We start from the raw sequence: 142,427 nt of genomic DNA on the forward strand, positions 1-142,427 counted from the left end.
ACGCACCCCCTGTGAGGGACGTCAGCTGTTGAAACAACGGTTTGCTTAAAGTTCCTTGCATTGTCATCATTGCATATTTTTCACACTGGCTTCCCATGTTGCAGCGTCTCTGCATCTCTTTCCTCTTCCTGTGTCTTTCTCCAGCTTTCTGACAGCAATACAGTAATAATATAACTGAAGGCTTGGTGTCACGTGCATTTACATCACATAAAGACAGCGAGAGGACAGGGAACCAAGGAAGCAAACAGAAGTTCAGAGATAGAAGGGAGTTATCCAGAAAAGGAAGTTACCACTCCAAGGGATCGATATTGCATTCATGTTTAAAACTTTGTGTTCATTTAGGAGTTTACCTGCACACAACACTAAAATTCTACCACTTATAGAAAGACCCAAAGGATCACATTATTAGGCTTCTAGGTTTCTGCTGCTTTTTGAGGCGCATGTTTAACCCTGAGATTTGTGTTGTAAATAGATGGAAAAAAAAACAGGTTTTTGCCACATTTTTGTGCAGCACGTTTAATTTACGTTGAATGCCATTAAAATATGCCGAATGTTCCTAAATCATACAACGCTGGACAGCAGGAACTGCCCAACTACAAAATGTCATAACAGCAGCATTATTTTAGTGAAGCAGATCCTAAAATATCCCATACATTTGAAGGTTTCTTCCTAAAAAAAAAAACATGTTATCTTAAAACTAGAAAAGGCTTAAAGATTTTTTTTTTTTGCAGCTTTGTTCACATTGCCACATTTATTATACACATACAATGATCCTTGGAGCAGCTGGCTGGGTCGTTTTTGACATATTCCCTTAAATTAACATGTTTTACATTATTTCTAATTGTAGGCTCCCCTCAACACTGTGAAGTGGCTTTTATTACGCTAAAACATTTTTTTAAATGTGTTACGCGTCACTAATCAAACATGAGTAGGCTGTGCTTTCAAGGTTGGGATGGTCTCTGGTGAAAACACTGAGGGATTTGTGAGGTGTCTGTAGTGTACTGTAGTTGTCAGATGTGTGAAGTGTTACTACTGCATCCATCCTGTAGAGAGCGCTGCTTAGCCTCTTGAACACTGATAGTCTGGCTGCGTGACTTTACAAAAATCTAACTGACAAACATCCCCACCAGAGAAATAGTGTCCCACATACTGTACTTATTTAAACTAGCACTATATTATTGTGTCTGGAACACTAAATATTATCAGCAACACATAAATCGTGTGAAGTTCCCTTAAAGAGAAAAAAGTATTGTACACTTTGAACACAGTCCTGTTCATTTCTTGATGCACCCAAGTGATATAACTGTACTCAAGTTGCTTTACTGTATATTGGTAAAACCTTGTCAGCTGTGTACTGTACGTGTGTGCTTCTGGGAACAAAACTGTCTTGGTAGCTTAGTGAAACTTACGGTAATCAAAAAGCAAGCGATCAAATATTCAACAGTTAAGTCTACTAAGAACAACATATAGGCGTATTTATTATCGTATCGTTCCTTTCAAACAATTCCCATGAGTTGCCCGAAAGCAACACACGTCACATGACACATGCGTGGATCATATGTGAAAATAATAATAATGTGAACCTTTCTTTTGTTTTTGTTTTGTTTTGTTTGTTTTTTTACAGTCAGAATAACTGAAGTATCAAGGCACTTTGATAGACAAAGGTGCTGGACTGTGTATAGAGGAATAGGAGCAAGTTGTAGTCTTGATGTGTTTAAGTAGCTCATTGTAAGAGTGCGCTGCCGTATGAGGAGATGCTGTGTGGTGGATTTTAGTGGAACTTGGGTTATCGGTGTTGTGCTGTTGGCTTCAATGGTTAAACACTCAGCTCTTCTGGCTGCCCTTGTATTATTCTTGTTGACATTCTCTGGGATTTACATTCTGGCCAAGCTGCAAGGTCACATTTACTGAATGGGTACTTATATTTTGATCCTCTACTCAAAAGGCTCACTGAACTTGGAGCCACCCTCTTTAAAATAGTGTACACCAAGATAAATGTAACCACTCTATGGGTTGACAAAATGTATTAGCAGAGAACAGTAGCTATCAAACATCTTATTATATGTATCAACCTTGTAAATACATTTTACATGTATCACCATACTGATAGACATTTTCAACCAGTTTAAACAAGTTTAGTGTGTTCATAATGATATAATAGAAAGGGAGAAATGTTCTCATGTAATGATAGGACAAGCTAAAGGGTAGCTACTGTTAATTATGCATTTCCTTTTTACCCAGAAATAACATTTTTCAAGTTCAAGTCTGGAAAAAATAACAGAAATGCCCCTTCGAAGTCAAAATAAAACCCAAGCTCTAAATCAATATGGCTACCTTACATTTAACATTTGGCTATAACTGCAGTATGATGATTCATATCTCAGATATTTCACACACAAAGTACTATACAATCTCCTTTAGTGAACATGCTGCTACAGTGTTTAAAAGTACAAAATGTGGAGAAATACATTGTAATGATCTTATATTGCTAATTGTAAATAACCTGGTTGCTGAGCATATCCGTTAAAAAAGGTTTTCAAAACAGTTAAACTGAATCCGATGTCCATCCAGATCCAAGTTCCGACGAAGTTACCACAAACACATGTTCTGATGAAGGGAAGAGAGAGGAGCTTGAATTACTAATTTCTTTGCCTGTTTGTGGTCACTAAACTTACATCACAGTATTATCTTGCAAACAATTGAGACCAAAATGTCTTCTGAGTAGCACCAAATGGAGATTAAAAAACACCTGAGGTACTTGTACCGCAATTTGAGAAAGATTAGCATAGTGCATGTTAAGCTAATCTAGGGTTTTTGTGTCATTTAAACAGATTGAGAAGGTAACTTTTAGTGGTTAACTTAATTGAGACTCATCCGGTTTGTTTTATGAAGCTTTTCAGAAAGACATAAAACATGTTTGCTCCTATTTAAACAGGAATGCCATTTTCATGATTCTACACCTTATTCATTGGGAATCTGTTTCTGAATAAATAGACATTTATATAAAGATACAAATATATAACATATAAAAATATAAAGAGGCATTTTGGTACAGTCTTTATGAAAATGGGTATAACATTGTTCTGTATTATTTCTTCAACAACACGTGATGACAAGGTCCTCTGTTCAACATCAGTAATCCTGAAATCAGAATCAGCTTCAATGCCATGTTTGTGCACACAAACAAGGAATTTGACTCCAGTACACTTTACTGTTAGTGAGGATTTGTTTTCTATATTAAATGGAAATAGAGAATTTATTATGCAACAGGAAAACGGTTTAATATACCAACAAAATCTATGATCAGTGAATGCATCCAGGTTCAGGAATAATCACCTCTATCTTTTTTAGAACAAAAACTATTTGTTTCTGTTAAAAAATAAAAAATATAAAATCTTTATTTCTTACTTAATTTGCCTTCGTAAAGACAGATACTGTAAGATACTGTTCTATAACTGATACAAAATTAAGGATTTTCAAAATCAGAGGTGTTTCAGAGTTGTATTCTCTCTTATTAAAGGGATAACCTTTAAATATAACTTGCACCAGACTACTACAAATTTTATTCTACATAGTATTTATGAGTAACACTAGTAGCTTTCAATTTGATCTAACAGTTGCCTGCCCTTTAGGTGTTCAGTAATGGACCATTGAATCTTCTAAAGTTATAAAGATTTAATAGAAACACGTTTTTTTATTATTCAGCACAGCATTAATTAGTATAGGAGGACTTGGGAAGAAGGTAATGTTGCTTTGTAGCTTGTACATAAAGTAATAACCAGATTAACACTACTATCTGCTCACAACTGTTTCATGTAGTGTTTAAACAGCACCCTTCCACTAGTATGTCACACTGTCCCTTGTACATAGTCAACACTGTGTTTTTATCACTCCAGAAGTATTTAATTAAAATTCAAAATAATAATTTAAAAAATGGAAAAAAAAATCTTACCTTTAAACAGGATGTCGTGGATGTTGCCAGTTGAACGTACATGTTCACGTTAACCTGCAACAGTTTAGCTCGATAAAAGGTCTCATCGTAAGAGTGAAAGCTTAAGTAAGGAAACGTACTTTTTTTCCCATTTCAGAGTCTGCCTTTTTTCCACCAAGAAAAGGGCTGATGATGTTTTAAGAATGTTTTTAAAATGTGTTCAACATTCTGAATACATGTGTGAGGTTGTCTCTGTTCTGTTTTCAGAAGATCGGTTAAATACCATGACACTAATAACTAGGTTCAGGAAGTAGTGACATAATCGGTGTGAAATGCGCCAACGCATACTGGCCTGATCTGTCTTATGTCCACCACAACAGGGAGAATGAGAACCAAACTTTGTATTTCGGCATGTAGTATGGACTCATGTCCTGTATTAGGCAGCTCCTAAACTAACACCTTGACATACCTACCAGCACTGGACTCAATTAGGGTAAGTCTTAGACCAAATTATCTTATTGTCAATGATGGGAGAATCTAAAATGAATCTAAAAAGTTAAAAAAGAATGTATAGGTGAAATTAACCTATAACTGAATAAAAGAGTGTGTTGGTAGATATGTACCTGGAGCCCAAATCTGTCTCAGTCTTCCAGAGGTTTGTCACCAATACAGTACTGAAAGGGAAGCAGATTATTTTATCTTTTATCCCATTCACAGCAACCACTGGCTGGCTGCTTGGTAAAACTAATAATCTGATTAAATCCCAAAAGCAGAGGTTTCACTCCTCACCCATAAATACCACACATAAACTGAGTAATCTTTGACAGCAGACAAAAGAGCCTCCCTTTCAGTACTGTCAGTGGACACTCTGTAATGTGTGCTGTTGTATTGTTTAGAGCACAACACCGTTGCAAGAGCATGCAGGAGACGACAAAACAACAGTTGGTTGTTAGAAGCATCCGTCCTATTAGATAGCGCTCATCTCCCACCTTCAATTCTGAATATTTGGTACGAAAGAGATGTTCATTGTGATTAATTGTTAACTAGTGATGTGAATATTAATCATAAAATAAAAAAAGATGGGCAAAAAAAACTAGGTGTTGCTTCGTTTTTTCTTCACATGAACTGGGTTTTACAGATTCAATTCAATTCAGTTTTATTCACATAGCGCCAATTCACAACACATGTTGTCTCAAGGCACTTCACAACAGTCAGGTACATACATTCCAATTAATCCTAACAGTTGAACAGTGCAGTCGGAGTTACCTTTTTATTCAATAAAACGTTTTTCTATCTAAGGAAACCCAGCAGATTGCATCCAGTCAGTGACTTGCAGCATTCCCTCCTCCTGGATGAGCATGTAGAGACAGTGGACAGTCACTGGCGTTGACTTTGCAGCAATCCCTCATACTGAGCATGCATGTAGCGACAGTGGAGAGGAAAAACTCCCTTTTAACAGGAAGAAACCTCCAGCAGAACCAGGCTCAGTGTGAGCGGCCATCTGCCACGACCGACTGGGGGTTTGAGAGAACAGAGCAGAGACACAAAGAGAACAAAGAAGCACTGATCCAGGTGTCCTTTCTATGGGAAGGAAAAGTAAATGTTAATGGATGTAGCTCCTTTAGTCGTTTCACCTAGAAAAAAAGAAAAGATATGCATTTGCATTAATAGCATCTGGACTCACAGTGAGGGCATAATAATTTCATAATCAGCTTCAGAATCCGCTTTATTGCCATTCGTACATACAAACAAGGAATTTGACTCCGGTAAACTTTGCTCTCTGGGTTTTTTTTTATTTTGTTTTGTTTTTGTTTAATGCGTTATATATTTATGCATATATCTTTATGTCCTTAAATATACATATATACAAAGGTGCATTTGCAACTTCAGTATGCAGTTATTTGGTACTCTATTAAATGTTCATCAGAGAAACAGCCTGGGGGAAGAAACTGTCTCTCTCTTTTAGTCATCTTTAAATGATTTTAAAGCTAAATGATTAAGGAGTTTTTGAGTTGTGTTTTTAGTTAGATTTTTAGCATAAATTCACAGAAAGTGTCTTTCCAAATCAGTTTACAAAACAGATCTAATTTATATATAGAAATATATGAGTGCATTCATACAGGTATATCTCAATAAAATAGAATATGTAAACAGAGTGAGAATAGTCCAGCTGTCATTACGTGGAAGCTGAAAGAACATAGGAAACCTAACCTCTCTTTAAACAATACATTTGAAGTAACTGATATTAAGACTTTGTCAAACTTTTCTGAACTCTCTTTGTGTTTTAGATAAGCATTACTACAATACAATACTTATCTAACTGTATCCTAGCACACTGACACACAGAGCAAAGTAATAGCCATTTTAAACTGGCCAAGAGGCGCTTTGATGAGATGCAGCTGTGTTAAGGCGGGAACCGAGGGGAAACTACGACCTCTGGCGGCCTAACGCGGGACTAGCGCAGGTGAAGATGGACGCGTTAAAAGAGTAGGTCTGAATTTTGGGAACAACTTGTAAACATCAATACTAACTAAGCAATCAGCTGTACGTACATTTAATGAGTCAGTAATTGTAGTGGTTGGGGTGTAGGTCAAATAAAGAGAGCAGGAAGTGTTTAGCATTACTTGTGTGCAAAAATTAAATTGCATTTTAATATCGACAACACGGACTGCGTTCGTAACAAAACCAGCAATGGTATTTAATAGCTTAATACTGCTGTGTTTCACCATAAACCTGTTATGTTAGAATGACCCAGGCTTTTAGCAACAACTAAACGCTTACTGTAAAAATTATATATTTAATTACAACAGAGGGGGAAAAAAAGTTATATTAGAATACAGTCAGTCATGTGAGCCCCTTTTCTTTCACAACACCTTGCAGTGCTTCTAGTAGGCCTACTGGTGGGATACACAATCACAGATAAGATACTCAGGACAGTGTCAACAAGTAGAAGACATTTGTGTGACAAACGACAGGCAGCCATGGTGCAGTGAAAAAGCGTGTAACCCATTTCACAGGCTTCAATTCCTGACGCATCCAGTTGTGGGTTCGACTTCTGGTCCAGGCGATCTTTTCTGCATGTTTTTCCCCTCTTTCCAACTCTTTCCTGTCAGCTTACTGTCGAAAATATTGGAAAAATAAAGCCCATTAGAGCTGCAAAAAAGCAACATACAATCGTGAAAATATGACTCGGAGTTTCTTTTTTTTTTTTTTTTATGAAATCAGTGTTCACAAATGCAATTTTATTTTTAAGGTTCAATGCAGAAGGAACTAGGAATTTAGAAACTACAGGGATCTGAAAAAAAGGATAAAACCCATCTTCACTTCAGCCCTCAGTGCCTTTGAATAGGTTTGGGTTTGAATACTGAAGTCAGAAAAGAATAATTTAGCCTTATACACTTTAACTAAGGAGCTAGCTATATTTACATTTTATTTATTTAAGTTGGTCGCTATATGAGAAACTTTGGACAAGACATAAAACAATGGCCTCTGGATGTGTATTTAACAGTAATGACTGGTGATACACTATAATTGTAAATAAATAAAATGATAAAACACTGCCTACAATGAAATTGCAATATGATTTGTGCTTATCAAATAGTGATAGTAACCCATTTTCCACCATGTGTTAAAAGCAGGTTGGTAAGGTCCCAAAAGTGAGATGTCTGCTTTCTTCTACCCTTGTTCTTGACGCCTGGTATGGTTTTGCATCCTTGGGCTCAAAGATAGCTTGTGAAATTCTTGCTGGCTACCTTCTGAGCTCTGATGGTTCAGCTGACAGCTCAGGGTCAGCTTCTGACGCACAGCCGAGGGACAAAGCGTTCCTGTGTGCAGAGAAGCAGCAACAGGTGATTCCTAAGGAATAGACAACAAGACAACAGTAAATCAAAAAACCTTTAAAATATGAACTTTAAAATGTGATCAATTCCAATTTTTTAGAGGGGAATTTGGTTTTATCCATTAAATATGATGTAGTAGTTTTGACAACGTTTTTAATGTATATTTTATATCTATCTAGAAATATTTTTTTGTTTACAATTTGTTGTCTTTGATAAGTTTCCATGGTTTGTAGTCACCAAAGGTGTTAATTTAACTAATTGTTAATTAAGGTCCCATAAATTAATATACTAAATCTTTTAGTGGTTTTATCAGTAACACTATGTAATACCGTGTTTACTGATTTCAGGTCTAAATGGCCATTGTGAAAAAGGGAGACAGTTTTTAAAATTAATCACATGTACTCTGATATACTTCCATGATCCCACTAGCTGTACAACACTTCGACGTTCAAAAATCATATTCATTTAATTCTAAACTAAATGCTACTTGGTTAATTTTGTAAAAAAAAAAAGTTGTATTGGCTTGTTTGTAAAAATCTATGGCAAATCATATACTTTTTAAAGGCTCTAGACTTGAAAACTGGCCCAGAGTTCATCTGCTTAGCTGTCTTTCTCTCCTAGATAAAGCCTCTAAAGGAGCTATAACCATGAATGTTTTCCCTTTCTTTCCTATAGAAAGTACTCCTGGATCAGTGCTTCTTTCTTCTCTTTGTGTCTCTGCTCTGTTCTCTCAAACCCCCAGTCGGTCGTGGCAGATGGCCGCTCACACTGAGCCTGGTTCTGCTGGAGGTTTTTTCCTGTTAAAAGGGAGTTTTTCCTCTCCACTGTCGCTACATGCATGCTCAGTATGAGGGATTGCTGCAAAGTCAACGCCAGTAACTGTCCACTGTCTCTACATGCTCATCCAGGAGGAGTGAATGCTGCAAGTCACTGACTGGATGCAATCTGCTGGGTTTCCTTAGATAGAAAAACTTTTAACCAATTTGAATAATAAACTGAACCCGACTGCACTAGGATTAATTGGAATTTGAAATCTGTGTGATTTGATTGAACTGAAAACTAAAATGCCTTGAGACGACAAGTGTTGTGAATTGGCGTTATATAAATAAAGCTGTATTGAATAAAAAATGTTTCTCTGACGGTAGTGAACTGGAAACAAAAACCAGGACTGAATGTCTAACATCATAGACAGGGGCCATATTATAATCTTTTGGCCTCATCATTGTTACAGAAAGCTACTCGCAAAGTTTTATTATCAGGCCTATTTGAGGATGCATCCAAGACATTTTAGCCACTAAACAGAAAATATCTTGTAGTTCATTCCTTAAGCAGTCAATATACAGGGGTTGGACAATGAAACTGAAACACCTGGTTTTAGACCACAATAATTTATTAGTATGGTGTAGGGCCTCCTTCTGCGGCCAATACAGCATCAATTTGTCTTGGGAATGACATATACAAGTCATGCACAGTGGTCAGAGGGATTTTAAGCCATTCTTCTTGCAGGATAGTGGCCAGGTCACTACGTGATACTGGTGGAGGAAAACGTTTCCTGACTCGCTCCTCCAAAACACCCAAAGTGGCTCAATAATATTTAGATCTGGTGACTGTGCAGGCCATGGGAGATGTTCAACTTCACTTTCATGTTCATCAAACCAATCTTTCACCAGTCTTGCTGTGTGTATTGGTGCATTGTCATCCTGATACACGGCACTGCCTTCAGGATACAATGTTTGAACCATTGGATGCACATGGTCCTCAAGAATGGTTCGGTAGTCCTTGGCAGTGACGCGCCCATCTAGTACAAGTATTGGGCCAAGGGAATGCCATGATATGGCAGCCCAAACCATCACTGATCCACCCCTATGCTTCACTCTGGGCATGCAACAGTCTGAGTGGTACGCTTCTTTGGGGCTTCTCCACACCATAACTCTCCCGGATGTGGGGAAAACGGTAAAGGTGGACTCATCAGAGAACAATACATGTTTCACATTGTCCACAGCCCAAGATTTGCGCTCCTTGCACCATTGAAAGCAACGTTTGGCATTGGCCATTGTCCACAGCCCAAGATTTGCGCTCCTTGCACCATTGAAAGCAACGTTTGGCATTGGCATGATTGACCAAAGGTTTGGCTATAGCAGCCCGGCCGTGTATATTGACCCTGTGGAGCTCCCGACGGACAGTTCTGGTGGAAACAGGAGAGTTGAGGTGCACATTTAATTCTGCCGTGATTTGGGGAGCCGTGGTTTTATGTTTTTTGGATACAATCCGGGTTAGCACCCGAACATCCCTTTCAGACAGGTTCCTCTTGCGTCCACAGTTAATCCTGTTGGATGTGGTTCGTCCTTCTTGGTGGTATGCTGACATTACCCTGGATACCGTGGCTCTTGATACATCACAAAAACTTGCTGTCTTGGTAACAGATGCGCCAGCAAGACGTGCACCAACAATTTGTCCTCTTTTGAACTCTGGTGTGTCACCCATAATGTTGTGTGCATTTCAATATTTTGAGCAAAACTGCTCTTACCCTGCTAATTGAACCTTCACACTCTGCTCTTACTGGTGCAATGTGCAATCAATGAAGACTGGCTACCAGGCTGGTCCAATTTAGCCATGAAACCTCCCACACTAAAATGACAGGTGTTTCAGTTTCATTGTCCAACCCCTGTAGACATATCATTTTATGTGTACATTTAATGTATGACCAAAATAAGAAAAAAGTCATACTTCACTTGTCTCCAAATAGTATAAAGCTGAAGATATTCTCTCCAACATTCTTTCAAGTTTCGTGCCATTTTAGACCAGAATCTGAAAAGAAATAAACGTGGACCAAAAAAAAAAACAGCGGCAAGTAGATTTGTTTTGTCATTATTATACTGTATATTACAAATTTAGAGTAAAATAAATTTGTTTTTAAATTATCAAGAGGTTATTGATAAATGGGTGATATCTTCCAGACGTTAGGAGGTCAAGTAGAAATTGCTATGGATCCATTCACAAACAAAAACACATCCTCCCACTTGTGCTGCATATGTAGTTCCAGCTGTAAATAATCCATCCTAGTTTACAAAGGATGAATATTAGCAGGACGAAACAGTGATTTAGTGGTTTTCTGCAGGTTATCTCTAAGTTGTTCTTGGGTCACCATTCTGCTGCCCAATAATTGATTCCAAGCACACCAGATTAATAGTGCAAACCCTCATTATTAACAGTACTTAGGAATAAGAATAATGAAAAAGATTAGATCTCCTAACATAGGCAATGCATCCGAAAGGTTAGCATGGAGATTTCTGTCATTCAGTGTTACACAATGTCCATGCCTTTTCTTGTGTTTTCATGTCAGGTTTGTTTCTGCTACTGTTACTGGCAAATTTTTACACCACCAGGTCTATGCATGTGCTAGATCTAGATCTAAGCCTACTGAAAAATCTCAAATGTAAGCTAAGCATTTATTTTTGAAACCGAACTGCTTTGAAATAATGTCTCAGCCCATGCACATACATTTTAAAAAAAACCTAGACAGAAACTGATAATTTTATTGTTTAACACAGGCTGGATATATTTAGAATGTTGCGTAACTGCTATCTAGCTTACAGATGAGTGCTATGTTTACAAATTGAAAACATGCGGCTGTTAGCACCTATTATTGGTACTATATGCTCTGTATCTGGAGGAAACAATTCACTCAGACCATTTATCTGGCATGTCATTAAACTAACTTTAATCTATAGGAATGGTGAAATGGAATTTGTTACTGATGTTGAATTGTGTTATTTATTAAAAACCTTGGTCTACCTTAATACCGGGAACTGGCTATTATCAAACATCTAAATATTCTACAGAAAGTTACCCTGAAAACAGGTCTGTGAGCTCCTATCTTGATGGAAAGACGGGTGTGGATTCACCAAATTTACACTTTAGCTACATATGACAATTTGAGTTACTGGGAATTTTTCCTACATTTCCAACACCTGCCTGTATTTGCTAAGACATATTAAATAAGAATCCTTTGAATGTTTTTCTTTTATCATACATTAGAAATTAACATGATTCTTTAAAATTTTATGAACAAAACTACAATCCTATGGTGGCATTCTTGCTTTGAAGTAATCTCAGGAAGACTGAAACTGCTTTTGATTGTGCTTTTAAACAAAAGATCCGTTTCTCTACAGAAGAAGTTGTCTTAGAAGATTTAGCTAAGAGATAGTTGCTTTCCACTACAGTTCTACTGACCTTCCTGGAGGAGCCATCAGATTCATGGCACATGTTGTTTTTTTACTTTGTGCTTCGAACTGTTGAAAAACAGATGCAACAAGTAAAGGCTTTTTTTTATATATATCAGGAGATAAAGTATTTTATGACAAAAAAAATCTTGTTCCAAAGGCAGTGAAATAAGTTTTCAATAGGAGTAGGAATATAGGAGCAAATTGTAAAAGCAAACTTTACAGTTATTTTTTTCAAACTGGGAATAAAGAGAGTGACTTCATTTTAATGTCTCACAATCCGCTTGCAGAGAGTAAACTAAATGTTAAAGCTTAAATGAACAGTAAATGCAAGTTGGCTCAAACAATTTAGACTTTTAGTATGTGTAAAATACTATAAACAAAGGTTTAGTTTTGCAGCAAGATGCAAAGTTTCCTCAAGTCTTTTAGTGGTCACATTTGTGGTTGTATCTTCTGAGCTGCGTTCACCACCTAGTTCTCCGGCATACACAGAACAATTATCGACAAGTAACACCTGCTAAGCCAAAGTGAAGTTCTGAGGCCGAATCTGTCTATAGATTCACACAGTATTATTAATCTAAACAGCTTTTTAAAATGCCAACAAACAATAAAGGCTGAAAACTACAAAGAAACACAAACACAGTATGAAAAGTGTTTGCTGTTTAGTTTTCTCACACTTTATTTCACACAGAAAAGGATCATAAGCTGCATCCTGCCAGCAAGATCTGGTGGACAAATCACAGCTAAAGGTCAAGTCGGAGTGTGTTTTAGGCTGTGCCCAAAATACAGATTTACTGAACCAGGGGTTTTTTCCACTAGTGATGTTCATTCGTTCTAAACCTTTACAATGTTCAAACCAAAGTGCTACATTTTTGAAGCAGGAGAACATGATTTCCTGTAAGTGTTGTTCACACACAATTGCCTGACACTGCATTCAAATATTTTAACAAGTCATATTACAGCAAAACATGCTAACATTAGTCTAGCACATCTGCTGATTGCTTAGGATGAAAGCATCGGCGGCATAAACTAGACGTGATTTTACTGAAGACTGTGGCTGTATGTGTTCAGTCAGATTTACCTTTAGAAACAAGTAATGAAGCCTTACCTGTTGTTGGTGATGTTTTGGAGCAACATGTTATGGTTGTACGGTAGAAACTCTGGTAGGGACACAATATCTGTCAGTGTGAAGAAAAACAGATAAGAGAGACCACAGCACCCAGAGCACCATTGGTGGAAGGGTAAGATTAATTCTAATTTTACTGCATGGATTTTATTAATTTATTTAATGAATCAGCCTGAGAGTCTTAAATATTTTTGGATCAGTATTGGGAGAAGAAAAGTCCTTATTTAGATACTGTGAGTCAACTCTACAGACCTAATTAGGTATAATGCTGACTAGTGATAGTTTTCAATGGAGAAAAATGGGCTTTTATTTGAAGGCACTGTAGCAATCTACAAAACATCTTTGTGTTTTGGACCAACTTCGAAAAGGTGTCTAAAAAATCTTAAAGCTAGACTAACACTAAGCTAGCTTCTGATGTGCCAACACTATCAATGATCCATGCTGGGCCTAGCAAGAGTCTTTTGTGCTTGTTCACCCAACATATTCATAATGCGTGCTACATATTTGCCTCCATGTAAACTTATGAACTTTTTGTCTCTAATCTATTCCAGGCTTTAACATAGCAGGTTGTCCTCTGTGAAAGGTCCCCATTCCCAGCTGTCCAGAGTCCTTGTATCTCTGACTTCTGTGATCACAAGGGCAGACGTGAAGAACCTTCTCCCTCTTAAATTTGCAGTCTATGACAACTATGGTTTCAGATGAAGTTTCTATTGTTAGAATGCTTGTTATTTACTGATGGTCACTTGAGGAGGTGTTGAATATGTGTCCCTGCCTCCATATGTCCTTCTCTTATCTTCCCATCTCCTTGACTCCACTCTAATAATGAAATCATCTGTGGCTACACTATCACTGCATAAACTCAGGCTTCCCTTGCTGCTTGGGAGTCAACATTGCTTGAGAAATAAATGGGGGAACAGGTATGGCTTAATTGATTTACATTTTGGATTTGTTTATATGTGAAATGTCAAAGCATCATATGATTGTTAAAGACGTCTACATGTTGTAGTCTCTTGTTGGAATTGATGATTGTAATTCTACATCTCCTAGGCTACGGATTAGTTAAAAGTATGACCTGCCTTTATGCTGTTTTGATTTGTTTAGCTATGGGTTCTCGTGTAGTTAAGTAAAGGTTTTAGAGTACAAGATTTGTTTTTTTGAATAGTTGTTATGTGCTCGAAGGCATCATATGTCTTTTCAGATATTTGCTGCAATGGTTTAACCTTTTTATTGTTATGGATTTATTTAGTCCATCATTTGGGTCTGCTATTGTGGTGAATTGGCTCTATTTATGTAAAACACACATCCATTACCAAAAAGCATGTTGTAGTTCAAATCACCATTCCTGAATCTGTGTAAATAATACAATACAACCACAAAAAAACAACATTCCTCCATTTTACTGGATAATGCAAAAGGTCATATGAACTAAAGCCAAGTCATCCCTGCCATTGCAATGTCAGTGGTGATATGTCACTTAGTTTGATATTTAATTGAACTTGATAAAAAACTATAGCTAAAATATAGTCCTTCATTAATATATCATAATCTAATGAAATTGCATTTTTTCTATATACAACTGTATGTATGTTTGGTTTTTTTTTATATACAGAGCTGGGCAAACGTCTTCAGTCATCCCTAATGTCTTTATATTATGTCCTATGATCTAGACATTGTTACAGTCCCTAATTCATCAGGGATTTTTTTGAAGGTTTTGTTCAGTGTTTGGATGCGTTTTACTTATGTTAAGTCTAGTGTCTGGTCACATCTAATTTGACAGGTGAACCTTTTATTCGTGAAACTCAAGAGATGAACAGTTGTGTCTACTTTACAAAACAATTGATGAGCCTCTGTACAATGATACATAGCTAAGGTTTTGCATTAGGCCTTTCTTGATGTTTTTTTCCTGTTCTTTAAAGACCGTCCTTTGCAATACTGTTCAAATCCTTTCAGAGAACGATTGAGGTTTTAAAACTGACACTTTCTCTTTTGCAATGTATTGTAAGATCACAAGGACTGGACTGGCAATGAATGAAAAAACACCCAAAGTACAAAAAATTAAAATACCCTCAGAAAATCTGGAGAACCGTATTTATCAAGACCACTTCAAAATATTGCAAGAAAGAATGGTTTCTTGAAAGGAAATTCTAGAGAAATATGGGTGGTTTAAAACAGTTGTAAAGTAACTAATGTGATGGACCAGACATTAACTGAATCAGTTTTGTAATAAGGTAGTACTTGCTGTTTTGGCAACAATTGGAAAATAAGAAAATAATGCACATTTTGTAAAGAATCTTACAATATATACTTTAGCAATGAAATGTTTTGACACTATGAGTTGTTGTTTGTTGAAAAATGAATGTGAGATGTTTGAAATATAAGACACATGGATACTACATAATATTACATTTTAAACAGAGGATCACATTATGGACAAATTGCTCAAGTACGGGACCTCCCACAGTTATTGGCACCCCCAGGTAAAAATGTGTAAAAAGGCTTAAAATAAACAAATCTTTGACAGGAGAAGCACAAAAATAAACATTTTGCTGCTTTCTGACAGTGAGCTTTGGTGATATTTTCTTACACCCTCCAAATATTCCTTATTGTTTTGTAAAGAAGATGGGGAAGAATAATGGTGGCAAAATAAATCTGGGTCCTTTATTATATAGTCAGAGCTCCAGTTTTAATCTCTTTGATTGTGGCTCTGACTGTGGATATGGGCAACTTTAGGAAACCACTTATTCTTCCATCCAGTTATTCTTCCATATAGTTTCCATCCATTGAAGATCAACACACATCTGCCTTACTTCAAAGTCATGTTTTCTTGTCTTTTCCATTTTGTAGAGTGGCTAAAAGCAATTTACCTCTGTGTCCCTTCATATTTATTCCCGGCAGAAACAGGAAGTTCTAATTATGAGATATTCGACACTAGTCAACTTACAACGCCTTAATAAAAACCACTTCACTATTTATTTTATAGAAATTGATAGGGGTGCCAGTAATTTTAACACTGGTTACTCTGAAAAAACTATGTTTTTACATGATTTTCTTTTCCCTTACTGAATGCCATCATACTAAATGTTGCATTTTACCACAATTTTCAGTGCAAGATTATATTGCTGGATTAAATAGTAATTTATTTGTTTATTTATTACACAAGTGTACCGTGGGCGCCAATAGCTATGGAGGGTGCTGTATTTCTAACATCTTTAGAGGACATTTTAGATTATTGGCAAATTATTTAGGTAGATGTAAATGTCATTATAAAAGGATATGTTCCTATTGCTGGCTCAGATGATAGAGCAGTTAATCGACTGATTGCAGTGTAAATGACAGAAATACAAAAGTACGTCATTGTTACCATGTCAGTGTAATTCTTTTCCTATATTTACCAAATACTACCAAAAAATAATTGAAAAACACAATATGCAATGTAAGCAGAAAAAAGAGAGTACATTATGAAACTGGGAATAAGAAATGCATTAAAACCTCATAAGTCACAAAAGCTTGTGTAATATATGAATTTAACAGTCGGGGTAATGGAGATGCCTTCAAAAAGAATGACTTAACAGGAATTGTCTCAAGTATTTTTGTAATTTGGTATTTGAAAGTGGAGCAACAAGAAAGAGTCATGGCCCAGGTTGTGATGCAGATATATTTTATTCTACTGAAACAACCTACATGTATAGGGAGACACCATGGTTAGGAAATGGAATGCCTCAGAATAGTGATTCATTCAGTTTACTTCACTCTTCATCAAGCCCTTTCTGAAAAAAAAGAGAGAAAAAAATATTCAAAAATGTATTTCAATAATTCATCTGAGATTCTTTTTTTTTTACATTATACACAATATTAAAGCAAATGCTCCAATGCTGTTTGACCTTCTATGCCTTAAATTTGGGTTTTAGGCATAGCTTAAACATCTGTATTTTATTTTCTTATGCTGAATATTTTCAACTTTAACAGATCACACCAATGTGAGCAATTTCTCATTTGAACTGACCTTTGACCCCACATCACGACTCTTGGCACGTAGCTTGTTGACCTGAGACTCAGCGATATCGGCTCTCTCCTCAGCTTCATCAAGCTCATGTTGAAGTTTGCGGAACTTGGTAAGATTATTGTTGGCCTGTTCCTCCTATTTAACAAAATTATATATTCTTATCAGTAATTATGTGCGTTTGAAATAAACATCACAAATGTTGTGTTTTCTATTAAATTTAATAGCAGTTATTACAAAGTGACAAGTTTATTTAAGTGCTCTTGTTCCTCTTAAAATGTAATTGTATCAAGACAAGATGTTAACTTCAGCACATTATCTAGTTCAGTCAGAAGCTATTAACTACAGATTGTAGTGATCCATGACACCAAAGTACTTACAGCCTCCTCTGCAACTTTCTTGTAGGATTTGACCTTTAGCTGTAGTTTGTCGACCAGGTCTTGCAGGCGGGACAGGTTCTTACGATCCTCCTCTGTCTGAAATAAGTGACAGAAGGAAAATAAAAATAATTTACATATTGAATAAACGTTTAAAGATTCTGTAGGTTATAACCCAATTGGTCAACTTGAAGTAAAATTAAGTGATGTATATTGTGGCCAATAGCTTGGTGACACCTTGGGATTAATTGTGCACATCGCTGGAAATTTTTAGGAGGGTTTGAATGCCATTTTTTGATTTACTAAATGTAATGGGCCAGTTCATATTTTGGTGGAACACAAAAATGCTTACAATCACAACATAGCTGTGATCAGATGTTAAGGTCATCTGTAAAATCAATTTGAACAAATTTAATCCCTAACTTCTTCTCTGTCTGTATCTGTTCCGACATTTTGTAATAAAATAAAATTGAACTCACCTGGTATGTCAGCTCTTTGATACGTCTCTCATATTTGCGAATTCCCTTGACGAAGTCACTGGACCTTCTTTGTTCAGCCTCCACCTCAGTTTCCAGTTCTTTGATCTGTTGCAAAACAGGATAAAATTCTGTGTTTATGACGAAATTAACCGAATCCATGAAGTCAAATATTGTACCAGCTTGATGATTTAGTTGTTTTATCTTAAAGAGATCTCTGATCACCCTGGCCTCGAGCTTCTGGATCTGCTTCTTGCCTCCCTTCATGGCGATCTGTTCAGCTTCATCCAGGCGGTGCTGCAGATCTTTGATGGTTTGCTCCATGTTCTTCTTCATACGCTCCAGGTGAGCACTGGTGTCCTGCTCTTTCTTCAGCTCCTCTGCCATCATGGCAGCATCGGTGATGGCCTTCTTGGCCTTCTCTTCAGCATTTCTGCATTCCTGCACAGCTTCCTCCACCTCACTTTGAAGTTGAGAAATATCACCCTCCATCTTCTTCTTCTGGTTTATTAGGCTGGTGTTCTGTTTACATGTAAAATTAAACCTTTTTAGAATTCCTCAGTAATAACTGTAATTTTTTAGGAATACAAACTGTGTTTTACCTGTGAGTGCAGTAGCTGCACCCTCTCACTGACATCCAGCAGCTCTTGCTCAGCAAGTTTGCGGCTTCGTTCATTTTGCTCTAAAGCAGCCCTCAGTTCCTCCACTTCAGCTTGAAGGAGGTTGTTGCGTCTCTCAACAATGGCCATGTTTTCCTTCATGTCATCATTGGCTCGTAGGGCGTCATCAAGTTGGAGCTGAGCATCCTGGAAGAGTGAGATTCATTGTAAGGTAAAATTCAATAATGATATATAAAGATAGAAGGAAGATGTCCAGAATGTGACCACTGAAAGCATTGTGTATACATATGACTGTGCCTAACCACTCAACATTGCACTTCAGATCAAAATAAGCAAAAAGTATAACTAAGTTAGAGCAGCTAGCTTGGTCAATATTCTGGAAAAGTTAAACATCATTGGACTCTGTTCTTATACATTTCTTCATTGCAGTGTTTTTAACTCAAATAACCTGGATTATTGAATGCACAAAACATTGCAACTTTAGTGCAGACCTTTAGATGTGAATGAACAGACTTGAGTTGTTTCTGGGCCTCAGCTGCCTGCCTGTTGGCTTGGCTAAGCTGGATCTCCATCTCATTGAGGTCTCCCTCCATCTTCTTTTTCAGACGAAGGGCTTCATTCCTGCTGCGAGTTTCAGACTCAAGGGAGCTCTGAAGAGTATCCACCATCCGCTGTTGGTTTCTCTTTACTTGTTCCATCTCTTCATCTTTCTCAGCCAGCTTACGCTCAAATTCAGCTTTTATTTGGTTCAGTTCAAGCTGGACTCTAAGAATCTTCCCTTCCTCATGCTCCAGTGAGGCCTTTAGAAATAGGATAACTAAGATAAAATGTATATTCTCACCGAACAATAAAATATTTTGCTACACAGTATACCTCTGCTTCCTCTAACGCGGTCTGTATCTCAGACTTTTCTTGTTCCAGCTGCTTCCGAATCTTCTCAAGCTCATGAATGTTCTTTCCCCCCTCACCAATTTGTTCAGTGAGGTCAGATATTTCCTCTGAAAACATAATTGGGACAATATATTAATGTTATTTTGTAATTCAACTTTGAATGTGAGGTTTTATTGATACATAACTGACCTTGCAAGTTCTTGTTCTCCCTTTTCATGGTCTCCAGATGTTCAAGAGACTCTTCATAAGAGTTTTTAAGTTTAAAAAGCTCAGTGCTCAGAGATCTGGCTTCTTTTTGTGCGCTCTCCAGCTCTGACTGAGACTCTTCATACTTCTGTTTCCACTCTGACAAGACCTGAAAATGGTGTCAATTTTAGCCCTTTACCCAGTACCTGTGGTGAATTCATACAGCTGTCACTGCATTTCAACCTTATCAAAGCTCCTTTGTTTCTTGTCCAGAGCAGCAGCAGCAGCATTAGACCTCTCCACGTCCACCATGAGATCTTCGATCTCATTCTGCAGCCTGTGTTTGGTCTTTTCCAAAGAGGAACATTTAGCATTCATTGCTTCAACAGCCTCCTCAGCCTCCTGCAGACGCTGAGCCAGCTTCTTCCTGTATTATAGAAGGTTTACTTTGGTATCGGCTGCTTTCAAACTTTGCAGCATCACTCAAATGCAAGTGTGCTGTACTCACTTAGCTTCCTCCAGTTCCTCTGTCCTCTGGATGGCATCAGTTTCATACTTGGTTCTCCACTGAGCCACCTCAGTGTTAGCCTTGGACATGCTGCGCTGCAGTTCAGCCTTGGCCTCCTGCTCCTCCTCATACTGCTCCCTGAGGAGGTCACAGTCATGGCGAGAAGACTGCACAGCATGGGCTAATGCATTCTTGGCCTGGACAGAAAGAAAACAATCATAGTTTACAGCCATCAATAAGTAATCTTTATTTAATGTAGTCTCACTGTAACCAGTTACCTTAATTTCCTCTTCCAGTTGTCTTTTAAGGTCTTCAATTTGTTGTGTATATGACTGTTTTCCTCTGGTGAGTTGAGACACCAGGGAATCCTTTTCCTCAAGCTGCCTTATAAGTTCACCTGATTTATATATGAATTTAACATTTAGACTTTAAATTGGTAAAGATGGTATGGTATTCAAGAGGTTATAAGTTGAAGTGCTCACCATTTTCAGTTTGAAGCTTAGCTTTCTGCATGGTGAAGTCATTGATGGTGCGCTGTCCCTCCTCTGATTTGGTTTTATATTCATTCATCTGATCCTCAAGAGACCGACACATTTTCTCCAAATTGTTCTGAAAAAGTATCAATACTTGTATATATTATCCTTTACACACAGGAAGATTTAAGTACGATGCTAATCAATTATCCAACAACAAGAAAGACATCATGTATAAAAGGAGTTTACCTTGGACTTGACAATCTGCTCCATGTTGGAGACCACATCATCAAGCTCCAGTTTGAGCTCACTCTTCTCCTTCTCCAGTTTCTGCTTGACTCTCTGCAGGTTGTCAATCTGCTCTCCCAGGTCAGCAACAGTGTCAGCCTGTTTTTTCCTGAGAGTGGCAGTGGTGGCTTCATGCTGCAGAGTGGATTCTTCGAGGTCTCTGCGAAGCTTCTGGAACTCAGCCTCCCTCTTCTTGTTCATCTCGATCTGGACGGCTGTGGCTCCACCTGCCTCCTCCAGCCTCTCGCTGATCTCCTCCAACTCTCTGGCCAGGTCTGCTCTCTGCTTCTCCACCTTGGCTCGAGCAGCTCGTTCTGCTTCAAGCTCTTCCTCCAGCTCTTCAATGCGGGCCTAGAGCAAAATTATAGTATAATATCTTTGATATTTTAATGGTGCTTTTGAAAGCATACAGTCATTTTTGTTCATAGTTTGTCTTGGAGGAATGGTCACCTGCAGCTCCTTCAGTTTCTTCTGGAGCTGGGCACTCATTGCTTGTTCATCCTCTATTTTTCCATTGAGTTGGCTTATTTCAAAATCTTTCCTGTGGATGATAAAAGGTACAATGTTTGAAATTATGCATTTTTAAAGAATAGCCAGTGTTTGTAAAATTGACTTCCTTCATTACTTTTTCAGCCTCTCTTCAAGTTGCTGCTTGTCATTTTCCAGGTCCATGATACTTTCTTGGGCCAACTTTAAGTCTCCCTCAAGCTTTCGCTTTGCTCTCTCAAGGTCCATTCGTATCTTCTTCTCTTGTTCTAAGGATCCTTCAAGCTGCAGAGAGGCATACAAAGATCACTTTTGTCAAATAAACATTGTAGAAGTTCCAGTAAACTTAATGTTACGGGTCTTACATCATCCACTTGCTGCTCTAGCTTTGACTTGGCCTTGGTCAGAGTGTTAACTTTGTCTTCCTCACTCTGCAGGTCATCCAGGGTTTGTTGATGAGCTTCCTGTAAAGCTTTCTTCTCTTTCGTCAGCTTGGCGATGATTTCATCCAAAGCAGCCATCTCCTCTGTCAGGTTCTTCACCTATAGCCCAAAGAGTTTTTGGCATGAGTTAAAGGTATTGACTCAAAGGTAAATTAGATGTTTTGGTGTAGTGGTTAGTATCAGTGGTACCTTGTTTTCTGTAGCATGCTTCTCTTTCTCCACTTTTGCCAGAGTTAGCTCTAAGTCATCAATATCCTTTTTCAGCTCAGAGCACTCGTCTTCCAGCTTCCTCTTCTTGGCAGTCAGTTCAGCATTCATATCCTCCTCATCTTCAAGTCTTTCTGTCAGCTCTTTGATTTTTGCTTCCAGTTGAATCTTACTCTTGATCAACCCCTCACACCGTTCCTCAGCATCAGACAGATTATCTTGCTCCTATTATTAACAGAACTTAACATTATACGATGTAGTAATCATATATTATGTTAAGATAAGAAAAGTAACAGTTTCAGCATACAGTTTGGACTTGGAGCTGTAGGTCGTTCTTCTCCTGGAGAAGAGTGACCATTTTCTCCTCCAGTTCCTTTCTGCGGGCTTCTGATTTTGCATAAGCCTCCTTGAGTTTGGTAAACTCCTCCTTCATGTTGGCCATCTCCTTCTCAGTCTCAGCTGATTTCAGCAAAGGTTTGATCTTGAAGTACAACTTCATCCAGGGCCAATTTTTGACCCCCATGAAGGCACGGATGTTCCACTGAATCACAAGTAGTGCATCCCTGTGTGCAATTATAAAGTTTTTATTAGTTAACTAGAGGACTGTACTGTGTAAGTCCTTACTTTTGTTTGGTGTTGTTGTGGGAATTAACCTGCGTTCAACAATCTTCTGGAATTCAATTCGTGCTAGAAGACCTCTTGAACGAGCTTGGATGCCAGTGATGATTAATGCTAGCCTGTCATCTCGCATCTCCTCCAGTTGACCTAGAAGTCCGGCCTTGAAGAACACCTTGATAAATATACATAAATATATAAGGGTTTAAGGCACTAAATAATGGACTAAATCTATATTCTGTTAATAATAGACATACTTTGGTGTGTCCAAGTTTATACTGGTTGTGGTCTATATCCAAAGAACCCAGCAATTTCTCAGCAGCTTTTTTGTTGTCGATAAATTGTCCCTCAGGAATTGCATTGGGGTTTAAAATACGGTATCTGTGACAAAAGAACAACAGATATCATCACAGACTTTTGTAATTAGACTTTTTATTTCTTCTCATCTGAAGCAACAAACCTCTGCTTGAAGTCTCCATATAGGATCCTGTTAGGGAAGCCTTTCCTGCAGATCCTGATGCCTTCCAGCACACCATTACAGCGCAGCTGGTGCATCACCAGAGGGTTCTCCATGGCCCCAGGAGTCTTGGTCTCGTTGGGGATGATGCAGCGCACAAAGTGAGGATGGGTACACCTCAGGTTGGTCATCAGCTTATTCAGGTTTTCCTAATTATGCCACAGATGGCAAAGTTCATTTATTTCATTATTAAATGAGTGAATTCTTCTTTACATAGCACTTTAAAAGTGAGTACGCATATTACTTTTCATAAAATACAGGCATAGAATTTGTGAAAGACAATAGAAAACATCACAATGTGACAAGGGTAAACAGCTTTAACAGGAGGTAAAATATTTGCAAGAACGTATGCATAAAGGTAGAAAAGTGTACATTACTCTTGACACTTGCCTAAACATTAACATTTATTATTGGAATATGTATTAAAGCTAAAATCCTTAAGTGAAACTAACCAGAATACAAAACAGAATTTAAATATTTATAAAAGTTTGGTTGGTGGTCGAAAAGAACATCTAAGTAACCCTATTAAAAGTGAATACATTAAACAAAGCCGGGAACCAGAGCCCTGAAGGTCTCTGTTTATTGATACCTGGAATTGTTTTACCTGGGTAAAGGCATTCAGGGAAATTTGTGTGCTTTTTGTTTCCACTGCTCTGAAAGTCTGAGGGAACATTTATTTAAATCAGCCTAATAACATATGGGGAGGTTGTGAAGAAAACTGTGCTGCACCTCCAGTCCAGCAGGTTGCAGTAAAAGAAGCCAAAGGACAAACAAGCAAAGTCTAACTGAAAAGGTCTTCCGCTCTCAGGTGAACAGAAGTCAGAATACTGCAAGAAAAGAACCACCAATCATCGCTACTCAGGACATAATCCCAGGGTAATCTGGAAGTCCTACCCCCAAGCCGGGACCTTTTATCTGGGAAAGTGTGGACCTATATATATTTATATAATATGCTTCACAATGAAAAATTTAAATAATCTTACCCTGTGTAGAGCAGAAACAGTTTGGAAAGATGAACCTTTCTTTTTGCTTCCTCCTTTGCCCTTTCCACCAGATTCTTGAGCAACATTCAAATGATCAATATTTTCATTAGAATGCCGTTTTAAGGACAAGACATATTATAGAACCATCAACGCGTTATCTAAATAATACGAGTGATGCATTAACAAGAGATGCTTTTTAGTGTTTCTGCTGTATGTTAATATCCACATACCTGAATCAGCTCCTGCATACCCAGCAAAAAGTATTGCCAAAAGCTTAACAGTTGACTTCTGGAAAAGACCTACAACAGTCTCGTTCAGAGGGTCCTTGTTCTTCACCAGCCAGTTGTTGATATTATAATCAACAGTTCCAGCATAGTGAACCAAAGAAAAATGGGCCTCTGGTTTTCCTTTGATGACTCTGGGCTTCTGGAAGTTGTTAGATTTCCCCAGATGATTGTCATAAAGCTTAGCTTTAAAGGTGGTATCACTGGCTTTTGGGAACATGCACTCCTCTTCAAGGATGGACATAATGCCCATGGGCTAAGTAGAACATAAATATCAAAGTCAACATTTCACCAAAACTAAAATAATATTAAATGGTTCTGACTGAAGTTACAAAATCTAAATCACCTTTTCAATTAGGTCAATACAGGCCTGCAGATCCATACCAAAGTCAATGAAAGTCCACTCAATTCCTTCTTTCTTGTATTCTTCCTGCTCCAGCACAAACATGTGGTGGTTGAAAAACTGTTGCAGTTTTTCATTGGTGAAGTTGATGCACATCTGCTCAAACGTGTTGAACTGAAAGGACATTAAGAGTAATTTAAAAAGGACTCTTGACATCAAAACTCAGTATGTGTTGTCTCCTATCTAAACTCACATCAAAGATCTCAAATCCAGCAATGTCCAGCACTCCAATGAAATACTGGCGTGGCTGCTTGGTGTCCAGAGACTGATTAATTCTCATCACCATCCACAGAAACATCTTCTCATAAACTGACTTAGCCAGTGCTCCAATAGAATAGTACACCTTAACAGGAAAATGACGAGAAACATTGTTAAAACTGAATTAATTGCATATAAATCAAAATATACTAATGAAATTCTCCTTATGTTTTTACCTGGGCAACATTTTGTCCCTTGGTGACCCACTCATTTCCTACTTTGACTCTTGGATGACACAGACCTTTGATGAGGTCAGCAGAGTTCAGGCCCATCAGATATGCAACTTTGTCAGCATCTAATAAAGGGAAAAAAAAGTATTGATCATGTGTGCACAAACAGATCCAATTAGTAATCATAGATCTATGTTTCTTGATTGGAAATGATATTCTTCTGAATTCAATTTCAGCACCTAAGAATGATCATAGAACAGCAAAGAGAGAAGAACTAATGGATTTATTGTTGTAATGGCTTGACCTAAGAAGTTAACATGGCACAGTCATAGTGCCATTTATGGTCTTTTAGGTGTATTTGCTTTTAAATGTTTTAAGTCTGTTTATTATCCATGATACACTATATTAGAATTCTTACCTTCAGTTCCATCTGCTTCTGCCTGCTCTTCTCTTTGCTTTTGCTTAAACCTCATGTTTCCAAAGTGCATGATGGCACCAGTCATTTTGTAAATGCTGTTCTTCTCTTCTTGAGTGAAGCCCAGAACATCAAAGGCATCCTGACCAAACATAAAATGTTGATGTTCATTTGGTTCCCTTTGATTTTTGTTTTCTGAACATTGTTTGCTGCTATATTTTAAAGAGTCAGCTCACATCAGTAGCCATGAGCTCTTCAGAATCATTGATGGAAGCTACAGTTGTTTCTCCTTGGGAGATGAAGGCGTAGTCGTAAGGGTTGTTGGTGATGAGCAGCATCTCTAGAAATTGAGGAAATATCTCCATTGTAAAAACTTTTTAAAGGGGACCTATTATGCAAAATTCATCTTTTGATCGTATTTATACTTCCATTTGGGTCTCAAAGGTTCTACAAACAGTCCAAACACTAAAAAACAACCTAATCAGCCATTTATTAGCAATAAATCCATGTTTTATTTTTTTCTAGAAAATGCTTGCTTTCAAATCTGTGTAATTGTGATGTCACAATTACACTGCGACCTAGCAACGTTACCCGAGTCCCGCCCCTGACTACCATTTGAAGCAGAGCTCCACCCACTTGATTTTCAGTGGAGGATCACGTCTTGCCGGCTGGTTTTACCTTACATGCGCTTTAAATGGCGTATGTAAGTTAAATAGGTACCCTCAAAGGCAGATGTTCTGTTGTTGGCTACAAAGACCCACATGTGTCCAGGCCTATTCTCCCGCTTTTGGATAACAAAGATGCATGACTTCATTTTATTTTTCAGGGCAACATTCCAGTCACATTGCCAAAGGCAGTACTAGTTTGCGCGAATCACTTCACCACGGACTGCTTTGTACACATCAGGATATGGAGAAAGACGGAAGAAAAATGCAGTCCCTACTGTTCGTGGCAAATCTGCTGATGACAGATGAATGGCTGTACTGTTGCTGATCTTCTGGCAGCATTCACATGTACAAAGTACACAATTGAGTTGGGGTGGCACAGCCAGATACAGCTAATGTGCATAAAAGTGACAGAGCCCAAAAACGGATCATTCTGAAAAGTCAAGCTTAAAATAGAGGGAACTGAGGAGGTAAAATCTCATTATCTGAGAATGATTTTGTGCGAAAAAGTTTATAAACATGATTTGTATAGTGCATAGACCTATCCCAAATGTATAAAAGGAAGTATAATAGGTCACCTTTAAGTAAACACATTTAAAAATGCAAACAGAAATAATTTTGAGTGTAGTTCACACACTTACCCAGAAGTTCAGGCTTTGCCTGAGACAAGATCTGGTAGAAAATGTGGTAATCCCTCTCAGCTTTGAGCTGGTAGGTGACACGAGACTTTTCCAGGAGATCTGTTAAGGGTAAAATATATGCTATCTTAGTTTCTGAATCAGCTATTGGTTTAGAAATAATTGCTGAAACTCATTATCAACTTTGATATGACTGACTGATTTCTTAACATGAAATATATTTTTTTCTTGAACACACTGCTAATTAGGCCCTGCGACGGACTGGCGACCTGTCCAGTGTGTATCCCGCCTCTCGCCCGTAGACTGCTGGAGATAGGCACCAGCTACCCCGTGACCCACTATGGAATAAGCGGTAGAAAATGACTGACTGACTGACACTGCTAATTAGATATGTGCATATCATATGTGCATGATTTGATCCTCCAGTATGTCACTCATATGATTGTTGCACATGGATAAATACATGAACTATAGCACCATGCTCCTTCCAAAATTTAGGTTGCTAAGAGGACAAATTTATTTTTACTTACAAGTTTCGATGTCAGCAGAGGCCAGTTTTCCTCTGTTGTCAAAGTGAATTCTGATGAATTTACCCTAAAAGGAAAAGTTGTGTTAACTTTTGTCTCTAATAAGGTAAAGAAAACTCTTAGTTGATCAGTGGTAATCAATAAACTTTACTACAATCATATTGTTGCTTACAAATCTGGAGGAGTTGTCATTCCTGATGGTTTTGGCATTCCCAAATGCCTCCAGAGCAGGGTTAGCTTGAATGATTTGATCCTCCAGGGTACCCTAATGCCATCAAACAAAACCACAATGTCAATTTTCTTAACCTTATTATAAGATTAAAAGCCTTACATATTTCTCTTTTGGAATTTAAAACGAACCTTCTTTTCACTTGCAGCATCTTTCTTCCCAGCACCGGGAACAGCAGCAATGCTGGCAAAGTACTGAATGACACGCTTGGTGTTTACAGTCTTTCCAGCTCCGGATTCTCCACTGAGTGAAAGGTACAATAAAAGTTTTAGGCCATGATCTACAGCTAAACATATTTTAGGTTGCAATGTGACTTACGTGATGAGGATTGACTGGTTTTCTCGGTCTGTCATCAAGAGATTTTAGCAAACAATAGTATCAACAACAACAGTATCATAAAGAATGCCTGAGGAAAAAAACACTGATGTGATTTCTGTACCTGCCAGCATGTACTGGTAGCCATTATCAGAGATGGAGAAGATGTGAGGAGGAGCTTCACTCCTCTTCTTTCCTCTGTAGGCAACAACCACCTCTTGGTTGTAGACTGGCAGCCACTTGTAGGGATTGACAGTCACACAGAACAGCCCAGAGTAGGTCTATGAAAATAGAAAATGGAACACATTTTTAAAAAATTGGTGTGAATATTTGTTGCATATTGTAAAAGAGAGTGGGATCTTTGTTTTACCGTTTTTTATGCTTTCAACTTACATAGATCATCCATGCTGCATAACGCTCTTTGAGGTTAAACAGCACAGCTGGTTCATGGAGGAAGGTGAACATCGCCATGTCTTCAATTTTATCAAACTTAGGTGGGTTCTGAGGGTGAACATCACACTCCTTCACAGTAACAGTCTGTAGAAAGAAGTTACACATTTTAGACAGAGGTTAAGACTTGTTTTACATCATTATTAACAGAACAGGTGGTATACCTTTCCAAACTCAGTTTCGACGGTGACCTTGTCACCATCACGACTTTGCACGCGTGCTTTTACATACTCGACCTCTGGGTCAGGTACAAAGCATTCTCTCTTCATGTCAAAGGGACGAGTTTGGGCCTCCAGACGCTCCTTATCTGATTTCCTTAGATAAGAAGCAGCAGCCCCAAATTCTGCCATGACAGCATCACCCATGTTTCAACCTTTTGAAAACAAAAAACATTATCACCTAGGATTTAAAATACTTTTTAACACATATGACTATCAGCCATGTGAGAACCAAGAAAAAAAAAAATTTTCAAAAAACTAAAATGAATGGAAAAACTTTTTTAAACTTTTATCAATTACTACTACTTTTTTTTATTTAAATGTCAATGTAGAAATTAGCTAGTAGTAGTAATGAGCTTGCAAAGAAGGGTCACCAAATATGTTTTGGCTTTTATGCATATTGACAAAAGAATGTGTTAATTTTCTTATTAGAATTGGATTACTGTCACTTAAATTGATTACATTTACCTGAGCTTTATTTCAATCCCCTGGATACGTGGAGCCTTGCTGTTCAAATACGAAAGACAAAAGCAAAAACGATCAACTAAGTGTTACAAAAAACTAAGTTTGTGAAACAATGAGAAATTAATTCTTCTTGCAGACGTTAATCACAAGTACAGTTTAGATTTATTTTTAAACCTAAAGTAAATAGTCAGCCACAACAAAGCAGATTATTGCTTGAGTGAATGTTGTTCTTACCTGTTATTGTCAACCCTGTCAAGAGAACGATGGCTCCAGTGACTCACTCCAGGCTTTCTCTCCATTAATAAAGGTTGGAAGTCAACCAAATATGGGGATGAATATCAGAGAAATGGCATCCAGTTTGCTCGTCACAAAAGCATTGTCCAAACTGGGTTGAACCCAGTGCTGCTATTTGTTGCTCTCACCTTGAACAAAAGACTAATACACCAGAGTGGACATGACAAAGAAAGAGGGAGGCAGGAGGTGGGGAAGTAACCTCTGGCTGTTAAGGCATTTATCTCTCCCAGTGATTTGTATGTTTTATTGTTAGGTATTGTTAAATAGTAATCAACAGTAGGGCAGTTTATTAAATTATGCGTAAGTTATTATGATGGGTTTTTTGTACTTTGGAGGATACTGATTTGCTATGTTACTCAACCATATGTCTCTAACTACAGATCTGGAGGAAGCATAGTTATCAGAATATTACATTTCTATTTGCATGTCAGGAGAGACGACACAATATAGTTCAACACAACTTGTGGAGCCTCAGGCCTTTTTAGGTCTTAGGTTCCATGATAGTCTCGTCAGTGATTGGTAATAAAATATAGATTGAGAATAAAGAGCTGCAGCTGTCGTCTGCAAAGACACAAGACAAGGACAAGGTCACAGTTGTGACGTCTCTTTATTATCACTCAGCACTACTCAGTTAAGTCTACAATAGACATACTCAGAGACAATGCAGTCCCATTCAAGTTCATATTACAGCATGAAGAGGTACTAAACAGGGCGATCCACTGGTGGAGTCTCGCTTTCCTCAAGTGAATTACAAATAGTGTTTATTTCCAAACATGTTTAAAAGCCAGAAATTATAACTGTCAGTTTTCCAATTTTATACACTAAGTTTTTTTGTTTTGTTTTGCTTTTGTTGTGTTGTTTTAAAGGAGATACCTTAGGTTTTGGTTCAGGCCTTTATGTCTTATATAAACACCAAAAAGGTGTTTAAAAAACCTAACTGATGTCCATCTTAAAACAAAAAAGCTGCATTGAAGCTATATCTACTACTCCAGAAACATGACCAAAATCTCAACCTCAAGTTGCATACCAAAGAGCCATGAATGAGTATGAATATCTGAAGTTGCATTTAGTATTTTAATGAAATATTAGGTTTTACTGTTGTAGTTAGTAATAACATCCAGATTGCCTATTTCAATTGTTTATACATTTTTAGTTTTTATAAATTGATACTAAAAGCTGCAAATGCTTGTTCAATTTGTGTGTCTCATTAGAGTGGTGGGTTGGATTTGTCTCAGGATTTTGCAAATGTGAAGACCAGTGGGAATTGCTATCTATTTTAGTGTTCATTAGTAAAAGCAAAACAAGCCGATAATATACTTATCACCATTTTATGTGGTCCAACATCAGCGAAACATTCACAAATAGAGTTTGTACACTATTATTTGTGATGTTGGATTAATATAATGTAAAATGTCATAAATACAAATAAATAGTTTCCGTATTAGATATTGAACACTAAGCTTGTCTGCAATGTCCAACTTTCCCAAAGAGAATTTTAACTTTAGAGGGCATTCAAGTTGTCTAACTTCTCAGAACAAAGGGAACACAGGGTCAATGCTAGTATCACTTTGTTTTCATTTGCACATAAACTGTATGTGATAATACAGCTGATTTAGACATACAATCTGTCTATTTAGAGCTCAACAATAGCCATTGTCTTTTCTTAAATGTATGTCAGCTAGAATCTTTTTTGCATTATAACCTATTGTGAAAAATGGAAAACAAAATAAACAGCCAAGAGAAAAACATTTTTTTTGTCCAGATATGTATTTCTCCTTCTGAGTTTTTTTAAGTATTTTTTGATTTTTCTTGTTTAGAACAACTTTTGAGATATAATTAAGCTACAAAAATCATTAGCATTTAAAGGGCTTTGTTTTTGTGGGTTTGGATTTTAGAGTAACTTATTTATTTAAGTTTGAGATGATTTATTTTGCTGTAATCTTACCCAGAGATGGCATTAGGGACTGCCCTTGCTCTGCTCCTGTTGACATAGCATTGTTTTCTTCTCTTTATTCTTGAGCACAAAGATAACTTGTGAAATTCCTGCTGGCTGCCTTTGAGGGCTTGATGGTCAGAGGAGAGCTTGGGGACAGATTGTGACGCAGGTTGTCAGGACAGTTTTGTTTTTGTTTTTATCATTGATCGACAGCAACAGGTGATAACTCCAAAGCCCTTCAATGGTATAAAACAGTATACTTTGCGCTATATTTAATATAATGTTGGATGATTTAATATGACAAATAAGAAAATTCTAAATTAATCCACTTGTATCCCAGAGTTGCTGTTTAAGTTTGAAAATCGAGAAAGAATCAAGAAAGAGAAGAAGAACAAAACTTGCTAATCAGCTTGAAACTGACTTTAATAGTGGCATTTTTTTGGTTTAAAAAGAATTATTAAAAGAACTATTGTGAATCTCTGTGAAAACCTATATTATCATTATGGGTGTCACATCTTACTCCACCAGGCCATGTCCTGACTCACCTTTGTACTTGGATTTTCATCTTTGCTCTCCCTTAGTCTATTCCAGGCTCCCAGAGAGAACCCCTGTCCATCTACTGAAGGTCTCATTCTCAGCTGTCTACAGCCTTTCTGTCTTTGACTTATACAATCACATGAGCACCCCAAAGGAAGGTGTGAGGTGTGAGGCACCTTGCACCACTTAAGTTGAGCAAAGCTATTAGTAGTATTTGTTATTTGCTGTTGTGAAAGGTCACTTCTAAGGGGAGTTGATTGTTCTCGTCCTTGTCTTTGCCTCACTCATTTAGACAATGGGCTCCTGTGTGGACTCAACCTGAATTGCTCAAATGAGGAAAACACCAAGATATCTTGATATTATGGGAAGGTATTTATTCATTTAGTTGTCCATTTGCTAGTTTATTTTCTAATTTGTGGCAAATGTAATTGGGATATCCTTTGCAGTCATTTAATCCCCAGGGTTGTATTTTAATTGATGAAATTGTGTTGCATGGATTGAGAAAGGTCTTTCAGGTGGACACTTCTCTACCCAATGATGTGCCGTCAAAGTTCCTGTTCTGTGATACAACTAGGCCTTCCTTGTCTGGCACAGAAGATGTGTGTTGCTCATTAAAAAAAACAACAGCTAATGCTAAGGTTAGTATTTTAACTTTTTTTAATGTGATGTTTAGACATGTTTGTCTGCAATCCTATAGGACTGAAAACTAAACATTTTAGCAAATAAAAGCAATTTATTTAGTAACAGATGGAAATGAAAAATGTTTTGAGGTGGAGGGTTGTCTTTGTGTGTCTTTTGCATTAATAATGCAACACAGGATTGCAAAGCCATCATGCATTTATTGTTTGAATGCCTACAGCGTTATGGGTTTACTGCACCCGTTAAAATGATTGAAAAACCTACAGAGATCAGCTAAATCTTAGTTGTTTTTAACACTTTACTTCCACACTGACAAATGCTATATCAAATCTAAAATGCTCTGAAACTATTTGGCTATTATTGCGTAATTCACCATTTTCATATCTTTTACCATTTCATAAAATGCCTGCTGAAGGTTTTGTTCGCATTATGATCATCTTTGTAGAAAATACATGTATGTCCAAAGAAATTCTTCTTACTCGCTCAATTTTCACTCTTCCTACACAAATTATATGCCAAATGTAGGTTTTTATGTTTAGATGTGACTGATTGATGTGGGAGTCACAGATTTCTGGCAAATTGTCCTAAAGCAATTAAAAGTCTTCACACTGTGAATATGCCAGGAATAGAAAGCAGGAATTCTTTCACCTTTGGACCGTCCCTTCTGCAATGTAGAGATATTTACCTTGTGCTGTTATATCTTCAGCAATCCTGACACTCACAATTTAAAAATTTGTTTGATACCTTTTACCGTTTTGCCGTTTTTTTGTTGTCACACCTCCTGGATAGATTATTGTAGACACATGAAAATCGCCGTGATTATTTACCGAGGCCTCCTACCTACGGTGCAAGAATCACTTCAATAGCCTTATTTTTTCGTTGTTCGAGAGCAAGTCAAGAATGTTTTTCACTTTTCCTCCATTTTGTCACTATACTTTACATAGCCTTGTGCCTTTAATAATATATTGTCAACACAAGGAGATTACCATGAACATTCCCTTGTCTGTTTTGATAAAAACAGTTTCAGAGCATGGCTCCATCATGTCAAAGAGGCAGAACTTCTCAGTGCAGCAGCTACTGCAGACATGTGGAGTTCACCTGTACAAAACAGGCCATTTTCCATTTCTTGTGCTGGAGCTCAATCTTGTGGCAGAATTGAGAATTACTATTTAGGGGTTAAGAACACTCGAGTCAAGACCCATGTACGAGGCTTCACACCTGAAACAGTGAACTGGTTTAACTCCTGGTCCAGGCACATTTGCTGGATGTCTTCCACCTCTCCTCACCCCTTTCCTGTCGACGTACTAAGAAATAAAGGCCACTAATGCAAAAAAAAAAATTATATATATATATATATATATATATATATATATATATATATATATATATATATATGTGTATATATATATAAAAGATGGGGCAAGCTATTTTTAGCCAATTTACTAAAATTAGCATTTTAGTTAACGTTAACATTTTAGCTAATATTGACATGAAAGCTAAAGTTGACATACTGAAGTTAATTTTAGCCAACATGCTAGTGCTGGCCAACATGCTATCGTTAGTATTTTAGCTGGCATGAGAGTTTTGGGGTTTTTTTAAGCTAATTTTAGCTTATTCATTGCTGTTGGCATACTACGGAGTAAGTTAATGTTAGTCTACATGCTACCATGTTAGCTAATTTTAGAGTATAAACTATTGTTATCATACTAGTTGGGCTCATTTTAACTTATAAAAAGTTTAAGTTAACATACTAAATGGAGTGAGTTTTTGCTAGCCACAGTATAGTTGTTAGCCAACTTGTATAATTAGCATTTTAGGTAACATTATCTTTTAGCTAGTTTATCTTACAAAGTGTAGTAAAAGGCGACTGTGGCTCAGTAGGAAGAGTAGTCGTCTTGCAATCAGAAGGTTGTGGGTTTGATTCCAGCTTCCTCCTGCCATATGTTGATGTGCACCTGGACAAGGCACTTAACCTCAAGTTGCTTACCGATCGGTGTATGAATGTGTGAGCGTTAGTGAGTGTGAATGTGGTGCTAGTGTAAAGTGCTTTGAGCGGTCTGTATGACTGGAAAAGCGCTATATAAGTTCAGTCCATTTACCATTTAAAAATATTATATGGAGTAAGTTAATGTGAGCCAACATGCTATCTTGTGTTAGCCAACAAGATAGTGTTAGCATTTTAACTAGCATTACTAATTTAGCTACTTTTAGCAAATAAACTCATACTTGTTGGAATAAGTTAAAGGTAGTGTTGAAGTACCCCTTTAAAGGGGCCTTCTGCACGTTCGTTTATTCACCGTAACCTGGAGGAATTCACAACACATTAGAATAAATCACACGGAGACAGCTGTATGTCATTAAAATATACCTGGGCCCAGGGGAAGAGCTCACACCGAGATGTCTTCTGAGGCTCTCACTGGGCTCATTGCTTTTATTAAAACATGCATGAAAATGGGCAGCATGCTAGATGGAGTAAGTTAATGTTAGGAAACATGGTAGCTAGCAATCAAAAAACATAAGCATATTAGCTAACAACATTTTAGCTAGCTATAGCAAATACACTGCTCTAAGTGCACTAAATAAATTTTAGATCAGTATCCTCTTGACAGCCCAGATTATTCTGCAGACTAAATGGTAGATCAGCTTTGTAAGAAGTGTTCTGTGCCAAGACCAGCTACTTTCACATAGTAGCTGACTTTTGTTCTTTATTTTCAGTTTTCAAGAGATTAGCTCCCATGTCTGCTTTTCCTTTTGTGAACTTTCTACAAATTGTTTGCATTTCAACATCTGTTTTTGCATCAACTTTAGCTACCTCAGCACTTTTCAGTTAAACGTTTTGCTTCTTCAGCAGCTCAGTTGCCAGTTCTGCCTTGGTTTTCTAAATTGTCTTCCAATTTTTTATTCTTCAGAGGTTTTCGCATTGACTTTAGCTTGTTAAGCTGTTTTGCTACTTTTGCTAATGTATATACTATTTTTTTCTTATATTTCAGCAAGTTTTTTTTCTGTTGACTTCAACGTCTTTAAGTTTTCAGCACAAAATGTTATTTTACACCATTCAAACAGCATTATCACAGGAAAGGGATATTTTTGTAGTTGCATTTTATTTCTTGCATATATTTACTTGTAGTGCTGTCTTACAGAAACTGTTTCTGTTAATGCTATATACTGTAGTTATGCCAAATTACTAATACTCGTCTGATCATGTACTAATACTAGAAACTCTACATTGTATACAACTTTTTTTACCGGAGATGTATCTCTGTAAAACCTTTAGTTTTGCATAAAACAAACATTTCTTCTTAAACTTAAGAAACCAGATTTTGATTTCTAGTCTAAATCCTCTTATCCAAACCAGTGATCATGTGACCTTTTAAAGTTCGCGCAGTAAAAGGTGCTCACAAATAAATCAGTTGTCTAAGTGAAGACTTCTGAATTCTATAGTTTGTTGTGCGTGTAATACAGTTTTGTTTTTCATTTAATATCAATCTGAAACATTCCAATGTATAGCTTATAAAGCCTTTAATGCATGTAATATGTAAAAGTTAAACATGTAAAAGTTGTGCGTAGTAGTAGTAGTTTTCCAAACTGCTTTGTACATCATGCCTTTTTTTCTGTTCATAAGACCTATGAGTGGCTGTTGCAACAGATACATGAAGCAAATTTGCCAATAAAATGCAAAGATTTGCAGAATATATCTAGAATCAGATTGAATCTAAAACCTTAACAATTCTGGCACTTTTTTAATTGTAGTTTTGGACAACTAATATGCAGCTTTTTTAAATGAAACTTTAATGATCAACTTAAATTATAACATTTCTCAATTAAAATTAATTTAAAAAATATTGGGTTTTTTTGGCAGTATTTTTTCAGAAACAATTAGTCCAGTAATACAAATAATACAATGCAAGTAAATAAATGCATTTAAAAAAAAAAACATTTTTATGTTTTTGCAGTAATTTGCAGTGTTGTATGTCTTATGAAATAAACGTTTGGCATAATATTGTTTATAGCTTAAATTATCCAGTCAAACTGATTTATGTATTGTATTATGCCCACAAATTTCCTAAATTAAATTATTTACTTCTTTAAACTATTAAAGCTGTTGGCAACAAAAAATGAAGAGACTGTTTTAAATGCACATTCAATTTATTTCTACTCAACACATCAGCATGCTTAGGGAGGCATCAATATATTATCAACAGGTGTCTCAGAAACGTAATTATTGTTTGGCAAAACTTCATTCTTCATCAAGTCCTTTCTAAAAGAAAAAAAGAGAACACAGGATAAGTACTGACAAATCAGATATTTACACACACTTTATTAACTTTTTTTTTTTGTTATTGCTAAATTAAAGAAAAATGACCAAAACAATTTTTTAGGGATGTTTTTTTACTTTGTTGAAATTCATTTATTTACATTTCGTTCTTATTTGGTAGAATTGCCTTTAAACTGTATGACTTGGGTCAGATAATTTCGGTATCCTTCCACAAGTTTCTCACAAAGGCTAAAATGTTGGCCAGTTCCTCCTTGCACAACTGGTGTAACTAAGACAGGTTTGTAAGGCCGGCTTGCTCGCAAACACCTTTTCATCTTTGCCCACCCATTTTCTGTGGCACTGAGATCATGGCTTTGTGATGGCTAGTGGAGTACAATAGAAACAAATCAGATTTGTTTTTTAGATAAAAATGTGAACTCCAATGGCATTTTGTTGCTTATTGTATCTTTTTAATAATTCTAAATTTTGACTTTTAAGAGATCTGGGGCTTTTCAGAAAACATCCGAGGATTCAACCCCGGAAGCCAAGTTCGCAACAACGCGCCTGATGGCCACCTTTAATGTCGCAGTTTTTTGCTAATTGGCAGTATGCTTTGGTTGGTTGTCCATTTAGAAAAGCCATTTGTGCCCAATATTTAACTTCCCAACTGTTGCGTTGAGATGTTGCTTCAAGATTGGATTTTGTTCTGGGGTTGATATGCACATGTCGCGCCAAAGCATGTTCATCACTGTGACACAGAACCTGTCTCCTTCTTGGACAGCACTCAACAATCCTATAGTGGTTATACTTGCAAAGAATTGTTTAAACAAATGTGGCACTCTCGAGCATGTTAAAGTTGTAGGCAAGGATGAATTAGACTTATGGAGATCTAGAGTTATCTTACTGATATTTTGGATGATTTATTTTGTTCTTCTCATGATGATACACAAGGAAGCAGTGTGTGTGAGGTGTTACCTCAAAATACACTCTAAGGTATGCATCCATTCAATTTTATAAGGGGCTTACAAATCTGTGGCATCAATATCTTGGATTTTCAAAATTGTTTAAAGGCATAATAACCTTCTGAATTTAAAGTTTTGTGTCTTATTATGCTGTCACTTAGAAAGTAGCATAATCCTAACTGACCGAAAACAGAAAAGGGTTCTCTAATTTAATGTCAGACAGTGAGACAAACAGATATATTTTTACAGTGTATGTAAATATTTGCTTTCATCTGTACTTGTGATGACATATTGAGCTTCACTGCCTGGAAGTAATTGATCCCATTGTAACAGTATATACAATATCCACAAAAGTAAGTACACCACTCACAATATTTTTCCATGTTTTCATGAGACAACACTGAAGATATGACACTTTCATACTAAATAAAGTAGTCAGTGTATAGCTTATATAACAGCTTGTGTAACAGTGTAAAGTTGCTTTCCCCTCATAATAACTCAACACACAGCCATTATTTATCTCCTCCAACTTTTGTTTGTTGTCATCCCACAGATGCTCAATAGGAGTTAGGTCTGAAGACATGCTTGGTCAGTCCAGCACCTTTACTTCACTAAATTTCTTTAGCAAGACAGTGGTCGTCTTGGAGGTGTGTTTGTGGTCGTTATCATGTTGGAATATTGCCCTGGGGCCCAGTTTCCAAAGGGAAGGGATCATGCTCTACTTCAGTACATGTTTACATTAATGGTTCTCTCAATGAATTGTAGCTCCCCAACAGCCAGCAGCACTCATGCAGCCCCAAACCATGACACTCCCACCACCATGCTTGACTTTAGCAAAGACCCACTTGTCTTTGTACTTCCCATCAGGGTGCCACCACACATGCTTGACACCATCTGACCACAGGACTTGGTTCCAGTAATCCATGTCTTTGTCTGCGTGTGTTCAGCAAACTGTTTGCAGGCTTTCTTGTGCATCACCTTTAGAAGAAGCTTTCTTCTGGGACAACAGCCATGCAGACCAATTTGATACAGTGTGCGGTGTATGGTCTGATCACTGACAGGCTGACACCCTACCCCTTAAACCTCTGCAGCAATGTTGGCAGCACTCATGCATCCGTTTACAAAAGAAAACCTCTGGATATGATGCTGAGCATGTGCACTCAACCTCTTTGGCGGACCATGACGAGGCCTGTTCTTAGAGGAACCTGCTGCGTTAAACCGCTGTATAGTCTTGGCCACCGTGCTGTAGCTCAGTTTCAGAGTGTTGGCAATTTTCTCCAGCCTAGGTCATCTTTACGTAGAGCAACCATTGCTCTTTTCAGATCCTCAAAGAGTTCTTTGCCATGAGGTGCCATGTCGAACTTCCAGTGACCATTGTGAGAGAGTCTGAGAGCAATAGCAACAAATTTAACATACCTGCTCCCCATTCACACCCGAGACCTTGTAACATTAATATGTCACATCACACCGGGGAGGGAAAATGGCTGGGCACATTCTGGACATTTTCACTTAGGGGTGTACTAACTTTGTTGCCAGAGGTTTAGACATTAATGGCTGTGTTTTGAGCTTTTTGAGAGAAAAGCAACGTGGCATCAAAACTATGAATTAACACATGTGGAATTATATACTGAACAACAAAGTGTGAAACAACTGAAAATATGTCTTATATTCTAGGTTCTTCAAAGTAGCCACCTTTTACTTTGATTATTGCTCTACACACTCTTGGCATTCTGTTGATGAGCTTCAAGAGGTAGTCACCTGAAATGGTTTTCACTTCACAGGTGTGCCATGTCAGGTTTAATAAGTGGGATTTCAAGCCTCATAAATGGGGTCGGGACCATCAGTTGTGTTGTCCAGGAGGTAGATACAGTACACAGCTGATGGTCCTGCTGAATAGACTGTTAGAATTTGTATTATGGCAAGAAAAAAGCAGCTAAGTAAAGAAAAACAAGTAGCCATCATTACTTTAAGAAATGAAGGTCAGTCAGTCCGAACAATTGGGAAAACTTTGAAAGTGTCCCCAAGTGCAGTCGCAAAAACCATCAAGCGCTACAAAGAAACTGGCTCACATGAGGACCGCCCCAGGAAAGGAAGACCAAGAGTCACCTCTGCTGCGGACGATAAGTTCATCCGAGTCACCAAGCTCAGAAATCGTGGGTTAACAGCAGCTCAGATTAGAGAACAGGTCAATGCCACACAGAGTTCTAGCAGCAGATACATCTCTAGAACAACTGTTAAGAGGAGACTGTGTGAATCAGGCCTTCATGGTAAAATAGCTGCTAGGAAACCACTGCTGAGGACAGGCAACAAGCAGAAGAGACTTGATGAGAAGAGATGGTTTGGGGTGAGTTGGACCGCAGTTGGACCGCAGAGTGAAGGCAAAAGAGCTAACAAGTACTAAGTATCTCTGGGAACTCCTTCAAGACTGTTGGAAAACCATTTCAGGTGACTAGCTCTTGAAGCTCATCAACAGAATGCCAAGAGTGTGAGGAGCAGTAATCAAAGCAAAATGTGGCTACTTTGAAGAACCTAGAATATAAGACATATTTTCAGTTGTTTCACAGTTTTTTGTTCAGTATATAATTCCACATGTGTTAATTCATAGTTTTGATGCCTTCAGTGTGAAGCTACAATATTCATAGTCATGAAAAGAAAGAAAACTCTTTGAATAAGAAGGTGTGTCCAAACTTTTGGTCTGTACTATATATATATATATATATATATATATATATATAAAAGATACAATTAAATATTTACAGAAATGTGAGGGTTGTCTCACTTTTGTGAAATACTGTAATAGATTTGATGAAAAAAAACATAAGTGGATCTAAAACAGATATCCTGGAATCAGATTAAATTTCATAACGGTTGTTAATTATATATTGTTTAAAAACAATCATGAAGGTATAAAAACTATTGTTGCTGTCGGGTTGTTTCTATTCTATCAGCCAATATTTCAACAAGGGATTGTCAAGGAGCAGATCTTTGCCACTTTTATTTTTAGGCCAGAAAACATTTTTTTGCTGGACATCTTTAAAGACTTATTTTAAAAATAATTTTAATTGTTTGTCTTCATACAAACCTTTGACACCACATCACGACTCTTAGCTCGTAACTTGTTGACTTGAGACTCTGCGATATCGGCTCTCTCTTCAGCCTCGTCCAACTCATGTTGAAGCTTGCGGAATTTGGTAAGGTTGTTGTTGGACTGTTCCTCCTGTTAAGAAAACATGGAGTATGTATCATATATTGCAGAAGAGTATATAACTTTGTTATGTAATGATGCTGCTGAAAACAAGCTATGCTCACAGCCTGTTCTGCAGACTTCTTATAGGATTTCACTTTAAGCTGTAGCTTGTCCACCAAATCTTGGAGACGTGCCAGATTTTTACGGTCTTCATCAGTCTAGATTTAATAAAAAAAGATAAAAGGACATAGAAAAAAAGATCAAGATCAAGATCAAGTTCATCATGTGAACATACACTTAATTTTCAAAAATAACAAGGTTGTGTTCTGGACAGTTGGGTACCTGATAGGTAAGTTCTTTGATACGTCTCTCATACTTTCGCACTCCTTTTATTGCATCACTAGACTTTTTCTGCTCACTTTCCACTTCATTTTCAAGCTCCCTGACCTACAGGATTACATAGCAAAAGTCATTAAATACTTGTTTAGATTCCGAAAACATTTGATTCGCATGTCCAAACCCTATTCAAAGAAATGCCTTCCTACAACTCACCCTGGCCTCGAGCTTCTGGATCTGCTTCTTGCCTCCCTTCATGGCGATCTGTTCAGCTTCATCCAGGCGGTGCTGCAGATCTTTGATGGTTTGCTCCATGTTCTTCTTCATACGCTCCAGGTGAGCGCTGGTGTCCTGCTCTTTCTTCAGCTCCTCTGCCATCATGGCAGCATCGGTGATGGCCTTCTTGGCCTTCTCTTCAGCATTTCTGCATTCCTGTACAGCTTCCTCCACCTCACTTTGAAGTTGAGAAATATCACCCTCCATCTTCTTCTTCTGGTTTATTAGGCTGGTGTTCTGTTTTTAATACATAATACACATTTTGTAGTGTGGATAGAGGTGGAAGGAACAAGGTGACACATACTTCAACCTGTTTTCACATGGTTTTTGATCTTGCCATGTATGTTCATACATTGAAAAAACATGTTATGCAGGTCCACATGTTAGGAAAAAAAGTATAGTTTTTGGAACATCGAGATCTGTCATGTCTTCAAAGTATGTATGTTAATTTGCACCTATTTTGAATAGTGCATGTACTGAGATGAATAAAGAAAAATGTGTTTTGACTTTTAGCCAGGCACTCCCTTAGATATAGGGTGAGGAGCTTGGCCACCTGGAAGAAGCTGGAGTCAGCTGAGGTGGCTCGGGCATCTGTTTCGGTTGCCCCCTGGATGCCTACCTCAAGAGGTGTTCCACGCACGTCACAGTGGTAGGAGGCCTAGAGGTCGGCCCAGGACACGCTGGACGCTGGAGAGACTATGTCTCTTGGCTGGCCTGGGAACGCCTTGGGCTCCCCCCGGAGGAGCTCGTGGAGGTGTTTGGGAGGGAAGAGGGAAGACTGCTTAGACTGCTTCCCCCACGACCTGGTTCGGGATAAGCGGAAGACGACGAGTACGAGTTTTGACTTTATGTGACCGTCTAGTTTTATTTTTACCCTATACCTAATCTTGGGCTGATCATCTAGGCTTAAAGTTTGATTATATCAGATTCGATTTATTAATGCTGTTTCTAAGTCATTGCTGCAACATTAGCAGAAATATGATAGCAGTGGAGTGGTATATATAGTGCCTCAGCATGGCAACACTTTGCAGTGGAATTTTTTTCGACCTGTCCAAAAATGCATGGCAACCTCGCATAGCTGGTGATCACATTGTGTATGCTGTAGTGTCAAATGCATAGGAATAAGACCTGGACTGTTAGTGGCTTAAGGTTGTGTATCTCCCTATGCTATTATTGTTATGATTTGGGGTTGTTTGGTTTTTGGTTTTGGGTTTTTTCTTATGTTTTTCACAGTTAAGGTTTTGAATCGTTCTTCTGTTTATTATTATTATTATTATTCTTAGATTTTGAATCATGTTTCTGTTTATTTTTCTGGTCATGTGTTAGTCTTGTACATGTTTTGTCAAGTTTGGTTTTTGGATCTGGTTATGTTTAGTTTCATGTTTTTCTAGTTTTTGTTAGTTTGAGTCTGTTTTGCTCCAGTCATGTTTTGTTCTCTCCTGTCTGTTAATCAACTTTATTTGGTTCACCTGCATCTAGTTAATCTAACTTGCTTCACCTGGTTCACACTCCATATATACACACCTGTTCTGTTTATTCCTTGCGGAATCATTTTCATGTTCAAGTCTTGTTTACAGATCATGCTCTTGTCCTGTTACTCACACCAAGCCAGTTTTGCCAACCTGCCTATGTCTGTCTTTGCCTATCTTGCCTGTCCATTTGTTGTTTTGGTTCCTGCCTCCTTCTGTGAGTGAGTTTTTGTTTTTTAGTTATTAAATCCTTTTTCACCTACCGTCATGCTGCCTGCTCGTCTGCATTCTGGGGTCCTATTTCGCAAGCCGTAACAATTATAACACAAGACAGATGCACAATAGTGTGATATGGTTAATATAGACAATGCCTGTGTTTTACCTGTGAGTGCAGTAGCTGCACCCTCTCACTGACATCCAGCAGCTCTTGCTCAGCAAGTTTACGGCTTCGTTCAGTTTGCTCCAGAGCAGCCCTCAGTTCCTCCAGTTCAGCCTGAAGCAGGTTGTTGCGTCTCTCAACAATGACAAGATTTTCTTTCATATCATCGTTGGCTCGGAGAGAGTCCTCCAGTTGGAGTTGGGCATCCTTAAAAATCATTACAAAAATATATTTTTACAGATATTTATAAAACCCATACCACAATTATTATTATCTTTACTATTTCTTTCTGACCTTAAGATGTGAATGAACAGACTTGAGTTGTTTCTGGGCCTCAGCTGCCTGCCTGTTGGCTTGGCTAAGCTGGATCTCCATCTCATTGAGGTCTCCCTCCATCTTCTTTTTCAGACGAAGGGCTTCATTCCTGCTGCGAGTTTCAGACTCAAGGGAGCTCTGAAGAGTATCCACCATCCGCTGTTGGTTTCTCTTTACTTGTTCCATCTCTTCATCTTTCTCAGCCAGCTTACGCTCAAATTCAGCTTTTATTTGGTTCAGTTCAAGCTGGACTCTAAGAATCTTCCCTTCCTCATGCTCCAGTGAGGCCTTTAGAAATAGGATAACTAAGATAAAATGTATATTCTCACCGAACAATAAAATATTTTGCTACACAGTATACCTCTGCTTCCTCTAACGCGGTCTGTATCTCAGACTTTTCTTGTTCCAGCTGCTTCCGAATCTTCTCAAGCTCATGAATGTTCTTTCCCCCCTCACCAATTTGTTCAGTGAGGTCAGATATTTCCTCTGAAAACATAATCGGGACAATATATTAATGTTATTTTGTAATTCAACTTTGAATGTGAGGTTTTATTGATACATAACTGACCTTGCAAGTTCTTGTTCTCCCTCTTCATGGTCTCCAGATGTTCAAGAGACTCTTCATAAGAGTTTTTAAGTTTAAAAAGCTCAGTGCTCAGAGATCTGGCTTCCTTTTGTGCGCTCTCCAGCTCTGACTGAGACTCTTCATACTTCTGTTTCCACTCTGACAAGACCTGAAAATGGTGTCAATTTTAGCCCTTTACCCAGTACCTGTGGTGAATTCATACAGCTGTCACTCCATTTCAACCTTATCAAAGCTCCTTTGTTTCTTGTCCAGAGCAGCAGCAGCAGCATTAGACCTCTCCACGTCCACCATGAGATCTTCGATCTCATTCTGCAGCCTGTGTTTGGTCTTTTCCAAAGAGGAACATTTAGCATTCATTGCTTCAACAGCCTCCTCAGCCTCCTGCAGACGCTGAGCCAGCTTCTTCCTGTATTATAGAAGGTTTACTTTGGTATCGGCTGCTTTCAAACTTTGCAGCATCACTCAAATGCAAGTGTGCTGTACTCACTTAGCTTCCTCCAGTTCCTCTGTCCTCTGGATGGCATCAGTTTCATACTTGGTTCTCCACTGAGCCACCTCAGTGTTAGCCTTGGACATGCTGCGCTGGAGTTCAGCCTTGGCCTCCAGCTCCTCCTCATACTGCTCCCTGAGGAGGTCACAGTCATGGCGAGAAGACTGCACAGCATGGGCTAATGCATTCTTGGCCTGGACAGAAAGAAAACAATCATATTTTACAGCCATCAATAAGTAATCTTTATTTAATGTAGTCTCACTGTGTTAGGGTTTTACGACTTTTTATATTGTTTATCACTTGTGTCTGCTCTAAGTGCTTTCTTCCCCCACATGTCATAGACAAAGAGATAAGAGAGAAGGGTGAGTTATGCTATTATCAGCAACATCTAGGGACTGGCACCAATCCTCACTCCTTTCTCTAAAATCAAGACACATGAACCCTAACCTTTCTGACCCCACACACACACACACACACACCCACTCTGAATGATGTTTGAACTGTGTGTGACCAAGCATGTATAAATAAAGAGAGAGGGGGCTAATATTTCGTAGTCTATAGTGCACAGCTACCCTTGCAAGTAAAACTGACTCTGTGTCTTTCCTTACCTCTGAGTTGATTAAATAATACCTATCACACTGTAACCAGTTACCTTAATTTCCTCTTCCAGTTGTCTTTTAAGGTCTTCAATTTGTTGTGTATATGACTGTTTTCCTCTGGTGAGTTGAGACACCAGGGAATCCTTTTCCTCAAGCTGCCTTATAAGTTCACCTGATTTATATATGAATTTAACATTTAGACTTTAAATTGGTAAAGATGGTATGGTATTCAAGAGGTTATAAGTTGAAGTGCTCACCATTTTCAGTTTGAAGCTTAGCTTTCTGCATGGTGAAGTCATTGATGGTGCGCTGTCCCTCCTCTGATTTGGTTTTATATTCATTCATCTGATCCTCAAGAGACCGACACATTTTCTCCAAATTGTTCTGAAAAAGTATCAATACTTGTATATATTATCCTTTACACACAGGAAGATTTAAGTACGATGCTAATCAATTATCCAACAACAAGAAAGACATCATGTATAAAAGGAGTTTACCTTGGACTTGACAATCTGCTCCATGTTGGAGACCACATCATCAAGCTCCAGTTTGAGCTCACTCTTCTCCTTCTCCAGTTTCTGCTTGACTCTCTGCAGGTTGTCAATCTGCTCTCCCAGGTCAGCAACAGTGTCAGCCTGTTTTTTCCTGAGAGTGGCAGTGGTGGCTTCATGCTGCAGAGTGGATTCTTCGAGGTCTCTGCGAAGCTTCTGGAACTCAGCCTCCCTCTTCTTGTTCATCTCGATCTGGACGGCTGTGGCTCCACCTGCCTCCTCCAGCCTCTCGCTGATCTCCTCCAACTCTCTGGCCAGGTCTGCTCTCTGCTTCTCCACCTTGGCTCGAGCAGCTCGTTCTGCTTCAAGCTCTTCCTCCAGCTCTTCAATGCGGGCCTAGAGCAAAATTATAGTATAATATCTTTGATATTTTAATGGTGCTTTTGAAAGCATACAGTCATTTTTGTTCATAGTTTGTCTTGGAGGAATGGTCACCTGCAGCTCCTTCAGTTTCTTCTGGAGCTGGGCACTCATTGCTTGTTCATCCTCTATTTTTCCATTGAGTTGGCTTATTTCAAAATCTTTCCTGTGGATGATAAAAGGTACAATGTTTGAAATTATGCATTTTTAAAGAATAGCCAGTGTTTGTAAAATTGACTTCCTTCATTACTTTTTCAGCCTCTCTTCAAGTTGCTGCTTGTCATTTTCCAGGTCCATGATACTTTCTTGGGCCAACTTTAAGTCTCCCTCAAGCTTTCGCTTTGCTCTCTCAAGGTCCATTCGTATCTTCTTCTCTTGTTCTAAGGATCCTTCAAGCTGCAGAGAGGCATACAAAGATCACTTTTGTCAAATAAACATTGTAGAAGTTCCAGTAAACTTAATGTTACGGGTCTTACATCATCCACTTGCTGCTCTAGCTTTGACTTGGCCTTGGTCAGAGTGTTAACTTTGTCTTCCTCACTCTGCAGGTCATCCAGGGTTTGTTGATGAGCTTCCTGTAAAGCTTTCTTCTCTTTCGTCAGCTTGGCGATGATTTCATCCAAAGCAGCCATCTCCTCTGTCAGGTTCTTCACCTATAGCCCAAAGAGTTTTTGGCATGAGTTAAAGGTATTGACTCAAAGGTAAATTAGATGTTTTGGTGTAGTGGTTAGTATCAGTGGTACCTTGTTTTCTGTAGCATGCTTCTCTTTCTCCACTTTTGCCAGAGTTAGCTCTAAGTCATCAATATCCTTTTTCAGCTCAGAGCACTCATCCTCCAGCTTTCTCTTCTTTGCAGTCAGTTCAGCATTCATCTCCTCCTCATCTTCAAGTCTTTCTGTCAGCTCTTTGATTTTTGCTTCCAGTTGAATCTTACTCTTGATCAACCCCTCACACCGTTCCTCAGCATCAGACAGATTATCTTGCTCCTATTATTAACAGAACTTAACATTATACGATGTAGTAATCATATATTATGTTAAGATAAGAAAAGTAACAGTTTCAGCATACAGTTTGGACTTGGAGCTGTAGGTCGTTCTTCTCCTGGAGAAGAGTGACCATTTTCTCCTCCAGTTCCTTTCTGCGGGCTTCTGATTTTGCATAAGCCTCCTTGAGTTTGGTAAACTCCTCCTTCATGTTGGCCATCTCCTTCTCAGTCTCAGCTGATTTCAGCAAAGGTTTGATCTTGAAGTACAACTTCATCCAGGGCCAATTTTTGACCCCCATGAAGGCACGGATGTTCCACTGAATCACAAGTAGTGCATCCCTGTTTACGACAGTTTGTATAAATGCGCTGCTGAAAAGCTGTGACACCATTATGTTAATTTATTTCAGTGAATCTGTTGTCAACACTATTATTTCAGTTCTTCACTATTTTCAATATGGGATTTAATCTTTTAGGTCTCTTTTAATCAGTTCGATTTTAAATTCATTTCAACATATACATTATATTTGATTTTAATTACCTGCGTTCTACAATCTTCTGGAATTCTATTCTTGCAAGAACACCTCTGGATCTTGCCTGGATCCTGGTTATAATGAGAGCCAGACGATCATCTCTCATCTCCTCCAGCAAACCAAGAAGCCCAGCTTTGAAGAACACCTCATTTATTCAACCATATAGAAACAAAGAGCCGTTATTCACGAAATATGTAGGAGTGTGCGTGGGTAGAAGCCTGGTTCATTTAAGCCATCTCCATCACATTTAAACATAAAATCAAAGACAAATAATTCAGTTCCTGCACATTAAAAAGTGTCCATATACATGTTCATCTTTTGCTGTTAAATAAAGATAAATTCACTTACCTTGGTGTGACCAAGTTTATATTGGCTATGATCAATATCTAGGGAACCTAGAAGCTTCTCTGAAGCCTTTTTGTTGTCGATGAACTGTCCCTCAGGTATGGCACTTGGGTTTAAGATCCGGTATCTTTAATAAAGGTGAAAAATAACTTGTCTTATATTTCTTGAGTAAAACTACCACTAGTACACCACAGTATATTTATTGGTATTCAAAGTATGTTCTAAAATATTTGACATACGGACCTTAAATTCAACAACAGACTCTATAAAGAAAGAAATACTGAAAGAATTTAGAGCTTGATTCAGTTTGATAGATATTAAAACTCGGAAAGAGTGAAGCAACACCCACTACTTAATTGAAACAAATAGTGTCTTTGTTATCAAATAACCCAGACAGAGACATTTGAGTTTTTAAATATGTGAATTGTCTTCAACATTCAATCTTTGTAACAAATGTAAAAAAAAAGGGGTTATTTTTTGTTTTTTTGCATTTCAACATTTGATTGCTAATCAACAACAAACCTCTGCTTGAAGTCTCCATAGAGGATCCTGTTAGGGAAGCCTTTCCTGCAGATCCTGATGCCTTCCAGTACACCATTACAGCGCAGCTGGTGCATCACCAGAGGGTTCTCCATGGCCCCAGGAGTCTTGGTCTCATTGGGGATGATACAGCGCACAAAGTGAGGATGGGTAGACCTCAGGTTGGTCATCAGCTTATTCAGGTTCTCCTGAAAGCACAAATGTATTACTTTTGTCAGCAAATGTTTCACATTTATGTATATGATGTATTTTATATATTTTATTACCATCAAAATTACAGCAATCTTACCCTGTGCAGGGCAGATACAGTTTGAAAAGATGAACCTTTCTTTTTGGTTCCACCTTTGCCTTTTCCTCCAGATTCCTGAACTGATAAAAGTAATTATTACAGTTTAAAAAAATAAATAATAAAACTCATATGTATCAATGTTGTTTTCAAATCACCCAGTTGACCTGAGCAAACCAAATAACATTATATAGATGGAAGATGTACATTTCTCATCCGACCTTCAGCCTTTTTAATCCACCATGTCATGCATATTACCTACCCATCTAGTATTTTAATTATTCATTCATTCATTTATTCATTTTGTTGGACACTGTCCTGTGGATTTTAGATGGATCCCAGCTCTATTGGAATCAGTTGTGTAACTGATTCCAATGATTCAATCACATCAACACCTTTTTGAGGAACTGATAAAGTTCCTCAAAAAGCAAGTTATCAACTAATGACTGGAATTAGAGAAAAACAACAAAACTAAAAGCTACTGGTGCCCAGCCATTTATCAGCAATGCAGAAGGCTTTACTAAAGCATAACAAAGTGTAAAGCCAATGTATTATTAATTTCACACACTTTTAAAGTGTGTCACCAGGAAGGACAATAAATCAAATTGTTATGTAGATGCAGATATTTGGGGTGTAGAAGAGTATTACTTAGAAAGATTAATTTGTTGCCATACAATAATTTGAGTTCATCTGAAAGAATGCTGCATGAAAAGTCAGATGAGAAACATGTTTCACATTTAAAATTAATTACTTACTAACAGTTTAGTTAGAACAAATTGAACAAATGTTCATCATTAAATGAAAAAGTCTGACTAAATACAAACCTGAATCAACTCCTGCATAATTTGCAAAGAGAGTAGCAAGCAGCTTGAGTGTAGACTTCTGGTACAGCCCAACAACAGTCTCATTCAGAGGGTCCTTGTTCTTCACCAGCCAGTTGTTGATATTATAATCAACTGTTCCAGCATAGTGAACCAGGGCAAAATGGGCTTCTGGTTTTCCTTTGATAATTCTGGGTTTCTGGAAGTTATTAGATTTCCCCAGATGATTGTCATAAAGCTTAGCTTTAAAGGTGGAATCAGAGGCTTTAGGGAACATGCACTCCTCTTCAAGGATGGACATGATGCCCATGGGCTGAAAAAGTAATATGAGTGGTTTAAAACACAAATGACCATTCACTTTCTCCATATATTTAATAGTCTGATCTCTCACCTTTTCAATCAGGTCAATACAGGCCTGCAGATCCATACCAAAGTCAATGAAAGTCCACTCAATTCCCTCTTTCTTGTATTCTTCCTGCTCCAGCACAAACATGTGGTGGTTGAAAAACTGTTGCAGTTTTTCATTGGTGAAGTTGATGCACATCTGCTCAAACGTGTTGAACTAGAAGTTGACAACAATGGTTTTTAGTTCCCACATCCTTCCTTGTCTGATTGGAATTAAAAACAAGAAATTGCACACAAAATAATTGATATGAAAACAAACGGATGATTCTCACATCAAAGATCTCAAATCCAGCAATGTCCAGCACTCCAATGAAGTACTGGCGTGGCTGCCTGGTGTCCAGTGAATGGTTAATTCTTACCACCATCCACAGAAACATCTTCTCATACACGGACTTAGCCAGAGCTCCAACAGAATAGTACACCTAAAACAGACATCTAGACTTTAAAAATTACAGTAAATAGCCTTTTATTCCAGTATCCATAATTTATATATAATGTAAGGGGTGTAATAGAAGGGATTTTAACTCGCTGTGTTTTATTTCTACCTGTTGAACATTTTGTCCCTTGGTGACCCATTCATTTCCTACTTTGACTCTTGGATGACACAGACCTTTGATGAGGTCAGCAGAGTTCAGGCCCATCAGATATGCTGCTTTGTCAGCAACTAAAAATACAAAACATGTATTATTGTTGAATAATATCACTTCTCTAAAGGTTGTCAGGTTTATAGAGCTCCTCTCTCACCTTCAGTGCCATCGGCCTCCGCCTGCTCTTCACGCTGCTTGTTCTTAAACTTCATGTTACCAAAGTGCATAATGGCACCGGTCAGTTTGTAAATACCGTTCTTCTCCTCTTGAGTGAAGCCCAATACATCAAAGGCCTCCTGCATGAAAAAAAGATATTTTATTTCTTATGAGATTGAGTATCTGCCTAGTTATATACAGTGTAGGATTCAGAGATTCAGTGAGAACTAATGCTCTCCGAACCACCAACATCCTATAGTAATTTATCATGACTGTCTTTTCACATCTAACCATATCTAAGATATTTGGTTTTACAATTAGTGACACAGAGATGCTGGTTTACATATCTGTTATAGTCAGCTGTATAAGTTGGACACCCTCAAACAGTTTTGACTGTTAAGTGGAAAAATAACTGTTGTAACCTCAAATTAGAGTACAACATTATGTATTAAATATAATGATTACATGTACTCTGTAAAACAACTCCTACTCACATCAGTTGCTATCAGCTCCTCAGCATCATTGATGGAGGCTACTGTTGTCTCTCCTTGAGAGATGAAGGCGTAGTCGTAGGGGTTGTTGGTAATGAGCAGCATTTCTGTAAAGCAGGTCCAAAAGATGTCTTGTGACTATTTTTGTTACAGTAATTAAAAATCCATTTGTACTGATTTGCAAATGTTTTGTTTTTATTTACCAAGCAGCTCGGGTTTCTTCTGAGATAGAATCTGATAGAAGATATGGTAATCTCTCTCGGCCTTAAGCTGAAAGGTGACTCTGGACTTTTCAAGCAGATCTGTAAAGGCATTTGCATCATGTAGGTGGAATGCGAATCATTTTGGGCGTAAAAGTAAACTTTAAGAAAGAAAGATCACCACTTACATGTCTCGATATCAGCTGAAGCCAGCTTTCCACTGGCTGCAAAATGAATACGGATAAATTTTCCCTAAAACATAAGAGGAGAAAAAAGATTTGATTGTGATGTATGTAGTGGGAAAGGAGCCATTACAGAGAGAAACTTACAAATCTAGAAGAGTTATCATTTCTGATGGTCTTTGCATTCCCAAAGGCCTCTAATGCCGGGTTGCATTGGATGATTTGATCCTCCAATGTACCCTAGAGAAATACAATGAAACATACTCTTAAAGAAGTCCAGTAAAGGCTATGTAGTCGTATGCACAGTCGGCAGATGACGGTTAATGTCTTAATGTCAGAAATATCACCTTTTTCTCAGAGCCTGCTTCTTTTTTCCCACCTCCAGCTGCAATGCTGGCAAAGTACTGAATAACTCTCTTGGTGTTAACAGTTTTCCCAGCACCAGATTCTCCACTGAGAACGCAAAGTAATAGGTTTTATTAAGTGATAAACTGACAGCCAACACCGTACTGCTAATCATACAGCTTCTTATTAAATATTATCAAACTGAAACAAATTGATCAATTTACTAAATAAGACACAGTGTCAAAGTATTCTTATTTTTTATATTTTGTCATGTTACTGTGACAAACATCTGTGTATGTTTTGGGATTTTATGTGATAAACCAGCAGAAAGTAGTTGATAAATGTGAAGAAGGGACAGGATGCATGGCTAAAAATGTTAAAAGTGTGGCGTACATATGTGTCAAGCCCCTTTCAGTCTCTTACTCTTACTAAAATCCAGTACAACCAAGTACCTCAAGCAATCACTTTATCAGTAAATGAAGTCTTCCTGTGTATAATTAATTTTAGTAGAAATACAGCTGTGCTGTAATGGCCTCAGAGGTTTGTTAGAGAACATTACTGAACAAACAGCATCATGAAGAACTAACCAGAAAGACCAGGAATGTAGTTATGGAGATGTTTGAAGCAGAGTTGGGTCCTAAGATAATCTTAGACTGGGACATCCTACAGAGCTCAGTTCAGTCCACCAACCAAAAACTTCAAAGCCAGGTCAAAGATTGCATAGATAGAAACCTACAAAGGCATGGCTGTCCACCTAAACACATAGGCATGTTGAGGAGGGAAATATTCAGAAGATGCAGCCATGGTAACTCTGTAGCAGCTGCAGCTTAGTTTAGAGAATCTGTTGCTGCGAAAGCTATTAGTTGTGCACTCCACCAATCTGGGATTTATGGAGTGTCAGGAAGACAGAAAGCCATAACAGGTCATGTTTGCAGTTTTCTACAAACCATGCAAAAGACACCACAAACATGTGGACATCAATTTGGTCAGTTGAGACCAAAATTAAACATTTTTTCATACATGCAAAACATGTACGTGCTACGTGTGGTGAAAAAATAACATCCAAAACAGACCATCCCCACAGTAACACATGGTGTTAGCAGCATCATGCTGTGGGAATATTTTCTTCAGCAAGGACAGACGTTGGGGAGATGGATGGAGCTAAATACAGAGTAATCCTGAAAATAAACATGTTAGAGACTGAGGTGGAGCTTCACCTTCCATGTCAACAACCCTAAACTTACAGCCTGAGCTACAATGAAAAAAAATCTGAATTAAGATATGGGTGGTTTTACGCAAAGCATCTTCATGTGTTAGAATGGCCCAGTCAAAGGCCACACCTAAATCTAATTGAGAATGTGTGGCATCACTCGGAAATTTATGTATAGAGCCACTCTGACTGAGCTTGAGTCATTTTATGCAGAAGAATGGACAAAATTTGTTTGTCTCTAGATGTGCAAAACTGGTAGAGACACACCCAGAAAACCTGAAGATGTAACTGCAGACAAAGTTGCTTCTATAAAGCATTTGCTCATTGGGACTATCTACCACACGTTTCATATTAAAATCCCCGTAAAATAAACTGAAACTTGTTATAACTTGATGAGAAAGGAAACGTTTCAGGGTGGGTGAATACTTCAGGAAGGTACTGAATTCAACACTAAGGATTTTTTACAAAAAATGGATTAACAACTAAAACAAAGGCATACAGCTTCTTCTAACTACCAAGAGCAGAAAAAAGGAGTGGAGAATCTTTACATTTTATCAAAGTTGTCACAACATGACATTTTTAGCATAAAAATGTAATTGATTGTTAACGTACGTGATGAGAATAGACTGATTTTCTCTATCTGAAAAAAACAGAAAAAAGTATTACTGAAGGACTCTTTGTTTTAACCCACTTGACTGAAAACGTGCTAATCATTGAAAATTAATTACCTGTTAGCATGTACTGGTAGCCATTATCAGAGATGGAGAAGATGTGAGGAGGAGCTTCACTCCTCTTCTTTCCTCTGTAGGCAACAACCACCTCTTGGTTGTAGACTGGCAGCCACTTGTAGGGGTTGACAGTCACACAGAACAGCCCAGAGTAGGTCTGAGAGAATTGGAAATAGAAGTTAAACCATTTAAAAAAATATCTGAATGAATATATGGGTGGAAAGTTGGCTTTTATTTAACTGTTAACTTACATAGATCATCCATGCTGCATAACGCTCTTTGAGGTTAAACAGCACAGCTGGTTCATGGAGGAAGGTGAACATCGCCATGTCTTCAATTTTATCAAACTTAGGTGGGTTCTGAGGGTGAATATCACACTCCTTCGCGGTGACAGTCTGTAAAAACAAAAGTGTGTGTTTGAGCGCTCAACAAACCCAAACACTTTTGTAGATTTTTTAACATAAACCTTTTCATTCAGAATATAAATTCACTTGCCTTTCCAAATTCAGTCTCAGCAGTGACTTTGTCACCATCACGACTTTGGATGGTTGCTTTTACATACTCGACTTCTGGGTCAGGTACAAAGCATTCTCTCTTCATGTCAAAGGGACGGGTTTGGGCCTCCAGACGCTCCTTATCTGATTTCCTTAGATAAGGAGCAGCAGCCCCAAAATCAGCCATGGCAGCATCACCCATGTTTCAACCTGGTATAAAGGTAAACTTCTTTAGATTGTCACAATAATGTTACAACACTACTAAATGTTTCCAAGGGGACTTTTTAAGACTTCAATTTAATGATGAATGTGTTATTCTACTATGACAGGGTTAAGAATTTAATATATTATGCAGTTATAAAACTGTGGTATTTAAATTCATGATTATTATATAAATTATATATAATAATATATATAATATTATATTATATAATAATAATATTATATAAGTTTTATTGCTAGCAGTTTTTGAACCTATGAGTCATTAAGAAAAGCTGCTTCTTAAAATCAATTAGAACTTTACTTTGAGCTCTAAATTATGTAAGATGTCAAAAAATGTTTTTCATTGTTATCAATATATTTTATTATACAATAAAAGTCTCGTTGTAAGCACAACTTGTTTTTACCTAGGATGGGTTACGCTCCAAAAGAAGAAAGAATGATTCAATTTCCGCTTTTAGAAAACACTATTTTTCTTTCCAGAGTAAATATATGGCATGTATTTGAAGTTTCAACCAAGTTAAGAAATAAATAGTATCAAATAAAGAACAAATACTTATCTTACCTTTTACTCTCAATCTGTAATCACAGAAAATGCTCAGTGCCGTACCTGACATAAGCCGTATCTCCTTAAATAAAGCCTGCTGATCCACCAAATATGGCATAAATATTTGGAGAAAGACTGCACATTAAAAAGGCATTGTCCTATTTGGGCAGGATGTGCTATTGCTATTTGTTGCTGTAACCTTGTGACAAACAAGGCGAGGACAATACATGGTACAATGAAAGGGGAGGGCAAGAGGTGGGGTTCAGGGAAAGGGCTGATATCAAGTGACTCCTAATTTATTTATTTTGATTATAAGAGGTTACTTTGTTTAATTTCTTCTTATCAATTATTATAGATTTAGTGACTGGTTTTACTAAATATTTCTTATATGTTTTAAGTGTAATTATTTTGGTATTTATAATTCGTGTTTAAGATAAGTTTAAAAAGTATGTTTCACATTTATTTACCATTTACCAACTTTCGTTTGATTAAACCTAAAATCAAAATTTTCCTTTCATCCATTTCAGTTGAGCTAATATACTTAGCTAATTTATATTAAGGAAAAAAATTTTGACATTACATAGTATCAAGGATCTCTTTGAGTTCACATTTTTTGAGGATAAAAAAGGTTCACAAAAGTGAAAGTGAGCTAAAATCAAGAAACTCCACCATTGTCTTCACTTTCTCACTCTGAATTTGTGTGTTTTGAATCTCAAACAGAACAATGAAGGACAAGTAGGATTAATGACCAAGATTACGGCCAATTTGTTCATGACACATTGTTTGGGGAAGAGATTTGGACTTGTTATCCAGGTCAAGATTCATTATCTAAAAGCAACCCAGTCTCATTCCAAATTGTGTAATACCTACGTTTGTCCACAGGGCAAAACGTAACCATTTCACAAAAAGCGCTCTGAAATAGTAGCATAGCTAAAAGACAAACTTCAGCAATGTGGAGGGAGGGTATGTCAAGCCACTGCTGACACAATTGACAATGAAGAATTGTAGCTGTCGATGAGTGAAACCTAAGGTCAGAGACTTTAAATTATCACTCACCACTGTTCTGCCCAGTGAGGTCTACACCCTTTGCCTGATTGTGTCACCATGGCATTGTTCCCATTCCTTTGGCCTTGAGAACAAAGATAACCCTGTGAAATTCTTGTTAAGATTTTTTCTCTCTGACTGTGAAGGACAGCGTTTGAGGGCAGCAATAAAGTTAACTGCAGTCTCTGAAGTCATGATAGATGTGAGGAAGCAGGTGCACTGCACTCAGAATGCTCTCTCTTGTGAAGAGAATTTTCATTGCAGTGTTATAAGATTTTTTGTGTGTAAATACATTTACTGAATAATGTTTAATTCCCACCCAAAAAAACCTATGAATATTATTGTAGTTTAACATATAAAAGTTCTAGCACAACAAAACATTTATTTTATCTATTTAAAAGCATAACTTCAATTAAATTAAACATTAGATGGTGCTTGTGCATTGACATTGCAGTGGCAGGATTGACCTAGAAGAAAGTAGTTAGTCACTTAATGCAGCCTTTTTGTGGTAGGAATTAAGATTTTATTTGTTGCACAGTTTTTATTTTACATTTTTAAGTATATAAATATATTTATTGATGATTACTTTATGTTTCCAAAGATCAAATGTATTTCTGTTGTTTAACAAAATGAAAATAGTAGCGTTAACATTGTCTGACAAATAGTTTTTTGTTGAAGTGTGATGCTTTGCTGTGCTTCAGTTAACAATGATAGGGTCTATAAGAATTTGATTTCACATTATTGGACTTAATATACCTCTCAGCTGTCTCAATCCCATTGGAAATGTTAGCTCATATCACCCCACTGGCTTTTGTTCCAGCCTCCTCCTAGGTGGGGTCCAATTGTTCTTTAGCTGAAACAACAAATGGTGTCACCTCAAAATGCAACTGCTTTTAATGTCTGCAAAACCGTTTTTGAGCCTTTGTGAACATTACGGTCCTATCTATAAATAACAAATTAAAGCCTGTAGTACAATGATAACGGCACCTAATGTCAGCAAAGACTCAGAGACATTTGAGCAAACATTAGAGTTTTGTTTGTATAGCATGGATGAAAAGATTCCTTTGTTGTCCTGTAATCTCTCTGTAGTTATTGAAAATCTCTGGAGGACAGTGAGATGAAGGTCAGAACCCGGTGCCAACCCACATCCATCTTCCACCTCATTCCTTCATGCTGATCATTCAAGAGTGCCAACAATCCGTCCCTCTGTGCCGCTTTGGTACCCAATAAAAGGTAAGCTTTCATTAACTGTAACTAAGATGCTACTGAAATTCTGTTTCTTGTGCGTGTGTACATGCTTTTATATTGATATTTTCATTAATTAATAAGGTGTTGTTCATTTTTAGCCAGAAATGTTCTTCTCAAAATAAAAAAGTACCTTATTGTTTACTAACTCGTTGCAGTAGCAGCAGTGGTTGTTACGTTGTTTTGAATTGTATAGCATTGAATTAAGGCTGAAAAAAATATAGCAATATTTAATTAGCCTTTAACATTTTCTGAAATATATGTTGCCAAATTACAAAAGTCATCTGTCACCACTATGCATTATATTTAATGTTTAACTGCAGGTGTTTTTTTTTTTTTTCATTATTTTATTAGCATTATTCTGTAAGCTAGTTATTTGGACAGACTGGTATATATTCATGTCATTTACCCTAAAATTTAATGCCTGAGAATTTTACTAAATATTTGCATTATAGCAAGACTTGTTTAAAAGTTTAAAACTCTTTAATGTTTTTAATGTATGGATAATCGTGTTATTTGTTTTAAGCTGCACGATGTGTATAAGAGGTCGTGCAGTTGTCACTAAAACTTTACAATCAATATATATACGTAGCAAGAAAATGCAGCATTTTGTAAACATGCTGTACAGTAGAAATGTAAAATGTTTTTGGTGCAAAATAAATTGAACAGGTTTTTTACCAAACAGCTTTAAAAATGTAGACTCTAGGCGACACTAATTGTTTATGTGTGTTTTATAGAAATTATATTTTCTGGACATAGGATTGAGCAAATGGTTTCTGTCTGTATTATGTGCAACTGGGTAACTGGAAAACTTCATCTCTTTTCTCTTTAGTGTAAATGTTATTGAAATGTGGGGGAAGAAAAGCAAAGCTGAAGTGCAACCCTAACTCACCATTGCCTTCAATTGCTCCAATGCTACTAACACTATAGAGCCTCTTCAGACTGCTGCTGATGTGTGCACCTGCAGTCATGGTAAAAAGAAAATACTCTCTCTATCAATATAACTCTTTCAAATCTAGGGTTTTAACATACTGTATAAAACAATCTGTTTTTTTACCATGTTCGAAAATTACTTTAATCTAGTATCAAGTTACAAAAACGCTTCAAAGATTTTAACATGTCATTTAACAGGCGACTGTGGTTCAGTGAGAAGAGTGGGCGTCTTGCAATCAGTGTTGTTTGGTTTGATTCCAGATTCATCCTGCTACATGTCGATGGGTCCCTGGGCAAGGCACATAACCTCAAATTGCCTACCAATCTCTGTAGCGATGTATGAATGTGTGTATGTGTTACTGAGTTCTGGGTGAATGTGGCTCTAGTGTAAAGTGCTTTGAGGGGTCCGTATGACTGGAAAGGCACCATATACGTTCAGTCCATTTACCATTATTCATTGAACAAAGAAAATGCAAAAATAAAAAAGTATATAAAAAAAATACACTCCTAATTCTCTGGATACATAATAATATGTAAAACACTTTAATTTAGAGAGATGTACCTTCTTTTTTCCGTTACTGCATGTTGCAACTAACAGTTACCTAACAGTAACTGTGTGCTTCATATTTATTAGTTTCTGCCATAGATACTTGGTTACAGGAACAAAATTTAATCAGTAGTTTTTTGGGATTTTTTAACTAGTCACTGGTTTTTACAAGGCATTCAAAAAAATATCTGCAGTGAATGAAAATGAAAGTTACACAGTTGTCAACACAAGGTGGCAGGATTAAACATCCTAACCGATTTTCTGTTTGTCATCTTCAGCGGAGAGTATAAGGCATTGGTTAGCTGTACAGATGTGGTAAATATTTACGGTATTCAAATTGCATTGCCCCCTATATTGCTTGCGGCAAACTGGCTTTCTTCTTGCCTCTCTTCCAGAAAGCCCAGATTTGTGGAGGGGATGTCCTAGTAGGTTTCCTGGTTTTGCTGCTCTCCTTGCCCACTCTGTCAGTTTAGATGCATGACCAAGTCTTGGTAGGTTTTGCAATCATTCCATTTTCATATGAACTGTGACCAGTTGTCTGTAAGATGTTCAAAGCTTGGGATATTGGGGTTTATTAACATTAATAAACACCACTCCACCACTTTATCCCTGACATTTCTAGATTGTTCCTGTCTTCTTAATGATGTTGTTCATTCACAAATTTTCTCTGACAAACCTGGAAAGCCTTCATAAAACAGCTGGGTTATACTGAAACTAAATTATACACAGATGGACAGTATTTACCATTTCAGTGACTCCTAAAAGCAATGGGTTGCATAGGTTTTTTAGGGGCCTGAGAGTAAACAAATGCAAATGCACTTTCAGATTTTCACGTCTGGAAAAAATATGAGAACCATGAAAAGTGTATCTTGGACTTTGCAATTAAGGGCTACCTTGTGTTGGTATAACACATAAAATCCTCCAAGTTTGTGGTTGTGACATGGAGACAGTGGTAATTGGTCAAACCTGTACCTATGTTTTGTTTAAATTATGCTTTTGATATTCTGTTGGTTAAAGTTGACATTAAACATTTAACTTGCTGTGACCAAAATGAATGAGGACTCCTTTTGTTAATGTGAATGCATTTTGCTTTATTCTACAGTTACATTGCAGACAAAGGGAACTACAGCACAGAAGATCCCAAAGGTCTTAGGTGGCCATCACTGTTTCACTCCTCATCTAGCCCTTTCTGTGATGAAGAATGACAAAAAGGGGAACAATGAGAAATGTATTGTTTAGTTAACACTCAGGAAGCATTACACAAAATGGCCCACAGGGAAGAGCAAAATAACCATATCATGGTATTTAGGACTTTGGTTCTAACTAATGGACGTTCTTTACTACGGCACAATGTCTTAAACTCAAATTGTTTCTCAGTGAAAAATAGTGTAGAAAGTTAGGAGACTAGATGATGCAGGACAGAATGACAATGGATAAAATCATACATAAATTGAGTCAAATGAGTCCTGTCCCAACATGGGCTGAAATGCCACTCAGAGTGGAAGGAGCCATTACTGTAAAAGCATCATAAAAACAGATTCCAGTTAATAAATGCAAACAGACAAAGTCCTTAGTCGTTACATTTGGAGGAAAAAGAAGGAAACTTGCCATCTTAACACCAACGTGAATCAAGTTGATGGTAGTATCATGTTGCAGAGTGGTTTGGCTGCAGGAAGGACTGGTGCGCTCAAAATTCATGGCAACTACATTAATTGCAAATCAACTTAAGGACGACAAAGTGTCCTTAAGTTCTTAAGGTTCCTCAGTGTTTTGGAGTGCCGATCAAAAAGCTGTGATATCAGTCCCAGTCTTGTGGGCAGAGCTAAAAAGGTGTGCAAGTATGATGGTCTTCAAACATGGCTCAGGTACACTAGTTCTGTCAGGAGGAATGGGCCAAATACTGATACACTTAACTGACCTAAGACAGGAACACTTTAAGTTGATTTATTGTCAGCTACAGAACAGTTAAAGAAAAACAGGTATTTTGTCTTTTACACAGTGTATGTAACCACCTGAGTTACACTGAACTACATAAGTGATCCATGCTTGCTTTCCTTACACAATATTCAGTACTGATCCTCTGTTCTCTTTCAGCTGTATCTGTTTTCAGCTGTAAAATTCAATGTAAACTTTCTCTTAATTGGGAATTAAAAATATTACAAATAACACAGCTCATCAAACCAGAAAACAACTGAATAAACATTTTCTTTAAAACAGACTGGTCTGATTTATTTCATATGATTCTTTTTACACTCTAAAAAGTCATTCAGAAGCTTAGTAATTATCACTATAATTAAAAGTTACATTACCTTGATAAAAGTTGTAGTAAATGCCTAAAAAATTTACGTATGTTACTGTATTAAATTAAGTACTTTTGTTTACATTTATTTCAGAGAAAAACTTCAGGATTTGAATCACAGAATATCTTTTTGACTTGTACTTCATATGTTGTTAGAATTTCAGTCAGCTATAAGTACACTGTATTCAGATGAATAAAAAAGAACCTTTCTGCTATAAGAGGTGCAGAACTACATTAAATCATTTTTCATGTTCAAATCTGGAGGAGTCTCTGACCTTTGACCCCACATCACGGCTCTTGGCACGAAGCTTGTTGACCTGAGACTCAGCGATGTCAGCTCTCTCTTCGGCCTCGTCAAGCTCATGTTGCAACTTGCGGAACTTACTCATATGAGTGTTGGCTTGCTCCTCCTACAAGATAAAACAAACAAAATTAAATGGATCACCATATCTACATTCACATGATTTTTAGATGAACACGATTATATGAGCGACTTTGAATCTTTGCAGCTAAACAAGTGATTTAAGTTCTCACGGTTTACAGAAAACAAACAAATATCGAAGCAAATGGCAGCAATAACACACATGAAAATCCTGAGTCCATCACATTTCCCAAATCCCACACTTACAGAGTCCTCAGCAGCTCTCTTGTATGCTTTCACTTTGAGCTGCAGTTTGTCAACCAGATCTTGCAGACGTGCAACATTCTTGCGGTCCTCCTCAGTCTGCATAGATCATGGAACAAGAAGCAAAAACAAGGTTTATAAATGTGCTCTTCATTGTGATTCTTCATACAGTTTGAGGTGCAGTAGACAAATTAAGAATATTTAAACTTTTTTGGCATAACTAAACATGTTGGGTAAAGATGGATGTTTAATAATTGTATGAATGTTTTCATATTTAAAAATTACTTGATATGTTAGCTCCTTGATGCGTCTCTCATATTTGCGCATTCCCTTTACTGCTTCTCCACTTTTCTTCTGCTCTGACTCCACTTCGTTCTCAAGCTCTCTCACCTGGAAACATCAGAGTATAATGTCTTTATTATCCCTGTTGCATAAAGTGCAAAGGAGAGGGAGATGCATATTTGAAAAGTACATATGTATAAAAAGCTTTGAGTATATCTTTATTTGTCAGAATAACAATAATATAAGCATAAAGTCATAAATGATAAAAACAATTAATTGCTATTATATGTTCAGTGATTAGACTTACCCTGGCCTCAAGCTTCTGGACCTGCTTCTTGCCTCCCTTCATGGCGATCTGTTCAGCTTCATCCAGGCGGTGCTGCAGATCTTTGATGGTTTGCTCCATGTTCTTCTTCATACGCTCCAGGTGAGCACTGGTGTCCTGCTCTTTCTTCAGCTCCTCTGCCATCATGGCAGCATCGGTGATGGCCTTCTTGGCCTTCTCTTCAGCATTTCTGCATTCCTGCACAGCTTCCTCCACCTCAGTCTGAAGCTGGACTGTGTCACCCTCCAGCTTCTTCTTCTGGTTGATCAGGCTGGTGTTCTACATTGTTTTACAATGAGATATTTCAGGGTGTGAGAAAAGGTGCATTATTTCATATTGGAGATATTGTTGCCTTTTGATTGTAGTTTCACCTGTGAGTGCAGTAGCTGCACCCTCTCACTGACATCCAGCAGCTCTTGCTCAGCAAGTTTGCGACTTCGTTCAGTTTGCTCTAAAGCAGCCCTCAGTTCCTCCAGTTCAGCCTGAAGTAGGTTGTTGCGTCTCTCAACAATGGCCATGTTTTCCTTAAAATCATCATTAGCCCGAACAGACTCATCCAGCTGAATCTGGCAATCCTTTACAGAAGGACATTAACTATATTAATGTTTATAGACAGCTTTAAAAGCAGCTTTAAAAGCTTTTTTTTCTGTTTTAATTTACCTTAAGATGTGAATGAACAGACTTGAGTTGTTTCTGGGACTCAGCTGCCTGCCTGTTGGCTTGGCTAAGCTGGATCTCCATCTCATTGAGGTCTCCCTCCATCTTCTTTTTCAGACGAAGGGCTTCATTCCTGCTACGACACTCAGCCTCAAGAGAACTTTGCAGTGTGTCGATTGTCCTCTGCAGGTTCCTCTTGCACTGCTCCATCTCCTCATCTTTCTCAGCCAGTTTCCGTTCAATATCAGCTTTAATTTGATTAAACTCTAGGTGGGCTCGTAAAATCTTACCCTCTTCGTGTTCCAGTGAAGCCTAGTGGAGAGGACAATACAGAATTATACAGTACATAATAACAGTGTTCTTTTAAAGCGCCATTTTCACCTAATAAAGATGTGTACCTCCGCTTCCTCGAGAGCAGACTGAATCTCACTCTTCTCTTGTTCCAGTTGTTTTCGAAGCTTCTCCAGTTCATGGATGTTTTTTCCACTCTCACCAAGTTGCTCAGTAAGATCAGAAATTTCTTCTGTGTGACACCAAGCAGAGCAAAATCTTTGTGTGATTTAATCCCACAGAGATGTTTCAAATCTTTGCAGTAGATCTTACCCTGCAGATTTTTGTTCTCTCTCTTCATGGTCTCAAGATGGTCCAGAGACTCTTCGTAGGAGTTTTTAAGTTTGAAGAGCTCGGTGCTTAGAGCTCTTGATTCCTTCTGGGAGCTCTCCAGCTCACACTGAGATTCTTCATATTTTTGCTTCCACTCAGACAATACCTGCAGTGGAAGGAGAGGCCAACAATAATTATTAATGTCTTAAATGAACAGGGAAATGGTTAGGGCTAGGGAAGAGAACTTTAAATATAATGTAGTCTCTGGATCTAAAGGAGAAACAGTTTTTCATGTTTAGATGAAACATTCCACCATATAAGGCACTCATTACATTTCAGATGGACTTGAGCTTCTACAAGCTGTACTTTAACAAACAATGTTATTTTAAATTAGTATTAGGACAGCGATGTTGCATTGTTGAAAAGACCAGTTTAAAAGCCTTAAGTCTTGTCAATAAAAAGGTCTGTAATACAAAGTAGCTGCTTTACCAAGGTAACCTCAAGTTCAGTCTGGAAACCTAACCTTCTCCAGACCAGATTAGGTTTCCAGATTACAGATCTAGACCATAAAAAACTGTCTTTCTAACAATCACTTCCTAAGAAAACAGATTTCTCGTCCTCACCAGGTTACACTGTTACTTTCACTAGAAAACCAAAATTTATCCTTGGACCCGTAAAACAATGGACAAGCCCATCCTAGTTTGCTAACGTAAGAGGATGAAAGTAAAAAAAAAATAGGCATAATTACATTGAATTTAAATATCTACCTCTGAAAAAATATCAAAAAGACTGTGGTCATCTCTGAAGAAACCCCAGATGTATTAATTCTGCTTCGCAGTACATTACCCTGATATTTTCCATTTTTACTTCAAGATCAAGAGGAGCCTTGGTACGTAGCCCTGTTTGTGAGAACCGGCATTTGATATAACTTTACCTTGTCAAAGTTCCTTTGTTTCTTGTCCAGAGCAGCAGCAGCAGCATTAGACCTCTCCACGTCCACCATGAGATCTTCGATCTCATTCTGCAGCCTGTGTTTGGTCTTTTCCAAAGAGGAACATTTAGCATTCATTGCTTCAACAGCCTCCTCAGCCTCCTGCAGACGCTGAGCCAGCTTCTTCCTTTAGAAATGATCATTAAAAGCACTTAATGACCCTAACTAATCCATAAGAACATGTAACCACCTGTTGCGAGGACATCCAACAGAAAAACTTTTTGTCTTACATTTTAGAAAGAACATAACACAAACAAAAAGCTGATCTGCTAGACGTAGAAGTAAAATGTATTTTACAGTATTATGTAAAGAGTCTAAATTGAAGCTCAGTTTCTTACTTAGCTTCCTCCAGTTCCTCTGTCCTCTGGATGGCATCAGTTTCATACTTGGTTCTCCACTGAGCCACCTCAGTGTTAGCCTTGGACATGCTGCGCTGGAGTTCAGCTTTGGCCTCCTGCTCCTCCTCATACTGCTCCCTGAGGAGGTCACAGTCATGGCGAGAAGACTGCACAGCATGGGCTAATGCATTCTTGGCCTGTTCATAAAAAACAATAAGAGTAATGCCATCTAGAAAAATGACAGCATTGTGGAGTCAGTTGGTTCTGACATTTCATTCACCTTTGTCTCCTCTTCCAGCTGTCTCTTAAGGTCTTCAATTTGTTGAGTGTAGGACATTTTTCCTCTTGTAAGTTGAGACACGAATGAATCCTTCTCTTCCAGCTGCCTAGAGAGCTCACCTAGTTTTTTAATGAAGAAAAATATTATTTAAAACATCTTAATATCAAAGTTTTTCTTTAAATTTCTACTAACTATACATTCTTCAAGCATACAAGTAATTTTGACATGATCTTTTTGTGAATAAGCAAACATTTTACCATTTTCTGTTTGAAGCTTTGCTTTTTGCATGTTGAAATCATTAATGCAGCGTTGAGCCTCTTCAAACTTTGTTTTGTATTCATTCATTTGATCTTCAAGAGTTCGGCAGGTTTTCTCAAGATTGGTCTGAAATTCAAAAAATTATCGCAAAATATATTATGAATCTTTTATATGTATTATTTACATAAATGCATGCATGTTATATGATACATCTGCCCAATGATGTTACCAAAGTAACATTAGCCCACCTTGGTCTTTAGAATATGTTCCATGTTGGAGACCACATCATCAAGCTCCAGTTTGAGCTCACTCTTCTCCTTCTCCAGTTTCTGCTTGACTCTCTGCAGGTTGTCAATCTGCTCTCCCAGGTCAGCAACAGTGTCAGCCTGTTTTTTCCTGAGAGTGGCAGTGGTGGCTTCATGCTGCAGAGTGGACTCTTCGAGGTCTCTGCGAAGCTTCTGGAACTCAGCCTCCCTCTTCTTGTTCATCTCGATCTGGGCGGCTGTGGCTCCACCTGCCTCCTCCAGCCTCTCGCTGATCTCCTCCAACTCTCTGGCCAGGTCTGCTCTCTGCTTCTCCACCTTGGCTCGAGCAGCTCGTTCTGCTTCAAGTTCTTCCTCCAGTTCTTCAATGCGGGCCTGTTACAGAATAATTCTTATCTTTACAAACTTTATTCAAGGTTTTACCTATTATTCAAAAGTGTCATGGCTTATAAATTACTTGAAGTTCTTTCAGTTTCTTCTGAAGCTGAATGGCAATAGCTTGCTCATCCTCAATCTTGTTATTTAGCTGACTTAGTTCAAAGTCTTTCCTGTCGTAAAAGAGTAAAATTAGAAATCCACCGCATGCAATACATTTCCAGATTATTATTGATCTGGATCAAATGCATTGTTCAAATATCGCTTACTTTTTGAGATGTTCTTCAAGTTGTTGCTTGTCATTCTCAACGTCCATTAGACTTTCCTGGGTCAACTTTAAGTCTCCCTCCAGCTTCCTTTTCACTCTCTCGAGGTCCAATCTAATCTTCTTCTCTTGCTCCAGAGAACCTTCAAGCTGAACATTATCAAGAAAAATCAAAAGATGACCTTTGTTACACTAACAGATGTATAATTTACTGGTAGGTTATAATTAAAGTCTCACATCATCCACTTGCTGCTCCAGCTTTGCCTTGGCTTTGGTCAGAGTGTTGACTTTGTCTTCTTCACTCTGCAGGTCATCCAGGGTTTGCTGATGAGCTTCCTGTAAGGCTTTCTTCTCTTTCGTCAGCTTGGCGATGATTTCGTCCAAAGCAGCCATCTCTTCAACTAGGTTTTTTACCTGTAAAATAAACAAGATGAATGTCAACCTTGGATTATGACCCAAAATTAGCCTCCTGCATTTGTTTCTGCTCTGAAAAAAATCACAATACCAAACCTTGTTCTCAGTAGCATGCTTCTCTTTCTCCACTTTTGCCAAAGTTAGCTCCAAGTCATCAATATCCTTCTTTAACTCAGAGCATTCGTCCTCCAGCTTCCTCTTCTTTGCGGTCATTTCTGCATTTATTTCCTCCTCATCCTCCAGTCTCTCAGAAAGCTCTTTGGCTTTTGCTTCCATTTGAATTTTGTGTTTGATCAGCCCCTCACATCTCTCCTCTGCATCAGCAAGATTATCCTGCTCCTAAATGTTCATTGTATTTATAAAACTGTTTAAGCAACAATACTCAATTTTAGTACATTATCTCTTATTAAGTATAGTTGATGTTGGGAGACTTACAGCTTGGACCTGGAGCTGCAGGTCATTCTTCTCTTGAAGAAGGGAGACTGTTTTTTCCTCCAGCTCTTTCCTGCGAGCTTCAGATTTTGCATAAGCTTCCTTCAGCTTCAGGAATTCCTCTTTCATGTTGGCCATCTCCTTTTCTGCTTCAGCAGATTTCAGAAGAGGTTTGATCTTGAAGAACAACTTCATCCAGGGCCAATTCTTGACCCCCATGAAGGCACGGATGTTCCACTGAATCACAAGTAGTGCATCCCTGTCAATGATCAACAGTTGTTAATGCTGTTACAGTGTTTTTCTACATTTTGAAGTGATTGCATTTTGTGTTATTTAAAAGGTCCCAATTGATACCTTCTTTCGACAATCTTCTGGAATTCTACTCTTGCAAGTAAACCTCTTGATCTTGCCTGGATTCCAGTGATAATGAGTGACAAACGATCGTCCCTCATTTCTTCCAGTTGACCAAGAAGACCGGCTTTAAAGAATACCTTTTGAAACAAGATGTAAATTTTTACTACTTATTTAACTACAGGGAGAGCATATGCTTTGTACCACGGCTCTAAAATAAGGCTCTATAACCTTGGAGAGACATCAATGTTTTACAAAGACCTCTTTAGTCATGATGGTTTGATAATAAAAATAAAAGAATCAAATGTTTTCAAAGACTTGATTAGGCTTAAGAGTGCTATCTTCAGCTTCAACTGTTAATATAGGTGAAGTCACTGCAAATCCTTTTATGCATTCTGATGGCTGGTAGTCCTGACTTTTTATTGCTTCAGTTACCTTGGTGTGCCCAAACTTGTACTGGTTATGATCAATATCCAGAGATCCAAGAAGTTTTTCAGCTCCCTTCCTGCTGTCAATGAACTGTCCCTCAGGGATAGCAGCAGGATTTAGGATACGATATCTGGAAAATCACATACATCTTAGTTTGACATTATAGCAAAAAAGTAACATTTTTGAACATACTAAGGTAACACCTCTGCTTGAAGTCTCCATATAGGATCCTGTTAGGGAAGCCTTTCCTGCAGATCCTGATGCCTTCCAGCACACCATTACAGCGCAGCTGGTGCATCACCAGAGGGTTCTCCATGGCCCCAGGAGTCTTGGTCTCATTGGGGATGATACAGCGCACAAAGTGAGGATGGGTAGACCTCAGGTTAGTCATCAACTTATTCAGGTTCTCCTGTGCAAGACATTAAACCCAGTGCTTAACATTAAGTTTGCGTGAATACCAAAATATGTGAGTTATTGACTAGAAATCCGTTTTGATTCTCAGCTATTTGACCTTACTTACCCTGTGAAGGGCAGATACAGTTTGAAAGGATGACCCTTTCTTCTTGCTTCCTCCCTTGCCACCCTTCCCACTTTCAGCTATTTGACAGTAAAAAAAGTTAAAACATTAAACTGATAAACACAGACATGACTTTATTAGTCTTAAGTATAATATGATATCAGCGCTGACAAATCAAACTAAAACATTCTTTTACCTGAATCAGTTCCTGCATAATTTGCAAAGAGAGTAGCAAGCAGCTTGAGTGTAGACTTCTGGTACAGCCCAACAACAGTCTCATTCAGAGGGTCCTTGTTCTTCACCAGCCAGTTGTTGATATTATAATCAACTGTTCCAGCATAGTGAACCAGGGCAAAATGGGCTTCTGGTTTTCCTTTGATAATTCTGGGTTTCTGGAAGTTATTAGATTTCCCCAGATGATTGTCATAAAGCTTAGCTTTAAAGGTGGAATCAGAGGCTTTAGGGAACATGCACTCCTCTTCAAGGATGGACATGATGCCCATGGGCTGAAAAAGTAATATGAGTGGTTTAAAACACAAATGACCATTCACTTTCTCCATATATTTAATAGTCTGATCTCTCACCTTTTCAATCAGGTCAATACAGGCCTGCAGATCCATACCAAAGTCAATGAAAGTCCACTCAATTCCCTCTTTCTTGTATTCTTCCTGCTCCAGCACAAACATGTGGTGGTTGAAAAACTGTTGCAGTTTTTCATTGGTGAAGTTGATGCACATCTGCTCAAACGTGTTGAACTAGAAGTTGACAACAATGGTTTTTAGTTCCCACATCCTTCCTTGTCTGATTGGAATTAAAAACAAGAAATTGCACACAAAATAATTGATATGAAAACAAACGGATGATTCTCACATCAAAGATCTCAAATCCAGCAATGTCCAGCACTCCAATGAAGTACTGGCGTGGCTGCCTGGTGTCCAGTGAATGGTTAATTCTTACCACCATCCACAGAAACATCTTCTCATACACGGACTTAGCCAGAGCTCCAACAGAATAGTACACCTAAAACAGACATCTAGACTTTAAAAATTACAGTAAATAGCCTTTTATTCCAGTATCCATAATTTATATATAATGTAAGGGGTGTAATAGAAGGGATTTTAACTCGCTGTGTTTTATTTCTACCTGTTGAACATTTTGTCCCTTGGTGACCCATTCATTTCCTACTTTGACTCTTGGATGACACAGACCTTTGATGAGGTCAGCAGAGTTCAGGCCCATCAGATATGCTGCTTTGTCAGCAACTAAAAATACAAAACATGTATTATTGTTGAATAATATCACTTCTCTAAAGGTTGTCAGGTTTATAGAGCTCCTCTCTCACCTTCAGTGCCATCGGCCTCCGCCTGCTCTTCACGCTGCTTGTTCTTAAACTTCATGTTACCAAAGTGCATAATGGCACCGGTCAGTTTGTAAATACCGTTCTTCTCCTCTTGAGTGAAGCCCAATACATCAAAGGCCTCCTGCATGAAAAAAAGATATTTTATTTCTTATGAGATTGAGTATCTGCCTAGTTATATACAGTGTAGGATTCAGAGATTCAGTGAGAACTAATGCTCTCCGAACCACCAACATCCTATAGTAATTTATCATGACTGTCTTTTCACATCTAACCATATCTAAGATATTTGGTTTTACAATTAGTGACACAGAGATGCTGGTTTACATATCTGTTATAGTCAGCTGTATAAGTTGGACACCCTCAAACAGTTTTGACTGTTAAGTGTAAAAATAACTGTTGTAACCTCAAATTAGAGTACAACATTATGTATTAAATATAATGATTACATGTACTCTGTAAAACAACTCCTACTCACATCAGTTGCTATCAGCTCCTCAGCATCATTGATGGAGGCTACTGTTGTCTCTCCTTGAGAGATGAAGGCGTAGTCGTAGGGGTTGTTGGTAATGAGCAGCATTTCTGTAAAGCAGGTCCAAAAGATGTCTTGTGACTATTTTTGTTACAGTAATTAAAAATCCATTTGTACTGATTTGCAAATGTTTTGTTTTTATTTACCAAGCAGCTCAGGTTTCTTCTGAGATAGAATCTGATAGAAGATATGGTAATCTCTCTCGGCCTTAAGCTGAAAGGTGACTCTGGACTTTTCAAGCAGATCTGTAAAGGCATTTGCATCATGTAGGTGGAATGCGAATCATTTTGGGCGTAAAAGTAAACTTTAAGAAAGAAAGTTCACCACTTACATGTCTCGATATCAGCTGAAGCCAGCTTTCCACTGGCTGCAAAATGAATACGGATAAATTTTCCCTAAAACATGAGAGGAGAAAAAAGATTTGATTGTGATGTATGTAGTGGGAAAGGAGCCATTACAGAGAGAAACTTACAAATCTGGAAGAGTTATCATTTCTGATGGTCTTTGCATTCCCAAAGGCCTCTAATGCCGGGTTGCATTGGATGATTTGATCCTCCAATGTACCCTAGAGAAATACAATGAAACATACTCTTAAAGAAGTCCAGTAAAGGCTATGTAGTCGTATGCACAGTCGGCAGATGACGGTTAATGTCTTAATGTCAGAAATATCACCTTTTTCTCAGAGCCTGCTTCTTTTTTCCCACCTCCAGCTGCAATGCTGGCAAAGTACTGAATAACTCTCTTGGTGTTAACAGTTTTCCCAGCACCAGATTCTCCACTGAGAACGCAAAGTAATAGGTTTTATTAAGTGATAAACTGACAGCCAACACCGTACTGCTAATCATACAGCTTCTTATTAAATATTATCAAACTGAAACAAATTGATCAATTTACTAAATAAGATACAGTGTCAAAGTATTCTTATTTTTTATATTTTGTCATGTTACTGTGACAAACATCTGTGTATTTTTTGGGATTTTATGTGATAAACCAGCAGAAAGTAGTTGATAAATGTGAAGAAGGGACAGGATGCATGGCTAAAAATGTTAAAAGTGTGGCGTACATATGTGTCAAGCCCCTTTCAGTCTCTTACTCTTACTAAAATCCAGTACAACCAAGTACCTCAAGCAATCACTTTATCAGTAAATGAAGTCTTCCTGTGTATAATTAATTTTAGTAGAAATATAGCTGTGCTGTAATGGCCTCAGAGGTTTGTTAGAGAACATTACTGAACAAACAGCATCATGAAGAACTAACCAGAAAGACCAGGAATGTAGTTATGGAGATGTTTGAAGCAGAGTTGGGTCCTAAGATAATCTTAGACTGGGACATCCTACAGAGCTCAGTTCAGTCCACCAACCAAAAACTTCAAAGCCAGGTCAAAGATTGCATAGATAGAAACCTACAAAGGCATGGCTGTCCACCTAAACACATAGGCATGTTGAGGAGGGAAATATTCAGAAGATGCAGCCATGGTAACTCTGTAGCAGCTGCAGCTTAGTTTAGAGAATCTGTTGCTGCAAAAGCTATTAGTTGTGCACTCCACCAATCTGGGATTTATGGAGTGTCAGGAAGACAGAAAGCCATAACAGGTCATGTTTGCAGTTTTCTACAAACCATGCAAAATACACCACAAACATGTGGACATCAATTTGGTCAGTTGAGACCAAAATTAAACATTTTTTCATACATGCAAAACATGTACGTGCTACGTGTGGTGAAAAAATAACATCCAAAACAGACCATCCCCACAGTAACACATGGTGTTAGCAGCATCATGCTGTGGGAATATTTTCTTCAGCAAGGACAGACGTTGGGGAGATGGATGGAGCTAAATACAGAGTAATCCTGAAAATAAACATGTTAGAGACTGAGGTGGAGCTTCACCTTCCATGTCAACAACCCTAAACTTACAGCCTGAGCTACAATGAAAAAAAATCTGAATTAAGATATGGGTGGTTTTACGCAAAGCATCTTCATGTGTTAGAATGGCCCAGTCAAAGGCCACACCTAAATCTAATTGAGAATGTGTGGCATCACTCGGAAATTTATGTATAGAGCCACTCTGACTGAGCTTGAGTCATTTTATGCAGAAGAATGGACAAAATTTGTTTGTCTCTAGATGTGCAAAACTGGTAGAGACACACCCAGAAAACCTGAAGATGTAACTGCAGACAAAGTTGCTTCTACAAAGCATTTGCTCATTGGGACTATCTACCACACGTTTCATATTAAAATCCCCGTAAAATAAACTGAAACTTGTTATAACGTGATGAGAAAGGAAACGTTTCAGGGTGGGTGAATACTTCAGGAAGGTACTGAATTCAACACTAAGGATTTTTTACAAAAAATGGATTAACAACTAAAACAAAGGCATACAGCTTCTTCTAACTACCAAGAGCAGAAAAAAGGAGTGGAGAATCTTTACATTTTATCAAAGTTGTCACAACATGACATTTTTTAGCATAAAAATGTAATTGATTGTTAACGTACGTGATGAGAATAGACTGATTTTCTCTATCTGAAAAAAACAGAAAAAAGTATTACTGAAGGACTCTTTGTTTTAACCCACTTGACTGAAAACGTGCTAATCATTGAAAATTAATTACCTGTTAGCATGTACTGGTAGCCATTATCAGAGATGGAGAAGATGTGAGGAGGAGCTTCACTCCTCTTCTTTCCTCTGTAGGCAACAACCACCTCTTGGTTGTAGACTGGCAGCCACTTGTAGGGGTTGACAGTCACACAGAACAGCCCAGAGTAGGTCTGAGAGAATTGGAAATAGAAGTTAAACCATTTAAAAAAATATCTGAATGAATATATGGGTGGAAAGTTGGCTTTTATTTAACTGTTAACTTACATAGATCATCCATGCTGCATAACGCTCTTTGAGGTTAAACAGCACAGCTGGTTCATGGAGGAAGGTAAACATCGCCATGTCTTCAATTTTATCAAACTTAGGTGGGTTCTGAGGGTGAATATCACACTCCTTCACAGTGACAGTCTGAAAATAGAAAGGGTTTCTGTTAACAGTCTGTTTTCACTCTAATGAAGGCTGGTAGAAATAAAAAGAAGTTGCCCTTTAAGCACCCTTGCCTCCGTTCACTGACCTTTCCCTTCTCTGTCTGAGCAGTGACTTTATCACCCTCACGACTTATGACAGAAGCCTTTACGTATTCCTCATCAGAGTCAGGAACAAAACATTCCTTCTTCATGTCAAACGGACGGGTCTGGGCCTCCAGACGCTCCCTGTCTGACTTCCTCAGGTATGGGGCTGCAGCCCCAAATTCCTTCATGGCAGCGTCCCCCATCTTTCACCTGGTCACATAAAAAACTTAATGCAACTCAACTATTTGCTAATCACTAATAATATTTCACTTATATAATTTAAGTTTTCTTCTTACCTTAACCACCACTTCTTGGAAGACTGAGGTGAAAAATGCTCTAAGGAAAAAAAAGCAAATGGAGAGAGATAACACCAGTAAGGTTTCTGTATCTGGACTTTTGTCTTCATACCTTACCTTGAGATAGAATAGTGACCTGTTGGGGGCTTCTCTGTGACTTCTCCTTATAAATAAAACCCCTTTGCCTAATATGGAATGGTGGGCTTTAGGGATAGGAATGTTATTGTGTCTGTGTTTGGTTCAGAGGGTTTAAGACGGGAGGGGGTTAACGAGTGGTGGAGAGCAATATAGAAATCAGCAGGTCTTATCAGAGATGGGGTACCCTGGGGAAGCCATATTAGGTACGCATGCAGTGCGGTGATTAATCATAAGTATCCATCAACAGCCAGATGACTAAAACTGAATCTGAATCTAGAAAATAGTTATTAATGAGTTAAATACAGGATTGTAGTTCAAATATAACTAAGGTAAAATATGTCTTTATTTATCTTTTTTATGATTCCAAATGCAACTCCGAGCAACAAATACATCGAATAAACCAATAAATACAAAAGTTTAAATTATAGCTAAAAATTTAAACAAAAAATAAAACACTGGTCCATAATAAACCCCTTAAAGTGGACTTTGTTTAACTGTCAAACAACCTAAAATTATATTATCTTATGAACAATTAAGATTCAACACATTTTTATTCATCACAAGTAAACTTAAAAAAAAAACATAACAACACATTATTACTGAATTTTGCAAATGTTGATGCAGCAGAAAACAATTGTTTAATTGTTGACATGTTATTTCTGGACACAAAAGACGATGGACAGTCCATCTGGATGAGATATTTTACCGATGAGATACTTCGGTAAAGTATCTCATCTATGGGTCTCTATTACATTCAGGGCTTAAGTGGAGTCTCAGTGCGGCATCGGTCACACATTGTGTTTGGTTATTACAGAATGGACCTTATGGTAGCAAAAGCAGTCATCACATAGCAGGTGAGCTGGTCTAAATAAAGAACACTATTCTGTGAGATTAACCAGATGACAACCGGGGGGCAACACAAGCAAAAGGTCTACCACAGGTGAACATTCTTTGGATTCACTCAAAGGCAATAAATATGCAAGCAGTGGAGGTCTGAAGCAACATGACAAGCTCCAGTGTCAGGGCAGGAGACTGGAAAAGCTGGCCGCTTAGTTACTGGCCTGTTGACATGGTATTGTGTCTTTTTGCGGATAAAGATAACCGTGTGATATTCCCCCTGAGAACCCCACACAGTGCAGAGAACAGTAACGATCCAGCTGTAGGATCAACTGTAGCTCTGGTGTTGGTCTTGAATATATTGAAACTGATAAGCATTACTTCTTCTGTTTCAATTCCCTCTTCTATAATAATTTATACACCATATTATCATTCATTTTGTAACCTGCAGAGCACATATAGCCACTATGAGCCATAACAGCAGGCTCTTCAAAGGTTAAGAGATAAAAGGAGGGTCAACAGCTGCTGACAGGTCCTGAGATCATTTCCATTGTGATAACTTCTCCAGGCCTCTACTGACAGCTGGCACCAGCGTGCCGAATGTGCCAAAAGTGGGAGATGCCATGCTGTCTGCTAAAGAGCAAGCAAAAATAACTCTAACCTCACACATCTGACATCTGCTCTTTTAAGAAACATGATTTAATTCAAATCAACATGATTTAAATACTTTTTTATTTCACAACAAATGCAAATTGTCATCACATATGTCTAATTGAATAAAAACATTAAAAGGTGGTGTGAGGAGCAGCATAAACTCTTTGGTCCACCATTGCCAACACACCAGCAACTCTGAGACAAGATATTGTTAGCCAGCATTTGCGTGACCAGGTACTTAATAAAAAAATATTATTTGTTGCTTTATGGTTTCTCTTATTTGTAAAATACTCAGAGTAGTGCCATTTAGACATCTTATATTTTTAAGTTCATTTAGACAATAAGTAAGGTTACTTTTAAAAAGTAGCCTTTTACCTGTAAGTTTCTGGTCCAAAAAAAGGATAAATCTGTGTCAGTTGAACCCAAAATGTGATTTAACCACTGAGACACCAAACCGATCCTTCTTAGGTTCCTCGTTTATCGGTGTGAGCTCAGATATCCTGTTAATCTTGTTGATAAGCTTCCACACATTGTGTTGTTTGTGGTTCACCACTATGAGCAGAGGTGTAAATATGTCTTCATTAGCTGGTAGATACCTGCTTGTCAGCCAGAGGAGTTTAGGAGCGGATATGTAATAGGAGAAGACGCAGGGCTTCCTGATGCTATTGGAGTCTCTGCCCTCCTCCCACTTCAAATTATTGGTTATTTTCCCTATGAAATTAATTATGCCTCCGTACCAGGGATCTCTATTTCAAAGGGAATTAGTTGTATGTTGGTTGTTTAAACACTGTGCAACACATTATTTTAAAAGAAGCAATTCAAATCATTATATTAAGTATTTTTAAATCCATCATTTCATTTCCGGGTACTTCACTGTTTCTATTGATTTATTTTGGTAACTGGAGATAGATATTTTTGTACCTAATCACATAACTCCTCCCCAGTTCTCTGTAGGAGCATACAGGTTTTAGCTGTGATCCAGTGACCAGCTGCAAGTGATTATGAGTGGAATTACGGTGGATCTATGCATGAGCACTGGTTTATTGTTGACCTTAGCTCAAGCTCTTGGGCTTTAGTTCACTCTAATTTAAGAGCAGGGCATTTGTTTTATCTCTTAGCTATATCTACATCTGAGCTTTCAGTTTTTAGACTTTGCTGCAGCAAATCCTACGTCCCTGTATTGTCCTATTTAAGTTTAAACCGTTTTATCCTATTGCGTCATCACTAAACCGGTTAATGACTTACAGTTCCAGTCAATACTTTCAGCATTGGCATAAATGCTTATTAAATGTGGTTAGGGACGTAGCTTTTTTGCGTAATATATTTATTTTTAATGAGGTTGAGCTCTGGGTTTTGGGAAGGTGACTTACAGAAGCCCAATGTTTTCCTTCTAAAATCAGATTTAATGCGTCTTTGGGGCACATTAAATCTCCATGAACTGAGAGGGTTTTCAAACTCAAACATTTGTAGCTGGCCACACTGACAAACCAAATGCCTTCTGGAGAAGATGTTTTATATTAAAACGGGACAAAGATTGAGCTATTTGGCTATAAGGACAAGAAGAATGCTTGGGTGAGGCATTCAAATCAAAAACGATGTAGCAAATGTCGAATGTAGGGATGGTAGCATAATGCTGTGGGACCGTTTTGCAAAAAAATTGAAAAAAGACAATATGGAATGGAAAAATATTGTGTTTTCTTAGTTACTTTTATTATCTAAATTCTGTTTCCATCCATCCATCCATAGCAGAAAATAATTTGTGAACTTTTATATTTATACTTCAAAAATGGACTTTGTGAATTTCAGTCCGGTAAAGTATGACATGAAAAACAAGGTGGAACCCTGGAATGGGGCCGATGTATTTAAAATTTTGAGAATGTGTGGAGTCGGGAAAACTCACAATAAACACAAACTGGTCCAAGATATGAAAAAAAGGAACCTTTCAAATTAAAAGCCCAAACTTAATACAACATTCATGTGCATGATATTTTCTTATAGATGCTTTTTCCCCGTGGTTATGTCCCCTAGTTTAGTTTTATTGCTTACTTTTTCTGTTCAATAGACATGTCCCTGTTTTCTTCCTGCACTCCCTGCTAAATCAGGTTAATTAGTCTCTCCCTCAGTTCTCCTGCATTCCTGGTCACCAGTTGTTTGATATCCCTCCTGATTGTTTCCTCTCTCAGTTAATTGGTTCATACTCCACTTCCCTCAGTATTTAAGCTTTCTGGTTTTCATTGCTTCCCACTGGTTCCTCTTGTTGTCACCCTGTTGGTTGTCCTTGCTCTTGTCATATTGGTCCTGTTTATGTTGTTACCCTGCCTGAGTTCCTATACCTGGTCAAACTGTAATTTTGTTATTCATTAAATCCTTCTCATCATATCCACTACGCGCTGCATTTTGGGTTTACCTCAACACTCACCATGACTGCGACATGGAGCTCTGTTTCCCAAAATTACACATTTCAATTGAGTGGATGATAAATCTAGTAAAAATATTCAAAATTTGGAAAGAAAGAAAACAAGTTTCCTTCAACCCATTTAAAAGTCATAACAAAAGACAAAAATATGTTGGTGTGCAACTTCCTAATGTGATTTTATTAGGTCTACAGGTTATGAATCATGATAGCTGAAGGGGATCTACAGTCCACAGCAGGCAGAAAGATTTCAACAGGCTCCAAAGCTTCACTCCTCATCAAACCCTTTCTGTTGCAGTCGCGAAATTTGGAGAGAGAAAAGCAGAAACAGTCATTTAGTATTCAGATTAGTGTGACAACAGCACAGAAAAGCAATGCATTCTTTTACATAGTAATGCACTGCAGTGTACATGGCACATAGAGGTTTTTTGCTAAAAATGCTTCCAACCTTTGGGCCAGTGTCGCGGCTCTTGGCCCGCAGCTTGTTGACTTGAGATTCAGCGATGTCAGCTCTCTCTTCAACCTCGTCCAGCTCATGCTGCAGCTTTCGGAACTTAGAAAGATGAACATTAGCCTGTTCCTCCTGGTTAAAAATAAAAGAGCAAACATAAATATTTATTAAGAATCCATATAAATACTTTTAAACCTTCTCACGCTTACAGCCTCCTCAGCAGATCTTTTATAAGCTTTGACTTTCAGCTGCAGTTTGTCCACCAAGTCTTGTAGTCGGGCAATATTTTTTCGATCTTCCTCAGTCTGTAGAAGATGAGAGACAATGTTACAAACCCAATTATTACTCAAAGAAGTTTGAATAACATTGAAGACTACTGGATATTGCATTCAACAAACCTGATAAGTGAGGTCCTTGATGCGGCGCTCATATTTACGGACCCCTTTCACAGCTTCACTGCTTTTCTTCTGCTCCATTTCCACTTCGTTTTCTAGCTCCCGTACCTTAACAAGAACATGTTGTATGTGTATTTCCCTAGTTTTTGTCTTTTTGCAAATAAGTTTATAGATTTTCTGCACATATGTGAAAAACAGTTGCGAGAGGGCTTACCCTGGCCTCGAGCTTCTGGATCTGCTTCTTGCCTCCCTTCATGGCGATCTGTTCAGCTTCATCCAGGCGGTGCTGCAGATCTTTGATGGTTTGCTCCATGTTCTTCTTCATACGCTCCAAGTGAGCGCTGGTGTCCTGCTCTTTCTTCAGCTCCTCTGCCATCATGGCAGCATCGGTGATGGCCTTCTTGGCCTTCTCTTCAGCATTTCTGCATTCCTGCACAGCTTCCTCCACCTCATTCTGAAGCTGGACTGTGTCACCCTCCAGCTTCTTCTTCTGGTTGATCAGGCTGGTGTTCTACATTGTTTTACAATGAGATATTTCAGGGTGTGAGAAAAGGTGCATTATTTCATATTGAAGATATTGTTGCCTTTTGATTGTAGTTTCACCTGTGAGTGCAGTAGCTGCACCCTCTCACTGACATCCAGCAGCTCTTGCTCAGCAAGTTTGCGACTTCGTTCAGTTTGCTCTAAAGCAGCCCTCAGTTCCTCCAGTTCAGCCTGAAGCAGGTTGTTGCGTCTCTCAACAATGGCCATGTTTTCCTTAAAATCATCATTAGCCCGAACAGACTCATCCAGCTGAATCTGGCAATCCTTTACAGAAGGACATTAACCATATTAATGTTTATAGCAGCTTTGAAAGTGTCTTTAAAAATGTTTTGGGTTTTTTTCCATTTTAATTTACCTTAAGATGTGAATGAACAGACTTGAGTTGTTTCTGGGACTCAGCTGCCTGCCTGTTGGCTTGGCTAAGCTGGATCTCCATCTCATTGAGGTCTCCCTCCATCTTCTTCTTCAGACGAAGGGCTTCATTCCTGCTACGACACTCAGCCTCAAGAGAACTTTGCAGTGTGTCGATTGTCCTCTGCAGGTTCCTCTTGCACTGCTCCATCTCCTCATCTTTCTCAGCCACTTTACGCTCCATTTCAGCCTTAATCTGGTTAAACTCAAGCTGGACTCTCAGTATTTTGCCTTCCTCATGTTCCAGAGAACCCTTTGACACAAATCCGGTCTTTGTTGAAACTTGCATTTTAAGGTGTTCTGATATTTGAGTTTCATTTTAAGTTATGTGCAAACAAAGTTGGTTATAGTCTTACCTCTGCTTCCTCTAGGGCAGACTGAATCTCCCCTTTCTCCTGCTCCAGCTGCTTACGGATTTTTTCCAACTCATGAATGGTTTTCCCACCTTCACCAAGTTGCTCAGTGAGGTCGGAAATTTCCTCTGTGAATAAAAGGCCACGCATTCAGTTTTGCTTTGCCCACTTGATGTTTGTTGGTTCATGTTTAGTTATGTATTACCTTGAAGGTTCTTATTCTCCCTCTTCATGGTCTCCAGATGGTCAAGAGATTCTTCATAGGAGTTTTTAAGTTTGAAGAGCTCAGTGCTCAGAGATCTGGCTTCTTTCTGAGCACTTTCCAGCTCACACTGAGACTCTTCATACTTCTGCTTCCATTCAGACAAGACCTGGACATTGAGATACAGAGTAAGATGTGACATCTTATTTACCACTTTGAGCTCTGCTATTTATTTTCAATATAAAGATATGATAAAAGTATGGTTATGTATAAAACTATTCTTTAAATGCCTCATTTGTTATAGATGCAGATACATAATGGTATTTACAATATTCTCATATAACAGTTAAACAGATCAAAATTAAACATTGATTCTATATATTCATATTGCTTATTATGTATTCAACACAATCTTGGTCAAAATGCAGAGGTTTTGTGTGGAAAACAGGAAACAGAATAGTAAAAAATTTACAGGTGCTGCAAATTGAACATTGTTGGCCAAACATTTATCAGAGGTAAAAAGCTGAAATGTTGCCAGTTTGTTGCTCTGGAGCATTAGTTGGGGTTAATAGCAAAGAACATAACCATCAGCTGTGATCTCAAGTAAGTGATTGTATAACCCTACTTATCCAAGTAGGGTTATAGATCTAAGCAATAGACATTTCAAAATCATTTCAAAAGAAAACATTTAGACCAATTCCTATTTTCACCTATTCTGACATTCCAGCAAGTTTTCCAAACAAAATCTGGCTGAAATGTGGTGAGAGAGCTGTGCAGAAATAAATATCTGCAAATCTAATTTAAATGAAAAGGAAGGGTGAGTCAACATACAGGGGTTGGACAATGAAACTGAAACACCTGTCATTTTAGTGTGGGAGGTTTCATGGCTAAATAGGACCAGCCTGGTAGCCAGTCTTCATTGATTGCACATTGCACCAGTAAGAGCAGAGTGGGAAGGTTCAATTAGCAGGGTAAGAGCACAGTTTTACTCAAAATATTGAAATGCACACAACATTATGGGTGACATACCACAGTTCAAAAGAGGACAAATTGTTGGTGCACGTCTTGCTGGCGCATCTGTTACCAAGACAGCAAGTCTTTGTGATGTATCAAGAGCCACGGTATCCAGGGTAATGTCAGCATACCACCAAGAAGGACGAACCACATCCAACAGGATTAACTGTGGACGCAAGAGGAAGCTGTCTGAAAACCACGGCTGCCCAAATCATGGCAGAATTAAATGTGCACCTCAACTCTCCTGTTTCCACCAGAACTGTCCGTCGGGAGCTCCACAGGGTCAATATACACGGCCGGGCTGCTATAGCCAAACATTTGGTCACTCATGCCAATGCCAAACGTCGGTTTCAATGGTGCAAGGAGCGCAAATCTTGGGCTGTGGACAATGTGAAACATGTATTGTTCTCTGATGAGTCCACCTTTACTGTTTTCCCCACATCCGGGAGAGTTACGGTGTGGAGAAGAAGCGTACCACCCAGACTGTTGCATGCCCAGAGTGAAGCATGGGGTTGGATCAGTGATGGTTTGGTCTGCCATATCATGGCATTCCCTTGGCCCAATACTTGTGCTAGATGGGCGCGTCACTGCCAAGGACTACCGAACCATTCTTGAGGACCATGTGCATCCAATGGTTCAAACATTGTATCCTGAAGGTGGTGCCGTGTATCAGGATGACAATGCACCAATACACACAGCAAGACTGGTGAAAGATTGGTTTGATGAACATGAAAATGAAGTTGAACATCTCCCATGGCCTGCACAGTCACCAGATCTAAATATTATTGAGCCACTTTGGGGTGTTTTGGAGGAGCGAGTCAGGAAACGTTTTCCTCCACCAGTATCACGTAGTGACGTGGCCACTATCCTGCAAGAAGAATGGCTTACAATCCCTCTGACCACTGTGCAGGACTTGTATATGTCATTCCCAAGACGAATTGACGCTGTATTGGCCGCAAACGGAGGTCCTACACTATACTAATAAATGATTGTGGTCTAAAACCAGGTGTTTGAGTTTCATTGTCCAACCCCTGTACCTCTTTTGCAATCTGAGACTTGTCTCATAAATCCTGGTTTTAAAAGCAATATAATCAGTTTTTCTTAATATTGTATTATTGTTGCAATATGCAATATTATGCATTGACCAGATGCTGGATCTTGCTATTTTTAAGAGCTGGTATGAAAACGATGGTCTTGTGACTCGCAACCTGGACAATGTTAACCCCTTGTGAAGGCTGCCAAGGCTGAAAGGCTGAGTAATGAGTCTGAACCTACCTAAGAGGGTACATGTAATGAATAGATGGTGTGGACCAGATGACTTCCATATGTATAAAGTTAAAACTCTTTCATTTTCTCTTTAGTTTTCTCATGAATGCAGATATTCTTTTTTGGGTGGATATGGCCTGTTTGATGTGTGGTTTTTAAAGAAAATGTCCAACATACTTTGTCAAAGTTTCTTTGTTTCTTGTCCAGAGCAGCAGCAGCAGCATTAGACCTCTCCACGTCCACCATGAGATCTTCGATCTCATTCTGTAGCCTGTGTTTGGTCTTTTCCAAAGAGGAACATTTAGCATTCACTGCTTCAACAGCCTCCTCAGCCTCCTGCAGACGCTGAGCCAGCTTCTTCCTGTATTATAGAAGGTTTACTTTGGTATCGGCTGCTTTCAAACTTTGCAGCATCACTCAAATTCAAGTGTGCTGTACTCACTTAGCTTCCTCCAGTTCCTCGGTCCTCTGGATGGCATCAGTTTCATACTTGGTTCTCCACTGAGCCACCTCAGTGTTAGCCTTGGACATGCTGCGCTGGAGTTCAGCCTTGGCCTCCAGCTCCTCCTCATACTGCTCCCTGAGGAGGTCACAGTCATGGCGAGAAGACTGCACAGCATGGGCTAATGCATTCTTGGCCTGAGGTCAAAATAATAAAGTCGTTTGGCTTATCTTTGTCTGTAAGTAAAAAAGATAATTGATTCTATGTTATAATACAAAGATGTTTTCACACCTTTATCTCTTCTTCTAGTTGTCTTTTTAGGTCTTCAAGTTGTTGGTTGTAGGAATTCTTTCCTCTGGTGAGCTGAGAAATAAGTGATTCTTTCTCCTCCATTTGTCTTGAAAGTTCATCTGTAGATGTAAAAATTTCACATATACATGCATCTAAGTAGTATTACATTGCTGAGTGAAAAAAACTGGAAGAAACTGGAAAACCATTATTTTGTCCTTTTGCTGCATTATAGGCTTCCTATATAGAGAAGCTGGGTGCCTACATGTGCCAGGACAGATTAGCTCTACAGATAGTATATCTCAAGACAGAATCCAAATTGCATGATTGACTTGATTAAATCAAGACTGGATCCAGCATCAAAGTAGGCAAGTCACACTGATGTAATAGTAACCAAATATAACAAGCCCACCACTCACAGACATCCAGGAGAACCCAGGCCAGCGAAGTGAACCAAGCCCATCACCCGCTGTCCTAAACCTAAAGACCCAACCAACCCAGCCAGGACCCCAGGCAGCATGCAGTCCCTGCAGGTGCACCCAGCCTCCAATCCCCCACTGTCCACCCCGAGCATAACCCAAATCCCTTAAACAACCTCCCAACCCCAGACCCTATTCTGCCCCACCCATGTCCCCACACATCCAACCCACCAAACCCCAGTCAACACGGCCTCCACCCCACCCACAGGGCCAAGGACGCAGGGGAGGCAACCCCACCCGGGGAACCAGACCCAAACCAACCCACTGATGCATTTTTCCAAATTTTAAGATAGATTGTAAGATATATAAGACTAACCATTTTCAGCTTGAAGCTTGGCTTTCTGGGTGGTAAAGTCATTCAGTGATCTATGGTACTCATCACATTTTGTTCTGTATTCATTTGTTTGATCCTCTAAAGTTCTGCAAGTTTTCTCCAGGATAGTCTGAAAAGAAATAGTGCACAGTTTACAGATCCTGTTAATATTTTTTGGCATGTATTGTTTTATCTAGAAAGCTACCAGAACAACCTAACCCATACCTTGGACTTGACAATCTGCTCCATGTTGGAGACCACATCATCAAGCTCCAGTTTGAGCTCACTCTTCTCCTTCTCCAGTTTCTGCTTGACTCTCTGCAGGTTGTCAATCTGCTCTCCCAGGTCAGCAACAGTGTCAGCCTGTTTTTTCCTGAGAGTGGCAGTGGTGGCTTCATGCTGCAGAGTGGACTCTTCGAGGTCTCTGCGAAGCTTCTGGAACTCAGCCTCCCTCTTCTTGTTCATCTCGATCTGGGCGGCTGTGGCTCCACCTGCCTCCTCCAGCCTCTCGCTGATCTCCTCCAACTCTCTGGCCAGGTCTGCTCTCTGCTTCTCCACCTTGGCTCGAGCAGCTCGTTCTGCTTCAAGTTCTTCCTCCAACTCTTCCACACGAGCCTTGTGTCAGACCAATGGAAGTTTATTGCATCAGTACGTTGTGAGACTGTGTAGAACTTTAATAATGATCATGTAATGTATAGATTTTACCTGCAGCTCTTTCAGCTTCTTTTGGAGTTGGATGATTATGGCGAGCTCATCTTCCAGTTTGCCGGTCAGCTGGCTGATCTCAAAGTCTTTCCTGCAGCATTTCTCTTGTTAGTTTTAGGTTATAAAAACATTGGAAATAATGTTTCTTATCAAAACTAATTTAATAGTGTTATAATAGATGTGTACTTCTTCAGGCGCTCCTCCAGCTGTTGCTTGTCATTTTCTAGATCCATTATGGACTCCTGGGTCAACTTTAGGTCTCCCTCCAGCTTCCTCTTTGCCCTCTCAAGATCCATCCTAATCTTCTTCTCTTGCTCAAGTGACCCTTCAAGCTAAAATCAAAAAAATATTACCACTCTAACTGTTTAGGGTTTTATGACACAGGTTAGAACCTACTTATTGTATTTGGGTTAAATTTAAAAGTCTCACATCATCCACTTGCTGCTCCAGCTTTGTCTTGGCCTTGGTCAGAGTGTTAACTTTGTCTTCCTCACTCTGCAAGTCATCCAGGGTTTGTTGATGAGCTTCCTGTAAAGCTTTCTTTTCTTTGGTCAGCTTGGCGATGATTTCATCCAAAGCAGCCATCTCCTCTGTAAGGTTTTTTACCTGTTAAATTTGCCAAAAAAGCATTAAAGTTTCTCTGTGCTTCTTATGCTGTGCTTGAGATGCCTTAATAGTTTGCAACTATGATTTAGCAGTTATGTCAGTTATATTCTAACTAGTAGTTGCAATATAAGTCAATAACCTTTCTCTCTGTTTTATGCTTTCAAACAATAAAGGAACATGAGAACAAATGGACTGCAGGGTAAAACAATCACACACTTTGAATCCTGGCTAGGGCCTTGGTGTGTAAAGTTCTTCCATGCATATGTGGTTTGGGATGTGGATGGATGGATGGATGGATGGATGGATGGATGGATGGATGGATGGATGGATGGATGGACACTACTATGTGTTCCACTGGCATAACGAGATCAAATCTGTCAGAAGAGCTCATAAATGGATTATACCAGCAACCTTTACTAATTCACTATAACCAGTAGACATATTGGATATTTAAATCAGAGCTGCATTGAGACAGCTTACTTTCCAAGACATATTTCCAACTTCTTGTTTTGTTTGCTACAGGAACAAATTAAACACAGCAATAATGTTATTCATGTTTCTACAAAATAAAATATCAAAACTTCACAAACCTTGTTCTCAGTAGCATGCTTCTCTTTCTCCACCTTTGCCAAAGTTAGCTCCAAGTCATCAATGTCCTTCTTTAACTCAGAGCATTCGTCCTCCAGCTTCCTCTTCTTAGCAGTCAATTCAGCATTCATCTCCTCCTCATCCTCCAGTCTTTCAGTCAGCTCTTTGATTTTTGCTTCCAATTGGATTTTGTTTTTAATCAGCCCCTCACATCTCTCTTCGGCATCACAAAGATTATCTTGTTCCTGTCAAACATTGGTTATTAGTGTATTGTTTTCAAAAGCATCTTTAGAGTAAATGCAGAAGTTGCATTTTCTTACAGTTTGGACTTGAAGCTGCAGGTCATTCTTCTCTTGGAGAAGGGAGACCATTTTTTCCTCCAGCTCTTTCCTGCGAGCTTCAGATTTTGCATAAGCTTCCTTCAGCTTCAGGAATTCCTCTTTCATGTTGGCCATCTCCTTTTCTGATTCAGCAGATTTCAGAAGAGGTTTGATCTTGAAGAACAACTTCATCCAGGGCCAATTCTTGACCCCCATAAAGGCACGGATGTTCCACTGGATTACCAATAAAGCATCTCTGTAAAAACAAAAAAAACTATTTTAAAAGCAGTTTTATTGAAAATATGAATACAAGCAGATAACGGTGTAAGGAACATTGCTAGTTGTGTGACACAAACCTGCGTTCTACCATCTTCTGATACTCGATGCGAGACAAAAACCCACGAGACCTGGCTTGAATAGCAGTAATGATTTTGGAGAGACGCTCATCTCTCATCTCCTCAAGTAGACCCAGCAGTCCAGCCTTGAAAAACACCTAACAACAGCATTTAAATATAAAGATTCAAATTTTTGGCCTGTCCTTATCATCATTGTTATTTTTTGTTCACTTTTATCTTAGGAAGCCCAGTTGGTACCTTGGTGTGTCCAAACTTGTACTGGCTATGATCGATATCCAGAGATCCAAGAAGTTTTTCAGCTCCCTTCCTGCTGTCAATGAACTGTCCCTCAGGGATAGCAGCAGGATTTAGGATACGATATCTGGAAAATCACATACATCTTAGTTTGACATTATAGCAAAAAAGTAACATTTTTGAACATACTAAGGTAACACCTCTGCTTGAAGTCTCCATATAGGATCCTGTTAGGGAAGCCTTTCCTGCAGATCCTGATGCCTTCTAGTACACCATTACAGCGCAGCTGGTGCATCACCAGAGGGTTCTCCATGGCCCCAGGAGTCTTGGTCTCATTGGGGATGATGCAGCGCACAAAGTGAGGATGGGTAGACCTCAGGTTGGTCATCAGCTTATTCAGGTTCTCCTGTGCAAGACATTAAACCCAGTGCTTAACATTAAGTTTGCGTGAATACCAAAATATGTGAGTTATTGACTAGAAATCCGTTTTGATTCTCAGCTATTTGACCTTACTTACCCTGTGAAGGGCAGATACAGTTTGAAAGGATGACCCTTTCTTCTTGCTTCCTCCCTTGCCACCCTTCCCACTTTCAGCTATTTGACAGTAAAAAAAGTTATAACATTAAACTGATAAACACAGACATGACTTTATTAGTCTTAAGTATAATATGATATCAGCGCTGACAAATCAAACTAAAACATTCTTTTACCTGAATCAGTTCCTGCATAATTTGCAAAGAGAGTAGGAAGCAGCTTGAGTGTAGACTTCTGGTACAGCCCAACAACAGTCTCATTCAGAGGGTCCTTGTTCTTCACCAGCCAGTTGTTGATATTATAATCAACTGTTCCAGCATAGTGAACCAGGGCAAAATGGGCTTCTGGTTTTCCTTTGATAATTCTGGGTTTCTGGAAGTTATTAGATTTCCCCAGATGATTGTCATAAAGCTTAGCTTTAAAGGTGGAATCAGAGGCTTTAGGGAACATGCACTCCTCTTCAAGGATGGACATGATGCCCATGGGCTGAAAAAGTAATATGAGTGGTTTAAAACACAAATGACCATTCACTTTCTCCATATATTTAATAGTCTGATCTCTCACCTTTTCAATCAGGTCAATACAGGCCTGCAGATCCATACCAAAGTCAATGAAAGTCCACTCAATTCCCTCTTTCTTGTATTCTTCCTGCTCCAGCACAAACATGTGGTGGTTGAAAAACTGTTGCAGTTTTTCATTGGTGAAGTTGATGCACAGCTGCTCAAACGTGTTGAACTGAAAAAGAAAAGAAAATGTCTTAGGTAGTTCAATTTATTACTTTTTTAGATCTGCTTATCATTTGCAAATAAAATAACGTACATCAAAGATCTCAAACCCAGCAATATCCAGCACACCAATGAAGTACTGCCGTGGCTGCTTCGTTTCAAGTGATTGGTTGATTCTTATGACCATCCACAGAAACATCCTTTCATAAACAGCTTTGGACAAAGCTCCAACTGCATAGTTCACCTGTAAAATGGAAAGTCATCAACATTTGAAAGAGAAAAATTAAGGTATACATTGGAGCATATTGGCCTCTGAGGATATACCATATAAAGAATTTCATATATGGAGATATTATGTTACCAACACACAGATTAAATAATTTTAAGACAGTTCCTGTTCTTTTACCTGGGCAACATTTTGTCCCTTGGTGACCCACTCATTCCCTACTTTGACTCTTGGGTGGCACAGACCTTTGATGAGGTCAGCAGAGTTCAGTCCCATCAGATAAGCTGATTTGTCAGCATCTAAAAGAAATACATGAACAATATTGCTGAACAAACATCAACTGTCTAAATGCTGATAAATTTCAAAGTTCTCTTCTTACCTTCAGTGCCATCAGCCTCTGCCTGCTCCTCGCGAGCCCTCTGCTTAAATTTCATGTTGCCATAGTGCATGATGGCACCAGTGAGCTTGTACACCGAGTTCTTTTCCTCCTGAGTAAAGCCCAACACATCAAAGGCACTCTGACAAAGAACACAGAAGAACATGTCTGTAAACCATATTGTTAAACATGCTAAATCTTTTGCAGATTTAACATTTGTTTCACTGTCTTAAACTAATGTCAAACAAAAACAGAGAAAGTTACATCAGTAGCCATGAGTTCCTCTGCATCGTCTATGGAGGCCACTTGAGTTTCCCCCTGAGAGATAAATGCATAGTCGTAGGGATTGTTTGTAATCAGCAGCATCTCTGGAGGATGTCAAATGACAAAGATCGAGATAACATCAGGCAGAATTAAATATTTCAACATCCATTTTTTTCACAAAAGAGCTACAGTTCTGTACTAACCAAGGATTTCAGGTTTCTTGTTGGAAAGAATCTGGTAGAAAATGTGGTAATCTCGCTCAGCCTTAAGTTGGAAGGTCACACGAGACTTCTCCAGAAGGTCTTAGGAGGACAAGAGAAAGGCCACAACTATGAGATAACTGAGACCATCAAATATCTTGGCTGCAAATCACAAAATGCTGTTTGTACTTACATGTTTCAATATCAGCAGAAGCTAATTTTCCTCTGGTATCGAAATGAATTCGGATGAATTTACCCTGAAAGGTAAAAATTTTAAATGATAAAACTGCTCGTTTTACTGTCTAGGCGTGGACCGGTTACCGGTCCCACAGTGTCCCAACATTTTAAGAAGTCAGGCTTTTAAATACCTGAGTTCTCAGTTTCTCTGGCTGTATGATGCATACCACCATCCTAACCCCCCAACATTCCCCATCTGTTGCTGCACACTGCCTGTCAGCTGACTGGAAAACGGCTACTTCATGTTTCCAGGAAAAAATGTGGCTACTTGAAGGTACTTCCAGTTGCAAAAATCAAGGACAGTCGCTGTTTGGAAACATCTCAAAATTACATTTAGCAAGTTAATGAGCAGCATGTCTATAACACAGCCAAGTGCATTATCTATGTGTGCAGAAAGATGGAATAATTAGCTTGTTATATGTGTGATAGCATGTTACAGTAGTCAGAGAGTAATTTATGCAGGAATAATTGTTGCTTTTCTGTTTCAAATGCAACAAATCAGATTATGTTATACATTTTTTGTTCAAAAACAATGTGTGAATACTTTTAGAATGTGAAACTGTGTGGTTTCTACTCGAAGTTGTTGTTTCATAAGAATGCCATTCCTACCCACACCTATTACTGATTGTAAAACATAGTAAATAATATAAAAAATAAAATAAAAAATCAAGAATACAAAGTGGTCACTTACGAATCTGGAGGAGTTGTCGTTCCTGATGGTCTTTGCATTACCAAAGGCCTCCAGAGCAGGGTTAGCCTGAATGATTTGATCCTCCAGGGTACCCTGTCAAACAAGCACATTATATCTCCTGTATAGAAAGAAGCTCGAACTTCTTCCAGTTGGATTATGTGACGTTAAATTAAAGAAGATTAAAGGTTTCCTGATGTTATTTTACAGTTGCTACTTGAAGTAGAAATCAAGTGCGGCTTTAGTTTATTGCTTTGCTTATATTATATTGCTTTGTCTAAGAAACAACAGTTTCTATTTTTTTACAACACCATGACACTTGAAAAAGCTTTTCCCATACCTTGTCTTTTGCGCTAGGGTCTTTCTTGACACTTCCAGCTGCAATACTTGCAAAATACTGGATAACTCTTTTGGTGTTGACAGTTTTTCCTGCACCAGATTCTCCACTGTAGGAGCAGGGATACAGATCAAAACAAAGACATTCCTGAATGCAAAGTAAGATTTTGATTTTAACTCATATTGTACTATATATGCTTTTCCGATGGAAAGTATTACATACGTGATCAGAATTGACTGGTTTTCACGGTCTGTCAAAAAGTTTTTGAAAACACTTTTGTCAGTGAGTAAAACAAAACTTATTTAGAATGCTTTCCACAGGAGCTGATCTTTCTGTACCTGTTAGCATGTACTGGTAGCCATTATCAGAGATGGAGAAGATGTGAGGAGGAGCTTCACTCCTCTTCTTTCCTCTGTAGGCAACAACCACCTCTTGGTTGTAGACTGGCAGCCACTTGTAGGGATTGACAGTCACACAGAACAGCCCAGAGTAGGTCTGAGAGTACACAAAAAAGTCAGACTTTCAGCACGGTTTGGGTGAGTTGAACTTAATCTTACTGAGTCATGAACTAAATAAAGTTCTTTGTTTATTGCCCGACAGTCTACTCACATAGATCATCCATGCTGCGTAACGCTCTTTGAGGTTAAACAGCACAGCTGGTTCATGGAGAAAGGTCAGCATGGCCATGTCTTCAATCTTGTCAAACTTGGGAGGGTTCTGTTGCAGAACGTCTGTCTCTTTCACAGTAACGGTCTAGAACAAGGAAACTTGACTGCATTGGCCTTTTATTTAATTTTATGCACTCCTTAAAATATATTCACTTCCTTTTCACATGTTGTCACATTACAACCAAACACTTCAGTGTTATTGGGATTTTAAGTGGTAGAGCAACACCAAGACATGCACATTTGTAAAGTGAAAGTATAGTGATGTAAGGATTTAAAAGTTTTCTTATAAATAAAAATCCAAATAATTTTCATGTATTTAGCCTCACAATTTAACACTGTGGGGAGCCATCTTTTTCTGCAGATACAGCTGAAAGTCTTCTGGGATATGCCTCTAGCAGTTGTGCAGATCTAGAAACAGATTTGTCCCCCATTCTTCTTTCCAAAACAGTTCAGATTCTGTCAGATTTGTATAGTCTTTGTGAACACTGATTTTCAGCTACTTCTGGTTATGATGCCATTATGCTAAGTATGCTTGTACATTTGACTGTATGTTGAAGATTGTTCTTCTGTTAGAATGTGAACCCCCGAATCTTGGGTCTTTTTCTGGACCCTTACAGCCTTTCTGACAGTATTGCCCAGTATCTAGTTCCATATAACTCTGAACAGCTTTGCTGTTTCCACTGAAAAAAGCCTTCCCCACAGCACAATGCTGCCACCACCAAAGTTTTACTATGGGGATCACTTTTTTGCCTTCAAGGGTTTAAGATGATATGCTAACACAGCATATCACCTTAAACCCTTGAAGGCAAAAAAGTACAGTTTTGGTCCAAATGACCAACATGTATGCTGTGTTCCTTAAATGACTTGAGGCAAACTACAAATGGGACTTCTTATAACTTTCTATAAGCTATTGCTTTTTCTTGCACTCTTTCATAAAAGTCATATTTGTTAAGTGGGCATCTAACAGTTTTGCAGCTTAGATTGGATTTTATTTATTTATTGAATTGAATTGAATTGAATTGAATTGAATTGAATTGAATTGAATTGAATTGAATTGAATTGAATCAAATCTAGGGTGTAGTAGAGGGAAGGGGGCTGAATACATATGCAGGTAAAACTTTCCAGATTTTATTTTATTTATTTACACTTCACCGTTATGCATTACTTTGCGTCGTTCTGTCATATAAAATCCTCCCAAAAAACACTCCAAAAAATTCATCAAGAGTTATAAATACTTTTGCAAGGCACTATGTCAGTAAACATTCTCTTATAATAACACAAACACTGGCACCAGAGTGTGACTAATTTTAATCAATTCCCTATTCCATTCACATTCATTGGCATTTTGTATCACTCACAAACTTACACCCAATTAAGCACTCACCCAGACAAACACACTTATACACACACACACATTTTTACACACAATGGCTTCTGTTCACTGCCCCAACTTGTTCTGTAAAGTGAAGTAGCGCATTAAACTGGCTGTTTTTAATAGTTATCAGCTGGTCCCAGTAAGCTGCGATGAATCTAGACTGATATAAAAACGTTGGTGTTATAAAGCACATTATTTAGAAATGTTATGTATGCATCATTAACTAAAGTGCTCACCTTCCCATTTTGAGTGTCCACAGTAACCGTGTTTCCCTCTCGGCTGATGATGCTAGCCTTTACAAACTCCTCCACTGGATCCGGGACAAAGCATTCCTTCTTGATGTCAAAGGGACGCGTGGAGGCCTCCATGCGCTCCTTCTCCGACTTCCTCAAGTATGGAGCAGCTGCACCGAACACAGACACCTCGGCATCCCCCATGGCTGCAGCACTGTGAACCCAAATGGATGATTGAGACTTTTCCCTTTGTATTTTGTTATCTATACATTTTTACATCTTTGTACAAAGGATTCATTGACAATTCAACATATTAATGAGAAGATATTCATGTATTGGATTTAAACTATATATAATAACAATACATTAAGTGTGTCAAAGGGTAATTTACCACTGAGTTCAGCTCAGATGAAAAATGAGCTCAGTGTAGAGATTGAAAATCACTGATGCACCTGGAAAAGGTAGAACATACTTTACTATCTGGTCAGGACTTACAAGACACCTGAAATTATCTTACTTTCATCAGCTTTAGAGGAAATATTTACCCAGTGATGAAATACCAAATGAAAACCAAACCAAAACAGCAGCAGTTCATACTTACAGAGGCCAGGTGTAGATGAAGCATCTGCTAAACCTGCAGGGGAGCCAGCGATCAAATATATAACCCTAGATAACCTGCCTTACAAGGCCAAGGGCACCACCCTGACCTGATAACACCACACACTCTCACATACACTCATCGTTATCATCAGGTGGACAATTCAACACATACCACAGTGCCCACACACATACATGGACACCCTGAGATAATCATCCTCATTTGTATCACTTATGACAGTGCTCAGTTTGGCTCTGTGGATGTCTGGCTGTCCTCTCTGCTTGTTCGGTTCTATGTTCTGTGTCCAAATAATTGGATTTTTCAGGGAACAGATCCAGGAACCCGTCCATGACTCACCGCAGCATACCATTGCTATCTGTGATTCAGCCACACTTTTGCCTGTCACCTCTTGTGCGAAATACTTTTTCCAAGTAGGGACTGTGCATGAATAGAAACCAGGTTCCATTTATTGCATCCAGGAGTTGCACAGAGGCAGCTCAGTACATGAGGGGTTTAAACTTTTTTACAGAAAATGTGAAGAATATTTTTTTGTTAAATTCAGATGTCATTTTTATTTGTTAGATTGTTTTGATTTTGACTCTGACATGTCATGTCTGAGTAGTTTTAGCTAAAAAAGAAAAATATGCACTGCTTGAAATACCAGACGATATAATGCCTCGGAAAAGTATTTCTTAAATGTATTTTATTGAGATTTCTTTGGGATGTGGTAGACCAACACAAAGTTGTGCATAACTATGAACAAGAGGAAATTATAAGCATCGGTTTACTCTTTTTTTTAATCTGAACAGTGTGGCTGTCATGTTTCTTGTTTATGTTGCACACAGAACAATTAGAAGAAGCAACATTTATGTTTCTTCTGTGAGGTTTTATTTCCATGTGTGTACTCCAGCATCCTTGTCCAGCAGAAAAGGGCAGAGTGAGACAGGTGAGTAAGATCCACGTGAACAGTCTGAGGAGCAGCATGGAGCTCACAAGGAATGTTGGCATTAAGGAGGTAAGTGTGTCAATCTGGAAGCCTTCAAGGAAGTGGATTTAGAAACTGTGGAGAAAAGCTCAGCGGACGCTCAGAATATCCAGGAATCTGCGACAAAAAGAACCCCAGGTATGAAAACTAGAATCATGTGAGATAACAAGTAACGAGTGAGGTGATTACAACAAAGTGAGTGGAAGCAAACTGACAATCTTTTACCAGCTCCAACATTTCTCTTGTACTGCTTCAAGAGAAGTTTGATGAGCAGCAGCTGAGAACACTGCAGCTACCAGCCTTCGCCTGCAGCAGAGAGAGAGCCTTACAGCCTCGCAAACACACATCCACCTGCACTCAGCCCAGCAGGATATGACATTGGCTTACTTATGTAATCAGCCCTCTTTACTCTGTGACCAGTAAGTAATATCCAGTGCAACCACTTTAGAAGACACCAAATTATTAAAAAGTGACGTTATTGAAGAGATCTACAGCTCAGGTGGGACAATCTATCAGCTCAACAACTATTAGTCGTGCACTCCACAAATTTGGCCTTTATAGAACAGTGGCATTATGATAGCCAATTTGCCACAAGACATGTATGGGACAAAGCAAAATTCTGGAAGATGATGCTCTGATCCGATGAGACAGAACTGAACTTTTTGACCTGCGTGCAAAATGCTGTGTGGTGAATAATTAACAGACCAGCCTCTTCTTTACCATGGAATCTTGTGGTGGCAGCAGCGTGCTGTGGGGATGCTTTCTTTCACCTGTGGTGTAGGAGCTGGTCAGAGTTGATGGGAAGATGGACGGAGCTAAATAGGGCAGACCTGGAAGAAAACCTATTAGAGGCTGCAAGAAACTTGAGACTGGGTTCATTTTGTAGTAGGACAACCACAGTGCTGTCGTTAAACATACAGCCAGAGAAACAATGTTATGGTTTTAATGTAGGCATCAACCTTTTCCCTTTATTATACAGTTATGTATTAGTTTTGGTTAGTTTGTTACAAACAATTTCAAAATGACTGGATACAAAAACATTGGTGTCAGTAATGTGTTCGCTTAAAAATCAGTGTTGAATTTTAGAAATGATGTCAGAGTCATTGTGTGGCCATAATATCGTGTCTGTGATAAAATCCAGAGTTTGTTAAAAGCTGTCAAGTGGAGGAAGAAGTGCTTAAAAGATTAGATTGTCTAAAATCCAAGTGTGTCTGAAGATCCTTCCAGGAGGACAGGACACTTCAATAACCTCTTAAACAGGCTGCCAGAGGTCAAATAAAGTCTAGACAAATCTCTTAAATACTCTGTGGGGGAAGAAATAGACCTGTCTTAAATAGAAAGTGAAACATTACAGCTACTTACAAAGATGTACTGTTGGTCCTACTGATACATTTTCATACCTGCAAATTTAACTCTGAACTTCGTACTATAGTGAAACTCCTCCCAGCCAGTCATTGTTTACTCCCCCCATGTTTCCCTGTTAATTTAACTGGTGAATGTATTGTTTACATGGATGGAGACAACCACAATTTGCAATTCTTTGCCATCTAAAATGACCAATATTGTATGTATTTGACCCACTCAGCTTAAAAGAAACCAATTTAACACATGCAGTCTTATTGTCTGAATTCACTGACATTAAATAATTTCTCTTACAGTTCAGTTTCTTGTCAACACTTTAACAAGCACATCGGACAAGAAAACAAAGAATGCAAAAATTGCATGAAGATTTATAGGAATAAAATAAATAGACCAGGAAATATTCAATGTAACATTCAAATGTGACGATATTTCTCATCAAAGTGAAAGTCTGTCTTGCAAAGCACTATTCAGAATTTGAGTGGAGAAATATGTCCGGGCTATTATAACGAGCCTTAGATATTAAGGTGAGAATATCCATACACTTTACAAAAAGACACAAAACCTTTTTTATTCTCACTGTCTGGTCATCAGGTCAGCTATGGTTACCAAAATTATTTCTTTTTGTTGGATGTCAGAAAGTAAGAGAATTGTTTTCATATTTTCTACAGCCTTTTCCGGATGAGAAGAACACATGCATTTATTAATACTCATAGAATAGCCTTTAAACTGCATGACTCAGAAATGTTTTGAGAATTCTTCCTCAAGTTTCTCACATTCCTCCTGACAGGACTGGTGTAACTCAGTCATGTTTGTAGGCCACCTTGTTCACAAACACCTTTTCAGCTCCGCCAACAAATTTAGGGACTGAAATCCAGGCTTTTCTAAGGCCATTCAAAAACATTGGCTCTGTTGTTCTTAGCATATTTTTTAACAAATTTGCTGCTATGCTTGGGGTCATGGTCCATTTGGAAGATTCATTCTGTCTAAGCTGTTTTGGAATGTTACTTCAACTTTTCCACATAATATTTTTTCCTCATGATCCCATCTATTTTTTTTCTGGAACAAAACACGCCCACAAAATGATGCTGCCACAGTCATACATCCGAGTTGGGATGGTGTTGCACACTTCCCCCATTCACCTAAATATAACAATGGTCTTTATGATCATAAGTTTCAGTTTTGGTTTTATTTGACCACAGGACATTTATACAAATATTAAGACTGTTATCATAATTTTGATCTGGATTTTGGTTATCCAGTATGAAATAAATATGGCATCCTGCAGCTGGCTGATACATCGAAGTTGGTATCTGATTTATAGTTTCTTTGTGGCACTACAGGTCAAACTCAACTGACAGCTGAGTTCAATGAAACCTTTATTTTTACAGCTACATGTGTCACATATTTCTATTTTGGTGTAATTTAAAGTCCTGGCTGCATTATTTTGTTCTTTAAAAATCTCACCACCCAAACCTACACCTGCTTGATTTCAGTGATTTTTTTTATTTTTTTATGTTTAATTTGTTCTCTTGTAAAACCATTGTTGCCTTAAGAGTAACTATGAGGTTGAATTACACTTGACACAAGATATTTACATACACTGTATAAAAGGACACGTAGACTTTTTTCTCACATTTTCACAATAAAATAGGTTAATCTCCTCTTGTTTTAGGTCAGCTGGGGTTAACAAAATTACTTCTATTCACTAAATGCCAGAATGATGGAAAAAACTTTTTTTCCCATTCCTCAATGCAAAACTGCTCCAGCTCCTACATGTTGGATGGTTTTCACTTGTGAACTGTAATCTTCATGTCTAACCGCAGATTCTCAATTGGACTGAGTTCTGGACTTTGACTAGCCCATTCCAACACATTTAAATGTTTCCCCTTAAACCACTGAAGCGTTGCTTTAGCAGTAGGCTTCAGATTATTGTCTTGCTGGAAGATGAACCTCCGTCTCAGTTTCAAATCACAGGCAGTGATTTGAGACTGCTGAAAAACATCCCCCAGCATTATGCTGCCACCACCATGTGTCACTGTGGGGATGGTGATCTTGGGGTGATGGGATGTGTTGGATTTACCCAGACATAGAGTTTTCTTTGGTAGCTGAAAAGTCTCATGTGATCCATTCTTAGATCCACCAGCACCTGTGATCCTTTTTTAGTGTCACCCTCTACACTTTGTTTGGGGTGCTTTTCTGCTGCACTTCTACGATGAGACATTTCTGTTTGAAGCAAAGATCAATGAGCTTGAAGAACTCATCTTTTTATGTGTCGGTGCTCATTAATGGTACATCACAGTTAATTCATTTTTGCTTATCTTGCTAATAGTTAATAGTACCACCATTGGTATTTGTGCTGCAGTTTGAGAAGCATATTTTTCAGATTATGGACTATCTACTAACCTTCCTGTTTTTCTCTAAAATTCTTTAAAAGCTTTCCTAAACACAAAAATTTCACAAGTGACGGAAAGGATTTGTAAAGTACTTTTATTCTTCAGAGCTTCTTGAAGTGACTGCAGCATTTTGTGTATCTGATTATTGTTATTCAGCCACTGAAGGATGAGATTATTTTCAAACGACGTGAAAGCATTGTGCAGAGCACATGCAGGGTGTCTGGAAGCAGCACGTTTGTTTTTTAATATAGCCAGGGGAAAGGTAACTTCTTTGTGCATTGAGTAGTTCTTAAGGCATTCAGGCGGTGTCCACTTTATTGATGCTGTGGTGTTGTGGATATTAATAGAGGTTTGTTTGGAATCTTGCCTGACCTGACTGCCCTCTGCTAAAGACCACACCGGCTGTGTTAGCACATGTTTTCTGGCCATGCTATCAGAGGCTTTTTCCATGTGACAGCAGCTGAGGAGATAAAAGCTCGTTTTTACCACAACTGATTGGAACCAGGCTCATGAGACGCCATTATGAAGGAAAAGAATAACTCCAGTGACCTTACAGTGACCCTTATTTGTTTTTGGTCTCACATTGGTTCACCCCATATTCCCAAAGTTGGATAGAAATGTTGGTTTCAGTTATTTCTTTTTAGGATAAAGTGCATTGCAAAAGTTTTAACTTCCCCTAAACTTTTTATCATATTTGCAGTTTGTCACATCACAACCACAAACACACATCTTATTGGGATTTGGGACCAACACAAAGTAGATAAAAGCTGTAAAGCTGAAGGAAACTTATTCATGCTTTAAAAAAATGTTTTTACAATATAAATCTGAAAAGTGTGGTATGAGTATATATTCAGCCCCATTGAGCCAATACTTTAGAACCACCTTTCACTGCAGTTACAGCTGCAAGTCTTTTGAGGTCTTCCAGTCTTGTACATCTAGAGTCTGAGATTGGTTTATTACTCCTTGGAAAATAACACAAGCATATTCAGATTGGATGGAAAATATCTTTGAGCATCAGATTTCAAGTTTGACCACAGACTGTCAATTGGATTTAGGTCTAGGCTTTGACTAGGCCATTCTAACACATGAACATGCTCTCCATTGTAGCTCACACAGTATGTTTGGGGTTGCTGTTCTGCTGGAAGGTGACCCTCTGCCCCAGTCTCAAGTCTTTTCCAGCCCTGTATTGAGGTCTATCCATCTTCCCATAAAGTCTGACCAGACTTCCTGTCCCTGCTAAAGAAAGGCATCTCCAGAGCTTGAGACTTCCACCACCATGTTTTACAGTTGGTATGGGGTGTTGAGGGTGATGTGCAGTTATATGCAAAACACACATGTTTTGCATATCAGCAAGAAAGTTAGAAAGTTAAGTAGAATCCCTTTGGTCTTGTCTGACCTGTGCCCTTTTTTCCACATGTTTGCGGTGTCCTTTACATGGGTTTTGGCAATCGTTAAATGAGACTTCACATGGCTTTTTTTCACCACATTGGTTTCTTGTCAATGGCAAACTGGCACTGGATTTTATTTAGGGGTTTTAGATACAGAAGGCAAAATACAAAGGCACGCCTCATTTTTTGTATTTTATTTGTGAAATATTTTAAAAGTTTATTTAAAAATAATTGTCCTTTTAGGCTTATTGCTTTGGAAGATTATGAGAAGTGGGCCACAGTAGAGACAGACAGGCCAGTGGATGTTTGGCCTGTCAGGCTGAGTTTTATGGAGGATAAGAGTTTATATCCGACAGCTAACAGTTCCTTTGGCTGCCTAGGCACAACACACAAACAGGCTGCTTCACAACCCTGCCCAAAGAAAGCCAAAAACAGAGTGTGGGTGCAGAGCACTTCCTTTTTCATTTAAATAGTATAAGTATATTTTTCTCTCTGTGTTGTCTTTTTCACTGTTTCTGCAGATATCTTTGTCTTTGGAGCTTTATATTTATATAATCAGGAACCATCAACATACTCGCTGTGTACTGATGATTATTTAATTATTCTCAACATTTCCTAAAGGAAAAAGTCCTGTCCCCCTGAGTCTGGTCCTGTAGGAGATATATTTTTTTCCCTTTCCACTGTTTTCTGAAGCATGTCAAGGGAATTTTTGACTTTGTTCCAATAGTGTTGGTTACAGCCTTTATTTGCAAGATATTCTAATTAATTTGTAGTTTTAGATTATTTAATTTGAAAGAAAATGACGAGTGAAGGACACTGACACCAAATAATAGCCTCATAACACTTGATAGCCAAAATATTTTTTTTCCTTCTCAGCAATACAGGAAAACTAGTAGAAATCAGATATGATGTAGGCATTTAGAGTTTGAGGTAGGAATAAAGAGTTTCAACTGCATATATCTTTTTATGGTAAAGGGTTGTTTCTGGTAAGGCAGAGTTTTGAAGTTTAAAAAAGATAAACTATCTACAGGCATGTACAATAAATTGTAACAGCCTTGTTTATCGGCAGGTGGCAGCACTTTGCCACAACTGTCCAGGTTCAAAATCCAATCGCTAAATGGGGGAGCATAGGAAATAAAATAACTCTTGGTTAAATATGTAGGTGTTTTAAAAATGTGTTAGTATCAGATTATTAATTATACATTCTGAAAACATTAAGGTTAGTAGTCCAGCTGGTTCACCAACAGCATATTTCATAAACCATGCATATCTCATTTAAAATTACATTTTTATCACACTACTGTGGCATATTTCTTATATTTTTCACTTGTCTTAAGACATAAACATAAATGTCAGAGAACATAACTTGAATTGGCCATAAAAGTTTAACACATCCTTAGGCTTGGCTTAAAAGCTGAGAGAATTGCTGCTGAACCTTTTCTTAGATTGCAGTGTAGATACTGTCTTCAAAACTCCTCCACTGTCTGATATATATGGGTTTTTGTCTCATTCTCTGTTATCACTCTCAATAAGTACATGTACTGACTTTTTTCTGACTTTTATACAGGAAGAAATATTGGTGCACCTTTGCCCTCAGAACTGAATTAATTATTTGGGACGTACATTTAACAAGGAATCAGAAAAGTTCCTTAAAGAATGTGATCCATATTAACATGATAGCATCACAGTTTCTGTAGATCTGTCAGCTGCTGATCCATCATGCAAATCTACCCTTCCATCCCATCCCAAAGGTGCTCTATTGGATTGAGATCTGGTGACTGCGGAGGCCATTGTGGTACAGTACTCATTGCTATGTTCTTGAGGTGATTGGAGCTTTGGGACATGGTGCATTATCCTGCTGGAAGTAAACATCAGAAGATGGCTACTCCGTGCTAATAAAGGAAAGGACATGGTCAGCAACCATACTCAGCCTTGGATCCATGCTCTCATTCAATTCAATTCAATTCAATTCAAAAATACTTTATTAATTCCAAAGGGAAATTAAATGTTGTTGCAGCTCATTATGAGGGTTTCCTCAAAGAGCCGTTGTAGATGCTGCTGGCTGTGGGCATATTGTTTACACCTCAATTCTGACTTATTATCTGAATGTTGCAGCTGAACCCAAGACTCATCGGACCAAACAACAGTTTTCCAATCTGTTATTGTGTTTTTTTGGGGTGGCTATGTGAAGGGTAGTCCGAGTTTTCCGTTCTTAGCTGATAGGAGGGGCGCCCAGTGCACTTTTTTGCTTCAGTAGGCCATCTGGTTTAATTTTTAGAGGTGTTGTGCATTCAAAGATGGTATTCTGCTAACCTTAGTTGGAACAACTCGTTAATTAAGCTACTGTTGCCTTTCTGTCATCTGAACCATCTCTGCACCTTCTCCAGAGACACCAACAAGGGATTTTCAACAACTGCAGTTTACTGAATATTTTCTCTTTTTTTGATAAAGATGTATAAGAAAATCTCAGCAGATCAGCTGGTCTGCTAAATGGTTTAAATGTATATAGCATTTTCAGTCACAATGACCATTCAAAGCACTTTAGACTAGAGCCACATTGACCCAATCACATTCATACACCAATGAGGCTAAATCGACATGTGATAGGAGGAAGCTGGAATCGAACCCACAACTTTAGGGTTGCAAGACCTCTTTCCATTTAACCACAGTCACCATGCCATATTTGGAGTCACAGAAATCCCATTTCTTCGTTATTCTGATGATTTGTTTGACTTTAGCAAGTCTTCTCCACTGCAGCTAGATCCCTGAATGTTTTCAGTCTCTGCCATGTAGTGCCACGTGATTGGCTGTTTTCACTAGTTGTGGTAACAAGCTTTTGAAGAGAGTGGCATGTGAGTGTATGTACTGTTGTGTTACGTATGTTTATATGTGACGTTTCTAGTGTCTCTAAACCATAGTAAAGTTTTACCTTACCTTTCACGAGTGAAATTTTCAGAAATGCGTCAAATGGGTCAATAAAGGTGTCTTCTTAGTTCTAATATCTCCTGCAGTTTTGGAAGGACAATAAAACAATACAATATGTCCAACTATATCTATTTTATACAATTGCAAAGGAAATTGGCTACTTTCTTACATCCCATCAGTTTCTTCGACCATTATATGTAGTCTAATCTGCATGACTGGATTTACTTGACTTTTTTGATAAAGTGCAGTGAGACTACAGTTGTTGTGACTTGCGCTATATAATTAAATCAAATTTATTGAATTGTAGTATGACTAAAATGCCTGCAGATGTCAGCAGCAGTACAGGAATTGTGCTAGACATCAATAAGAAATTGTTCTGTATGAGAGTCATCCTTCTGTGTGGCAAGAATAAAAAATGTTTACCTCAGCAACACTCATTACTCACTGATAATAATATATGGGTCTCAATACAACTAGCAACTGATGCCAGAACAGATAAGTCTATTTTCATAGACTAAAAGCAGCCCCAGACCATCACACCACCACCACTATATTTGACTGTAAGCAGGATTTTCTTTGTCTGAAATGCTGTATTAATTTTAGGAGTAACAGGAACCTGGTTAACAGCCCACAAAGTTCCACTTTTGTCTCAGTAGCTCACAGAACATTTTCCCAAAGGTTTTAGAAGTCATCAAGATGTTTTTATGGCAAATGTGAGATAGGTTTGTGTGTTCTTTGTGGTCTGCAGTGGCTTTGGCCTTGGATTACTTTGTTTCTCCCTTGTTCAGATCAGGGTATGATGTGTTGCCCAGGTTGGATTTAACTATGCTAGTCTATATTGTTGAACCACATTGATATTTACTACTGCAAGTTACTATGTACTTACTCAGGGCAAGAAAGCTAATTCCTTGCATTTTAAATTTGTTCTGAAAGTAAGACCAATTTGACCAATTCAATGTTTTTTTTTTATGTATGCATGATAATATCTCATCGTGTTCATTTTTGCTAAGCAGGATTGTCGTGGCACTTGCAGCATGTGTGCATAATGGGATTTATTTTGAAACTGCTTGCAGATTTAAGGTGGCAAAACAGTCAACTAATGTGTTGGCTTTTACTGAGTAGACTCACCGATCAATAAAGTCAAAGTAAGAGGCATGAGAGGGAGGTGTGCAGGGGAGACAGGACAATAACTGAGTAAATTCTGTATGTTGCCTGAGGGTGATTGACAGAAACAGGCTGCTGCAACAGCTGAGTCTTAGACCAGATACACCGCAAAGGTTGCTGCTATTAATACACAAAAACACATACTCATAACGAGACACTTTGCATGTAATTGGTGTCATTTGTTTCATGACTTCATTGCTACGCTGTCATCATTGTATAGGATTGTTTGCCTTGAATAAACATTTTGGTTGTCAGAAATTGCCATATGCAAATAGCGCAAGAAAAAACATCTGATTAACCTTCCTTTCTGCGGGAGCAACGTGACACCTTCAAGGCTCAGGAGATAAATGTCAGACAGAAAAGATGCTTTAATGGTTTATGCTCAGAGGACGAGGGGCAGTGTCAGAGAATAGCAGTAGGGGTACAGTTATGATGGGAGTAGAAAATAATTCCCATGCCTTGGGTTATAGCACAGCAGCAAAACATTGCATTTCTCCAGAACCAAACAGGTGGGACAAAATTACAGACCCTCCACAAAAAATAAAAACTTTCACAGACACTGAGTTGCAGCTAAGACCAAATCGAATCAGTGGGTGGGTAAATTACATCTGAGTCAGCATTAAAGGTTGCTGGACCAAAGGCTACCAGTGCTGGATTTCACACCATGAACATATTTGGAGTCTAAGAAATGCTCAAAGCCAGTTGTCACTTCATTCATGTTGTGCTGCGAACACCACGCACATGGATGCAGGTTAACAGCCAACAACCAGACTTCAGCAGTTTGTTACATGCAACCAGCAGCTTTGGATTTCTCCAGGATTAGCCGTCAAGACTGCCAAAGATCTGATCTCATGCTTTAAAACAAAACCTCACTTGGACAAACTGATCAAATAGGATTCCTTTATGCATTCTTCTGGTCATGGCGTGTGCATATGAGCTGTGCATACTGGAATACATAAGATACTGACTTGCTTCTACTTGCAACAAAGGTAATTCAAAGTGAGCGAGATTCACAGCATTAACATAAAATATTTCAATTTTTTTTTTATTTGGTTCTTTTATGTTAAAACAGCTGCATTCAAAGGCTTACTTTTCTATTTTAATCTAGATCTAGACTAAGTTTTGATGTTGCTTTTAGATGTTCCTCAACACGGCGCTGGTGGTCCTGACTGACCTGGCAGCCAGGTTACTTGGTAACAAGCTGTTCAGGCAGCATTTCCACCTGCTGCTCTCAGCTGTTCTGATGTTCGGCCCTGCACTTAGCCTCTGGGTATCTCAGCACAGCATCTTTGCCAAGAAAAGCCATTTCCTTTACAGGTAAGGCCACTTCCTGTTTACCCTCGGCAATGCAATGGGTTTTCATTTTTCCCCATTTGTGGTTCTCAGGAAATAAAAACAACAACATTCACATTAAACAATTTGGAACACATAATGTTGTTTTAAATATTTGGTCAGAACTGAATCCAGATGTTTGTAGTCATACATAACAAAGGAAGATTTCAGATTCATTTTCTTTTATTTCCAATGATGGTTTTCACATATTGCTCTTGCCACCATCAGAGGTCTCTACTACATGTTTACGTTGTTTTCTACCATGTGGCTACAGTGCCTTGCAAAGCAAATTAATGCCAGTTTAAACTTTTTCACATTGAGTCATGTTACAACAACTTGCAGACATTTTTGCCCAGTTTGAGCCATTCTTTGCAAAATAGCTCAAACTCAAAGTCTTGTTACATGTTCCCAATTTGTTGTTAGGTCTGGACTTTGACTAGTCTAATCTAAAAAATGACCATGTTTTGATCTACTCCATTGGTCCCCAACCCTGGTCCTCATTGCCCACTATCTTATGTGTATTAGATGTCTCCCTGCTACCTCATTAAAATAAAAGCTGATTGAAATAAATGGATCATTAAGGTTTCTACAGAACTTGATGGCATGCTGAGGAGGTGATGCAATCGTTTGATTCAGCTGTGCTCTACCAGGAACACATTTAAAACATGCAGAACAGTTTGCCCTGAGAACCAGGGCTGGGAGCCATTGATTTAAACCATTTCATTATAGCTCTGGCTGTATGTTTAGGGTACTGTCATGGTGGAACGTGAACTTCCAGTCCAAGGATTGCCCTGTATTTAGCTCCATCCATTTTCACATAATCTCTGACCAGTTTCCCTGTGTCTGCTGGAGAAAATCATCCTCACAGTATGATCCTCCCACCACCATGTTTCATTGATAAGGGTAATGTAATGTGCAGTTTCAGTTTCAAACTGTAAACAGTACTTTCTTGCCACTTTGCCATGAAGCCCTGGTTTATAGAGTGGACGACTGACTTATATCCTATTGACAAATTCTGCCATATGAGCTGTGAATCTCTGCAGCTCCTCCAGAGTTATCATGGGCCTCTGATTTACACACGTGGACAAAATTGTTGGTACGCCTCGGTTAATGAAAGAAAAACCCACAATGGTCACAGAAATAACTTGAATCTGACAAAGGTAATAATGAATAGAAATTCTATGAAAATGAACAAATGAAAGTCAGACATTGCTTCTCAAACATGCTTCAACATAATTATTTTGAAAAATAAACTCATAAAACAGGCCTGGACAAAAATGGTGGTACCCTTAACTTAATATTTTGTGTCGATTCCTATAACTGTCGATGAGACTTCTGCTCCTCTCAGCAGGTACTTTGTCCCACTCCTCATGAGGAAACTGCTCCAGTTGTCTCAGGTTTGAAGGGTGCCTTTTCCAGACAACATGTTTCAGCTCCTTCCAAAGATGCTCAATAGGATTTAGGTCAGGGTTCATAGACGGCCACTTCAGGATAGTCCAATGTTTTACTCTTAGCCATTCTTGGGTGTTTTTAGCTGTGTGTTTTGGGTCATTATCCTGAGACCAAGCTGTCTGACACTGGGCAGCACATTTCTCTCTAGAATCCCTTGATAGTCTTGAGATTGTATTATACCTGCACAGATTCAAGACACCCTGTGCCAGATGCAGCAAAGCAGCTCCAGAACATAACAGAGCCTCCTCCATGTTTCACAGCAGGGACAGTTTTTTTTTCTTTATATGCTTCATTTTTCCATCTGCGAACATAGAGCTGATGTGCCTTGCCAAAAAGTTACATTTTTCTCTCATCTGTCCATAGGACTTTCTCCTAGAATATTTGTGGCTTGTCAACATGTAGTTTGGCAAATTCCAGTCTGGCTTTTTTATGATTTGTTTTCAACAATGGTGTTCTCCTTGGTCGTCTCCCATTAAGTCCACTTTGCCTCAAACAACGTGGGATGGTACGATCTGACACTGATGTTCCTTGAGCTTGAAGTTCACCTTTAGTCTCTTCTGAAGTTTTTCTGGGCTCTTTTGTTACCGTTCATATTATCCGTCTTTTTGTTTTCTCATCTATTTCCCTCCTGCAGCCACGTCCAGGGAGGTTGGCTACAGTCCCATGGATCTTAAATTTCTGAATAATATGTGCAGCTGTAGTCACAGGAACATGAAGCGGCTTGGAGATGGTCTTATAACCTTTACCTTTAACATGCTTGTCTATAATTTTCTTTTTGATCTTCTGAGACAACTATTTCCTTCACTTCCTCTGGTCCATGTTGAGTGTGGTACCATGTCACCAAACAGCACAGTGACGACCTGTAGCCCTATATATAGGCCCACTGACTGATTACAAGAATGTAGACACCTGTGATGCTAATTAATGGACACACTTTGATTTAATATGTCCCTTTGGTCACATTATTTTCGGGGGTACCACCATTTTTGTCCAGGCCTGTTTCATGAGTTTATTTTTTTAAATAATTCAGTTGAAGCATGTTTGAAAAGCAATATTTGACTTTCATTTGTTCATTTTTCATAGAATTTTTATTTATTATTACCTTTGTCAGATTCAAGTTATTTCTGTGACCATTCTGGGTTTTTCTTTCATTAACCGAGGGGTACCAACAATTTTGTCCACGTGTGTATGTTCTCTAACCAACTACACACAGGTGGAGTCTGCTTACTAGTTAGGTGACTTCTGAAGGCTATATTTTATTTAGGGGTATTAGAGGAAAGACAGCTGGATACAAATGCACACAACACTTTTCTGAAGATCGAAAACCCTGTATTCTTAATCTTCAACTTTTACAGTTATATACTGTATTATATTATAATGGTCGACCACATAATATCTCCATGCCATAGCTGAAATCTACTCCTGATCGTGAAGCTTTGCAACTTGCATTTATGAGGTTTATGTGCAAAGTTTTTGTTTTTATCAGTCAAAACAAAAACCTTTGAAAACCATTGTTGTTTACAGATTTATGTAAACAAAACTTCCATCATCAATCGTCTAGGTGGAATTAAATAGTGGATGCAATAGAACAAACGGGTTGTACATACACTATATTGCCAAAACTATTTGTCTGTCTACTTTTACATGTTTACGTGAAATTTGATGACATTCTATTCTGAATCTGTAAGGTCCAATTTGTCGATGGACCCACCAGCAATAGCAACTTTAACTTTCACATAAATGTCTTCTACAAGGGTTAGGACTGTGTTCCTATTTAGATGAGAAAACCAGGCCCATCAAGTTTCTCTACACCATACTTGATATACCTGCAGCCATGGAAGTGATTGGAACACCAGAATTCATTGATTTGGTGGCGTGACTTAATACTTTTGACAATATCATGTCTGACCATTGTCCAGACCATCACAGGACTGACAGAGACTGAGTTTGCCAGAAAACTGTAACACTGGCGCAGGTTTTAATGGCAAAGAATATGGTACAGCTTTAAAATGCCAACTCTGTCAACTCATGTTCTCCATGATGACTTTGGTTACATCTGATGGTTCTGCTTTGTTGTCTCATACCTCTTTTTTGTTTTAAAATCCAGTCAATGTGTAACTTCTGCATTTTTCAAAATTATTTGCCACCATATATTTTAATGAAATGTACTTATATAACATGCACAAACATTTTTTGAAATATACTAACTGTTGATCGTACTGTAACACTTATTGTTAAACCTAAAGCATGAGATATAGTTCTGGTGTCATTTGTTGAAAATATATGCATATGCCAGTTAATCCTGGTGATGATACAAAGTCCTAAAGGCAGTATCTGTTCCTCTGATCTTTGCTTTTCCTCTCCTTCCACCAGGTTGTTCCTGTGCTCTGGTTGGGGCTGGACGTGTGTCTTTGTTGGCTCCTTCGTCTTTCTCCTTTCCTACTCCATCCGTCGTTCCCTTTTACTATCCTTCCGTCATCTCAGCAGGCTTGCAGTGGCTGGAGGACTTTGGTTTTGCTTCTGCAAACTGCTGGACCTCCTGGAGAACACTACAGGAAGCTGCTATGAACCTTTACATACTGGTCCAGAGGTCACCAATGCGCAGCCTCTGCTGGTACTGAGAGAGGGGGAAAACAAGTCAGAGTGCCTGAAAGCCGGGATGGTTTGGAGAGGTTATGAGGTTTCAGAGGATGTCTTTCTTCTCTGTCTGTGCTGCCTTCTGCTGGCAGAGGAAACAGCTGTGTTTGGTCCTTATTTAAGCCTTGGGGGGATCTCAGACGCCCCACTGAGGATCCTCTTTTTCTTCTGTGTTCTCCTTCTTGGACTGTGGATCTTTCTGCTGCTCTGTCTTTTAGCCTACTTCCCTCAGTTCCCCACTCAGCTGCTAGGAGGTGCTCTAGGGTGTCTCAGCTGGAGGGGACTGTATCAGGGCTGGTATCGCATGGGGCCCAGCTGGTACTGCCCAGGAAGGCCCGGTCAGGGACTCCTTAACATTAAGGCCAGCAGCACCGAGTCAGATGATACACTAGACCACAATCACTATAACTAACTAATGGAAACAGATTCAAAGATTTTGCTTTAAACCTAAAAGTCATTAAATCTTCAACAAACAAGTGTTGACATCATCTCTCCCTCTCTGTGTAAACCTGTGCAGTAAATATACGTTGCATTAAAGGGTCAGTAATGCCTGTTATAACCCCAAACTCTCTGCACTGAGATTTCCTCCCACAACAAATGCCTCATTTGTGTTAGTGAGGTAGATGCCACCACATAATATCATACTGCCTCCACCAAAAGCTGTCTGCCACTGGCAGAGGATATGGCTGGTTTTTCATGGGTGCCACCCACAAATGCATTTTCCTTCAATCACTTTTATGACATTCTTTTCTTAATCTATAAGGTCCAATACCTTGAGCCAACAAAAGCAACTTTAACTATTCGGTCAACATCCTTCACAAGGTTTAGGAGTGTGTTCATAATTAGATGAGAAAACTAGAAATCAGCCTACGCTCCAATTCATCCCAAATGTGTTCAAGCAGGTTGAGGTCAGGACTCTGCAGGCCAGTCAGGTTTCTCCACACCAACCATTATACACCTGCAGCCATGGAAGTGATTACAACACCAGAATTCACTGATTTAGTGGTAAGACCCAATAGTTATGACAATATAGTGTAAGTTGAACCATTTAAGGGGGAATAAACAGGGTTTTTGGTTTTAAGATTTCAATGTTTAAAAAAACCCCAACAAAAATGCCAAGTATTCATTACAAGCTTTGTCACTTCTCATTTCAATGGTTTTATTGATAAAACATCTTCAGAAAGACAATATGTACAAAGTATTTCCCACTAAACAGCAGAAAATAAAGGCTACCATCAGTTCAGATGACTTCACAGAAACCTTACAGTTGCAGCGAATTTACACAACAGAGATGCACACCATGAATCCATTCAAAGTCACTGAGTCTCTCATACTGAAAACATTTTATATTCTTTTGGTAACTAGTCAGCCACCTTCGTCCCACAATCCATCTTACATTTGAATAAAATTTGTTAAACCAAGAGAGAGAAATGTAAAAGTCCTTCAATAAAAAACAAACAAGACAATAAGGACTGATTGATCTGCACAATATCATGAAGACGATTTAAACTGAAAGAAACGTTACGAGTTTGGTGATCACTGCAACGTACTGTTTGTTTCCTCAGTGACATCTTGAAGAGGTGAAATGCCACCACACAACATTCACTTTATAACAGTGCAGTCTGTGTGCTGGTCAGCTCCAGCTCGTGTAGTTCTGGTGTACAGAAACCAGTTTTTCTTCATAAGACAGATCTGGCGGGAGTTTTGTAAGGTGTGTTTTTAGACGCCAATTTCAGAAGTATAAAAATCACACAAAAACTAAAGCACTGGTTGATGAAAGATGATATCAGGACAGATTTGGGACGGGCGAGTCGACAGAGTCCAAAGGTTCCCAGTGACAGTTCATCAAAGCATCATAAAGCTCCTCACTGCGCTGCATAAAATCCTTGTTCCATAGCTCCACGTCACATTCAGGGATGGGCTCTGGAAAAAATGCCACCAATAAACAATGTGTAAAAACACAAACAATGCATGCTGCAATATGTAAATTAATTCATTTCAATAAAGGTTAGATACACAGAGGTAAAAAAAAACTCATTGCATTGTTTATGAGTTGAATAACTTCTAGAAGAAATAATGATTATTCCAAAGCAAACAGGTTTTACCTTCTGCATTCTCATCATCAGCATCTTCAGCCTGCTCCTGGCCCTGCTGGACAAAGACACAATATTAAAATAAAAGTAATGTTGCAGGACCATAAAAGCACAGCTAAAGGTTTAACCACAAACCATAATTCTAAGAAACACCATTACAATCTGAATAAATCCAATTTGCAAACAGCAACATGCACTGTGCTTTGTTTGTGTTCTATTGGTCTGTTTCAATCTAGCCATTTCTAAAGCCTGAGTTACCATCAGTGTGGTTAATTTCATTGCTCCCTGTTTAATAAAGGCTGCTATATTGTTGATGTTGAGCTCCTTTAGACATCTGCATAACTGCATTGCTTCAAGTTCTTCAGACTGCAGCCTACTGTTCAGCTTTCTATAGTACAAGCAGCCTTGGTGCTACATAAAAACAAAGATGAAACATGGCCTGCACTTGTATAGCACTTTATCAAGTCCCTGGTGCAGACTGGCAGACGTGGGGCTGCCATACAATCTGAGCTCTATGACCACCATCAACCTGCAAGGCGGGTGAAGAGCCTTGCCCAAGGTCATGACAACTGAGATAGACAGAGCGGGGGTTAAACTAAATTTCACTAGTTGATAAGCTTGTATTTTTCTTACCTCTACAGCTCCCGACATGTCAGTGGACATGGGTGGCATCCCCACTGGAGGTGGTGGCATCATGTGACCTGGTGGGGGGTATCCATAAGCCCCATAGTTATAGTTGTAGCCACTGTTGTAGCCGCCATTGTAGCCGCTGTTGTAGCCACCATAACCACTGCTGTTGTATCCACTGTACTGGTCATAGCCGCCCCATTGAGGGTAGTAACCCCCCTGACTTCCTGCCGCATGGCTGCCGTAGTATCCAGACTGTGACGGGTTGTAGCTACTATAACTCTGGCTCTGGCCTCCTTGGTAGTTTGTCTTTTGGCTGCAAAACAACAATAGCAAGGAAAAATTAAAAAGTGGACAGCAAACTTGGTACAGGAAGCAGCAGATTGGAAATATTTAGTCTAAAACCGTCTAAACTAAAATTAGATTTTATTAAGACCTTCAATTCAGGGTATTATCAACCCTAAAATGCATCTACAAAAATAAAGTGTAGATGTTTTAACCTGATTTTAAAAAGCGTGACATAATTCAACATTGATAAAAAACAAAAACAACTGATCATCTTGTAGGGCAACAGTGCCAATCCAAAACTAATACACCTCAAACAACTGAATCTACAACACAGCACCCTACACTAGTTTAACTGAATATTGACTCAACATGAAGCATCTGGACCTGGTCTGCTTCACTTTCAGAAGAACTGATTCTGGATGGTTCTGGATGAGAATATTTGCAATTGCTCTGATTTGCTTGGAGAACCTGCAAGTTATTTTTTCACAGTATGACTGCTTTAATGAATGAAAACTATTCTGTACACACGGACCAAACTGATTTCACAAGGTTCCTACACATTTTTACATAAACATTTACAACGTTGCCAGACTCAAACTTTCCAGAGCTCTCAGTCCTCTGTGTTCATCTTAAAATATACATTCACCAAAAATTTATGGCAAATGTTTCTCAGAGGACAGGCTTTAAATATGTAATTTGCAAAAACAGGAAAACTGGAAATAAGGGAGGGAGGGCCTAAAAGAGGGAGAGAGGACACAAAGAAGGAGAGAAGGCAGGAAACATGAGGGTGCAAGGCTTTAGGGATACAAGAAAGCAAGGAGAAACAGAAAAAAGGTACCAGCAAAGAAAGGACGCAAGAGAGAGAAAAGGAGGGAACAAAGGAAGAACCCAAGGAACCATATGAGGAAGAAAGGAGAGAAGGACATAAAGAAGGAAAGACAATGGGAGAGAGAGAAAAGAAAGTCTGGAAAGAGCAAATATTTTCCCATGTTCTAATTTGCTTTAAGTTCTGCAAGACCTGGAAGAGTGAAATCAAATTCAATTGTTTTCCAGGAACCCTGATATCAAAAGCTTTGCAAAGTTCAACTTTTAAGTGAGTCAGAGCACCTTTTCAAGCAGCAAGACGTGTGGTGGCTCTAATTTCTGATTTCTAAGCCTGTGCCTCCATTTTGTGCTTGCTTTTCGCTTTCTTCTTTCACTTCATAGATGGTTGTACCTTACCTTTTAGCTACAGCAATGCTGAGCCTCAGGGCTTTCCCCCCCAGCATCGTTCCCTGGCACTCCTCTATCGCAGCTTTCTGCTCGCTCTCATCACCAAACTTGACGAAGCCGTAGCCTCTGAAAAATCAGATCAAAGTTACACCTCCTCTGCCCAGCAGTTCATGCCACATACTTGCCATGTATTAGCCACTTATGAAAAACAGAATATAATGGGTATTATTATGGTAGAACTGAAACTTGCTGTTTTACTTTTAACATGAGGTAGCATCACTTGAATTGTGAGTTGCTCTTGCTTAGCCTATATGGGGAAAACAATAGTTTTAGCATAAGACGGCAAGAAAACATTTCTTCAGCCTTTTTCGAAAACAGATGAAGATGCACTGGTGGTCAACGTCCAAAGCACTGCTATCTGAATAACCAAGTGTAATAATAAAGCACAGAAAATCCCCACAAAACCAAGCCAGTCATAGTCCAACAATTTAAAACACACAGTGGTTAACATACTTTGAATAGCCGTACTGGTCGGTGACTACTTTGGCTCCTTTGCAGGAAGGGTACTTCTTAAAGACTTGATGCAGCTGAAAGTCGTCCACTTCAGAGGCCAAATCTCCCACAAACACTGAGAACTCCGGCCTAAAAAAGCAAGAAAAATAAAATACATGCAATTTAAACACGCATACTGTGTCCATGACAACTGAACAGCTAATTGGAAACAAAAATCCAACTTCTTCCTGGTCAGTAGACGCAACCAAACTTAAGCCCAACCAGGTTGCTCTTCGGCGTGGAAGTTGTTACTGAATGAAGACACCATTGTAAAGCTAACATTGCCTACGATATGTCCTGAAACACCTAAAAATAACCTATAAACATGTAAAGATTAAAAACGTGATCTTTCATTTAAGCCGAGGCTGCCATGTTCTTCGAGAATTTAACATGTGGTTCAGCCTTGTGAAGCTGAATTACTGCAATAAAAACGATGGAGATGGAAGGTCAGGTCATCTGCTGGACAGGGCAGATTTGAGCATTCCTGGTTCATCATTTCCTGAGACCTCCGTTGTTAGAGCATGAGGACAACTGTGTAGCTATAGTTATTACTGAACAGCATAAAAACTGTATTACTATTAAGATTACACAACCCAACATACACAGTGTATTAATTTATAAAAAAAATAACAACACTGTATGAGATTTTTTTTTTAAATCCAATAATTTGTGTGCGTCCAGTCAACTTGCATGATGTGTCCAAACACTAAGTTTGGACACTGCAGCTATTTAGGGAATGAGGCTTGTCAAAAAACCTGCTGTAACAACTTTGTTACACCCAAAAGAACTGTAGGGGAAGCATTATACAGGCACTGAGGCAAAGATCTGAAAACACAAAAAGGATGGATGTAAATCAGAGCTTACCCTGCCTCTGGGCGTTTCCCGTACGTGGCGTAATTTAGCTTAAACTTCCGGGGCTGCAAATGGAAAACGAAAGCGGACATTAGGACAACCTTGAGGACCAAAGACGTGTAGTATAGCACTGATATTGCTGGAAACAGAAAGTTTGAGTTATTGTTATTTCGGTTTACATACCTCCACCACCCAGACCAGCCTTTAGCCCCTTCCTCAGTTAGTTCCTATCAGAGACTATATTGACCAGCTTCAGACAAAGTACATTCATGTACAAGCAGCCTTGTAGCTACTTTCAGCAGCTGCAGAAACCGGCCAGTGAACAGGGGAGCCCATAGCTTGGCTGGCCCACTGGGCCAACAGTAGTTCAAACCAAGCAGCGCCAAGCAGCTCATAGCTCACAACGTCACACACCACATGACACTGACATCTTCTGGATGGGAACCTTTGTTGCTTTACATCAACAGGCCTTTAAGTCCAGCATTTGCAACTTCAGCCACATGGAAAAACAAGTAATGAGTATTTACTTTAAACTATTAAAATGACTGTGGATCACACTGGTAACAGCAGCTCAAGCTGATCAGGTACATTTATATTAGCTCTTTTAAATTATCTACCATGATTACAGAGCAATGTATGGGCTGAATATATTATCTTTTAAGCACAGAATACAGGTGTGTATTCGTAAATCAAAGTATAGCCAAGGCTGGCGGAGCTCCACGATCCACAGTAAGATAAACAGTTTTATACTGAAGAGACCTGATTCTAACACTGAGAAAAGGAAGATGGCAAGAAACTGTCAATATAAAGATGTTGATGGAGAAACATTTATTTCTAATATAGAAACTACTGTTAAAATAGAATTATTTTGCAACTAAATCAAATCGCTTACCGGGTTTGATGCTGGAACCAGTTTTCCGTTGAGTCTCTGTACACAGCGGTCGACACTTGCTTCATCTGCCAGCTCCACAAAACAGTATCCTGCTGAGCCACTGGGGAGGAAAACAACAGAAAACGTGACGTGACCTTAAAGTGAAGCAAAATACCAGCAACTGGATAAAAGAGAAGAAACATTCGCTTTCACAGGAGGGTGAAAACACCTACAGAGAAGGTTCAAATGTATAAATCATGAAGTTACCAGTTTATTAGAATCAGAATCAGAAAAGCTTTATTGCCAAGTACATTTTTGGACATACAAGGAATTTGTTTTGGCGTAGTCGGTGCAATACAACACGAATTAAACAGTATAAACATATCTACAATATAATATAAATATAAGTGCACAGTTTTAAGTGAGTGAGAGTAAATATAGAGCAGTATAAGATGCAAGAGCAATACAACAGTGCAGGTGATCATTGTGCAAGTAAAGAAGGAGTCCAAGCTGAGCGTTATTGTAACGCATAGAGTTGCAGGTTATAGGTGTCCTTTCAGCAAAAAAAGGGGGGGTGTGGGGGAAAGGGAGAGTGTCAGGGTGGTTTCCGGGCTTTGTTAACAAGGCTGGTGGCAGATGGGAAAAAACTGTTCTTGTGGCGTGAGGTTTTGGTCCGGATGGACCGCAGCCTCCTGCCAGAGGGGAGAGTTTCAAAGAGTCTGTGACCGGGGTGGGAGGGATCAGCCAGAATCTTCCCTGCCCGCTTCAGGGTCCTGGAGGTGTACAGTTCCTGGAGCGACAGTAGACTGCAGCCAATCACCTTCTCAGCAGACCGAATGACACGCTGCAGCCTGCCCTTATCCTTGGCTGTAGCAGCGGCGTACCAGATGGTGATGGAGGAGGTGAGGATGGACTCAATGATGGCTGTGTAGAAGTGCACCATCATAGTCTTTGGCAGGTTGAATTTCTTCAGCTGCCGCAGGAAGAACATCCTCTGCTGGGCTTTCTTGATGAGGGAGCTGATGTTTGGCTCCCACTTGAGATCCTGGGAGATGATGGTTCCCAGGAAGCAGAAAGATTCCACAGTGTCAATTGTGGAGTCACAGAGGGTGATGGGGGCAGGTGGGGCTGGGTTCTGCCTGAAGTCCACAACCATCTCCACTGTCTTTAGAGCGTTGAGCTCAAGGTTGTTCTGGCTGCACCAGTCCAACAGATGGTCCACCTCCCATCTGTACGCGGACTCGTCACCATCAGAGATGAGTCCGATCAGGGTGGTGTTGTCCACAAACTTCAGAAGCTTGACAGACTGGTGACTGGAGGTGCAGCTGTTGGTGTACAGGGAGAAGAGCAGAGGAGAGAGAACACAGCCTTGGGGGGAACCGGTGCTGATGGTCAGGGAGTCAGAGACGTGCTTCCCCAGCCTCACGCGCTGCTTCCTGTCAGACAGGAAGTCAGTGATCCACCTGCAGGTGGAGTCGGGCACACTCAGCTGGGAGAGTTTCTCCTGGAGCAGAGCTGGGACGATGGTGTTGAAGGCAGAGCTGAAATCCACAGACAGGATCCTGGCGTAGGTTCCTGTGGAGTCCAGGTGCCGGAGGATGAAGTGAAGGGCTAGGTTGACTGCATCATCTACAGACCTGTTGGCTCTGTAGGCAAACTGCAGGGGGTCAAGGAGGGGGTCGGTGATGTCTTTTAGGTGTGAGAGCACAAGGCGCTCAAAGGACTTCATCACCACAGAGGTCAGGGCGACGGGTCTGAAGTCATTAAGCCCTGTGTTCCTTGGCTTCTTGGGAACAGGGACGATGGTGGAGGACTTGAAGCAGGCTGGCACATGACATGTCTCCAGTGAGGTGTTAAAAATGTCTTTATCCCACACTGTGGGATGAACTGGAGAAAATAAGAGTCTAGCGCTCACAGGTTGACAGTTTAAAGTATCTATACTGAAGCTAAAGTTTATTATTTATTTTAAAAATGTATTATAAAATTCAAAAGAAGAAGATCCAGAGCAAAGCTAAATTCATGCTAGTAGGCTTGTCACGATAACAAATTTTGCTGGACAATAACTCGTCCCAGAAATTGTTGCACTAAACGACAATATTGTCATTTGGAGACCATTTCCAACTAACATAATGTCAGTCAGTCAGTCCGCTTCTGACCGAGGAGAAGGGATGTGTCCGAGGTACCGCACCCTGTAGGCGGTCAGACGTCTCGGAGTTCCTCTGGTTCTTGGTCCCCAGAAGCGATCAGACTCTATCTAACACTGACTCTTAAAGGAACGACTCTCAAACAGTTTCTAACTTTCAGCTCCTTTAATCTAAATTTGGCAGAGGAATGATTACAGAGATCAGCACCGAGGCTCCCGTCTCGGACCGTCGCCGTCTGTGAAAGGATGAGAAAGAGCCTCGATAGAAGGTCACATGTAGTTTTATATTTGGCACTCCGATGCAATGGATGTTCCCTCCCTCAGTGATTATCAGTAGACTGGTGTGTCACCATTGTGTTGTCTATCTGGTACGTTGTGTAGTAGCGGGTGTCCATCCTTAATCTAAGTGTGCTGCTGCATTCTAATCAAACCAGTTACAGCCTGCTGCACCATCAAACCCAGTGCCCCAGCCACAGGTCATTCATGACAAACCTTGGGCCATTTATCCTTGTAATGTGTGTTGATGAGCATTCTTGTCCTATTCTAACAAAAGGGATACATTAGAACTTATGCTTTATATCATTATGGTAAAAGTGGGAAAAACAGTTATGAGTCATATAAATAAAGGTTATTTCTAACAGATGGAAAAATGTTCTGCAACGTGTAAAAAAAAAAAAAAGCCAGAAACGCGATTGTCCAACGACGCACGAACATGCATAATTTAAAATGACTGAAAATAAATGCATATCATTTCAAAATAAATCAATAAATAAAGTGGTGGGTAAAACTAGATTATGACAGGATTTTGTTTGACCCCGTCAGTCAAAATGACAGGCAACAAAACAGTCTAGCAACCTCTGATTGACACATTCAGTTGTTGCTGTTTTACAACAAATGTGACATCCCAGCTCTCACACTGTTGCATTCGGCTTTGAAACCAGTTCCATCTCTGTTTTTCCAAATCTCAACTAGCCTTTCTCCGGCTGGTTACTCCTCACGTGGCTCTCATGCTACACTATGAGGCGCGTAAGGAGATCTTGCGTGTGGCCCAAGGGTCCAGACTTCCCTACGCTAAACGAGAAGGGCTGAGTCAAGACTGACTGACATCCAGTCTCTTTAATAGAAAGAGAGGGAGACCCAAGGAAAACAAAGAAGAATGCAAACCGAAATTATCGCATTCATTTTAATTTATCATGCGATAAATTGTATTCATGCCATTAATTGATTGAAGGCTTATCGCGACAGGCCTACATGCTAGGCTTTCTTTGACACCTTTTTACCATTTTTTACCCCCAGTCAATAACTTTTTCATCATACATTTAATGTCTAATGAAAACATATAATCAACATTACTGCTAAGTTTTTTTTAGCACATCAAGTGAAACAGTGCAAGTGCAAAGTGCACTTCTATGTAATTTTTTTATAATCTGTACATTCAGTACACATGTACAAACCACGGAATAAAAAAATAAAAAATCCACTTTGGAAACCTTTCTTAAAAAGAGTTTTCTTTCACCGAAAACTCTTGGGACAGTAGGTGCAGAAAAAGAAAAACATTTAGCTAAACGTGTGTTAGAGACGAAAGGTCTTTCTGTTCGTGTTTGTTAATTAAAAGCTTTAACACACAGACTCATATTTGGTTAGTAGTGTTTAGTATTTCTTACCCTGTTATCCTGTGAGTGATGATCTTGACTCCCAACGGCGATTCTCCCATAGCACTAAAGGCCTGCTTGACAAAGCTCTCATCCATATATGGGTCCAACTATAAATAAAATGAAAAACTCTGTTAGTATCTTGAAATAACCAGATTCAAATATTTGAACATAAGGTTGTGCGACAGGCACAAACGAGCTTTACAAAATTCTATGAAAGATAACTACTGGCTTTTACATGTTTTATTCTTGTACATGTAAATGACCTGTTTAATGCATGGCAAGAAGATTGTCTTTAAAGGCTGTTTGTAGTTGAAATGCAGACTAAAAATTATAATTATGAGCATTAAAGTACCAGGAAGGCTGCTGGAAAATATTTATTGGGGTATTTCCACTTCATTAAAGATCCTTTCACATTAATGGTGTGAAAATTACTTCAAAACTTATTTTACATACAGGTCCTTCTCAAAATATTAGCATATTGTGATAAAGTTCATTATTTTCCATAATGTCATGATGAAAATTTAACATTCATATATTTTAGATTCATTGCACACTAACTGAAATATTTCAGGTCTTTTATTGTCTTAATACGGATGATTTTGGCATACAGTTCATGAAAACCCAAAATTCCTATCTCACAAAATTAGCATATTTCATCCGACCAATAAAAGAAAAGTGTTTTTAATACAAAAAACGTCAACCTTCAAATAATCATGTACAGTTATGCACTCAATACTTGGTCGGGAATCCTTTGGCAGAAATGACTGCTTCAATGCGGCGTGGCATGGAGGCAATCAGCCTGTGGCACTGCTGAGGTCTTATGGAGGCCCAGGATGCTTCGATAGCGGCCTTTAGCTCATCCAGAGTGTTGGGTCTTGAGTCTCTCAACGTTCTCTTCACAATATCCCACAGATTCTCTATGGGGTTCAGGTCAGGAGAGTTGGCAGGCCAATTGAGCACAGTGATACCATGGTCAGTAAACCATTTACCTGTGGTTTTGGCACTGTGAGCAGGTGCCAGGTCGTGCTGAAAAATGAAATCTTCATCTCCATAAAGCTTTTCAGCAGATGGAAGCATGAAGTGCTCCAAAATCTCCTGATAGCTAGCTGCATTGACCCTGCCCTTGATAAAACACAGTGGACCAACACCAGCAGCTGACACGGCACCCCAGACCATCACTGACTGTGGGTACTTGACACTGGACTTCTGGCATTTTGGCATTTCCTTCTCCCCAGTCTTCCTCCAGACTCTGGCACCTTGATTTCCGAATGACATGCAGAATTTGCTTTCATCCGAAAAATGTACTTTGGACCACTGAGCAACAGTCCAGTGCTGCTACTCTGTAGCCAAGGTCAGGCGCTTCTGCCACTGTTTCTGGTTCAAAAGTGGCTTGACCTGGGGAATGCGGCACCTGTAGCCCATTTCCTGCACACGCCTGTGCACGGTGGCTCTGGATGTTTCTACTCCAGACTCAGTCCACTGCTTCCGCAGGTCCCCCAAGGCCTGGAATCGGCCCTTCTCCACAATCTTCCTCAGGGTCCGGTCACCTCTTCTCATTGTGCAGTGTTTTCTGCCACACTTTTTCCTTCCCACAGACTTCCCACTGAGGTGCCTTGATACAGCACTCTGGGAACAGCCTATTCGTACAGAAATTTCTTTCTGTGTCTTACCCTCTTGCTTGAGGGTGTCAATAGTGGCCTTCTGGACAGCAGTCAGGTCGGCAGTCTTACCCATGATTGGGGTTTTGAGTGATGAACCAGGCTGGGAGTTTTAAAGGCCTCAGGAATCTTTTGCAGGTGTTTAGAGTTAACTCGTTGATTCAGATGATTAGGTTCATAGCTCATTTAGAGACCCTTTTAATGATATGCTAATTTTGTGAGATAGGAATTTTGGGTTTTCATGAGCTGTATGCCAAAATCATCCGTATTAAGACAATAAAAGACCTGAAATATTTCAGTTAGTGTGCAATGAATCTAAAATATATGAATGTTAAATTTTCATCATGACATTATGGAAAATAATGAACTTTATCACAATATGCTAATATTTTGAGAAGGACCTGTATGAATGTGAATGATTTTGTATCAGTAGAGTGAAAGTACAAAAAGAGTTCTTGCGGAACTCCAAAGCGCTGGTATAGAAAACAATGCATTAGTATGTGTTTTACCTCAGCACCAAAATAACACCGAAATGTATGAGACATCCACCTGCCAGACACTAAACAAGTAGTTTCTCTGCCCTGAGTTGGTGCAAAACAGCAAAGAAGCAGTGAACTAAGTATTTATAGTACTAAAGTTAATCAGACTCATTACAGAAATGTAGCAGGTTTTATTCCTTTAAAACTATTTTTTTAAAGAGTGTATTTAGTTATCAGTGTTTATTACTAAAAACGGCTCGGATAGATGCAATAATGAAAAAAATGAAACATTTAACTACATAAGAGATGCAAACGAGACTCACCATGTTTCTTTTTATTAAAGGTTCAGGGAATTATTTTAGCTTGTGCAAAATGTCTTACTTTTTTTTTTTTTTAAGAGCTCCAAACTGAGTAATATGTCTTGACCCTACATCATCTTAAATGTGCTGTCATTATTTTTAACTTGAATATTTCAGGTTGAATACAAGACTAGATTTTTAACTCGACTAATAAAACTATTTTTAGCCCCGCTAGTGTTATGAGAACTTCAACGCTTCAGGCTGACAGACTGGTTAGCTCATATTTAGCTAACATTTGCTGCGGCGTGATGAGTCGCCTATAAGTACAAATATAGTCATATTTTCATTAAACCAAACCACTAGATAATTTAAGTTACCATTTGGTTCTACTGAAGTTTTGGTGTGGGTCATGCATACTAATCACTTTGGCGAAGTCTATCTTCGTCAAGGTTCGTCAAAGCTAACCAAGCTAGCGAAATGCGCGGCTAAGCTAATGTTGTCAAATGGAGCCAAACATCAGGACTTACATCACCCATCCAAAGACTGTTCTGTCTGTTAAACATCATTGAATTTGGTCCTGAGGTGACACTACTGTAGAATCTGGCGAAAACTGACAAAGTCCACCCTGCACAAATTTACGACCCACACGTCGCCGAATCGCTCCTCTTGCGTCTCAGTAAGCGTAGGGAGAACATAGGCTGCGCTGCTTCCGGTAGAAAGTATCCGGGAAATACATTTCTAATTAAAATTACTCCAATGAAAACCACAAACATTCATATTAAACTGAATAAATTAAATGCGATTGTGATAAGAGTGAACAAACATGTTTTAAAATGAATCAACAACCAATAATGAAAACGTAGTACATTTTTTAAATTCATAAATGTATATGCAGTTATTCCAATTAAACTCTGTATTCATTTCATATCTGAAGCAACGCTGATATAATTTCATACAAGATTATATCACAGGCTAAATTAAATAGAGGAATTATGCAATTTTAAGACAGAACTGTTTTTAAAAATGATTTTGACATTTAATTAGATTCAAAATGAAAATGAATTAATTCAATATTGGTTTTATTATCGAAGTCAAATAAAGGAAAATACGATAAATGTATATAAAGAAAAAGTAAACAAATCGTCTAAATATAAATGCTTATTTTTATTTATGTAAATAAATTATTTGCATGATGTATATAAACTATTGTTTTCTTGTGACTGGGTCCTTGATTCTCGGAAGGTTACGTAGATTAGAGCAGAAAATGGCACTAAGGTTTGATTTTCATTGGTAGAATAACAACTACAGACTGATTTTGGAAAGAAGGTACAAGCAGCTTCATTAAGAGTGTCAAGCGATAAAATCCATCTAACTATTCAACATTTTCATACGAGTGCAACGTGCAAATAAGAAGGTCCCACCGAGATTTGAACTCGGATCGCTGGATTCAGAGTCCAGAGTGCTAACCATTACACCATGGAACCGTGACGTAGTTCTCCAGGACTACAGAAAACATCGTGAATGATGCATTCAAGTATTGGGAAAGTTGTGTAGGTTAGAGCAGGTGTTGCCGCGTCCTCACTAGAACTAAGAAAGTGGAGCACATCACCCCGGTTCTAAAGTCCCTACACTGGCTCCCTGTAGCTCAGAGAATGGACTTTAAAATACTTCTGTTAGTCTATAAATCACTGAATGTCTTAGCACCAAAATACATTACAGACTTGTTGTCAGTGTATCAACCACCCAGACCTCTCAGGTCTTCTGGTTCAAATCTACTCTGCATACCCAGAACCAGAACCAAACATGGAGAAGCAGCTTTTAGTTCTTATGCTTCACTAATCTGGAATAAACTCCCAGAAAATTGTAAAAGCGATAAAACCCTAAGTTGCTTTAAATCAAGATGAAAAACTTATTTTGGCCTTTGAATGTGTCATCTGAACATTATTAGTTAAGTTTTCAGTCCAACTTTCCTTTCATTTTCTTATCGATCATTTTATCATAATTTTTTTAATTTATTTTATTTTTGTTTTTTATCATCTTTTAAATTATTCATTTGTATTCCCTTTAGTTGATTAATTACTTTTATGCCACTGTAATGTACTTTTCCTATTATGTTTCTTTTTCTTTTTTTTCATGTACAGCACTGAATTGTCTTGGTACTGAAATGTGCTATATAAATAAACTTGCCTTCCTTGCCATTGGTAGGATAATAATAATAATAATAAGATTGATTTTGATTCCGCTAGAAGGTAGCTGCAACATAATTGCGAGTTTAAATCAATACAATCCACCTTTACAAGTTTCAAGCGATAAAATCCATCTAACTATTCAACACTTTCATACAAGTGTCTTGTACAACGTGCAAATAAGAAGGTCCCACCGAGATTTGAACTCGGATCGCTGGATTCAGAGTCCAGAGTGCTAACCATTACACCATGGAACCGTGACATAGTTCTCTAGGACTACAAAAAACATCGTAAATGCTGCATTCAGGTACTCTGAAGCTTTAGGTTGAATTAACAAATCATGTTAAGATGGACATTTCAATCGTTTGCGCCTCAAAAAACCAACCATGCTGAGGATGACACTAGTAACAGTTTATAAGAAGAATAAAATGACTGCGAAGGCCAACATAAAAGAGTCACAATTTATATTTTTTAAAACAAAAAGAGGCAATGTTTAACGAGAAATGAAATAAAATGCAAAACAATTGGAAAACAATATGAAATTCCCAGAGGTACCAAAATCTGGTTTATGATCGTAGCTAACGACACCAATGTCAGAAAAACATCGCCTACTGTGTTGTATAGTTTACTGGGTTTTAATGCAACACAGACTGACGCTGTAACCATGGCAGCGGTCATTCTCGGGATCGTAATGACATCAAAACAAGACGAAATCTTTAACGGCGTTCTCTCCGGGGACTTAGAAAACATAAAGCAGCTTCTAGAAAGTAGCGATGGCTCAGAAGAGTCACACGAGCATGATTTGTTTGGAAAAGTGGACGAGATGGGAAGAAACGCCCTCTTAACTGCCTCCATGTTAGGGAAGAGCAGCATTGTTCGTGAGTTGGTGAAACACGGGGCCAAGGTGGACGGGCAAACCGTCAGAGGTGAGCAGGAATGAAAGGCATCACTGCAGGGTCTATTGCCCCTTTTCCACTGGCTCGTTTTAGCCGGCGCGGCTCCGCTCCACTCGGTTTCGTTCTACTTTCTACGGTACCTGTTGGCTTTCCACTGACACACTGATGGCTGAAATCCCGCCTCCAGGCATCAGTGTAGTGACTGTGCTGCTACTAATGTTACTGTTACATTGTCACATTAAAGTAATCTGCGTGAAATTATAAAAAATAAATAGAAAATAGAAATAAACTAAATACCAATTATGTTTGTTTTATTGTATATGCAAGAATGTCATATATATACATATTTTTTTTAGGTATAAAATGATCCACTGGGATAATTATCTGGAATTCAGCCAGAATTTATAAAATGAGGCTCACAGGTTCTGATGTGGGGGGTGTGGCCGTTTGGACTGGTGAAGCTCCAAAGTTTGCCTGAAGAAATTTTGGACTTTATGAGTTAGTTTTTGTCTCAGCTATGGCGATAATGAGGACAAGTACTTAAAGCGCAAAACCGCGGACTTCTGACAGCGTTGAAGTTACTTTTAGGTTGAATATTTAATGTTCGTGCTCCATGGATTCACATGCGCCATTTTCTGTTGTAAACCACTAACTGAACGATTGAATAAGGATACTCATCTTTCACAAAAGTAAAACATCACTGCTTCCATGTCTAGTTGGTTAGAATTGAGGCGGAAACTGGGTCCGCTCTTCCTGTCGAATGTGGGATACAAATTCTGTCAATTCAATTCAATTCAAAAATACTTTATTAATCCCAAAGGGAAATTAAATGTTGTTGTAGCTCATTATGAAGGTTTCTTCAAAGAGTCGTTGTAGATGCTGATGGCTGTGGGCAGGAAGGATCTCCTGTTGCGCTCTGTCTTACAGCAGATCTCAAGAAGCCTCTGACTGAAGACACTCTGTTGTTGTAGGACAGTCTGATGAAGAGGATGCTCAGGGTTCTCCATAATGTTCTTCATTTTATGAAGAATCCATCTTTGTGCAATGATCTCCAGAGGTTCCAAAGGAGTCCGCAGAACAGAACCAGGCTTCTTTATCAGCTTGTTGAGCTTTTATAAGTCCTTGGCTCTGATGCTGCTTCCCCAGCAGATAATGGTAGAAGAGATTACACTCTCCACAACAGACTTATAGAAGATATGCAGCATCTTGCTACAAATACCAAAGGTCCTAACCTTCCTCAAGAAGTACAGTCTGCTCTGTCCCTTCTTGTAGATGGCTTCACAGTTGCATCTCCACTCTAGTCTGTTGTCCAGGTGAACACCGAGGTATTTATACTCCTCCACCAACACTTCTTCTCCCAGGATAGAAATAGTTTTTGACTTATTCCTGTTTCTCTAAACATCTACAATCATCTCCTTTGTTTTAGTCACGTTCAAGATGAGATGATTGTTTCCATACCATGCCACAAAGTGGTCCACCACCTTCCTGTACTCAGCTTCTTGTCCATCTCTGATCCACCCCACAACTGCAGAATCATCCGAGTATCTCTGCAGATGACAGGAGTCTCTCTTATACTGGAAGTCTGAGGTGTACAGAGTGAAAAGGAATGGTGAGAGTACAGTCCCCTGTGGTGCTCCTGTGCTGCTGACTACCTGGTTAGACTCACAACCCTTCAGTCTCACAAACTGTGGTCTATTTGTCAGGTAGTCTTTGATCCAGGAGATTGTTGAGGCCTCCACCTGAGTCTTCTGGAGTTTCTGACGAAGCAAATCAGGTTGGATTGTATTAAATGCACTGGAGAAATCAAAAAACATGATCCTCACAGTGCTACTGCCTTTGTCCAGATGACAGTGGGTTTGTTGAAGCAGGTGTATGATGGCATCTTCAACTCCAACTCCACAGCGATAAGCAAACTGAAGGGGGTCCTGATGGTTTACTGTTTGCCTACTCAGGTGGGCCAACAGGAATCTCTCTAGGACCTTCATGATGTGAGATGTCAGGGCAACAGGTCTATAGTCATTGAGGACTGATGGGTGAGTTTTCTGTGGTACCGGGACAAGACAGGAGGTCTTCCACAACACCGGAACCTTCTTCTGGGCCAGGCTAAGGTTGAAGAGGTGCTGCAGAATCCCACAGAGCTGCTCTGCACAGGCCTTCAGGACTCTAGGGCTGACATGATCTGGACCTGCAGCCTTATTCCGATTCAGTCTCTCCAGTTGCATCTTCACTTGACTTCTTGAGACACACAGGTGGAAGGGGGAAGCAAAGGAAGCATCATCATCTTCTGATATGGTTGAAGGCAAACATGTAGAAGCAGAAGGGTCTAGGGCTGAGGTGGAAGATAAAAAATGTGAGGTGTTACTGGACAGCTGTGGGTCCTGTGGGTCAAAGGAGGGTGGAACGTCTGTTTGGCTGTGAGCAGGAGAGGAGGATGTTGAGCTTGTTTCTGAACTGAACCTATTGAAGAATGTGTTCGGTTCATTGGCTCTGTCCAGAACTCCATCGGTCCGATCATCCCACTGCCTGAAGCCCGTGATCTTCTTCATCCCTGTCCACACATCTCTGATATTGTTTTGCTGGAGCTTGCTCTCCAGCTTCTTCTTGTACATCTCCTTGCTGTCTCTTATCTTGACTTTAAATTGCTTCTGTATAATCCTCAATAATTCTCTGTCTCAATCTCTGAAGTCTCTTTTTTTCTTGTAAAGCAGGTCCTTCAGGTAACTGGTGATCCAAGGTTTGTTGTTGGGGAAGCATCTCATGGTTCTGGTGGGGATGATGTTATCCACACAGAAGTTTATATAGTCGGTTACACACTCAGTCATGGCATTGATGTCCTCTCCATGTGGCTGGCACAGTGCGTCCCAGTCTGTAGCCTCAAAGCAACCTTGCAGGGCTTCTTCAGCTTCCTGTGACCATTTTCTCACAGTCCTCTTTATTACAGGTTGCCTCTGAACAAGGGGATTATATTTCGAGCAGAGAAAAACAAGATTGTGATCTGATTTGCCAAGAGGAGGTCTTGCTGTAGAGATGTATGAGTCCTTGACATTTGCATAAAACAAATCCAATATTTAGTTTTCTCTGGTAGAGCAACTGACAAACTGTTGAAACGTTGGAAGTGTAGCAGAGAGTGAAGCATGGTTAAAATCACCAGAAATTGCCACAAAAGCATTGGGATTTTGTGTCTGTAGCTTAGCAACAACTGAGCTGATGGCATCACATGCAGTGTCGGGGATAAGTACCTTGGCACGACACCGGTACGGAAAAATATTGTAATGGAAACGCTCGCTAAGAGAGCTGAGTGGAAAAGGGGCATATCTATCTACTTTCAGTTGTTGAATGGGGCATACTGGTCCTTCTCAAAATATTAGCATATTGTGATAAAGTTCATTATTTTCCATAATGTAATGATGAAAATTTAACATTCATATATTTTAGATTCATTGCACACTAACTGAAATATTTCAGGTCTTTTATTGTCTTAATACGAATTATTTTGGCATACAGCTCATGAAAACCCAAAATTCCTATCTCACAAAATTAGCATATCATTAAAAGGGTCTCTAAACGAGCTATGAACCTAATCATCTGAATCAACGAATTAACTCTAAACACCTGCAAAAGATTCCTGAGGCCTTTAAAACTCCCAGCCTGGTTCATCACTCAAAACCCCAATCATGGGTAAGACTGCCGACCTGACTGCTGTCCAGAAGGCCACTATTGACACCCTCAAGCAAGAGGGTAAGACACAGAAAGAAATTTCTGTACGAATAGGCTGTTCCCAGAGTGCTGTATCAAGGCACCTCAGTGGGAAGTCTGTGGGAAGGAAAAAGTGTGGCAGAAAACGCTGCACAATGAGAAGAGGTGACCGGACCCTGAGGAAGATTGTGGAGAAGGGCCAATTCCAGACCTTGGGGGACCTGCGGAAGCAGTAGACTGAGTCTGGAGTAGAAACACCCAGAGCCACCGTGCACAGGTGTGTGCAGGAAATGGGCTACAGGTGCCGCATTCCCCAGACCTGGGCTACAGAGAAGCAGCACTGGACTGTTGCTCAGTGGTCCAAAGTACTTTTTTCGGATGAAAGCAAATTCTGCATGTCATTCAGAAATCAAGGTGCCAGAGTCTGGAGGAAGACTGTGCTCAATTGGCCTGCCAACTCTCCTGACCTGAACCCCATAGATAATCTGTGGGATATTGTGAAGAGAACGTTCAGAGACTCAAGACCCAACACTCTGGATGAGCTAAAGGCCGCTATTGAAGCATCCTGGGCCTCCATAAGACCTCAGCAGTGCCACAGGCTGATTGCCTCCATGCCACGCCGCATTGAAGCAGTAATTTCTGCCAAAGGATTCCCGACCAAGTATTGAGTGCATAACTGTACATGATTATTTGAAGGTTGACGTTTTTTGTATTAAAAACACTTTTCTTTTATTGGTCGGATGAAATATGCTAATTTTGTGAGATAGGAATTTTGGGTTTTCATGAGCTGTATGCCAAAATCATCCGTATTAAGACAATAAAAGACCTGAAATATTTCAGTTAGTGTGCAATGAATCTAAAATATAGGAATGTTAAATTTTCATCATGACATTATGGAAAATAATGAACTTTACCACAATATGCTAATATTTTGAGAAGGACCTGTATTTTGTTACTTTTCCAGATCTTTTAGCCTACTTCAGGTTGTCAGACAGGTTATATTAAGTGATTTATTGATTGTTCAGGTCTGGCAGTAATTGGGCTTGGTGTGGCAAGTGAAGTTGCACTCAGCTGTCCAGAAATTGTAGATTAAAGTTAATTAAAGTTAATTCCTGAGTTAAAAAAGAAGGGGAACTACCTTTTCACACAGTGCCAGATTGTTATGGATGGATAGCTTTTCTCTCTTGATAAATGAAGTCTTTGAAAATTGTTTCTTGTATTTACTCAGGTTATTTCTATCTGATATTCAAATGTGTTTGTTGATCTGAAACATTTGTGTCAATAAATCAAAGACATCTAAAAGGGGCCAATAATTTTTCACAGCATTGCTCATGTTTACTGCAGAGCATAACCAGATATAAAACATGTACAGGTTTGAGTTCCTTGGCAGGAATGGTACGTGTTTATCATACAGATCAGCCATCATATTTTTATACTGCAGAGTTACAGGGGTTGGACAATGAAACTGAAACACCTGGTTTTAGACCACAATAATTTATTAGTATGGTGTAGGGCCTCCTTTTGCAGCCAATACAGCGTCAATTTGTCTTGGGGTGACATATACAAGTCCTGCACAGTGGTCAGAGGGATTTTAAGCCATTCTTCTTGCAGGATAGTGACCAGGTCACTACGTGATACTGGTGGAGGAAAACGTTTCCTGACTCGCTCCTCCAAAACACCCCAAAGTGGCTCAATAATATTTAGATCTGGTGACTGTTCAGGCCATGGGAGATGTTCAACTTCACTTTTATGTTCAGCAAACCAATCTTTCACCAGTCTTGCTGTGTGTATTGGTGCATTGTCATCCTGATACACGGCACCGCCTTCAGGATACAATGTTTGAACCATTGGATGCACATGGTCCTCAAGAATGGTTCGGTAGTCCTTGGCAGTGACACGCCCATCTAGCACAAGTATTGGGCCAAGGGAATGCCATGATATGGCAGCCCAAACCATCACTGATCCACCACCATGCTTCACTCTGGGCATGCAACAGTCTGGGTGGCTTCTTTGGGGCTTCTCCACACCGTAACTCTCCCGGATGTGGGGAAAACAGTAAAGGTGGACTCATCAGAGAACAATACATGTCTCACATTGTTCACAGCCCAAGATTTGCGCTCCTTGCACCATTGAAACCGACGTTTGGCATTGGCATGAGTGACCAAAGGTTTGGCTATAGCAGCCCGGCCGTGTATATTGACCCTGTGGAGCTCCCGACGGACAGTTCTGGTGGAAACAGGAGAGTTGAGGTGCACATTTAAATCTGCCGTGATTTGGGCAGCCGTGGTTTTATGTTTTTTGGATACAATCCGGGTTAGCACCCGAACATCCCTTTCAGACAGCTTCCTCTTGCGTCCACAGTTAATCCTGTTGGATGTGGTTCGTCCTTCTTGGTGGTATGCTGACATTACCCTGGATACCGTGGCTCTTGATACATTACAAAGACTTGCTGTCTTGGTCACAGATGCGCCAGCAAGACGTGCACCAACAATTTGTCCTCTTTTGAACTCTGGTATGTCAGCCATAATGTTGTGTGCATTTCAATATTTTGAGCAAAACTGTGCTCTTACCCTGCTAATTGAACCTTCACACTCTGCTCTTACTGGTGCAATGTGCAATCAATGAAGACTGGCTACCAGGCTGGTCCAATTTAGCCATGAAACCTCCCACACTAAAATGACAGGTGTTTCAGTTTCATTGTCCAACCCCTGTATTTTTTAGGTTATACATCACTGCATCTTGCTGCTTGCTGGGGCCACCTGGACACAGTGAGGACCCTGCTTGAACTGGGAGCTGATACACAGGCCAAGACCTTCAGAGGGGAGAGGCCTGTGGACTTGGCCAGGAGATACTCCCAGGCAGACTGCACTGACTGTCTCACACAGGCTGGTGTGTGATGTCTTCCTTAGCAATGTAATTTAGCTTAACTGGAAATGACTCTAAAATATGTTTACCTCTGTACAGAACATGGACAGGAAGACATTATACCTGACTCAGAAGGACATCAAGAGGTATTATATTTATGTCAGCATTATATTGATCATATTTATGACTAGATTTTGCCTCAGGTGCTATTTAGATTGTTTTAAATGTATTCTAATATAAATAATTTTTTTAATCTTTGTTTATTCATCTCCTTTTCCTTCCTTCTCCCTTTCGTGATTTTGTTTTTTTACAGGCACATCCTCTACAGGGTGAGACTGAGTCAGCAAGTCAAAAAAAACCAAATACTCAAACTTCAGAAAAACAACCCCTTACTACACCCTAGGTTTAGTTTTTTAAGAACATTATATCCTTAAGGCAATAAAATATTAACACTTTTACTAAAATATTGTTTTGAGCACATAGGATTTTCATTAAAACAGCAGAGAAGTGTGTGTTGTGATTACTCTATAGAGTGCCTTGCATAATTATCCGTCCCCCTTCAGGTTCTTCACTTTGTCACTTTGCAACCACAAACTTTATGGCTGTACTAGAGAAATGATATATGTTTTGTTTTTTTAATAATCTGAAAAGTGTGACATACATTTGTATTTTACCTTTCTGAGTGAATCATTTGTAGTCCGGATTTAGGATGGACCAGTCCAACATATCAATATGCTTTGCTCCAAACCATTCCAGTGTAGCTATTCCTGTAGATTTAGGGACATTGTTCATTTGGAAGGTGAACCTGTACCCCAGGTTAGTCTCAAGTCGTTTGATGCCTCATTCTTCCAAGATGGCCCCACCTCCATACATCCTACCATCATCCGACCAGCTTCCCTGTCCCTGCAGAAAAAAAACACCCCCACAGCATGATGCCACCACCAGTATGCCTTACTGTGGAGATGGAGTGGTCAGGGTGATGTACATCTTCAGTGTTCTGCCACTAATAGCATTTCGCATATACTGCATGTAGGCCAAAAAGTGAAATATTTGACCATGGCACCATATCCCACATGACAAACTGAAAACAGGGCTTCTCATGGCTTTCTCTCATAATGAAAGACATACTCAGCAAGAGCAAAGAAACGTGTTCTTACTCGAGCTGTCAAGCACAGAGGTCTTTCTGGCCCTTATACTGCAGCATTTATAAAAGTTGTCATCATTTTGTTCTTGTAGATCGAGAGAAAGAACACATTTCTCTGTTGCTGCAGAGCGTCTATAAGTAGTTAGCAGCATTGGATTTTACTTGGGGGTCTTAGATTTAAGGGACTGAATACCAATACATGGCAAACCTTTCAAATTAGTTCTGTAAAAAAATGGAAACCATTCCATAAAATTAGAAGATATTTATTAAAGATTATAAATTGTGTTTTTTCAAAAGGTCACATAAAACTTGCCGCTGTAAACTAGTTTTATTTAGCTGGACTGAGGGTAAATATGGCTGTCTGGATTGTAAAGGTGGCAGACCCCTGGGTTGGGATTGTAACAAGACAGAATGTCACAACACCTCACCCCATCCCCCAAAATCAAAACAAACTTGCCTGCATCTGATTCTTGCAAAATGCAAAATAATGACTGTTTAGATCTTGATAAAATCAAATTTCACAAGGATACCAAGGTAGGCACAGCTCATCCCATCATGCACTCACACTTTATTGGAAATTCATGGAATCAAAATGAATGATTCAGGGACACGGCACATGCTGTTTACCAAATTAACTCAAACTACAAACCAGTCTACAGTCTTTTTAAAACCATAACATGGTTATTCACCTTTCCTTTTATATTCAGGAACACTTTCAAAGCCTACATTGTTTTTATGTCTAGCTTACATGCTGCTTAGAGGCAAAATAGTCAGTTCAAGCAGATCTGCTTTATGTTATTTCTATCATTAATTTAATAATTCACCATTTTATTAGAGGGAACAGAAGACTACTGAGACAGCGTTAAAGTACTTTACTTCAGCAGTGACTAAAGGTTTTTCTACATTAGCTGATCAAACATACACCTCATTTACACTGGTCTCTGTTTTTCATTATTTCAAAGTCTCCTGATTTTAAAGAAAACAAGTAAAACATTGGCAGAGAGGTAGAAACAAAGAAAGGAGATTGCTATAAACCCAGTAGCCATGCAAACAAAAACCAAGAAAGCAGGCGTAAAAAATGAGCATTGCCACTAAATACCTCAGAATCACATTACAAATTACAGAAGTAGTGAATACCAGTAAAGGTTTCTCCAAAGCCCTCCAGAGGACTACATTGTCCAGCTCCCTGAGTCTGGCTGGCATGATGACTTACAAAAGACAGACGTACACATGGGGCTCTATTGAGGAATCCATGCTCAAGACTACAGATGGTTCCCCTTATTGTCACATCTTTGTCTTCAAAGGCTGTTTCACCTCGTCAGCATTGCACTCTACAACATTACAACCCAGTAGCTGCAAATCTCCAATTTGATTTTGTGGCTTTGATTGGAAGTTCAAACGTGTGAAGCCTCAAGCAAACACGAGCAGAAGTCTACAGAGATTAAGTCAGATGTTTCTTAACATGGATCAGCTTTTTTTTACCTTTACGAATGTATCGTCTTCAACAACGCATTTAAAAAAAAGACTTTTCATATTTATAGCACCCTCAAGCGCTTCACAACACAGTGATGTGTAAAAATGTTTTGTTAAAAGTACACATGCAGGAGTCCTGATGGGGTGTATCCAAAGCCACACCCAAAACAGTGTCCTTGTCATTTTTTATAGCGTGTATTGCTGCTGCATGATAAACCCTGTCTTTCTGCGTCACTAATGCAACTTACAGTGGCAACGTGGTTTAATCCAAGCAAAGGCACTCGAATCACGAAACTGAAATTCAGCACACAAGGATTCAACTGTAACAACTCTGGCTTTACTGTATTTCAATGTAATAACCAACCCATCCCAGATCATTCCTCGCCCCTGTGAGGAGGTTCAGGCATGATCAACCTGTGGCAGACAGAACTGTTTCAATATTTTACTTTAGACCTTAATGCAGTTTAATCTACACAATGTTAACACATGTGGTATCAAAACAAAGTAAACAAACAGAAGATCCTTTACAAAAGTGTCTTCTTCTCACACTCGTATGAGAACTCCACTGGTATTTTTACTACTGAACACAAAGAAGTCACACGGGACTGATGGTGCAGGTTTTAGTATGAACAGACTGACTCGGGTATAACAGACAGTGCAGAAAGACAATCAGTAGTCAACAGAAACAGGGATTCTAACTATGCAAGTATACTTCAGTATTGTCCAGTTCTAAGTTTTCTTTTCAGCAAGTTAAAAAGGCTTTTGTTTTGCTGAATCAGAAAATAATGGACCATGCTTTCAGACTTCAAGCCTGCTGTGTGGTTTGAAGGGTTTCTAAACCAAGACGTTCAACCACTGAAAAACTGTTTGGACTGGAGCGATGGTGAGGCCCCATAAAGGACTATTTAACTTGTTTTGTTTAATGAATCTTGAAGAGATAAATCTAAAAAGTGTCAATTTCAAGCCTTTATTGTGGCACATGTTCTGGTTAGTAAATGTGTCATTAAAGTCAATATCCCATCCCTTCCTGTGTATACACTGCCATTCCAACAGCTTTTGTAAGTGTTTTTGTGCTTTTTTGGCATAGAAAATGTTTTTAAGTTTATTTGCCCAATTAGCTGATGAAGGTTTTAGCCCCAACACAAATCTGGTCTATTAGACTCTCTTCTTGGCATTGGTTTGATTTCTCTAAAAATAATTAACTCAATCTCAATGAATTAAGCTCAATATAATCTGAGTAAAGGTTTTAAATAAGAAAATAAAAATATATTTTCTAATGTAATAAGCACATAGATTTGCTCAAAATAGTTTTATTAGTTGTACCTCACCACAAACTGTCTTGTTTTCTGAAACCTGCCTCTCTAAATTAGTGCTGCATTCTTTTGAAATATGCAAAAAAATAAGGATGTAAAATAGTGGATGCAAATGTCAGGCTGCAGAGTTTCTCCTGCAATGTTCAGCTGTGTCCTTGACAGACTTATTTCACATTAAAGACCCCCTGTTCTCCTGTGAAGATGAAAAGAGGAGACATGGAAAGGATTATCATTTTCCACCGTTCACTGTGAGCATGCGGTTTCGCAGGAGACAGATGTACCATTTTTCCAAGATGAATGTGGAGCTGTAGAGGAGTGTGAATTCAGAATCACTGTGGTAGCCATGCTGGTCACAGTCCTGCAAATGTTAAGACCTCCCCACTCCCCAAAAAAACCACATGGACGCCGGTGATGTTTAATCATATCTGCTTCGTGTAAGCCTCAACACAACACGACCAAGCTTTCAATGGTTCTGCGGTTGTCTTTCAATGCTTTGAAGGGTCCCAGTTTGGAAGTTTCTCCAGTATGGCCTTATGATCCACATCAACACTGGCCACCAGTCCTCCTTTGTTCAATGGAGTTCCACTGTAGTCAATGTTCTCCCCCTTCAGAGTGGTCATATGGCCTCCTGTAATCACGATGGTCACATGTGATCACCAGCTGTTAAACAGATGACTTTAAAGCCTAAATGAATTTCCCTAGTATCAGAATGATGAGGCGATGCATGCAAATGAGTTCTATCAGTATTTGTGTTTGCATCCTGTCCTCAGCGTTCTAACATATTAGCTCCAAAAAAACAAACTGGCACATTTGTTAAAAAAAAATCTGAGTCAGAGTGAACCGAGTTAATATTCTTAACAAGCTTTATCTATGTCATTTTGTCCATCAAATGCATTCAAAACACAGATACACACATAGTTCTGCTACAGAAGTCTGGCAACTACGAGAACTTCTCAAGCTGGAAACTGATACGTTCCCTAGTGGGGAGAAATTTTATTTAAATAAATGCTTTGAATTAAGAGTCAAGAGGTTTCAGAGAGTTTAAGCAGCTCACCCCACTAAGCTGAAGCCCCAAAAACAAATCTTCCAAAAAGAGTTGCTTGTGATAATATAAATAACAGAAGAAATCAGTATAAAATGTTATAGAATGAAGAATTTTAAAGAATTAAAATAATTATTAGGTTACCAAGTGCGTTCAGTAGTGCTGCACCAGCGCAGATGTCCCATTTCTTAATATAGGTGATGTGGACATAAACATCTGCTTCGTCTATAGGCTCTGGTTGGCCTGAATGCATCTTCAACAGTGACAGCACCTTGTATCCTGTCAGGCGGACACATTAACACAAAATGAGGCCATGGCTGAAGTGTCTGATTGCCTACCAAACAAATAAATCTTCTTACACAAACTGCTGTTTGCTTAAGAGTTCAAAAGAAAAATGGCAATTCATTAATCCAAATATTTGAGAAAGGTGTATTCATTTCTTTTGTAAGAAAACAAATGCTACTGAATCAACACACCACAACAAACTGTACTATAAACAGTGACGGTGAGTTGGTGACAGCAGCACAGTGGCTCTCAACAGTCTACACAACCTCATAAAATGATTCTCAGTATTAAAAAATTGAAACCCAAGAAATTTGAGCATGACAATGACAATATTCACCATCTCTGCCTTACAAAAGTTCACCCATTCGATCACAGTCCATAAATGTTCTGTCAAACTGTGTCTAGGCCATTCCAAAACTTTATTTTTTATTCGAATGGATGCTTAAAATCACTGATGCTGAAAAAGTAAAATCACTTTTCAGCTTTCTAGAAGACAACTGATTGTTTTGGGCCACAGGTGTCTGGTATTTGGGACTTTTTATAACTTCCTCCATCTCAGTGCTGTGAAGAAAGGTATCCCCAGAGCATGATCACGCCTCCACTTTATTTCACAGTGGGTGCAATGTTTTTCAGTGATGCTCAGTATTGTTGTTTTAGACAAATAAACCATTTGGAAATAGGACCCAAATGTTTACGTCAACTTCCTTCAGACAATATCACATTTCCCACAAGGCTTTGGGAGATTCTAGCCTGGATTTTAGTCTGGATGTATTTTTGGGAAGAACTTCTGTCTCAAAACCCTGATCCTTTGTCCCGATACATGAAGAACAGGGGTAAGTCACATGTAGAACACATACAGAACTTGTCAAAAAACCCAGAAGCTCCTCCAGTGCCGTCGTCAGCTCCTTAGCAGTCTCCCTTACCAGTTTCATCCTCATCTTCTCATCAATCTGACAGATTCGTCCAGTGTTGGTAATGTCCCTGTTGCCCAATATTCTCTCCAATAAGTGGTGACTGCCAACAATGTGACATTGGTGCTGTGGGGGACTTTATACTCACCTCCTGACTCATACCTTTGTAGAATAAGATGATTTTGATCCTTTGTAACATCCATGTCTCACCATCATATCACAAAGCAGCTCAGATGCAATATTTGTACATCTGGATCTTTTTTTTTGCATGTACTCCGTTTTCTGGAGTTTAGCATTTGTCAGAGTTTAGTTGCAAATCCAAGCAAGTCTTTGCGCATTAAGCCCCTGGTTATCACAGCTGCAGTTAAAACCCTTCAAGCCCCCTAAATGCTACCATGCAAAGCTCCCAGAATCCTCTGCTCACCTGCTCCACCTGCTGGGATTATTGTTGTGCTGTTGCCAAAAGCAGTATGAAGAAAATTTGTTACTTCTCCAGAGTGAGAGCGTGATACGATCACTTTTGGTGGGTTGACATTGTAATCAGATCTGGACGCCATGTTGGTTCCCTGACCTACCATTGCCCAGGCTGACAGAGAGATGGAGAAGGTCATGTACGTACGTACATACAACAAAGACACTTTAAATAGATACTGAAGAGGCTTACGTTAACATTTGCAAAACAAAAAGGGAAATAATATATAAAAATGTGCATTTTGTCAAATATAGGGATAAAATATCTCTTCACAGATGCCTTAACTTACCAGTAAACCCTGTAAATGGCTGGTGGATGACTCCAATGACTGGTTTACCCTCTAGAGCTACACACACCATAGTGGTCACATATTTCACCAACTTCTCTGTAAGAACATAAAGTTACAGTGTAAGAGTGAAAACAAAGTTAAAAAAACAAAGAAGGGGTTGTCAGTCTTGTGGGAACACGTTTCTGAGCAGGTTGAATCCATCTTCTTGTGTTTCTGTTTTCAGTTATAACAAACTGTAACAAAAAAAGGAATCCGTTGCATTCTGCTCTCTCAATTAGTTATTAGAGTACCACACCTAGGGCTGCACGGTATCAGGACATCTCTACACAGTGTCAAAACTGACACTGGATCTGTTGGAATCATCTCCAGCCAGTTTAGCAGGTCTTATAAAAGCCTCGGCAAAAATCCAGTGAAAAATGTTGCACGTTAATGATATAATCGGCTTTCTTCTTTGACAAACTGGTTATTCAGGTTCAGATTTTAATAATAACTGACTATACTTCCTTCTATACAAACTTATGCCCTTTTCATAAATCTTCAATAACAGTGTTAACAATCCTGAGTGAATATAATTAAAAAATGAAATTTGATTAGACAAAAAGTCTCAAGCAGTATTTCTGACTAGAAATAATGTTAGAAATTATGAAGTGACCGGACTGTGACTGATTGCTCCCAGAGACAGAGAAGCAAACTGGTTCAAGAACGGGCCCTACACAAGAATCTCCTGTCTTTAGATAACTCCACTATTTCCTAAATAACAAGGGAATAGCAGGGAAAGTGTGGCAACGATGATGTTTTTTTTTCTAAAATCATCACAGAAATCAAGACGCTGACCCACCTGTGTATTCTTGAGTAGCATCCAAAGGATCAATCCACACAGTGATGCTATCAGCAGAAACTTCCCTGCCCTTCTCCAGCTTTAATATGTCATCAGGTATGTAACGGCTCCAGGTTACCGGATCTGCTTCGCTGTCACTTTCCTCGCTGTGAACCTAAATACAAAACCATTTAGGCATAACCAAGGGTTCTAGATTGCATGGATATATTAATTATACAGTCAGGTCCATAAATATTGGGACATCAACTCAATTCTCATCTTCTTGGTTCTATAAACCACCACAATAGATCTGAACAACCAAGAGTAAGTATAACTGGTTTATATTTGACCACTGGTGTTGCTCACAGTGATTTCAGGAAACGTGTTCTTTATTAGATTAAACATCTTTCGATGCGACTGCAGGTCCCCCATAGTCAGAAGCTCTTTGGCTCCCTCCTTCGTTTCTCCCTTTGACTTCTCGTTGAGGGAGTCTTCTTCACGTACTCTTTTCACCTACAAAGAAAGGAAAGAGGAAGATGTATGTTCATCCAGCTGATATACATACAGCTGGAAGTTCATCAGATATGAATTAAACAGATGATTCAGTGGAGTAAGACTTCTATCCCACAGTTGTGCAATATTTCCAATAGAACATAACGTGTAAACCAAAGCCCCAGCTTCTTTCTCACATTTATCGAAGATGTCACCATCTATAAGCTTCAACTTGGCCATTTTAATGGGGATCCCCAAATATCTTTAAGCAGTTTATACATAATTAGCAGTGATTGTGTTCCTGGAAACAGTTCTGTCAGATTTCATTGTACCAGCACTTTATCAGTCACGTCTTCCTGAAAAGCTTGTTATTTATTATTAGCAGTCATTTGGAAATCTCATATGCCCCTTCTCCAGGGGCTCTATTTTGATTGGCGCCACTCAGCCTGTTTTGCAACCACTTCTATTATTACTGCCTTCTCCAGCCCGGTACTTGCTTTCTTGAACCAGACTGCTGTTCACTGATTGTCCATTAGCGTGGTCGGTTGTATGTCAGCGGCATGAGAAAGTGTTCGCTGAGGTAGTGGAAAGAACGACAAGCCACGGATTTTGCTGCAAACCACAATGCCCGGAAAAACTCAAAAAAACTCAACAGCGACTACAAAAGTATGACAGACCTCGATAACCGCAGAGGGTCACACTGAAAGCTGCTGCGGTGGTTTGGACGACATTTATGGCCATCGTCCCACGGGTTGTGGAAGACAGGGTGGTCTGGACGCCACAACCTCACTGTTTTAGGAGGACATATTGGAAGTCTGCCTTACAAATCAATGAAATCAGATGCAAAACGAGTGGATTTTCCGAATAAAAACGACGGACACTTCAATTTTACTTCAAGTTTTAAATGGTTTGACGCCCATTGAAATATTTACAGACGCATTTGAACCAAGTAATTGCTGAATACCAAATGGGGTCATAGTTGTTTAATGGAATGATATGTGTCATGACACGACATTTTGGTGTTTGAAGCTACACCAGAAGGCTTTTACACAAAACCAGGATACATGAGTCCAGGTTTTGTGTAACAGCCCTCTGGTGTAGCTTCAAACACCAAAATGTGATGTCATGACACAGTAGGCCATGGGTATTAAGGTTTGGTTTTTACCTCTTTCCCACCTAGCTGTGCAGCCTCCACGGAGACAGCTAACAGGTCTCTCAGATCCACCTTTTTTCTCTGCCTGCAGACGCAAAATGACAGAAGACAGGTTAGTACCTGAATAAAACAAGAAAAATGCTTTAACCTTTCTTTATAGAAAACAATTAAAGTAATGAAAACAGATGTGTGTGTGTGTAGCGATGCCAAACTCTAGGAACATTTTTTGCATTTTGTATTTACATAGTGATGGACATTGTAAACATCATCAAAAACCCCAAACTGTACACAAAACCAGTTTAAGCCGATGCAAGGTCATACATGGTCCAGCTGTAAGGGCATACGTTTTGTACCTGTAGGGGTCTAGTGCAGCAAAGGAAGTAAATATTGTTATTGACTGTAATAGAAATCGTAAAGTTTACAAAACTAAGTGGAAGCATTGATTGTCCATCTGTTATGTGTAGAGATGCACCAATCAATCATCCAGAGATCGGAATCAACCAACTAAAGAAAATAAAAGAGGGATTTTTTTCATTCATTACATGCATTAAGCTATAAACTCCCACCATTTTCAGCTCATAACTGAATCGACCAATGGTCTAAATGTATTTAAACGCACTTTTCAGTTAAAGGTTATGGAAAGATGGTCAAAATTATTTAATGGGATAATTAGAATCAACTTTATTGCCAAGTTCGTACAAACAAACAAGGAAATTGACTCCGGTACACTTTGCTCTTTGGTTTTGTTTTTGTATTACAGAATATACACATTTACAATGTACAATATACACATATATAATAAAAAGGTGCATTTGCAACATCTGTATGCTGTTGTTTTGTACTCTATTAAATGTTCAGGAGAGAAACAGCCTGGGTAATAATCTGGTAATTCCTTCATTTTCTGCTAACTCCATCAATGAAGATGTGGCATATTTTTCCTCTTAAGTGTGATAGATCTAAACAAAAAAAACATTCTGGGATCTGAACTTCGCTATAATCCATCTCAAGTAGTCGGCTTTTGAGGAAACTGGTTTTTAGCAATTCAAATAATTGTTATATGGGACCAGAAAACAAAATAAAAGTGAAAACTACTTTGCTCAATCATCAGGTGGGCTTGGTGGAGAGGATTCTCCCACTTTAGCTTCAAATTATACATGATCATAACATCCGGTGCGGTTGCGGTAAACATCGTGACAGATAATGTTAATTTATTAACTTAACTTAAGAAAATTAATTTTAAAAAACAGCCAACCTGAAGTAAGACAAGTGGTTGGAGAGGACCCCGGCATACAGGTGGTAGATGACGCCGACTCCCAGCAGGCA

The 142,427-nt window shown here is 38.9% G+C and overlaps 8 protein-coding genes and 2 non-coding genes across 16 annotated transcripts in view; 3 read left to right on the forward strand and 7 right to left on the reverse strand.

Annotated features, from left to right (window-relative positions):
* Positions 1-5,024, forward strand: part of map4l (microtubule associated protein 4 like) — a 138,115-nt gene extending 133,091 nt beyond the window's left edge. Inside the window, exon 17 of the mRNA XM_047367602.1 lies at positions 1-5,024. This exon is cut by the window's left edge and continues 1,717 nt beyond it. The gene's annotated coding sequence lies outside the window, so the exon portion shown is untranslated.
* An 11,736-nt stretch (positions 5,025-16,760) lies between these two features.
* Positions 16,761-29,571, reverse strand: LOC124870092 (myosin-7-like). 2 transcript variants are annotated; one of them, XM_047368573.1, is made up of 39 exons: positions 29,461-29,570; positions 29,230-29,268; positions 28,708-28,916; positions 28,487-28,630; positions 28,218-28,374; positions 28,097-28,124; positions 27,910-28,021; positions 27,722-27,814; positions 27,553-27,616; positions 27,026-27,124; positions 25,956-26,059; positions 25,723-25,861; positions 25,311-25,429; positions 25,070-25,219; positions 24,820-24,990; positions 24,420-24,729; positions 24,190-24,263; positions 23,150-23,355; positions 22,947-23,070; positions 22,728-22,864; positions 22,382-22,637; positions 22,057-22,299; positions 21,790-21,966; positions 21,564-21,709; positions 21,389-21,479; positions 20,900-21,289; positions 20,660-20,786; positions 20,456-20,574; positions 20,178-20,374; positions 19,913-20,096; positions 19,673-19,838; positions 19,466-19,590; positions 19,084-19,392; positions 18,575-18,778; positions 18,198-18,494; positions 17,976-18,080; positions 17,500-17,595; positions 17,123-17,257; positions 16,761-16,886 (listed from the first exon to the last, which is right to left on the reverse strand). In XM_047368573.1, exons 3-39 carry the CDS (start codon positions 28,906-28,908, stop codon positions 16,866-16,868), a joined length of 5,820 nt encoding a protein of 1,939 aa, XP_047224529.1. In that variant the 5' UTR covers positions 28,909-28,916; positions 29,230-29,268; positions 29,461-29,570; the 3' UTR covers positions 16,761-16,865. The 2 variants fall into 2 exon arrangements, with proteins under 2 accessions (XP_047224529.1, XP_047224528.1); XM_047368572.1 differs by having other exon boundaries at positions 20,178-20,574; positions 29,461-29,571.
* Positions 29,572-36,764: 7,193 nt separating this feature from the next.
* On the reverse strand, positions 36,765-74,365 carry LOC124869809. Its single transcript, XM_047367956.1, is given in 76 exon segments — positions 36,765-36,890; positions 40,932-41,066; positions 41,159-41,254; positions 41,379-41,483; positions 41,589-41,885; positions 43,500-43,703; positions 43,791-44,099; positions 44,173-44,297; positions 44,380-44,545; positions 44,620-44,803; positions 44,885-45,081; positions 45,540-45,658; positions 45,744-45,870; positions 45,984-46,373; positions 46,473-46,563; positions 46,648-46,793; positions 46,874-47,050; positions 47,141-47,383; positions 47,466-47,721; positions 47,921-48,057; positions 48,261-48,384; positions 48,780-48,985; positions 49,087-49,166; positions 49,908-50,217; positions 50,296-50,466; positions 50,582-50,731; positions 50,855-50,973; positions 51,054-51,192; positions 51,547-51,650; positions 51,747-51,845; positions 51,932-51,995; positions 52,073-52,165; positions 52,273-52,378; positions 54,093-54,120; positions 54,209-54,365; positions 54,460-54,603; positions 54,704-54,854; positions 60,410-60,426; positions 61,812-61,946; positions 62,165-62,260; positions 62,447-62,551; positions 62,751-63,047; positions 63,140-63,343; positions 63,429-63,737; positions 63,824-63,948; positions 64,029-64,194; positions 64,963-65,146; positions 65,358-65,583; positions 65,586-65,756; positions 65,895-66,021; positions 66,144-66,533; positions 66,616-66,706; positions 66,803-66,948; positions 67,036-67,212; positions 67,309-67,551; positions 67,648-67,903; positions 67,999-68,135; positions 68,431-68,554; positions 68,628-68,833; positions 68,945-69,021; positions 69,138-69,447; positions 69,526-69,696; positions 69,812-69,961; positions 70,085-70,203; positions 70,284-70,422; positions 70,777-70,880; positions 70,977-71,075; positions 71,162-71,225; positions 71,303-71,395; positions 71,503-71,608; positions 73,324-73,351; positions 73,440-73,596; positions 73,691-73,834; positions 73,941-74,148; positions 74,235-74,274; positions 74,352-74,365. Coding segments are annotated over 74 exon segments (11,664 nt in total). The 5' UTR covers positions 74,142-74,148; positions 74,235-74,274; positions 74,352-74,365; the 3' UTR covers positions 36,765-36,869.
* Positions 74,366-78,430: 4,065 nt separating this feature from the next.
* Positions 78,431-93,547, reverse strand: LOC124870094 (myosin-7). Its single transcript, XM_047368574.1, has 38 exons — positions 93,497-93,547; positions 93,109-93,319; positions 91,439-91,582; positions 91,168-91,324; positions 91,052-91,079; positions 90,833-90,938; positions 90,496-90,588; positions 89,761-89,824; positions 89,571-89,669; positions 89,368-89,471; positions 89,107-89,245; positions 88,908-89,026; positions 88,596-88,745; positions 88,341-88,511; positions 87,953-88,262; positions 87,760-87,836; positions 87,443-87,648; positions 87,246-87,369; positions 87,009-87,145; positions 86,653-86,908; positions 86,335-86,577; positions 85,568-85,744; positions 85,325-85,470; positions 85,139-85,229; positions 84,659-85,048; positions 84,437-84,563; positions 83,645-83,763; positions 83,354-83,550; positions 83,089-83,272; positions 80,635-80,800; positions 80,433-80,557; positions 80,021-80,329; positions 79,726-79,929; positions 79,337-79,633; positions 79,126-79,230; positions 78,937-79,032; positions 78,725-78,859; positions 78,431-78,565 (listed from the first exon to the last, which is right to left on the reverse strand). The coding sequence occupies exons 2-38, from the start codon at positions 93,307-93,309 to the stop codon at positions 78,545-78,547; spliced, it is 5,817 nt and encodes a 1,938-aa protein (XP_047224530.1). The 5' UTR covers positions 93,310-93,319; positions 93,497-93,547; the 3' UTR covers positions 78,431-78,544.
* Positions 93,548-104,609: 11,062 nt separating this feature from the next.
* On the forward strand, positions 104,610-109,817 carry fitm1l (fat storage inducing transmembrane protein 1, like). The gene is made up of 3 exons (XM_047368869.1): positions 104,610-104,909; positions 105,059-105,237; positions 109,078-109,817. Exons 2-3 carry the CDS (start codon positions 105,059-105,061, stop codon positions 109,751-109,753), a joined length of 855 nt encoding a protein of 284 aa, XP_047224825.1. The 5' UTR covers positions 104,610-104,909; the 3' UTR covers positions 109,754-109,817.
* Positions 109,818-110,479: 662 nt separating this feature from the next.
* Positions 110,480-122,765, reverse strand: trnau1apb (tRNA selenocysteine 1 associated protein 1b). 2 transcript variants are annotated; one of them, XM_047368867.1, is made up of 9 exons: positions 122,598-122,765; positions 119,644-119,741; positions 115,858-115,957; positions 114,978-115,030; positions 114,075-114,203; positions 113,571-113,687; positions 112,068-112,377; positions 111,447-111,492; positions 110,480-111,264 (listed from the first exon to the last, which is right to left on the reverse strand). In XM_047368867.1, exons 1-9 carry the CDS (start codon positions 122,634-122,636, stop codon positions 111,128-111,130), a joined length of 1,029 nt encoding a protein of 342 aa, XP_047224823.1. In that variant the 5' UTR covers positions 122,637-122,765; the 3' UTR covers positions 110,480-111,127. The 2 variants fall into 2 exon arrangements, with proteins under 2 accessions (XP_047224823.1, XP_047224824.1); XM_047368868.1 differs by having other exon boundaries at positions 111,447-111,489; positions 122,598-122,764.
* Positions 122,766-123,482: 717 nt separating this feature from the next.
* trnaq-cug lies at positions 123,483-123,554 on the reverse strand. The gene has a single exon. It is a non-coding gene; the product is annotated as a tRNA-Gln (tRNA).
* An 887-nt stretch (positions 123,555-124,441) lies between these two features.
* On the reverse strand, positions 124,442-124,513 carry trnaq-cug. The gene has a single exon. It is a non-coding gene; the product is annotated as a tRNA-Gln (tRNA).
* A 392-nt stretch (positions 124,514-124,905) lies between these two features.
* The window catches only part of ankrd45 (ankyrin repeat domain 45), a 26,525-nt gene continuing 9,003 nt past the window's right edge, over positions 124,906-142,427 (forward strand). Inside the window, exons 1-4 of one of the 2 annotated variants that reach the window (XM_047367986.1) lie at positions 124,906-125,182; positions 131,570-131,737; positions 131,813-131,859; positions 132,027-132,042. In XM_047367986.1, the coding sequence (XP_047223942.1) occupies positions 124,921-125,182; positions 131,570-131,737; positions 131,813-131,859; positions 132,027-132,042 (493 nt within the window). In that variant the 5' untranslated portion in view covers positions 124,906-124,920. Of the gene's footprint in view, positions 125,183-131,569; positions 131,738-131,812; positions 131,860-132,026; positions 132,382-142,427 lie in introns of those variants that run through there. The other variant, XM_047367985.1, reaches the window with a different exon arrangement.
* Positions 133,715-142,427, reverse strand: part of bpnt2 (3'(2'), 5'-bisphosphate nucleotidase 2) — a 9,279-nt gene continuing 566 nt past the window's right edge. For 2 of the 4 annotated variants that reach the window (XM_047367983.1, XM_047367982.1), the window contains 8 exons: positions 142,357-142,427; positions 141,117-141,189; positions 139,826-139,972; positions 139,481-139,634; positions 138,643-138,738; positions 138,306-138,467; positions 136,830-136,964; positions 133,715-136,271 (listed from right to left, as the gene is read on the reverse strand). The exon at positions 142,357-142,427 is cut by the window's right edge. In XM_047367983.1, coding sequence (XP_047223939.1) covers positions 136,129-136,271; positions 136,830-136,964; positions 138,306-138,467; positions 138,643-138,738; positions 139,481-139,634; positions 139,826-139,972; positions 141,117-141,189; positions 142,357-142,427 — 981 coding nt within the window. In that variant the 3' untranslated portion in view covers positions 133,715-136,128. The remainder of the gene's footprint in view (positions 136,272-136,829; positions 136,965-138,305; positions 138,468-138,642; positions 138,739-139,480; positions 139,635-139,825; positions 139,973-141,116; positions 141,190-142,356) is intronic. The other 2 variants (XR_007038664.1, XM_047367984.1) reach the window with 2 other exon arrangements.

This window comes from Girardinichthys multiradiatus, chromosome 6 (assembly GCF_021462225.1).
Source record: "Girardinichthys multiradiatus isolate DD_20200921_A chromosome 6, DD_fGirMul_XY1, whole genome shotgun sequence".
NCBI lineage: Eukaryota > Metazoa > Chordata > Actinopteri > Cyprinodontiformes > Goodeidae > Girardinichthys > Girardinichthys multiradiatus.

Bases quoted from the DNA above. Each gene is read 5' to 3' on its own strand.
- trnau1apb (XM_047368867.1), bottom strand. From the start codon at position 122,636: ATGATGTTTAACAGACAGAACAGTCTTTGGATGGGTGAT. The intron at 115,031-115,857 runs GTAAGCGATTTG...TTCCATTTGCAG, and splicing joins TGGTTCCAGCATCAAACCCG to CCCCGGAAGTTTAAGCTAAA. The intron at 111,493-112,067 runs GTAAGAAAAATA...GTCTTTGTCCAG, and splicing joins ACATGTCGGGAGCTGTAGAG to CAGGGCCAGGAGCAGGCTGA.
- LOC124870092 (XM_047368572.1), bottom strand. From the start codon at position 28,908: ATGGGTGATGCTGTCATGGCAGAATTTGGGGCTGCTGCTTCTTATCTA. The intron at 28,125-28,217 runs GTACAGAAATCA...TCTTGATGACAG, and splicing joins CTACCAGTACATGCTGGCAG to ACCGAGAAAACCAGTCAATC. The intron at 17,258-17,499 runs GTAAGTACTTTG...TTTGTTAAATAG, and splicing joins AGAAAGTTGCAGAGGAGGCT to GAGGAACAGGCCAACAATAA.
- LOC124870094 (XM_047368574.1), bottom strand. From the start codon at position 93,309: ATGGGGGATGCCGAGGTGTCTGTGTTCGGTGCAGCTGCTCCATACTTG. The intron at 89,027-89,106 runs GTAAGAAGAGAA...TATTTCTTTTAG, and splicing joins AGAGGCTGATGGCACTGAAG to ATGCTGACAAATCAGCTTAT. The intron at 84,564-84,658 runs GTATGGGTTAGG...ATTTCTTTTCAG, and splicing joins AGCAGATTGTCAAGTCCAAG to ACTATCCTGGAGAAAACTTG.
- fitm1l (XM_047368869.1), top strand. From the start codon at position 105,059: ATGTTCCTCAACACGGCGCTGGTGGTCCTGACTGACCTGGCAGCCAGG. The intron at 105,238-109,077 runs GTAAGGCCACTT...TCCTTCCACCAG, and splicing joins AAAAGCCATTTCCTTTACAG to GTTGTTCCTGTGCTCTGGTT.